A 144,179-nucleotide genomic window follows, 5' to 3' on the forward strand; every position below is an offset into this window, starting at 1 on the left:
TTGCATTGAAAAGAAATCCAGACTCAGGCTTCTAAATGCATAGAGAAAGAAGCAAACCATCTCTAACTGCGCTAGCAGTGATATAATGCAACCACTTTTGACTAGGATTAAGATACTTTATTATTTGTGGCTAAATATAGATAAATTATCTACTGTCCAACCTATTGTACAGCTAGTGCTGTACTTTTATTACCAGACTACTACTCTGTTCCTGATCTCCACCATAAACTTCAGCAAAACTCTTCAGATGATAAATTTACTTCCATGTGTTTTCTTCTGGCACTTCTATCTTTGCAGATACTTGTTATTATTAGTTAACAGCAATGCTACTATCTTTAACAGTAAAGATTAACACAAAGAAATCGCACATCTTCTCATCAATATCTTCATCTCCCTTAGTTACTCTATGTAGCCTGTCTAGTCATCAGACCTCTCCCATTTCTTTCACAGGTTCACTGATTCAGGTATACCTAAGTGATCTGGTAGTGTTTGTTTTTAAGCTTTATGCTATTTGCCATGGAAAATCCATCTTAATCCTTTTCTCTCCTAGATCCTACTCTAATTTATGTTCTTGTTTATTTACTTCATCTGTGCTAAATTTCTACATCCTGAAGACTTTCTCTTTTCCTCGAAGGACTGTGCTGCTATCTAGTTACATTGGTAAATCTCTTGCCTTTCTGCTTTCCTTTCTTATTTGGTGGTGCATGCATTTCCTGAGTCTCAGTAGTTATGTTTCATATCTAAACTACTTTTGGGGATTTTACACTCATTCAGTTATTGGTCCTTTGTAACTAATCTTGACTTTTTAGTGAAGTCACTGTCATAAAATATTGATGCTTTCTGAGTCTTTTTCTGGGTGTCAAACGTAACTATCACAGGTGCTGCTAGTTAGTGGCATGAGTCCTCTTCTTAGGTGAATTAGCTCCTGTGTGTTACTTGAGACTAGATCAAAACTGGCTTCACCTTCTGCTTCAAAAGTCCTCCAAATAGCATGTATTTTGAGCATTAAGAAATTGGGTATTTACCTTTGGGGCCATTTGGGAAGACCGTAACAGCAAACCACAGAGCTCTGTTGTGAAGATGAAAAACTCCTAGTTAGAAGGGATTTGCCCCCAGGTGCTTGAAAACCACTGCCAATTTTGCTAATGAAATAACTGATAGGGACAGATTGTTATCCCTTGTATGGAGCAGGCACTGGAGAAAGATGAAATCCAGCTGAGAGAAGATGAACAGAGGGACTAGAGGACACAGGGTTATTCTCTGGACTCCAAGGCAAGGGTGCACACCCTGTGCCTCTGTGGCTCTGAGTCTCCCCTTGGCTTTTCTCTGTCCTTGTTCCCATTCACCCTCTCCCTGGCAGGTTTGCCAGCACTGAAGGCTCAGCAGCAGATCCTGCAGATCCCCAGTGTGCTGGAGGGGCCAGCAGGACCTGCTGCTGTGAGAAGGGAGGCTCCCCAAGAGGGGCTCTCCCTCACCCTGTCCAGGAGTTGGTTTTCTCTTCTGTTTTCCTTAGTGTTCTGTTCCCTTCTGCTCTCACACACCTTACCCTGACCCAGCCAGCTCCTCTCAGTCCCAGCCCCCACACCAGCTAGCCCACCAGCTTCCCAAAATCCCTATGCCTCATCCCTATGCCTGCCCAGCTCTAGCTCCACACCCTTACTACCCTCCTGAATCCCCTCACTCTGTATCAGGCCTCTGGTTGTATCCTGCTGCAGATCAGATGGCCAAAACCCATCCACTTCCAACTACAGCCTGCAGCATCGGTGAAACTGCCAGCTGCCACCTGGTTATCTCATTTAAAACACCCATCTACTTGACATGCCAGGACTCAGCTGGCATTTTAATTACATGCAGCAATGAATTACAGCTGGCCATTATAATTGCAGATGAGCACACCCTTTCTGCAGTGCCTCTGCTTTATTCAAGCAGTGATGGATGGATTTAACTCCTTCTTGTCACCACCTTCCAGCAAGGAGGAAGGGGGCCCTGACATGTCTTCCATCATGATGGATTTGCATGTAGATCTGGGTGTATGTAAGAGAAACAATATGAAGACCCTGGAGTTAATGGCCCTATTGATTAATGGGAAATGTATCTCCCAAGCTCCTCTATCCAGTTTGGTGCATTGCTGCTGCCAAACATGAGCCCTGGGCTTGGGTTCCTCCCCAGAAACCTGTTTAGGGTTGTGAAACTGGCCCTGTTTTTCTCCCTTGTTGTGAACAGCTGATTTAGTCTGGTGGTACACAGGAAAAGAGCAAGTGAATTCAGCCTGCTATCCAAATTAAGAAGTTATATAGCTCATTTTGCACTGTGGACCTCTTGAGAGCCAGGGTAGTGAGGAGCATGAATGAATGTCTATACAAACCTGGCCACACTTAAATGTCCCCCCATGGGCTGCATATTTCTTGTAAACTTAATTGCCTGGGATTAGGGTCTATTTCCTGGCACTGCTGTTGAGGTTAGAAATACCTTGGTGCCTGGAAAGCTTCTGCTCAGTGGTTCACGTCCTGTTCTCGGGGAGTCTGGGCCTGTGGGGCAGAGGTATCCACTCTTTCCACCCGCTGCTGAGGTGCCCTTCACGGGGAAGAACTGGCGTGGGTGGTTTTGGGAGTAGGAATCCCTGCGCCAGGGATTTCCCAGCCATCGGGAACCTGCTGGATTCCTCTAGGTGGCAGGAAGCGCACACCCCTCTACCAGGGTGCCGCTGCCGCAAACGCCGCAGCTCCCCAGGCTCAGGAGTTTATGAACTCGTAAGAGTCTCCGTGAGGGTTATTCTGAGACGGGGATTACATTTTATGAGTTGCTTGTCCACCAGCAATCTGACTGACAGGCCCCGACCACGGAGCTTGTTTGCTCTGTACCGCAAGCTTTTGGTTTCGCGCTAAGGTTAGCCTCTAAGCCATTCCCTTCCCTTTGCCCTTGGTAATGCCGTCCAGGGATTACTTACCTATGTAGCAAGAAGAGGTTTACATGTTTTTAAAGCAATAAAGTCAGGCTGTAGCAGACAGATATAATGGGCACCCCATAAACCAGCTGGAATCTGGGTGCCTGCTCCCCTGGTGTGCTAAAAAAATGTTGGTGTGAGCTATAGTGGATTTGATTTTAAGGCACAAACTAAAGGACTGGATTTTTCCCACTGGCTATGAACTCTTTATTTCTCTTTATCCCAGTTCATGTTACTCATGAATACCGGAAGATGTCCTTCAGACAGCCCAGAGCATTATTTTGGAGAGTGTCAAAATGCGTAAGTGACTGCGCTGAGTGTGTACTGGTGTGGTCTGCTCCAGACACTGTGACCAGAAAGGGAGACAAGGCTGCCTTTCTACTCCCACTAACCCCCACCTGGGCAGGGGCTGACACAAACCCTTTGCACACATAGGGCCCTTTTCTGGCCTGTCCTTTATCAGCTAGCAGAACCTTCTCCCCAGGCCACCTCTCTTCCATGAGTGCTCTGCATGTGGTCTCAGCCTGAGCTCCAGCTTCTCCCCTACAATCCCCTGCCCTTGCAGGACATGGCAAGCAGCTGTCAGAAAGCTGTATGCTGCAGAGGAGCTCTGCTTTATTTTTCTGCAGAAAAGGTCCTGTTGGGCATCAGCTTTAAGTCATCTTTTCTCCCCTGAGCATGATGAAGGGCCCCAGAAGGTCTGTGGTTCTGGTTGTTTGCTGTGGACCAAGTTATGCAATGTACTGCTGTGACATCTGGAGATTAAGTTTTGGCCCATTTCTTAGGACTGTAGTTAGCATCCACGTGGGCGATTCTTGTTTTTAAGAACAAGAAGCACTATTCTAATTTCTAGTTTTTCTGTGACCTCATTCAATCTGAATCATGTCCAATATAACTCCAGTTGCATCATTGACAAAGATGAAGGAACTGTGGTTTTTTAATGGTGGTACATGTTGCTTAGGTGAGATACAAACTGGTAACACAAAATCTTACTTGTGTAAAACATCACCAGAAATTTCAGAGCAATAGATACTACTTGTTCTGTTTAGATAGAAAATGTCATTAATTTCATTGCACTTGTAATTTAAATCCTACAATTATTCTTCAAAATTTTAAAGATTTGTAGCTATTAAAATAATTTCAGATGGGATCAATAGTAGTATTACTTTGTCAGCATTATTTTGGCCTGCCAACACCACTGTCCCAAGCAACATCTAGATGAGCTAATCCCAATTTTTAAGTTGTTCTCAAGACTGCAAAGAACTGAATGCTAATGATCCTACTCAGTTTACCTCCGCTCATTGCACAGGAGGCAATCACCTGTTTATTCCAAAAAGCCTGAAATAAAAAGTGCTGGTTTTGAGTCAGAAGCGAAAACAATAGCTGTGTTTGCACAATGCACATCTGTATGTAACTAATTAATTAGACCTAATCCAATACCAGGTCTGATGTATAACTCAGTTTTGATCAGACATTTGTGCTGTCAGAAACCAAACCACATGCAGCTTGCTTCATCTTGTCAACTTTATTTGCTCTCCATCTCTATTACTGGTGGAGACATGTCCCTTTGAAAGGTCATGAACTTGTACATAACACGAAGATGTTGCAAGTTGTATTATTTTTTAATGACGTTGGTATTAAAAAATAAGTCCCTAAATTTTGAAGGAAAACAAGAACATGTGTAGCAGTTTTAAAGCACAGGTAACATGGGTTGTAACAGCCTTCATTAGCAAGCCCAGCGTGTGATACGAGTCACCTGCAGTGCAGTAAGGCAAGTTCTTCGCCATTTCTTCTATCTCATTTCATAGGAGCATTTAGTTTATAGTAGATTAATGTCCTAGCCTCTTAGCTTATTAGTGTGAAACACAATCAACCCTATGTAATAAGATGAGACAGCAGGAACTTAACCCAGTGCCAAATTTTAATACTTCTCCCCCCAGTTAGAACATGGGATGAGAGCTAGCAGCCTGAAAACAGACTATCTGGGTCATCATTACTTTTTATAAAACTGACCAGTTGCAAATATTTATTGTGCTTTACATTTTTGTGTTGCTCCACCCAGATCAGGGCTCTTAGCTTTAAGAGGATAATAAAGCTGGAATGGTTGGACAACATTACTGAACAAGACTTAGTAAGATCCTGGGATAGGAGAGCTCTGATCTGATTACCCTGCATACAGGATTAAGAATTGATGGGTAGGTAGCTTCAGTTTCTGCTGCAGACAGTATTTCGTGTTGCCAGTTGTAATGAGAAAAAAAAATAAATAAATGCCCAGTGGCGTCAGTTAACTATTCCTGAAACCCCAGAGTGGTAGTATGCACTAAGCATCTTTGCTTAGTGCTTAACATGATATGATTCTTACTGTTTGCCATTGGTGTTTCAGACCTGCTACTACAAAATGAGCAAGTTGCCCGTAATGCTGTCTGCTGTGTACTTCCCTGCCATCCGTCCTCAGAGGGATGTGTTCTGCAGTTGGAAGCCCCTGTTAAGCTTACTATCAGGAGGGAGGAAGTAATCTTCCAAGAGGTGCACAAGGGACAAAACAGCTAAATTCCTTGCACGTAATTGAAAATTCCCTGTTGAAACTCTGGGAGCAGAGCTTGCTTACCATCAGGTTTTATAGTTCTAGGAAGAGGGGAAGTTAGCTTTGCAGAGTGGGAAACCGCTGTGACTACATTACGGTCCCCTTAAAGAGGATTGTATGTTCCTCTGAATTTTTATATAAAAAAAATCATCTCAATGGCATATCTATCATTTTTCCCTATAGCCACATTTTATCAAAAGCCTTCAGTATAACAAGGAGCTTTTCAACAACAGGAAAGTCATTTTGTCAGTTGAACATGCTATATAATTAAAGGATTAACATTTTCTCCGAAATGGAATTAAGAAACAGAAACGGGTCTGGAGTTAACTCCTTCCTGGTTAGGTGACTGGCCAAGGATTTGAAGGTGTAAAATTTCACTGGGAAATGTGCATTTTGGCTCTAGCTGTGCAAAATAAAGCTGTGAACAGGTTTTGGACTGAAATATTTGGAACATTTTCTGTTAGAATTTTAATGAAAGGAGACTATTGGAGGAAGAATGATGTGAAAGGCTGGAAAGAGGACAAAGAAACATGTATTCTCCAATCCAGCAACCCTTCAATCTCCTGCTGCAGATGATGATCTCAAACCCATACACAGTCACTGACATACACATTTACCTAGGTTTGAAAATATGGAAATGCAAACTTTGAGAAAATGCATCTTTTCATTTTTTACATATTCAACATGGCAAGTCTCCAGAACTTCATAATAATTCTGTGTAACTTGTTACTGGGGTGACACATGTGCCTGAGCATCACCCACGTGCTTGTGGATTCCTGGGCCTGCCCAGAATGCGTGGGCACCTGTCAGTCCCAGCAAGGCTATGTGTCTGTTTTGTTACTGCCTTAGTTACAGGCTGTAAATGCTGACACTAATTTTACCTTCTGATTTTTTTTTTATTTTCATAGGAAGTTAAATGTCTTAAAATTATGAGTATTGTTTTAGAGAAAAGGATGTCATGGGAATGCATGATTTGTAAGGGAAGGGGTTTCTCACAAAGATTTTAAGAGGGTTTTTTACACCCCCATAACTAGCATCTTTTCACAGTTTTGTGGGCCCTGTAATAAATTGCTAGGTTAATTGATGAGCAGCTATTAGAAGACTGCATGTTCCTTCCCAGATTACTGTGAACAGCCTTGAACAGGCTGGCTTGGAGATCAAAAGCTGTATAGTCATAACAGCTCAGGGCCATCTCTTGTTGTTATCCATCCCTGTTCCACTTACCCGAGGCAGAACTTACACTTCCTTCACAATTACCCTAGGTATCTATGCATGGTACTTCATTATGCCACATTGACATACTTTGCACTCAAAATGTGTCATTTTCTCACTCAAGGCCTGGAGAATTGGCCTTTCTGCTTGTTCAGAGGTACCTTTTACCGTTGCATGTCTCACACTGAGTTTGGTCTATGACTTGTGACTGACATGCGGTATCAAAGCCATGAAAAATACTCTCTGTCAACTCTTAAGATTTTTAAGAAATTGTTATGGAGCTGGGCAGGTGAAAAAATGCATGTTTTATTTGTGGAACAAAATGTTTCATTCCATCCCATTTTAAAGACTTCAGTACCACTAGGTAAAACTAAAAAGTAAAATTGAAAGATTTAATTTTTGAATTATCAGAATGCTGTAACTACATCTCCTGTCTTTGCACTAAAAAGGGCTCCAGGCATAAAGCTCTGATCAGCTCTATGCAGTAGAAGAGCTTACACAGTTTGGTGTGTTTGCTCATCATGAGATGTCTCTTTGCTACCCTCCACCCTCAGTGCTGCAGGTGAAACGCAGCACTGTTTCAAACGGTCTTTCCCTCAAGCCTTTGCCTCAGATCAGCTTCTGTCACATCTTATGTAAAAAAACCAATAGCTTACCAATAGCCATTTTAGGAACATGTTGTTTGTAGTGTTTTTATCTTAACACAATGCACTTCTTATTCTCTATCACCCCTTTGTATATATCTTGTTCCAAACAAATACTTTGCAACAGGAATGGACTCTTTGGATCGATCATGTTGCTATTACACCATCATTTCAATGGAAAAAATAGAGTAATTTATTAATCTTTAAGTTTCTTACCACAAAGTCAGATGTAGCCTCAATGCGAATGGCGGTCCCTGGCCCACTCTGCAGAGTAAGAAGTACACTGTGCTCTGCAGGAAGGGCCTTGTGGCAGGATGGGTGTTCACACACGCACACTCTGCTCTGCATGTGTGTGCTGTCAAAGTTACACACGCAAACTCTGCTGCTCTGCAGCACTGCAGACTTTCCCCAGATTTTTGGAAGGAAGATGCACACGTGCATGAAGCAGAAGGGGTTCTTGCGTAAACTGCCCACACTCCCGCAGCAGATATTTCTCTGCAGTGTAGAATTGCTATGTTAGGAGAAATAACACTGTTGAGGGGAAGGATTAAAACCCTTGTTGGTCTCCTTTTTGATAAACCTAGGCCTGTTATAGTAGAGAGGACCCTAGCTATACATTCATTTTGCTTTTACATGAGTAAACCAAGAAAATTATAAGCTACTGCCTTCTTTCTTTTCAGTAAGGAGTTCTAGTTGTTTTCAAAATTTTAAAGGAGCCTTGCCAGCTAACAAACCTCATGTTTTTCCATTTACTTCTCTGGAGGACCTAATTTAGCAAAAGAAGCTTTTGTGTACAGAAAGGAACAGAAAAAGCAACAGATAAAGTTTGTGAAGGGTTAGCTGACGGTTCTGCTTTGATCCATAATGTTGCTGCAGAACCATGTGGCTGCTCACTTCTAAAGCTAAAGGGTTTAGAGGATAGGCAGCAGTTCTGCTTGGCTATGTCCAGGCAGACACAGACAAGAAGGATTACCTGTGCAGTACTAATGCCCTCTAGGTAGGTGATTAACACTGCGCAAGATAATTACTTCTGACATCTTTCATTCTTACTTTGAGAAAAACAGTGTTGGTCTGGTGCAGTTGTGTATAGATCATGATCCTGTGTCCCCTGACACTGCTGCAACATTCACTTAGCTCTGATTCATCTCACAATAAACCCAATTTTGGGAATTTTCTGCTGGCTCTAGAAGCCAGCTGAGACCCTGCTATAGAAAAGTCTTAGGAAGGAGTAGTAACACAGAAGGAACAAACCAGTACTAGCAGTTTTGATCTTAATGCATTTAGTGCTCAGTGACTGCTACAGCAGAAAATACCCCCACACACTTTGAGCATGTAATTGATAGACACGATTTTCCAGCGTGTTGCTCTGAGCTGCTTCCAAGAAAGGGTAGTCTGTTTTTTTGCCACAGCAACTTCAGTATCTGCTTCTGTCAGGCTGGCACTTTGCATAATCATTCTGGTTAAGTTTCTAGCTAGCAAACAGCATCAGGACAGTCTTGGCAAACTGAAAACCAGCTGTATCTATCTGTGCCAGTCTACCATAACTCCTTGCAGGAATGTACATGGCTGCTTGCATGGCTTCAAACATGAAGTAAATCATGACTCAGAATTCAAGCTGGTCTCTCCCCAGGTTTGCCGGTCTCAGTAACACACGTCATTCCTAGTATGAGCTGTGATAGTGCAGCTATGCACAGTACAACCATACTGCCAAAAATCCTGGCTCAGATGAGGCCTCTGATGACCAGTGATGATATCTGGGGAGTGGAGGTCAGTGTCAAGGCCTGAACATGTTCCACCTCCCAGTCTGAGGCTCTTTGGCTGGGAAGAGCCATCATGAGGAGAATGAAGGCAAGGGCCTTTGCTGCCACATGGCCCCTCCCATCTGCTAGGACATTTTGGTGGGGTGCATAATAGATACAATCTCCTCATGATACACCATGAAGGATCAGTTGGGTTACAGTGCATAAAAGATAGTGCAAATGGTCATATAGTTATCATAGGGAAGCAATGGGTCATACAACTGAAACACAATTTTCTGAAAGCCACGGAGTCTGGCCACAGTTTGTTGAACTGCTTACAAGTGAAACATTTATTTCTGGCTTAACATGCTGGAAACTTTTATGTAAGTTTTCCCAATAGAAACTTTTGATTTTCAGTTCTGTTCAATGTTTGCAAAATCATGTAATCATCTTGTTAATCTGAAAAAAAAAAAAAAAAAAAAGCTGTTGCCATTGGCAAGTTAAAGCAATAGTTCATAGCATATTATCTTTCCAGTAAAGCATCATTTTTCCAGGCAAAATACTTTTTCGGGACACAGGGTAATGTGTCTAATGACATACCGTGAACTCAGACCCTGTTCTGAGTTATGCTCGGGTATTAGTTTGTGAAGGGAAAAATGTGTTCACTAACCTCAAGAAAAAAATTAAATTAAAATTTCAATCCTCTGCAAAATTTAAGGTTTAATGGATACTTATCAACAACTGCCATTTTGTCTGTGTAGAAGATGTACAGCTGCATCACATATGGGTGTTTATAATCAGCTGTGCAGCAAAGTTGGAACAGTGGAATGTCTCTTTGTTATTTTACGTGTTAAACATAATCTGGTGCCTCTAGCTGAAATCAACATTCTTAAACATCACTCCTGATTATTATTGTAATATACATAACCTAATACCACAAAACTGTGTTGTAACTTCTAAAATATTTACACTATCTTTATGGTAATTTGTCTTAGTATTTTTATTGAGTTTCTGTAAAATAATCCCCTCTAGAGTATGTAAACAAAGCAACTATTAATGTATTAATTGAAGCATATTAGAAGTGCAGTTTACCAAAGACAACGTTCTTTACTGAACCCTCTACCATGTGTTTTATCTACCATCCACCTTTGAATGGATTTGACAGTCTCTGTGGTTGAAGGAATGACATGTTGACTCAAAATTGTGAGGTTTTCCAGTTCCCTAGGACTGTACATCAGGTGTGTCATGTGGCCCTAGGTCCTCACTTTCAAGATTATACAAGATGTTGTCTCCCAAAATTCAGCTGAAGGTATGATTTAAATGCACACCTGGTGCTTCCTTGTCAATGGATTAAGTAAAACACCAAGAGAGTTTAAGAGATAGAGATAAGCAGAGTAACTTGAGCAGAATTGATTCTTGCCACATAGGAGCTGTGTTTATGCTTTCCCACCTTGTTTTTTGTGTTTCTCCTCCTGCTGCTGGCAGTTTCTGCCCGGGCACAGAAACAGGAGGTCTGAGACCCTGCTTTGATGATATTTCTCATGTGGTGTTTCTCAGAGGATGTGTGGATCTGTGGTGCAGCGTTCATTCAGTGTGGCATATGAGGTGCTGTTCCATGTGAACTGGGTTAGGTAAGCACCTGTATCACAGGGTGTTTATCCAAAGCAAATGAAGCCCTGAAGCTTAGATCATGGCAGGCAAGAGATCAGATCAGCTGATGCCAACAGAGCCTGCAGGAAGGGACGTGACTGAGTGACAAAGATACGTACACAGCTCTGTACTGCACCCCCCCCCCCTTCTCTCCGATGCAGGATGACTGTGATACACAGGAGGTGCCATACCATCCCCTCACTGTCTGTCCCCACATGTATCAGATGTGGTCTGAGGATTTGTGCCCTGACATCTGCGGTGTGCTTTTATGAGGAGGAGCTTGCTCTGCTGGGACCCCAGGAGCCTGCACACTTGGTCCTGCTGGCAACCGACAGCTAAAATTAACAAACCATTGGACAATAAAAATAAACAAATAATTTGGTCTAAACAAAAATATTATGGAAATCACATGTGATGCTCATGGGTAATCATAACTCAGAAATGGAGGTACCTGATGAGGAAGACTGAAAGTATTAGTTAACAGAAATGTCTGACGAATAGTGTTGGGATAAAGGGAGTAATTGTAACAAAAATTCTCATGGTGAAATGGTCACTTGAAACATACAGAATGGAAAAAGCTCATAGAGCTTTTTCTAGCTGGAAAGAGTTTTTCTAACCTGCTGGTGTTGATTTACGTATAAACCAATCCTGAGAGAGTAGCAGAGGACTGAAATTTCTAATTTAGTGCCAATATTTGAAAAAGTAAATAGGATAATCACAGTATGTAATAACTGGTAGCCTGGTGTAGGTGTTGGGTGAAGCTGCAGAAAGGTTGTTACGGAAAACCATTTAAGATAGATTTTTGATAAAAAGCCTCATAACATAACCTTGGTGTCTTTTCCAAGGAAATTAGATGTTTGAGAAAGATAACAGTGCTGCTAACTTATCATCATCATCATGACTGTGTTTCACCATCATTGCCCAAAACAGCCCTAGAGTTTGCTCTGTTCTACTATGACAGCTGTAAGTGAAATATGCAGGAATTGGCAGTAACTATTTAAGCAGTTTGGTAGCACATTGGCTGTTCTAACGTCTAGTGTCTTTTAATGCAGAAAACTAGCTTCCACAGTTTGCTTGACCAACTTGTCCTTTGGAGGATTGACCACAGTCGTATGGAGCTGGATGTGGTACATTTGTGTCCTATATCCAATAAGCGCAGCTAGGTTGCTGCAGAGTCTACATGAGCTTTTCGTTATTAGTGTTGTATGGGTAGCAAAGAGAAACAACAGAATATTTGACTGAGTGCCGCTTGGTGTGCAGATAAAAGAAACACATTCAAGACAGTACTGAATTAAAACTAGGTAATATAATAGACATACATTGAAAATTGCTTGAAAATAACTGAGAAAGGAGAAACAGTGTAGTAGGAGATCATTCTGGTATGTTTCTCAGAGACCAGATTTTGTCCAAATGATGCCCAATGACTTTTTCAGTGTATGTGTAGAACTTATGAAACCAGTGCTAGTGAAAGTGTGGAAGAATACAAAGAATGCAAAAAATAATTGCGTGGTTAAATCATTCATAAGTACTGATAAGAGCCAGTTGGTAAATTGAGCAGTAAGTCAGTGTTGGGCCATAATGCTAGAAGAGTAGTAAGGATAGAATATCCTCATAAAATATGGAACTTTACCCTGTGGATCAATCTGGAAAACATATAAAATCGTATTAGGCAGCTCATGAAGCATGTAGTCTTATGGCGACATAGTACCTAAGTTTTGAATGCTGTTCTTCATTGCAGAAGCAAGAGGCAATCAAAATAGGAAAAGGGGTATTGTCTCTGTCTCTGACATGAAAAACAGCATTACCAAAATATAGACCTTGTGTCCGCACTTCAAAAAGGACTCTAAGAAACCAGAGTGTGTTCAGAAAAGGCTTATAAGCACAACTCAGGGTTTATAAAACATACCTGACACATTAAGATTTAAGAAACTTAGTCTATTTTATTTACCCAAGAGGAGATTTAGAAGCGAATTAATTCCAGCCTAGAAATGCTTACATGGAAAAATACTTCATATCATGACAGACTTTGATTTAAACAGAAAAAATCATATTGAGATCAAGTGGTTGAAAGCTGGAATGAGACAAGCAGATGAAAAATGAGGCACAAATCTTTAAAAGGGAAACTACCCAAGCTTTGGAGTGATTTGTATATGGATGTGGTACATTTTCCCACACCAGATGCTTTCAAGTCATAAATGGTATTTATTCTAAAAGATATGAAACTATAGTCTCAGTGCAGAAATTATTGGGCAAGGTTTTCCTGGCTTGCAGAAGGTAAGACTAAAGCTCCCTTTGGACGTCTGGCTCTTTCTGTTGGCCACATGAATGTGGAAGAAATACAGCTAAAAAGGATCTATGGTTAATTGTGAAGCTTAAAGGATCTTCTAGGTGAAGTTATTTTGAAATTCCATCTATGTTGCCTATGCAGCATTTTACGGAACTCTGAAAAACAGCTGCTCTGTATTTCCAGAACAGGACCAGCTGAAACTCATCAGAAACAAGATATGACCCTAACATCAGTTATGACGACTACTCTAACCTCATGCGATTGTGTTTCCAACGACTCAGCATGTGTGACAAGCCCTTTGTCCTGCTTCTCTCCTCAGACTAAACTGGGATTCACATGCTTCAAGCATGAACTGTGAACTTTAACAACCTGAACTCACAGGAGCCCCCCAAACATCTCTAATGTCTTTGAGTTCAAGACACCTCAATATGCTAATACTGCTAACCTTGGGAAGCTAAATGCACATATAAAGTGGGGGCAGATGAGAAAGTACTCTGCAAGGCTATATATTGATGGGTGTATACATTAGGTACAAACACATGGAGTGGTGGAGTAGAAGTTATACACTTACGGATTCAGAGCTATGCTTTCGTGGCCAAAATACAGATCTCTGCAAATCCGTAAATTTTCCTGCAGTTTTGCTCTTCTTGTATTATACAGACAGGTGGTCTAGAGCAATCATTTACCGCTAGAAAAAAAACACAAAGCTACCTTTGAATGACTCATATCAAAGTAATTCTGCATGCAGTTAGTACAGCCAAAAGATCCCATGAGCAATGCCCTGTCGTCCTCACCAGATGCCATAGCTGTCATCAAGGGTTCCTTGCAGACCTCTTTTCCTCCTTTACTAGATTTACTTTGTTCCATCCTCCCTTGCTGTAGGGAAATAAGTGGGATGGTAACACCCGATCTGTATGGGTCAGAGGTCACCCAAAAGCTACCTGGAGCAGCTGCTGAAGGAGGACTCACTTGGGGTAAGGGACAGGACAAGGCTGCTGAAGAATAAGGTACTTGAGCCCAGCTCTGCTGATCACAGTACTGCTGTCTTCTCTGGAAACACTGATTTTTTTTGCCATTGAAGTTGCAAGCCTGCAATTTTTCACCCTTCAGGGTGTTGCTGGTTGTAGCTGCATTGTGACATGTCCCAGCGTCTGGCCAGCACACCAACCTGTGCTGCAGTGCCAGACATTTCTAAGGACAGCTTTCATAGGGAAGCTACAACCCCTCAGGTACGACTCACCTCAATTTCAGATTTCTAAACAGAGCCTTCTTCACCTCCCCTTTAACCAGATTAAACTGCTTATTTGAAGGAAAAATGATCTAGGATGTTGTCTACTACTTTCCATTCCAAGTATTTCTGCCAGTGATGTTCGTAAGCGATGACTTGTTCACTCTCACTGTCCTGCCTGGGGTTAGGTCATTTCTTCCAAAAGAGCAGTAAACTACTGATGTGGGATATAAATCTTTGAGGAGGGCTGTTTTTCTGCTGACCCAGAAACTGGAGTTTGTTACATGCATTCACTTATGCTTATTTTCATTATTTTTCTCCACAGTGGACACTTACCACTGTGCTCTCAGTAGCCTCATGAAGCACATTTGACCTGTTCATTCCCTGATTGCCCCATCACTGGGCACAGAGACTCTTGATGACAGAGATTAAGAAAACCCCTTCAAATACAGAGCAAACTATTCCTGTCTGCCTTGGATGCCTCCTGTGTATCAACAGTAAAATAGAGATGGAGTTGACATGGTCAGCCATGGCAAAATCCCACTTTGAGGTGAAGGTTAGAGTCAATGACCTCCAGACATCCCTTCTAGTCAGTGTATCTAGAAGTCTATCAACTCAGCTAAAATATATCAGTAGAAAAATTCAAGCAGTTTTACCAGGGATTGTCTTTCTGAGCCAGCCTAGCTTAAAATAAATCTGTGTTTATAGTCACCAATCAGAGTGCAGAAGAGAAAAAGAAAATCTTATTTAGTGCAGTGAAGAAGCAAGGTTGTATGACAAAGCTGTGTGAGCTGTTTCTATTTTTATTCACAACAGGTTTGCTGGCTTTGGGCTTCGTTTCAGAAAGGGTTTACACAAATATGTAGTGGAAATGTATAGAAATGTATGGATTTGAACAAATCCAGCTTCTCCTCACCGAAATCCTGTTGTGAAGCCAAGGCAAGGTTCAGAATAGGTAGTCCTGTGGATGTTTGCATAGGTTCACCTTACACGGTATATGTTCCATCAGGAATAGTGCAGTTTGAAGAAAAAGGATTGCAGAAGATTACAGTGAGAAAGACTTTTGAGAACCACTAATGTCACCCATGAATTCCTCTTAATTAGTCTCAGAAAGTGAAGTTACCCATACTATGTTTGGATGATTGGTTTGTGAAAACTGCTGGTAACTCAGTAGTTGTACATCTGTAACACCTCTGCAAGAGGTTTATATTACATTGCTTGGCACTTCTGCATTTACAGATAGCAGTGAGGCAGCCAAAGTACATTCCTTTTTCATCCACTCAAACTGCTGTATGGGATCAAATCCAACTAACATGATAAAGCCCATTCATGTTATGCCACAAGAAAATATAAAAATAAGCCTTGCATTTATTCTGTTTTTCCTGCAAAATAATTTTAAAGGTGTGGTACTGAAAGTTACGGCTTCCTTGGTAGAAGCAGCACAAAATGGTTGCGCTTAATGCATTGAGTTGCTAGTATCTAAGCAATGAATCCAGCAAGGAAACAAATAATCCATTATTGATTTATAACAGAATAACTTGATGATAGAAAAAGTGTGAGGTAAGAGTCAGCCCAAGCAACTTCCTTTTTGGATTAATCTGGATAAGATCCCAAATGCCCATGCACTTAGGCATGATTATCCTCAGTTTGCTGTTTTGTGCAACTTTATTTGGCCAGCTCCATATTTAGCAGAAATTGGAGATGGTCACTGAAGTCCTATAGAGAAAACCAGATGATCAGAGCCCTGTAACACAAAAGAAAGCTCAACACTTCTTGGAATGTATCAAGAGAAATCTCCCATCCCTCCCAAAACTCACATTAAAACCTGGAAACAGTGCTAAGGATCCAATTTAGCAAGTTTCTTTCACAATAGCCCACTCCACATGAAGACAATGGTGTCTTTCTAATACAGTTTCATTCAAAACCCACTTTTTTTTTTGTTGTTGCATGAAACTGCAGCAGCCAGGCAAATTTCTTTTCTAGCACAGGCCCACAGTAAAATCCCAGCTTTAATTAAAATTTTGCCACTGAGATCAAGAGCAGAACTTTATGGACTGTGCTTGCACACTTGCATATGGAAGAGAGCTTCATTCAGTAACCCATTCCTCTGATAGAGCCAGTTATCCTTTGTATTGAAGTGACTTATCAGACTGTAAATTCAAAATTCCCTTAGAAAAGTTTGCAAAACAAGCCTTGTAAGTTATATGAATTATATCCCGATCTCCCTGTGTACACATGCTGTATGGAATACCATTATATCATTTTCCCTGTGTCTGCCATAAAAGGCAAGAACTTGAGAGTAGAAGTCGAGGGACGGATGAATGTGTGTACTTTACTGAAACTATTGGGCTAATCCCCTTCCTCCCACCCTCTTGCATAAACTGTGAGAGCCATAAGACAGCTGGATGAACTCTCTGAAAGGAGGAACAGATACCAGCACCCTGATAGGAAACAGAGCATTCACTTGTTCTAGTTACAGTCAGAGAACAATCAGCACCAAATCTGCTCTCTCGCAAGGAAGATGACTTTCTTGCATGAAGGATATGACCAGCACTGTATTTAGCTGCAGGGCCAAATCCCATGACAGATATGGAAGGACCTCTAGTGCATGCATTATCTTTTACTTCAGAAACGGCGCTTTGCATGTCGTGACTATAGTTTTTAAAAGCTATTTGAAACCTCCATTACCCAGGCATTTCTGAAGTATCGCATATGAGGGAAAAAAGGCTTTTGATGAAAAAAATACAGAAGCACAAACTATTCAAGGTCTTATTTACACCCAGGTGTGTCTCCATGCTGGTGGCAGGAACAGACAACAGCACATCTCAGACAAAATTAATTTTGCTATCTAGATTAGAAGTAAGGTGCCCATTTCTGAAACCTCCTGCTGCTACAGCGTACCTTACAGGTATGTCCAGATCCTTTGCTTTCGATACTGTTTTAATACCCATGGCTTGTAACAGCAGGTATTGGTGAATGTTCATGAGCAGTTCAGAGGCAGCAGAGCTAAATACCTGCAGCCTAAACAGCAAAGCCTACCCCTAATCCATGAAATTTTACTAGGGTTCCCAGAACCACATGAAGTTGTGTTAAGCATTTGCAGAAAATAACTGTCCTTCCAGAATACATCTTGGAATGACAAGAATGGCGGACATGGTTTTACGTTAAAATCACTATGTATGATAAATTGGGATATGAAGGCAGTGTCCACTGCCTTTTGTAGAATAGCCTATCTGTATCACTTACCCAAGAGATAGGAGGCTTTGAAGTAAATTACATATGCTTCCTCAGGCTTTTGAAGACATATTAGTAAGGATACATTGATTTTCTTACCTCACTGCAGCCTGAAATACTGTAAAAACACTGTCCTGCATTCTAGCAGAAACTGAGCAATTAGAAAGTAGCCAAGATACACTTGTCCAGAAAAGAAAGCCCATGAGAAGTGCAAAGAATGGAGGCTGGAATGAAATGCATGATCAGCTATAGACGCTGAATTGAACTTAATATTGTATTGACTTAAGATACTATAGAGTAAAAATCGTGAAGCACAGGAAGTACCTGAATTCTCTGAGCAATATAACAGAGGTCTTTATAATTTGCTTTCCAGGTAATTTTAGTTCTTTGACATAATGTATTGATTTGTCAAATTTCTAGTTAACTTTCAGTTATAGCCACATATCTGATTACTAACCATTTACTGATATTAGGGACAAGAAGTATCTTTGCCTGAAGGGCAAGGGGAGATCACTCCTGACCAACTGGATAGCCTCCTATGATGAAATGACTCACTCAGTGAGCAAGAGGAGAGTAGTGCTTGTTTTTTATGTTGATGTCAGAGATGTCTCCCATCGCATCCTAATAGGGTACTTGATGAAGTATGGGCTAGATAAGTGAACAGAGGGATGAGTTGAAATCTCGCTGAACTTCTGGACTCAAAGGGTTGTGATCAGTGGCATGAAGTACAGTTAGAGGCTACTCCCTAAAGGTGTCTGCCAGGCATCAGTACTGGAACCAGTGCTGATTAAGACCTTTGCTAATAACTGGGATGCTGTAACAGAGTGCACCCTCACCAAATTTACAAATGATACACAACTGGGAGGGGTGACTGGCAAATCAGATGGTGATGCTACCATTCACTGGGACCTGAACGGGCTGGAGAAATGGGCTCAAAAGAATCTAATGGAGTTCAATAAAGGGAAATGCAGCATCCTTCCCCTGGAGAGGAACAACCCCAGGCATACACTGGGAACCTACCAGCTAGAAAGCAGTTCAGCAGAGAAGGACCTAGGGGTAGACACCACACTGATCCTGAGCCAGCAATGTGCCCTTGTAGCAAAGAAGGACAACATCTTTCTGGGGGCATGTGGCAGGGAGGTTGAGGGAGATGGTCCTTCCCGTTTACTCAGCACTGGTGAGACATATCTGGATTGTTGGGTCCAGTTCTGGGCTCCCTGGTTCAAGAGAGACATGGGGACACTACAGAAGGTCCAGTGAAGGGCCATGAAGATTGTTAAGGAACTGGAATACCTCTCATACAAGGAGAATCTGAAAGAGTTTGACCTGTTCAGCCTTGGGAAGAGAAGGCTCCAGAGGGTATTTCAGCAGTGTGAATGAATACTTGATGTGAGAATGTAAAGAAGTCGGAGACAGGCTTTTCTTAGTGGTGTTCAGTGACAGGACAATAGGATATGGGCACAAATTCAAAATATTTAAACACAGAAAAAGGCTTTTTTTTTACTAAAATTGAGGCTGAACACTGGCACAGGTTGCCCAGAGAAGCTGTGGGTTCTCCATCCTTGGAGATATTAAAAATCTGATCAGACATGGCCCTGAGAAACTTGCTGTAGGTGACCCTACTCTGAGCTGAAGTTGGACTAGATGATCTACAGAAGTTGCTTTCAGTTTCAGACATGCTGTGATTCTGTAATATTCAATTGCCACATGCCATTTGGGAGGTACTTATGTTCATGGCAATCTTTCTATAGAATCATAGAATCAAACTGGTTAGGGTTGGAAGGGGCTAAGGTCCACTGGAGATCTTTAACAGTGACCTTTAAGAAGATCACCCAGTTTCAACCCCCCTGCCATGGGCAGGGACACCTTTCAGTAGACCAGGTTGCTCAAAGTCCCATCCAGCCTGGGCTTGAGCACTGCCAGGGATGGGACAGCCACAGCTTCTCTGGGCAGCCTGTGCCAGTGCCTCACCACCTGCACCGTAAGGAACTTCTTTCTAATACCTAATCAAAATCTCCTCTCTTTCCGTTTAAAACAATTCCCCCTTGTCCTGTCACTACATGCCCTTGTAAAAAGTCCCTCTCCAGTTTTCCTGTAGGCCCCCTTTAGTTACTGGGAAGCTGCTCTAAGGTCTTCCTGAGCCTTCTCTTCTCCAGGCTGAACAAACCCAACTCTCTCAGCCTGTTTTCATAGGAGAGGTGCTCCAGCCCCCTGAGCATCTGTGGCACTCCTCTGGACTCACTCAAGCGAGTCCGTATCCCTCTTGTGTTGGGATTCCAGAGCGGAACAGTACCGCAGGTGGGGTCTCATGAGAGAAAGACAGAAAATAAAAATAAAATTAATTGGAAAATAGTATGAAAGAAATATCTTTGACTAATAATTCTTTTCAGCTGTGGAGTGGACACGAGGATATTTTTCAGTGATGTGCCAAGCAGCTTCATGACTGAATATCAGGAAACAATTGCGAGTCAAGTGGACTGAGGGAAGGAAAAATGGAGTTCTCTTGTTAGCTGAAAGTTAGAAGAGAGATGAGAGAAAGTAGGAATGAAATAGAAGAAATGACACATAATGGCTGACCAGGTAATAACATTTCTTTAACTGTGTTGCCATTGTCTTTCCATTGCGCTGTTTCCTCTCTTTCATAATAAAGTCTGTGCAGTAAACAAGCAAAATCCATGCCTTTTTTAGAGAGTTAAATTAAAACTAAAGTTGAAAGTAGAATACTCACATGGGCCAACAACAAGTCCTACTTTCAATCTTGTTTTTAATCTGCCTGTATTAAACACTGTTTTGTTTTTTGCACAAAACAACCCCAACATATCCCTAGCATCCTACCGAAGCAGTCTGAGCTAATTCAGTACTGCACCATTTCCCCAGGACAAAAAAAAACCTTATGAATTCAAAACGCCTTAAACAGGTTATAAAGACTGATCATCAGGTTTTAACAGTAGGTCATGAGTATCAGTGATCCCCCCCCCTCCATCTCAGAAAGGTAAACAAAGGTCTGTACCCACCGCGCCTCGTTTGCTTCTTCTTTCTGGAGTTCTTAGCTCCTCACACCAGGAGGGGTGTGAGATACTACTGTCAATGATGAGCTGCCCATGTGCACTCAGCCTCAGACCTGAGCCCCTTCCAGGGCAGAGGAGCATCTCACCACCTCAGCATGGAGCTGGAGACTTGACTGGGAAGGTGACTCCCACTTCAAAACATCTCTTGAGCTTTGACAGATTTTGCTGTTACTCACCTCTTCTATAGTTACTCACTCTAGACATTTAATAGAAAGTTTCTATCTCAAGATTTTGGTTATGAAAGTGATTTTAAACAGACAAATGGGGTAAGTTGCCAAAAATAAAGCCAGCTCTCTCCCAACCAGCAACTGTAAATATGATTATTTTTCCTGCCTTCTGCAACCTAAGAAGAACCCAGGAGGTTTTGCACAAGGAGGTTTTTCTCTTTCTTCCTATTTGGGCTAACTGTTCGTCATTTCTAAGAGCTGAAAAGACTGAAATGCTCAATTTTGAAGACAATTTATTCCTTAGATCCTGACAAGGGGGCAACGAAGGCCTGCCAGTAACTTCAGGCTGATCACACAGCTTCTGCTTGAAGATGAACAGGATACACTCAGGGAAAAAGTACATCCATATGGAAGAAAATATTGTACTGCTACTACCACCTAGCAGCTTGGAGGTTGTTCTTGGTGTATTTTGAATAAAACAACAATTGCAGGTGTTCTGAAACCAGCAGAAGGGATAAAATAATCGCCTTGAATAGAAGGAAACCAGTGCTCAGTCATTACTTCTCTGAGCTGCATCAGATTTAAGCAAAAAACATTTCTTCACTCAGCAGAAAATGTCTCAGTCATTTTCTGCTCTATGTCCAGAGCCTCCTGATAGGTGGTTTCAAGCATGGCAAGACACATCTCATCTGCCAAGACAAAGTTCCCTTTAAACACCTCAGATCTGCAGAAACCTTTCTTGTACCAATAGATGTTTCCTTTCACTGTTTAAACTGGCTTCCTATGAGACAAGCTATGCTGATTTAAAGGCATCTATCTTGGGTTTATGTTTGGCTTGGTTTTTTTTGCCAATGTAACAGCATCGTTTCAGGCATTGTGATGTCTGCCATCACTGGAGAAGTAGTTCCACTCCTGAGAAAATAAAGTAACAGAGAGACAGGACTTTCTGCAAAGTTAAGACAAGTTAGAATCCTAGAATCATAGAATAGCTAGGGTTGGAAAGGACCTAAAGATCATCAAGTTCCAACCCCCCCTGCCATGGGCAGGGACACCTCACACTAAACCATCTCACCCAAGGCTATGTCCAACCTGGCCTTGAACACGGCCAGGGGTGGAGCATTCACATCTTCCCTGGGCAACCCATTCCAGTGCCTCACCACCCTAACAGGAAAGAATTTCCTCCTTATATCCAGTCTGAACTTCCCCTATTTAAGTTTTAACCTGTTACCCCTTGTCGTATCACTACAGTCCCTAATGAAGAGTCTCTCCCCAGCATCCCTATAGGCCCCCTTCAGATGCTGCAAGGCTGCTATGAGGTCTCCATGCAGCCTTCTCTTCTCCAGGATGAACAGCCCCAACTTTCTCAGCCTGTCTTCATACAGGAGGTGCTCCAGTCCCCTGATCATCCTCGTGGCCCTCCTCTGGACTTGTTCCAACAGTTCCATGTCCTTTTTATGTTGAAGACACCAGAACTGCACACAATACTCCAGGTGAGGTCTCAGGAGAGCAGAGTAGAGGGGCAGGATCACCTCCTTTGACCTGCTGGTCACACTCCTTTTGATGCAGCCCAGGATATGGTTGGCTTTCTGGGCTTTGAGCCCACACTGAAGCAGGCTCATGTTCATTTTCTCATCAACCAACACCCCCAAGTCCTTCTCTGCAGGGCTGCTCTGAATCTCTTCTCTGCCCAACCTGTAGCTGTGCCTGGGATTGACTCAACACAGGTGTAGGACCTTGCACTTGGCATGGTTAAACTTCATGAGGTTGGCATCAGCCCACCTCACAAGCATGTCAAGGTCCCTCTGGATGGCATTCCTTCCCTCCAGCTTATCAACCGAACCACACAGCTTGGTGTCATTGGCAAACTTGCTGAGGGCGCACTCAATCCCACTGTCCATGTCAGTGACGAAGATGTTGAACAAGACTGGTCCCAACACCGATCCCTGAGGAACACCACTCGTTACTGGTCTCCAGCTGGACATTGAGCCATTGACCACAACTCTTTGCGTGCAGCCATCCAGCCAGTTCTTTATCCACTGAGTGGTCCATCCATCAAACTGATGTCTCTCCAATTTAGAGACAAGGATGTCATGTGGGACAGTGTCGAATGCTTTACACAAGTCCAGGTAGATGACATCAACTGCTCTACCCCTGTCCATCGGTTCTGTAGCCCCACCATTGAAGGCCACCAAATTGGTCAGGCAGGATTTCCCCTTAGTGAAGCCATGCTGGCTGTCACCAAGCACTTTGTTGTTTTTCATGTGCCTTAGCATGCCTTCCTGGAGAATCTGCTCCAAGATTTGGCCAGGCACAGAGGTGAGACTGACTGCTCTGTAATTCCCTGGGTCATCCATTTTCCCCTTCTTGAAAATGGGGGTTATATTTCCCTTTTTTCCAGTTGTCGGGAACTTCACCTGACTGCCATGATTTCTCAAATATGATGGCCAGCGGCTTCGCAACTTCATTTGCCAGCTCCTTCAGGCCCCACGGATGGATCTCATCAGGACCCATAGACTTGTGCACATTCAGATTTTTAAGATTGTCTTGAACCAGATCCTCTCCTACAGTGGGTGCAAGGTCTTCATTCTCACAGTCCCTGCATCTGCCTTCCAAGACTTGGGTGGTGTGGTCAGAGCCTTTGCCAGTGAAGAATGAGGCAAAGAAGTCATTAAGAACTTCAGCCTTCTGCAAATCCAGGTAGCCAGCTCTCCTGATAGGTTCTGGAGAGGGCCCATGTTGTCCCTAGTCTGTCTTTTATTTGCAATGTACTTATAGAATCCCTTCCTGTTAGCCTTAACATCCTTAGCCAAGTTTACTTCTAACTGGGCCTTAGCTTTCCTAACCTGGTCCCTAGCTTCCCAGACAACATCCCTGTATTCTTGCCAGGCTGCCTGTCCTTGCTTCCACCTTTTATAAGACTCTTTTTTCCTTTGAATTTTCCTCAGCGGCTCCTTATCCATCCAAGGAGGTCTCCTGGCCCTCCTGCTGCACTTCCTTCTGGTTGGGATGCAACACTCCTGAGCCTGTAGCAGGTGATCCTTGAATATCAACCAACAGTCTTGCCCCCCCCTGCCCTCTAGGGCTCTATCCCATGGAACCTTTCGAAGCAGGTTCCTGAAGAGGCCAAAGTCTGATCTCTTGAAGCCCAGGGCAGTGAGCTTGCTGCACGCTCTTCTCACTGTCCTGAGGATCTCAAATTCTACCATCTCATGATCGCTACAGCCAAGGCTGCCCTGGAGCATCACATTTCCAATGAGCCCTTCCCTGTTGGTGAGCACGAGGTCAAGCATGGCACCTCTCCTTGTCGGCTCCTCTATTACTTGCAGAAGGAAGTTGTCTTCCACACAATCAAGGAAACTCCTGGATTGCTTGTGCGGGACCGTGCTGTCCTTCCAACAGATGTCAGGGTGGTTGAAGTCACCCATGAGAACAAGGGCCTGTGAGCGTGAGGCTTTTCCTATCTGTCTGTAGAGTGCTTCATCCGCAGGTTCTCCTTGATCATGTGGTCTGTAACAGATCCCCACAGTAATGTCTCCCATAGCTATATCCCCTTTAACCCTGACCCACAAACTCTCTGTGGACTGCTCACCTGTCCCCAGACAGAGTTCCATACTCTCCAGCCAATCCCTAACACAAAGGGCAACTCCCCCTCCCCACCTGCCAGGCCTGTCTTTTCTAAAGAGCCTGTAACCTTCCATCCCAACACTCCAGTCATAGGAGCCATCCCACCATGTTTCTGCGATGCCTATTATATCATACCCCATAGACGTGCACACATCTCTAATTCCTCATTTGTTCCCCATGCTACAGGCATTTGTATAGAGGCATCTGAGCCAAGCTCCAACTGAAGCTGGCTCATTGGCTGGAGTGGCTGGAACACCTCTGCATTGCTCCGAGCATTTATTATAGGTGTTGGCAGCTGACTGGGTGTGTTCCCCTTCTTTATTAGACCAGCTCCACCAGCCTTCAGTAAACCTGGCCTACAAACGTGGGTCCCACGTTCAAGACACCCCAAAAGTTATAGCAATATAATTTACTTTCAGGTAAACCTTAAGGCTGCTGCTGCAATCTCTCTGGCATGGAGTATTTCTGTGCCACTGGAACTACATGAGAGAGCTGAAGAACATCACAGAAACCCTGGAGGGGTGCTGTGTCTGCTTTGTGGGGAGGAAGGTGGAAGAAATGTCCTGATGCTAGCAGTGAGGAGCTGAAGCAGAAATGAAACCCCACTCCCATACACACCAGCCTCTTAAGTTTCCTATTTGCTAGTGCATAAGACATTTGGCGCAGGAGAATGATGTTGAGACTGCATCTGGCACAATGTGCAGTGGGATGAGAAAGTATCACAGGCTGCAACCCAAGAGGCTGTTCACTATCATGGCTTGCTAGGGGATCGAGCTCCTGGTAGGTAGCACATCTGAGGTCAAGTGCTGTGTTGCAATCGGCCTGAAAATGCCTGAGGTGTGTTACAAGGGACACTGAGGCAGGCAGGGACTGACTGTATCTACCTTGTGCTTAATGTGGCAGGTATGAGCAGCCCAAAGTCCAGGCTTAAATCCTTGTGAGCTGGAGCCATGAATTCCACATGATAATTTGACTATAGGAAGGAATGTGGAGTTGAACCAAATACTGATTTTTTTGTCAAAATATGATAGCATCTCTAGAGGGTAGTGCTGCCGGAGAAAAATATGTGCGTATATTTATATGGATGAGAGCTACTGTAGCTGCTCCAATAGGAAAAATGTTTTAAATTAAAAGCTGTCTGTTTATTTCATGAGAGTGTGGTGTGGTGCAAATAGTAAACATATGGAAGACTTGAACTGCTTCTTAACAAAGTACTTGGAGCCCTGACTATTTTTGGTATTCTCATCCTGCTGCTGCTCTGCAATCCACTCATAAAACAGTTTCATAGGAGCTTCTTTTCATTTTATAAGTCTTTCGTGGTACAATTAGCTCTTAGAAGAAAGTGTTCTTTATTCAGATGTAAATTCACAAGTCCAAACTTATGTCTGCCCTTTTAACAGGTTAAATCATCTATCTGTATGTCTGCTTTTAATGGGACAGTGCAATTCATTTTTAAGTCATGAAAAACATATTTTTATGGACCTAATATGCTGGGAAGCTGCCGGAACCTCTTGTCTCATTTGAGTATGGTGTTGCAGGAAACAAACGTGAGGAAGAGAAGCTGAAGAACATGAGGATCAATAGATCTGCTGGGAGATTATGGGTAAGATTAGACTGTTTTATAGAACATTCTAGACAGTTTTTTAGTCCTGGATATAACATGTCTCTATAAATGGGAGGTTACAGAACACATAATGAAAAATGTTTTCCTGACTAAGTTTCATTTATATCCATGCCAAAAATAAAATAGTCTCTGATTTACAGTTCTGCTGGCTGAACAAATTGTTTGGTGTGGAAACTTTGACAAACTTTTCTGGCCTTACTTTTCTCATTAGGCACCTTTTTCTGTCCTAAAAGCATACTTCATTCTGAATTCAGCCCTCTTTATTCCTCCTTTCCTTTTGCTGCTGCTGAGTTTGATCTCTTCAGCATGATAAGACTTTCAGCCATTATAGCTGCTTTTGTCACCAAAGTCTCCCTTCCAGGAATAAATTTTTTCCTTCTGTGCTCTAAATTACTAAGGAAAAAATATATTATTTAGCACATCCCTTGGATGTCCTTTTCTTTTCCCTGACCTGTTCAAGGTTCTTCTAGTGCATCTTCCTGTTTAAGGTAACTAAATTAGCCTTGATCATATCTGCCTGTCAACCACTGGCATGATCTAGATGAGATTTCAAGGGACCCTATAGCTTCACTCTGTCTCTACTAATTACTATTCCCTTTCTGTTCTCTTAAGATGGACAACCTTGGCTAGGACATGGTCATTCAAACTGCTGTGAATGTCATCGAAGTGACCCAAGCCACCCAGTGGTAAAGATCTGCCAATCTGTTCTATGTGAGCTTGAACTTTGTGCTTGCTTATAGACAGTACTGCGACTTTAGCACAGTTGGACATTCAGGCTGAATAGTCTTACATTGTAGCTTGGCTAGATAACCCAAGCATGGCTCTATACTGGCACAGCTATGCTTTTCCTGGTCTGGGATGTGGTTTTGTGAGTAGTGCTTCAGGGATCTTTATGCTGATCTCTGTTGTGCAATGTGAACATGCTTCTGAACTTCCAGTCCCTCTTCACAAAAGACACGTGCACGCAGATGCACACATTTTAGGCTTTTTTTTTCATTTGCAAAGTGATTTACCTTTTCATTAAAATTTGAATTGACATTTTCCAGAATCCTGACCTGGCAAGATGTTTAAAATCATGCTTAAAACTCACCAAATTGCAGTTTATAACACTTGCAGCATCCACATAAGTCAACTTTTTCTCTTTTAATTGAGAAGAAGGAACACCTGAATAAATACAGTCATGACAAGTAACATAGCACACCAAGAAGTGTAAGATGAAGTTGTTAGGCTTCATCTTCCATGGTACAGGTCGTATTGTTGGGTATGTTCTTAGATCTCTGATGTATGGCAGATCTGATAGGTATGACCAATGAATCCTAAAAGACTCCTCACTACTAACTAGACACAGTCTTTGCTACTGCCAACAGTATTTAGTCAGAGGTTTATCATCCTGAGTATTTAATTGCAGTCTGGAGGCAGAGTTCTTATCATTCTGCAAGACCTAGCTCACAGATATCTCCCTTCTTATTTTGGTGTAGGAACCACCAAAATGGCCAATCATGAGAGCCTCTTCATGGTGGTAGGACAACAAGCACTATCTTCAGTTTATGAGTTATAATAAACACATCTGATAAAGTAAAACCAACACCAAAACAAAGGGTCTACTGGTAAAAATTTCTTCTACTGGAAGAAATTGTTTGACATTTAAGTTGAAAGGCAAAAAAAAAGCCCTTTGGCATTGCTCAGGTTTGCCCACATACGTACTGAGGACAAGGCAATTATGGGATGCACTCTAGGGTACTTTAACCATAGGTGTTTGTATATGCCTCTAGCAGCACACTTAAAGTGCTGAGACTGGACCCTTCATTGCCTCTCCCCACTTCAGAACAGCAGTTTCTTTTCCAGCTCCTTTTTGCTCTAGTGTCGGGTCACAGAGGAACTGTCCACCAAATGAGCGCCTTCTAAAATAAGGATGGCTTGGAGATTTCTGTTGTGCCATTGTGTCTGAGGCCCGTCAAGGAGGAAAGAGAAATACTTGCAATTTTCAGGCTAGGACAAAGCTCAGTCATTCAGGACTGAAGAATAATGAAGAAAGAGGCGAATCACAGAAAGCTGGTCACAATCACTATCACAGACCCTGCAGCTGTTCACAGAGTGGGGTATTAGCACTGGGTACAGACCTTTGAGGACATTTTTACTTTGTGGCAAAAATTTGCAGAGCCTGAATGTGATAGACAGAAAACTGTTAAAGTCACGCAATGAGTATTAAGACAATAATGGAATTCTTAATTCCTTAATTTGGGGATTCTTAATTTTTGTCTGCTTCCTGCCTCTGGCAGCATAGGTAGTTCAGTGGTGGTGAAATGAGTGCGAAGACAATTGTCTCCATCTGTCTAGCACTGGACTTAGGCTTAAGCACTATTTTCCTCATTTCAGTGCCCTGTGCTGGTCCTTACCGTATGGATTACCTCAAAAGGGATGCTGCAAAGCACCATGAGATATTGCTCCTCCTCTCCACTGTGGACAAAATTATTAAAAAGACTGAGGACAAGATCAGTTTAGCCCCTGTTTGAATTCTAGGTGAGTGGCATCTTCCTAAGGGTCTGTGGTCTGGGAGGTGTTACCTGCTGGAACTGCTCGGAATTATTGCACTTATTTTAGTCAAGCACAGATTAGTCTTCAGCCAGATTGCCTAGACTTTGAACATTGTGCACAGAATGTGGTTGTTAATGGACATTTCGCTTACGGACAGCTCTTTTTCCTTGCCAGTGTCAACAACCGATTCCTTCATTCTGCCTTCTTCATAGGTGCAGTATTAAAAAATGTTCTCTCTAAAACTGAATCATGTTATCAGAAGCACCTTCCATTCTGTTGACTCACAAGAGTGCAAGACTCTTGAAAGCTGATGTATAATTGTGAAGAAAACCTGTCATTTCATGGAGAAAGTATTATTTTCTAACACATCAAAATCAGTGATGATTAATTATGTCTCAGAATGGTCAAGTTTCTGGTCTTGCTAGGAACAATTTTTGCTCAGTTTAAAATCAAGTATAAGTATCTTTTCCAAAAAAAGGTGAGAGTGCATGTGTGAGTACATCTGCTTTTCTGATCCATTTGTTCATTAATAGTATTTGGGCAAGGAGTATTTCTTGCTTCATTTTCCTATAAACTAGTCAAAAATGACTGTGAAGACTGGCATTTCACTCATTCATGACTCAAGGATTCTTCTCCTTTGCAAAGCACCAGTATGTTTGTGCACGCAGTGTAGCAAACCCAAGGTAGTTGGGTTGGATCAGCCACCAGCTAGGACTAGCGTTTGTAGCTGTACCAAGATACACTACAGCACTGGTTCCTGTTGAAAACAAAGACACAAGTGCATGCTTACAAGGGTGTATTATATCATCATCAGATGGTTCATATTATTCCCTGACAAAATAATGCATCAGTATTTATTATGAAAACTAACTGATTTGGTCCTGTGTCAATCTTATTTGCCATCAATACTGTTTTAGTTTTTGGTGGAATTCTGCCAACTTTTCCTGTTCTTGCTCCAACCAAGCCCCTGAAAGCTGACTTTCACAGGCTGTCTGTGATTAGACAGTGGGGTCTCTGTAAGCACAGTCTCATATGAGCTGCTGTATGTTTTTTCTGTAGAGGGAACTTGTCATTAAAGAACTGAGAAGATGAGTGGGTGGTACCTTGGGCGTTTTTCTTTTAATTTGGCCCTCATTTACTTTAGACACTATGAAGGAGTCTGCATTAGTTGATGGTGCCCACAATTCACTTGTACTGATGAAGGCAGCTTGACAGCTGCATAAATCACTCCTAGATACCACTAATAGATTGCTGCATACGAATTTGTAGAGGACCACCCAAGCACAGCTCAGGGGCGGCCTGGAGTCACTCTAGGCTTGCACATGAGTACAGTAATGCAAATTTGCTTAACTCTTTGTTAGCACTTTGTATGGTTTTCCTTTTAAGGACGGTATCGTTTTTTTCTCCATTTGCTCTTAGGCTTATTTGCCAGGCAGGTGAAGAAAGTCAGCAGTGTCCAGTGCCTCCCACCAGCAATTGCTGTGGGCTTGAATGAAGTTTTATTTGTTTTTTCATGAAGGGACACCAGCTTGTTTCCTCATCCTGAGTTGTACAATCCAGTGGGAGGGAGAAGGAGAGTGAAAGGGGTGGTAAAAGAGAAATGAGCTCCTAGCTCAGTGTAGGTACTTCTTGTACACTAGAGAGAAAAGCTTGGGCAGGGCAAAGCAATCATTAAATAGCTACAGTGTGCTGCCTGCCTAACAGAAAGCAATTGTATCCTGCCATCTCTAATTGAAGACACAACAGAGGTCAGGACTTGGTAACATACCCATGAGAAGGAATAATACAAGTGCATAGGAACACGAACTTGTCGCTAGTAGCTATATGTGCAATCTGGATAAGATGTTCAGCTGCCACATTAAAATCTAGAAAGATGTTGATCTATTGCCACTTGACATGGGCCAAGCCCTGGGAAGCATTAATCAATAGCAAGGTTATGTTATCCATCAAGGGACATGGGATAGAACTTTGAAAGCCTGCTTCTTATCAGATGCTCTGTGTCATCTCTCTGGGGCTGCTGTGTCACACAAGTACTGGGCCTATGGCTTCCTGCAGTGGCAGCTGCTAATGGATTCTTGACCTTTTGGCTAATGACTATGGTATCAGCAGCTTTACGGTTTTTGTGTGCTTTATTAAAGAGTACTTTTCTCACTTTAAAGAAATTACAGATTTGTGCTTACAGAGGTCACTCTTCTGGCATTCCCCACTCAGCCTGCTGTGGTGCTATCATGGTAAAAAATCTCTTGTCTTTCTTTCCAGTATAACATTAATCAGAACTCTAATAAAACACAATCTGAAAAAATTCTTGCTTGTCCTGCAGTTGTTACTGGAGGCAAGAGTCTCTTAAATAGAAATTTCCATGTTCCACTCTCACAGCCTGATCTCTAACCTGAATGAATGTACAGAGAGTCAAAACTTCATAAATGTGCATTTCTGTAATTTGCATGTAATTAACCTAAGTGTGTGCAAAATATCAATTCACGGCTGACTTTTTAGTACAAACAGTCATTTGTATGGGCAATTGCAAAGACTGCGTGTGCAGTCATGGTAACAGTAATGATGAATTTTGTGTGTGTGTTTGTGCATGTGCATGGGCAGATCTGCATTGAGACGGTATTACCTGTGTTGTGGGAAGGAAGTCAAAATCACAAACAAGTATTGTACAGCCCTTAAGAGGGGTCAGCAAGGGAATTACTTGACATTTCCTTTTTTTAGCACTGGTGGCTTTTCATTTCCTGCCATACCTGTTTCCATGTTAACATCTGGAAATTGCATCTTTGTATCATGTGGTTTGATTTGACCAGTTTTGGCATCTGAAAGTCAATCAAAATCTCCTCTGTGATGAGCACTTTCAGCATCATGGTGCCCTACCCCCGAAGTTTCAGTTTGAAGGAGTTGAGTAGTGACAAAGAAGGCATCCTGCAAGAACTGACATGCTTGTTCGTACCTGGAGAGTAAAAAAAAAAAGACCAGCGCTAGTACTTACTGTCTTAGAGTCACTTAGATGAACACAAAGGAGTTCCAGCCACTTCAGGCAGTATGTCGGCTTCACTGGGGGCCCAACTTGAATGCCACTATGCAAACACAAGTAGCGCAGGGAATAAAGAAGAAGAGTTAGAGATGTGCACATGCCTGCTGTGATCTTATTAGCATCAAGGAGATGCAGTGTCATGGCTTCTATGACTGGAGTGTTGTAATGGAATGATACAGCTCTTCAGAAAGACAGGCTGCAGAAATGAGGAGGGGGTGCCACCCTCTATGTCACTGATGAGTTGGAGTGCATGCAACTATGCCTGGGGATGACTGGGGAGCTGACTGAGAGCTTATGGGTCAGGATTGAAGGGAGGGCGGGGACATTACAGTGGCGGTCTGCTACAGGCTGTCCAATGAGGCATACCAAGTGGATGAGGTCCTCTACAGACAGATAAGAGCAGCCTGTCGTTCGCAAGCCCCAGGTCCTCATGGGGACTTCGACCACCACAGTATCTGTTGGAGGGACAGTACATCAGGGCACAAACAATCCAAGAGGTTCCTGGAATATGCTTATGATAACTTCCTTCTCCAAGTGATAGAGAAGCAGTGAGGAAAGGTGCTATTGTTGCACCTTGCTCTCACCACCAAGGAGTAGCTGGTGGGAGCATCTAGCAATAGGACAAGGGGGAATGGCTTTAAACTGAAAGACGGGAGGTTTAGATCGGATATTAGAAAGATATTCTTCACTGTGAGGGTGGTGAGGCACTGGAACAGGTCATCCGGAGAAGTCATGGATGCCCCATCCCTAGCAGTGTTCAAGCCAGGCTGCACAGGGCTTTGAGCAGCCAGGTCTAGTGGAAGGTGTCCCTGCCTGTGGCAGGGGGATTGAAACTGTATGATCATTAAGGTCCCTTCCAATCCAACCCATTCTATGATTCTATATGTCAATACTGGATATGATAGCATAGTATGAATAATGGCATTAACTGTTAACTGTCAATCAGGAGTTTTAATTACAGGTAAAACCACTCCAGAAGCGCCTAGTAGAGTGAACTGAGCAGACAGCCTTCAATGTAAAGATCATTTAGTGTATGTTTCTTGGCATTGAACTAATGAGTTACATGTACTGTTAGCTATTTTTCACAATGTGCCAAAGCTGAACATCACACCTTGCACAGTCATGAAAGCATAAGTGGTTTTGATAAGTCTAAAAGGGCTTCATCATTTTTATGTATTTGCTGCATTCCCATGCTGAGTTGCGTGTTCTGAGAAACTGGCAAATGTTTGCAGCTACAAAGAATAGCAGGGGTGCTAAACAGAGTGGTAACAAATGCCATGCCAGCTCTCAGATTACATTTATTGGCTTGGTACCTTTAAAGTAAAGAAAAAATCTTTATTATAAAAAAAAGAAAAGAAAAAAAAAACCCCACCCTAAAACATACTCTTGTACACATCTGGTTTGGTTTTATTTCTTTAAAGTTAGATTCGTTTTCCTCCTCCACTCACAGGAAATATATTTAGGAACAATGTTCATCTTGGAATGGCATGCAATGGTATGGCATGCTGACACTTTTTTGAAATCTGTTTACTTTCTACCAGTCAACAGTTGCTAAAATGTTCCTGGAATGAGCAGTGGGTTTTATCCCTTGGGTGTTCAGACCTTTGCATCCAATTATAGTACTTTCTTACATTTATGATTAACTTCCATCTGCCTTGATGGATGGGACACACATTAGCCGGGGATAAAAAGAAAAAAACTTAAATGAGCTTGAGCAGTGAAATGCTGTCTTTTTCAAGGCTGCCTCAGTGTTTTCCTGCCTGTCCCAGCAAGATGCCAGGATCCTTTGATGGTCCCTTTCCTGCTGATGGCTGCTGATGCTCTCACACCATTATGAAGAGGCATTTCTTGGCTTCAACGGGAAAGCTGTTATGGTTTTGGGTATGTACCAAGATGGTCCAGAAGGTCATTTTACATCTTTGTGTTTCTGACATTTCTTGCCTAATACAAAAGACCCACAAACCCAGCATTAAGTTTTGAGTCCTCTCTGCTGCAGTATCTGTAAAGAAAAGTTTGCTGCAGGGTCTCAGTTGGACAGTGCAATTGATAGGAGACCATGGGCTGCACCTTCAGAGGGTCATGGACTCGGCCAACCCACAGCACTGGTTTCTACAGCTCCTGGGGTGGCTGTTTAACCTAGCTGACCTTACGGCCTTGGGGTTTCGCTGGTGACTCTTCTCAGGCCATTGCCGGTCCATGGGGCTGCTCAGGCTGTCCATCTCAAACATTTGGCAGGTAAACCTCCCCATTAGCTGCCCCTAAATGGCTCACACAAACAAAGCTGGGTCTTGCCAGATATGAAAGGGAGTAAGTTACATTAACAACTGGAAATTTGCATAATGTCTTGAGTGAGCATAAACTGGCCTTGGAGCTGTGCAAGTGCTCCAAAACCTCTGGATGCTAGGTCTGTCCTGGCACAAGATCAGGAAAGATACTCTTCAGTCTAGAAAGACTGTTTCAGGGCTATGCTCAACTATATGTTACTATATAAGGCATATGGGCTTTATGCCCTTTCTGAGCTGGATGATAATCAGGGAATAATTTTGTGTGAGGAAGAATGGTGTAAGCAACAGTCAACAAACAGTGAGCAGACTTAACACTTAAACCACTTACATGCATTCTGAGTCTCTAAAATTATTTATTTTTTCATACTATTTGGCCAGTAACTCCAATGGATAATTCTTAACCTCCTTGTGATTTACAAACTGCTACTAAGGATTTTTCAATGTCCAAAATCTGACCTGTGTTCATTATCATTTTTGGGGTTTTTGTGGAAAGAGATCATGTGGTCATGCATAATCATGTTACAAAATATGTCTCCAATTTCTGGTTGGACAATGGTATTTAAATTGGTTTAAAGTTGTGTTTACTAGCTCAAGTATCAGAGCCCCCAGGCATTTCCTAATTTCCACACAGAGACTGGTGGCATCATCAGGATTCCCCCAGGACAGCTCAGCAGCATATCTGAGACCATCAAAGAACAAAGCACTTGTTGCACATCTAAGGTGACTTCTTTATTTGAGTTAATGTTTCTGAGAGGTTTTTTAGCTCAAGTTGTATGCATATGCAGAGCTGCCACTGCCTACCAGGGCGAGTGTTAGAATGCAGCTGCATTCTGTCAAATGGCTGTTTCATGAGGGAGCCCAACAGCTGCTCTGAGCTGCTGTGTTTCCAGATGCATTGTTTTGGTGTGAGAATTACTGTGTCCCAATAATTTAAATTATGCGGTGATCAGAAACATTACCCGAGTACACAGAAACACTACCTCACTACTCTGTGAGTACAAAAGCAATGGCCTGATTAACTGAGCAGTGATTGGAAATCTTAACTCAAGGCATCTTTACAAACAATCTTTGCAGACTGGTTTCAGTCCCCTGTTGTTACCTCCTAGTTCACCTTTGGAAAAGTGGAGGAGGAAAACAGCAAAAACTTGTCTCTCACATCTTATTTTAGTTGTGAAGAAACCAGGTAGTTTTTATAATTTTTGAGAAGCTAATTACAAGATAGCAAATATTGAAAAGTTATTATCTGTACAACAAGTTGGATCCACTCAACAGCCTCTTCAATTCATGTTTTTGAAAGGTTGGTTTGTAATAAAAATGAAGAAACAAGAAAATTAACATCAACGTGATCTGGTTAAAGGCTCTTGTTTTCTTTTAATTATTTTTGATTTGTGTTTCTTTGTCATTAAAGCTCAACTAATCTTTCATATCTTGGAGCCAATTCCTACTGACAGGGTGGAAGGAATAAAGAACTCACACTGTCTTGGTGATAAGTTATCTAAAGATCACCCATTACACAAACTTTCTCTGTTCATCCTTCTCAGATGTTTTGAGCTTTGGGGAGGATTAAAAGGAAAAAAATAGATGAGGAATAATATATGCTAAAACTTTAACATGTCCTTTGGGAAGGTGTAGCTAAGCAAATTAAGCTCATTTTCCTATCACTTACACTAATGTAACCCCAAGAGAACTACACAGAATTAAAGAGAATAGCATCAATGTAAAACCAGGATCAGGGAGAGAAAAATCAGTCCTAAGCTGGTATTAGATTCATTAGAGTTGAACTTAACTGGTCCAAATTTTTCACAGATTTTTCTTATGACTGCTGCACACTGTGTAACCTGAGCACATAGTGCCAATAAAATTGAAAGATGAAGCCAAATTCAAGACCTTCAAAAATTTGCAAATGCTGCAGAAGTACAGATCTGATGTTTGCTGCTGGGCCACAGTGTTATCATGGTATTGGCCAAGTTTCAATGTCCAAACATATTTATCTTTCAAGGACATTGCAGCAATAATAGGAGAGCTCAAACTTCGTGGCTTGGACTTCTTTCTCTTTAATATATAGTTTTGTTGGTGAAGTCTCCAAAGCCTGTGTTGATATTTTAAATGGAGCACATAGGAATAATGCTACTGAAGTTACTGGAAGTTTGTCAGTTAACCTAGCCTCACATACACAAATTGTTACTATTTCCCAAATCAGGATTTTACTTGAGCTGATCGATAACTTCAAAATACGTTATGAGTGAGTAACTAGAAATACCCAAAGCTGGGAAGGGTTCTGTTTGCCAGATATCTTTAGGATATTGTTTACCACTTCTGTGTCTTGTAAATTCCAATCAATGATACTGAAATTATGTTGAAAACTTATTTGAGGTGGTTATAATCTTAAGTGTCCTCACATGATCTAAACTTCACTTGCAACAAGAGCCCAAAAGCTGTGCAAGTCTTAGAAATGCTTCCAACAAGTACAAAGGTTTCTAACAGAACATAGGACGTCTTATATGTGCTATTGTTAATCTCTCAATCTGCTAGGGAAAGGAAGTCTATGATTCAAAATAGTTCTAAGATGAGATGCTGGTGAGCACACACCAACAGGGTGACGTACAGTCAGAAGTAACTGTGGACAGTTATTTCTGAGAAAAGGCAAATCTTCGAGATATACTTCAGAAAAGTAACTTGAATTTTGTACACAAGTCCTGGAAACCACTCAGACCTCCCTCTGTGGGTTCTCTCTTACTGAGAACTAGATGGAAAAGTTTTCTTGGATTCTGTTTCCTCCAGTGCTGCATAAAGAGGGTGTCTAATATCTTCCAAATTAAATAGCAAGTTTGCAGTCCAAATATTAGGTCCAAAACGTACATCCAGTGCAATCCAGAGGAAGCTAGATCATCTTCAGAAGTGGTTAGAGGGATGAAGCCAAAGCTGACAACATCAAAGGCATGTTCTGATTCTCTTATTTGGGTGAAAGGATGATATCTTTTGTATCTTGGGAAGTCTGTTCTCCTTGAGGATACATTCTCATGCCCTCCTGCAAACATCTGATACTAGCGCCTTAGTTGAGGAACTCATCCACTGCAAGAGGTCAGATAGCCACCAAAGAGTTCATTATAGAGTTGGAATCTTCTGTCTTGTGGTAAGGAAGGAACATATTGTTATCATTAGATTATTTCAACAAAGGGAATATCTGACTCACTCTCAAACTTGTGTTACTTGTATTTACAGCTTCCTTGTCCTCACTGACCTCTGAATTTCAGGAAGCAGCATGAAAAGTAAAATGAGTCATTACAGAACAAGTGCTAAAACTTAACATTTTAAGCAAGTTACATTCAGGAATCAAGACCTTGCAATGAGGGTTATGGTGGGACTGAAGTAGCCTTGAATAAGTCTTGAAAATTAAATCTCAAAAATCAGCAAGTTAGCTAAAATCCATAATGATAATAAAAACCTGAGACGTACCTGATATTGCTGAAAGAAGCTTTCTGCAATTTCTGGATGTGAATGGTAAAAACAGAGAAGAAAGAGGTGTTTATTGTCTAATTTATACTACAGCCTTTTGGCCACAAAGAGGCAGACAGTTCCAGTCAGTACTGAAGTATTGAAGACACTTCTGGTTCGAAACCTGTTGGAAATCTGGGCCTTGACCTTCTCAACTGGAACGAGTTGAGAAGCTGAACTTTCTGGTGAGAAAACAAACCTCTTTCTGTGCTTCTATGCAACATGCAGTGTTAGGGTGATATGGTTGGTTACTAGCTTACCACACATGGAAAAAGCAGTGGTGGAAATTCCAGCCTTTCTTTGTGCACTCGGAAGAGTGTCTGCATGTGTAGTGCTGTGATATGACAAAAGGGTTGCCACCTGGCTTACTTCAATAGTGGAAAGAGAAAAGTATTTTTATTTTTTTTTTTAGCAGATACCATTTCTATCCATTTATTGGTAAATATAAGTCATTAGGAACTAGAAAAACTTTATCCTGACTGCAAAACTATACCCCTATGTGGTACATAGAAGAAGATTAAGAGGTCCTGGGGTGTCCAAATTTTCCTTCTCTGACAGGTCCTAGTTGTAACTTGCAGAAACAGGCCCTGAGCTGCATCGCCCTCTTGTCTGGTTCAAGCTCTCTGGTAACTCTAGTGGAGATTTTACAATGCTTGGGTTCTACCCTACTGAACCTTTCACACCAGTGTCTTAAAACAGCAACACAGACCAAACCCGTCCTTGTCCTTGAATGTCTTGAGCCCTTGCCCCATCCATGTGACTTACCATGGAAAGCAGAGCTGACTGTGTCCAGCTGCTTCGTGTGACCTGGTGAGTGAGTAATAAGACTGAATCACCAGCATCACCTAACTTATCATTATCGCCATTATCAGTCAGGCACCTCAGCCACTTGACGGCCTTTGGTCAGTCATCTCAGTTCAATAAAGTGTGGAAGAGTTTTCATGGTTCTGATGGACCTTGTACTGTGTACAGAATAGCTATTAAAGTTCTAGGTGTTTTCTATTTTTTGTTTGTAAAAAAAAAGAGATGTTTAATATTTAACAGACAAAATTATTTATGCTTTTTATCAAGCTTGAACTTTATTGGGAGCACTTTGTGGTTGTATTTTAGCAGCATTTTAACTGCAATGAATAGCCTATATGTAAATTGTTACTTGAAAAATGCTCTCTGCTGTAGCATGCTATTTCTTGGAACTAGTACTATGCTGGGGTGCAAGTTCAATGCTGGTTGAGAGAGAAGAGTACTGAATCATCCCTTCAAATGACATTCTATTTCTGATCCATAAGATAAGAGATTAAAGTTTTGTAAAAAATAAAAAATAAATCATATGCTTAAATATTTAATTTCTTATTAAATTCCCAGATGCCAGAAAAAAAGGAGGACACAGGATTGATCATTTTTTTCTGAAAGGGTAAAGCCATCCTTTGTTTAAAACCAGATCTATGAGTAAAGATATGCGCTATTTCCTTTCTCTTTCTGTGGGATTTTATTGTTTCTTAGTGAATCTCTACTGGAGTTATGTACCTACTTCAAGTGCCAAGCTGCAAACATATCTTTAACTGCTGTATGCCTATGGAAGGAAAAGATTTGTGGAGCTTCATGTTTTCACCATGCCCAGGTCCTCACAACAGAAAAAAGTAATCTTACAGAAGCCAGAGAGCATAGGTGAAATGAAGATACATTTGGAAACTGCTGATTCAGAAATGCATTATAAAAACAAAGCAATGCCACAAGAATCCAGTGACAAAATTTGTCCAGTGACAAAAACACATAAAGCCCAATTCTGCAAAGTTTGAGCAAAGCCTAAGGCATCCTAGGATTCAAAAGGGCCTGGGTTAGCCCTGGTGGCATCACTGTCGTTAGGAGCCCCATTCTCTAAGATTGAAATTTGGGATTAATGAATGACCTGCCTTCTGCAAGGGTACAGCTAAGGGGCTCTGACTGAAAACTGACAGCAAGGTGCCTACACAATTCTGTAATACAACCTTATACTGGATTTTCCTGTGATTGTAAAATTTGTCTCTGCCCTTTTTAGTCATACAAGAACTTCATTTTTACTGTGTGGGAAAAAAAGAGACAAGAAAGCTCCTAGGTAACCAGGTAGTGAGCATGGCTTTCTGAAATTGCTGTAATTAAAAAAGCCTAAATGATCTCAATCAGATTTAAGAAAATTGCATACAGCAAAAAACTCAGTTGAGTAAGCCAAGTGTCTTATTTTCCACTGGCAAAAATGATGACTGGCAGCACAAGGCTTCATTTCCTTTTCACTTGTTCCTAATCCCTTGTTTTGGAAGCCTTCATTGTCTTGAGAAAGGTTTCTTTATCCCCATCAAAGCAAAACTGCTCTTCAGCATGATTCCACGTGTTTGATACAGTGGGTGTGGGAATAAGAGCTGCCAAATGAGAGACTGTGGGGTATTAGGGAATGAGGATTTTCATAAGGCTTTTTTCCATGATGATGTCATTGTGAGATTTAGCCTCTGCTTGGGTTTTAGTGCCAAGCAACTATAAGACTTTTTCTGTAGTCCTTTAACATAGGAACCAGAGAGCCCATTGATCTGTTCAACAGAAATCTAAAAAATGTAGCTAAACCTTTTATGCTCATCACTGGTAAGTAATCAGGGAAAGAGAACTTAGAGTGGAAAAATTAAGAACCCTTGTAACTGCAAAACTATGCTAGGAAGGTATTGCTAATTATCCTTATGCATACTATAATGAGATACACAGTAAGGCTACATTTTTTTCCATTGCATTCCTCTTTTCCACACAAGGTGTAACACTTCCTTGACAGTTAGTTATTTTGAAACCACTCCTTTGAACAAGTAATCACTTTTAAGCCATGCCTGTTGTCTGCTAATGGCTATTTAACACCACCTGTGCAATCATTCCAGGAATTTGCCTCTGTCACTCTTTGTGTGTACTAGAAAGTACAAAACAGTAAGATCATAAAACTTCCTCAGGCTTAGGACCCAGTCTGCTCCCAGTCTCACCCTCACAAATCTGGACTAATATCATTGATAATAATGAGACTGTTATGAACTGACTTCAGCTTAATTGAGAGCAGGATCTGTAAGGCATAATAAGGTTCCCTCATATTTCACACCAGGATAGAGGTGCAGTGAGGCTGATCAACTGCAAGATCAACATTGTTCTGAATTCCCTCATGTGAAGAGCATGAAGGTGCAGTTAACTTGGCTTCACTTCATATTTTTAGGTTGAGATTAACTGACTTGCTTTGGAAAAGTTTGTATTTTTACAACAGCTTCAGGTCCTAATCAAAGCAGGAGGAACTTTACTTTCTGGGGATCAAGACTGGATTCCTGTTGCTTTCTCCTGTGAGATGCTGAACACCTCTTTTGAACTGCACAAAAGTTACTGAACATCTGTCAGAAGGTGTTTAGCACTTTTAGAGGACTGAGCTGACGTGCATCTCTTGCCCTTGTTAATAATCTCCTGCATCAGGTAACTGTATACTGCTCTTCTGGATAGACAAAAGTTCCAGTGTTTGGTGCATTTTATCTAGGTGACCAACTCTTTAAAAATAGCAATTGATTTAGAGGGTACAATTCTTTCCAAAGACTAAATAGCTAGAGCTGCATATGAACCTGCAGAAATTTCAGCATGTTTCACTTTAAGGATTTTTTTTTTTTTTTTTCAAAGAGAAGCTCCAAAATCATAAGGGGTTTGTTACTCACAGGGAACATTCCTGACTCCTCCCTCTAAGAAAGCCTGATGGCCTAATGTCAAGAATGTGCCTGTAAACAACTAATACCTCACTGCTCTTGCTCTTGATGTACAGGTTCTGTTTTAAAAGGGTATGAAAGGTGTGCGCACTGATACTTCCAGGCTTGCTTCAACACTTACTGACTGGTCTTTCATGCCAATATAAATCACAGACATGGGAGTCTGTACCAATGAGTGTGAAATCAGTGTAACTAAAGAATGGGACAGCATTTTCTAACTGAGGTTAGATTAAGATCACTATTTCAGCCGGCAACATTCTTCAAATTGTAATTCCAGATCCCAACAAGTGTTGTTGTTTAAACTGACAATTCATATTAAATACTGAAATTAATTTTTTGTAATAATATGACTACAATTTTTTCGCATTCAGACAGTGTTTGCTGGATGAGATTTCTGAGCTACAATTTTTTTTACCAAGCATGGGTTTTTTTTCATGAAACAAATTGATGTTTGGTTTTATTTGGTGCTGGTTCAAGAGGATCTCTTAGCCTGAAATCATTTGGGCTTTTCCACAAGGTGCAAATTTGGTTTTCTAGGTCAAGAGAGCCTGCATATTCAGACAGACTGCAATACAGCAGTACTGTGGTGGACAGTTTGCCATTGCGTGCAGGATCTTGGTTAAGTGAGCACAAGGCATAAGAGACACAAGAATTATGAAGCACAAGAAATAAAAAGTGTTCAGAACCATTCTGTCCTCTGCACAGAGGGTTCATCTGATTTTCCTGTTAGTCTTTCTAATATCTAAAATAACCATATCATTAGGCTGGCTCTTCCTTTTCCAAAGTGACAAAAAAGATTATATGCTTTAGCAATGCAAGTTTTGAGTTCTTTAGTTTTCCCACCTCCTATCACAGTGATCTTTCCCATACCATACTGATCACTGTTGCACAAGGCCACCTGTTTAACAAGCATCTCCATGCTTGCTTCTCTGTAGCTCCCATGCATCACACAACCACTCTAAACCTGGTCCTTGCTTAGACATGTCCCCACTCTTTAATTTTTTTGATTTCTCTTAAAACTCTTTGATGCTTGTCAAAAACTTCATTGATTTGTACAGACCATCCCATTACTGTTCACTGATGACCTCTATCACTGAACTGTGACTTCATGAAGCAAAAACTACATTCTTTTTCAGTAAAGAGGCTACTATAACACTTGAATCACAGTTTCAAAATGAAATGCAGTGTTTCAGCTCTAAATGATAGTTTGGGGTAACATCACACAACCACTCTAAACCTGGTCCTTGCTTAGACATGTCCCCACTCTTTAATTTTTTGATTTCTCTTAAAACTCTTTGATGCTTGTCAAAAACTTCATTGATTTGTACAGACCATCCCATTACTGTTCACTGATGACCTCTATCACTGAACTGTGACTTCATGAAGCAAAAACTACATTCTTTTTCAGTAAAGAGGCTACTATAACACTTGAATCACAGTTTCAAAACGAAATGCAGTGTTTCAGCTCTAAATGATAGTTTGGGGTAACAAAGTCAACAGTGATCAATTTCCATGGAAAAAACCTCATTTTCTGAAAATTCAGATTTCTTTTCTCTTTGTTTTATCCAAGTTTTTTCAGATTTTTATTATAATTTCTCACCTTTGTCATCCCCCAAATGAGAATGTTCTGCTAAAAATTACTTCCTTATGTATCCTTCAGTGTATCGTGCCTTGCAGAAGTGAAGCAAAGGAAGTTGAGTGAGTGCCACTAGCTGAGAGACCTCATTTCAGGAGCAAACTTGAAAGATTTAATGGCACTGGAAGTTGTTGAAATGTTGAGTATATCATAGAATCAAAGCGTGGTTTGTGTTGGAAAGGACCTTGGGATCATCTAGTTCCAACCCCCCTGCCAAGGGCAGGGACATCTTCCACTAGACCAGCTTGCTCAAGGGTCTGTCCAACCTGACCCTGAGCACCACCAGGGATGGAGCAATTTTAATAGACTTTGGTTTTTATAGACTATATTTATAGCTTAAAATCAGTGTTGTTGGATTACTGAATGAGTTTTTTCTGTGAGGCAAACTGGTTTTGTTCAGTGGGTTTGTATTTTGACTTATTGATCTATGCCAGAGGGAGGATGGGTACCTGTAGCATGATCCCACAACAGAAAGGGAAGAATAAAAAAGCATTTGTTCCTTAAATACCATAGCTAATTTTGAACATTTCCTTCTATTTGAAATAGAGCTTGTTTTGTGAACATAACTCAGCCTGTGTAAAACCTAGTTCTTTCCCTCAGGGATTTAATGGCAATCTTGGTGTTTTGGAGAGCTCCAGGCTGTACCTGTCCATCAAATAAATCTCACCTCAGGTAAAGGCTATTTGCAGGTTCAGTGTATTGAACCACTCCATGCTCTTTTACTAGCTGGCTTTTTTTGTGCCTTTGCTGTGAAGTCCTCAAGAATGAATGGTCCAGATACACCTCTGGTTTCACTGTGACACTGAAAAAATGCTAATATGAAACAGCATGCGAAAAATCCTATGCTACTTACCTGCTAAATGTTTTTATGAGAAGTGGTATAGGCAGATAAAGAATCAAACCATTAGCCCAATTAGTAAGCTAAATTTAGACTGTGTTAAAATATTAAGGGTAAAATAAATTTTTAAAAGGATGGGAAGTGCAGGGTTAAAGTGCCATTCCATCTTATGCTAACCCTGCTATGTATAGTGACACTTCACCTGGGAAACAACATTTGTGAAAAGGTCTTCAGAATAGAATTCCACCTTTAACTCTTCCTTTCCTAGCTCATGTAATTTTAAAGCCAGTGTATGTGTCATTCTGTTATCCTGGTTTTTCCTCCCAGTTTTCAAATATGAGTCTAGAATTATTTATGCAGATTTTCCTCAAAAATCCTGACAGATGCAAACTGTGCCATACACTGAGCATCTAAATCAAGCTCAGTACACACTGGCCCAGCAGTGTTTATGCTGCCAATTAAAGACATCACTTTTTTGAATTATATAGGGAGTGAAATGATCTCTGACAGCTGTGAATTGCAGAAAAGGGGCTCTATTGTTCAAAGAACTGCCTTTAATATAGAGAAACGCTTGCTAAACTTTTGATTCCCAAGTATGGCAAACGTTAATTGGCCATAAACTTAACAAGAATCGGTTCACTCATTCCACAACTTTTGCTCCGCTCCCCTACTTTCCTTCTCATTACTTCCCATTAGCCTCTCCTAGCAAGTGCTAAACTCAGAAACACCCCACCCCCCACATTCCCATGTTTCCATCTTTATGCCTTCAGCATTCTCATACTATTTTATTTAGCTCTTTCAGCAGTGCTTACTCTGCCAGATGACTTGTACAAAAAACATGCTGGCTGAGTACAGGCAGCCTGGCAAACTCTCATGGTTTTGTCCTAAGTCTTGTGCTCTACTGCTGTGTTTCTTAAAATTCAAATCCCAGAGGTGTTTTAAGAGGCGAGAAGCTTCTATTTCAGTCCTTTGAGTGTAGCTTTCTAGTCTTTACAGTTTCAGAGAAAAGATTAAAAATGTTACCTGAGCACTTCCTAGAAAAAACAACATGTGAGAGAGCACCAAAAGGTACTGCTTTCTTTAAATTTCATATTCTTTAAGCCAATCTCATGATTTTGGGACTCAGTTTTCTTAAAGGAATAGCAACCTTGCACTAGGCTGAAATGACACGTTAATCTTTGTTGCGTAGTATTTTCCTAGTTTGCTACACAGAAAATAATCATAGATTATCAGAATCATAAGTAAATCTACTTCAGCATTCTCCTTATTCTAATAAACTTTGCATTTTACAGGCAAACAAGAGACTTATAAAGTAGAGAATATATTTTTTATAGCTTCAAAACCCAACAACACTCCTTTTTTTTTGGCTTTTCAGTGAGGCCTTTTCTTTTTTAGGCTTGTAAAGGTCTAGGAAGTATATAGAGAAATCTAGAATGAAAAACTGGAAACCGAACAAATATTAGAAAATCCTATGAACTTTATTTTCAGTAGAAATGTGATCATTATGCTAATTTTATAAATTATAAAATTAGCTCAAATTCATTCTGGGTGTATGGGTAGGAAAAGCTGCAATACACTCCATGCTGTTTCTTCATACAGATGCACAATTTCAATGTATTTTAAGATCAATAAGTGAAATCAGGTCCATTTGTCATAGCTGTCCTGCAGCCCTGTGCTACTTGCTAGGCCCCTTCTGGGTGACTATCCAACAGAGCAGTTGAAGGAGGGATTAAATTATGTGCCTGGGGCCGCAGAGATGGGGACACTTCCCCGTCTCTGGTTTCTCAGCCCCTCCTGTAACAGCTGAATGAAATTCTCTCTCTGTTTCTCTGTCATTGTCATATTTTCTTTTCCTGCATCACCATCCTGTCTTGTAGATAGTCTGCAGTGCAGTATTTTTAAAGTATTTAGTACCTCCTGTGGCTAGGACCAAGCTTCTACAATACTCTGGGTTTCTGTTGCTGATTCTGCCTGTCCTCTTTACTGAAGTGCTGCTCTTAATATCTTTGTATTGATGAGAAGAGTGTATATTTCCTACCTGAAGCTTTCCTTTTCATATTATTGCAGGGCAGGAGGTGTCTAACAGCAAGTGATGTTTTGCAGAAAAACAGAGGTAAATTGCAAATCGCATAGGGGCAGATATGCACCAAAGACAGATGATACTAACCAACATTGCACCTCTTTTTTGTTAGATCAGAATTGATATTATTTTAACCTATTGCCCACTGTTTGTGACTCATTACCAACTTGTCTGTGAAGAGTTCATGAGAGGTTATATCTGCCCAGAACAAACACAGAGCTCTTTAATTGATCTCAAATTACTTTTAATTAATAATTATATGCCAGAGTCTATTGCTGTGATCTGTGGCTGTTCAGCGTGTCAACATGAACAATGAAAGTGTGATAGTTAAAATGATGCTGTGGGTTAGAGTTTGACAGACTTTTTTATTTATGACCCCTGAGGTAACATAACAAACAGTTTACATTAGTAATTTCCTTGTAAAAAGATTGACATAAGTTTGACTTATGCTATTATTCTCATACTCATAAATATTTGGATTTGTGCTGTATTTATGAAAACTTTACACTTTAAGTTAATTTGTGAAAGAAATTAATGTGGTTTAGCAACCAAATATTAAATAATGGTATATTAGCTTATCTTTCATGCTGAATAAAAAATGAAAGTGCAGATGGTGGATATAAAGCCAGAAATGATTTTTATTCTCTATTCTAAATACAGGTAATTCAATTATACAGGAATGTATGGCAGATATTGCTTTACAGTAATTATTAATAAAAATTGCTACTTGATGAAGTGAATGACCTAATGATGAAGTAATGGTTAAAGAAAACATGTTGTGTTTGGAAATCAGGTTTATTATACATGTTCACATACCAGCTACGTCAGGCTTATGGGCTAGTGCATTCTTGTTTTCCACACACCAAAACAATCTCTTTCATAAGCATAAGAAATGATAACGATAAGAAATATTATTGATAAGAAAAATAGGAAACCTCTCTCTTCCTCTCCCTAGTCCTATAGCATATCATATGGAATGAAAAGTGGTATTTCTTTGAGCTGAACAATAAAAGAAATATAAGGAAAAATAATAAAATACAGATAATCTTCTATTAGGAACCACATAAGTTGCAAGGCAAACTACGGTAGGTAATTGTAGATCTGCAACCCATCTGTTGTCTGGCTATTCAACACAGTGTGCAGCACTAAATAAGTCTTTGTGTTATTAAATGTGATACTTCTCACACCGACTTAATTCACATCAGTGAAAAGTGAATACCTTTCCTTGTTAAAAGCACAAGTCCAGCCTGGACACCAACATTTTTCTTTAGTGCCATTGTAGTATGTAAAAAAAGTTCTTCCTAGGTCAGGCAATGTGCAGATGCCACTGCAAGGTCCCCTTCAAGTGAGAGACAAGGAGTACCTGCATCTTGCAGGCAGCAGAGAGCTAACCGGGGTGGGACATAGTTTTCCCTCCTTCCCTTCAGTACACCTCCTCCAGGGTTATACCACTAGCTGGAAGCAGACATCACCCAGAAGAAAACTTCCATTAGAATTTAAATTATGTTAAAAATAAAATAAATACTAAAAAAAAGAAATCAACAAAATTAATTTAAATTTTTAAAATAAAACTAAAAACCATTCCACACTTCCAAAGACAGCCCAACAGCCCTTCCTAAGAGCTTGTTATTCCTTTAATATTCACAGTCTTCTTGGCACAGTTTTTAGAACAAGATGAGATGGCTGCCATTTTAGAAAATCATCTTAGCAAAAGTTTTCAAGAACTGCTACTCAGATGTCTTTTTTAATTCTGATAAACTAATTCACAGTTTAATCTACAACTATGCATTATCTGGTGTCCAGTAACACAGCTGGAATACCTCACTGTTTTATATTTCATTCATTCCAGTATTATTAAGATCAAAGATCTGATCTTATTCTTTGAAGAAAGGAATCATCCTCAGCCATCCTCAGTATTCAGTTTAAATCACATTTCACTTTAGCAGTTAACATACGTCAGCACTTTGTTGCCTTATAGCTTAAATAACAGTAATCAGATACCAAAATGTCTAATTAATATTATATATTACATACTATCTTCCTTTCATATTCCACCAATTAGAAAAGATCCCTCCACTTAGTTTTGCTTCTCAGGAGACTCACCTCCCTGTTTTTTAAGTAGGACAGTGAGAACAGAAAGACCAAGGATGGTCTACAAAATTCTATCAACGGTTTAGATCTAGGCAGTCTTTTACTCTCTGGTGAGTCAATAAAAATAAAAAATGTCAAGCAGGAAGATACTTTTATAGTATGAAAATATTACTTATCCTCATTTCATGTAGACCACTAACAGCAACAGAATGATAATGGTTACTGCCCTGGGTTTAGCAGCAGCAGGCATTTTTTTTTCTCCTTCTTAGTAGCTGGCGCAGTGCTCTGTTTTTGACTTTCGGCCTGGGAACGATGCTGATAGCACCAATGTTTTTAGTTGCTGCTCAAATGTTTGGTCTGGCCAAGGACTTTCTGGGCCTCATGCTCTGCCAGGGAGGAAGGGAAGCCAGGAGGAAGCAGAGACAGGACACCTGACCCAAACTGACCAAAGAGGTATTCCATACCACAGCACGTCATGCCCAGGATGTAAATGAGAGTGACTCGGAAGGGCTAGGGGACTGCGGGGTTGGACGAGGTATAGGAGGTACGGGTCAGTGCTTGATTGGGCTGGGTGAGGTGAGTTATTGATTGGCGGGTGGTGAGGTGTTGTATTCTCTTCCCTTGTTATTTCCTTTATCATTATTATTATTGGTAGTAGCAGTAGTGATTTGTGTTATACGTTAGTTACTAAACTGTTCTTATCTCAACCCGTGGGAGTTGCATTCTTTTGATTCTCCTTCCCATGCCTCTGGGAGCAGGGGGAGGGCAAAAAGGGGGGGGAGAGTGAGTGAACGAGCAGCATGGCTTGGTTTAAACCACGACAGTTACCAATAGCTGCTCACCTGACCTTAGTTTCATGAATGTACAGCTTCGGCATTAACTTGCTGGGCTTAACTACTTTTTTACTCTTCTCTCTCTCTAAGGTTACTTCTTTCTCTACACTGACTGCAAAAGGAATCAAAGGAGATTAGCTGGTAAATTGGCTAAGTCGTGCACTTAGTACATTTTCAGCAGGGGGCCTCAGGGAGATGCTTCCCATGGTTATCCAAAGAAAATTCTGAAGGATAAGGAGTCAAACTGTTTCTGGGACATTTCCAGATAAGGTAGAGCCAACCATTTTTAAGAACCCTCAAATACTGTTAAATAGCAATATTGGCAAATCTGCAGGGTTAGGAATGTGTTTTCTATTACTAAAACTTCTCTGGGTAAAACCTGCAAAAAGTCTTAGAACTGCTCATCAGTCATTACAACTAGGAAAGTCTGAAATGGATGAGAGGAAACAAATTTTGCAGTGCATCACCAGTTCCTTAAGAGACCCAGTACCCAAACCTTGCTGAGAATGGTACCTTGTTACCGACTCCAGCATACACTCTCTGGTAAGAGCAGCTCTGCCAATCAGTGCTTCCCTTTTCCACTTCCCCCTTTTCCTTTCCCTCTTTCCCTCTTTCCCCCTTTAGTTTTGTATGAGAGGACTAAGCTGGAAATCTCTCTTTCTTCTTGATTCCTCTCTCTAGCTTCTTTTGATGTTTTCCACAATGAACTGGGTGATTGTTCTTCGGCCAGGGTGAGATGACACTGGAATTTCCATCCATGACACCTGCAAAGCAACATATGTGAGAGTTTTTTCACTTACCCAACTTGCTTTGGCAGCAGGGGAGAGAAGGAAGGATGAGTGCACCAGCCCTGTTCTTTCCTTACCCTTTGTTTAAACACACTGCACTAAGAAATGGACATGACCTGGCAAGGCTGCTAATGCTAGAGAAATGTTTTTTGGTTGGTGCTTTGCCAGGACTAAGGAAAATCCCCATGCTTAAGCAGTTGTCTTTGTTCAGTTTCACACTGGAAAATATCTAAACCCTTGGGGACTTCACAGACTTTGCACACTTGATCTGGAGCTGCTACTGGCTGTGACCCATGCCTCCACCAAAAATGATAGGCAAAAGAGTGAGAGCTATGGAGTGTATGACAGGGGGACTTGCAACAAAGCTAATGTCAGTGAAAAGAAAGACAGGGAAAAGGTAACAGAGGGAAAGAGGGAGGACCTGAATATAGCCTTCCAATGCCTGCTTTGAGCATGGTGTTGAGCTTCCAACCTGAATCCTATAAAGTGTTATACGTAAATGAAAAGCATAAAGTAACCAGAAAGATCACAAGTCTGTGGTCCTGTGTCCCAGTGTTCTACTTTCTTATCAAGCTGTTCTTGTGCAGCCATGGAGAGAAAGCTAAAAAGGACACATACTTCACAGTGTTAGGTGAATGATTGGACTTAAGACCCTTAAGGGTCTTTTCCAATCTGAATGACTCTGTGATTCTATGATTCTATGTAGCTCAGGTCCTCACTTGCATGACTGCCAGTCCTTGTTTTGATAGATATACTCGGTGTCTGATAATGCTTCTATTTTTCCCCCCCTTGAGTAAAGAAGCAAGCCCCAAGAAGCCACAGATTTACCTCTAAGTGAAAGACAACACCTAGTAATTAACTTTATTGCATCCTTGTGTAGATTTCACTCAGAGTTGTAAAGGAGGATAATAACTTGGCCCTTCCTGCTGCACGTCCTCACAGAGACTTGCAGGATAAAGGCTGTGTCTGGGACGGATGCTGACCTGGATTAGTGGAAGAACCTGAGCTACCAGATCAATTGACGTAGTTCCCTGGGGCTGTGTATTTGGGCAGTGGGGCCTGACTCTTGTCCAAAGAACTTGTGAGATGTAAAAGAGAGAAATAACACACATCTGCTAACCAAAGTGTCCCCATTGAAACACTCCCATCCTTTGCATGGATGAGGCCATTAGTGAAAACAAAACGCCTGGACTGAGCTATGCATATGTAACTGTGCATATCACAAGTATTTTTAATTTTTTTTATGGCCTAATAGTAAAGTTCTGGTAATTTCCCAGTAACATAATATATTGAAATCAGTGTAATACTTTCGAAAGATGTTGACTGAGAGGCTGATTTTGTAAATTGGGAAAATGCAAAGCAAGTAGCAGCAGAGGAATCTCTGATAATTGATCCAACAGTTTCCATACCAACAACTTCTTTGCCCAAATTTTCCATACAATTCCTGCGCACTAACAGAGAGGTTATCCCTATACTGTTCACAGAAGCAGCTGATCTTAAGGGTAAGTGCTCATTATTAATTAAGAAATTAAATCAATGTAAGAAAGAGAAAATAATAGTAAAAAGTTCTTCTGCTTGCAAGTGATTGTTGTGTTTGATCAATCGTAAATGAGTTTTAAGCTGTTTACTAAGAGATAATACATGTCAGATCTGGAGCTGCAAATTATGCCTACAGTTCCATTGGCTTCACTGGAGCTACCCCATTTCTCCCCAGCTGAGTATGTAACCCCTTGATGTTCTGGGAGGAAGTACTTTACATTTTTCAGCCAGAGAAATGGACCCAAATCTTTCAGTCCTGGGCTCTGAGCCAAGCAGCATAGCTTTAGCCTTTCCCACATTCAGCATCTACTTGCATTTCAATAGCAAAACCTGGAAACTGTCAAAAAATGCTCTGGAGGTGGATCTGGTCCTTGTCTACTGCTACATTACTGACACCTATATCAGTGCTTGCAATACACTTACAGTCAAATGGCTTTAAAGACTGTGGAAACTTGAATATACATCTTTTAACAAGAGAAAACCAGATGTCCTTGCAGTCAGTAATATGGGAGTCACTGTACTCTATCTGTGTCACCCTTAGCTGCAGGTCTTTTTAAAATTGATCTGGACAAAAGGGCTTTTTTTTCATGACAGGTATATATATTTCATAAACAAAGAGCATCAGCAAAGTTAAAATGCACTGTGTCTTCACAAGCTGAAAATATCCTGCCGTTAGATGGGGTTCAGGCAGACTGGCTTCAGATGCTGCTCAGGCCTGTTCCGAGCCTGCAGTGAGTTAAGTTTTCCTGCTATCGATCATCTGAATGGTACAGAGTAACTGTGATTTCCGCAGCAGGAAAGGGCAGAATTTTTTATTTTAGGAGAAATGGACACTCATTATTAAAAGTTTAAGTCAGCAAGCATCTATTTCAGAGTGAAATTCCAAGCTTTTCAAAGTCAGTGGGAATTTTGAATTGGCATCACTGGAGCCTGTGTCATCCCTAAAGTTCCTAACCCATGGCCATGCCTGCTGAATCTACAGCTAGAAAAGAATGCTTCCCTTCTTTGTATGTCCACTCTCAGAGCCTTTGAGGAGGTATGTGGTGAACAAGAAGCATTGAGCTCATTTATGAAGATCAAAAATGCTATGTAAGTAGTTAGCATTCATTGTAATTGCTGTTCTTTGTAAAAGCACATTTTTTGGGATTGATGCACTGGGCCTCAGCACCTAATGCTGTTGCCAGCATATATTAGCCTCTCTCTCATATGCACACAGATAGCTACCAAAGCTATCCAAAACGGATTTCACAACTACAAAACCCCTATCTAGTCTTGCTGACCTCACTAGAATTGCTGAAATACAGTGTCTCCGAAAATCAGACTAATCACCTAACTACTTCTGCCCATCTCCTCCCCATGGGGGACATCACCTTTCTATTTGAGGAGTACAGGCTGATGGCTGAAATCTGAAAATTTAAATCAGCATATAGTCACTATTACTGGAATTTGGAAGAGGTTCATTTTCTCTTTTTTTTTTTTTTCCTAAATGACTAGGTTCTTATCCTGAAAGATTTAGTATTCAAGGTCTTCTAGCTTTTGAAAGCATACTGCTTTAAAGATTTCAATTAGTAAAGATGGTAGAGACTTTACAAAAAAGCAATTACAAGATATTTTCACTGACCTGTCCAAAATCTTTTCATACAGTTAGATGTGATTTGGTATTTCCAAAAGCAAAGGTGAAGCCTTCTCTTCATGCACTTTTCACATAACTTGGGTTAGAAAATAACCAAACTTTCCACTTTGTGTAACTTGTCTGTTCTCTATTTGGCTGTTTAATATTGCAGGCAGAAGGAGCATGTACATCCTTTTAAACTCTGAATTTTCTTTAGCATACTCCAGATCTACCATGATTTGACAAACTGATTAACAAATTAAATCACGATTGCTCACATAAACTAACTAACTAACTAACTAACTAATGTCCTCTATGAAATCTGAGTGAAATTCTCTCTGTGATCAGTTTAACTTTGCATATTTATGGAATACACTGGTAGGCTACCAGGTGTAAAGATGTGTTGCAGTGCATCAGAACCTCATAAGAGTTTAAATTGCTTTTGTGCTTTCATTTTTCATTCTTTGCCAAGGTAAATGAAGCTTTCCCCTCAGAGCCTTCCTGGTGTTAGATTGCCTCTGCGAACTATCGGGAGCTGAATAACATGGGGATTTTTGGTTGCAAAGTTTTTTAATCAAGGAATGTATATACTTAAAAATGGGTTTGCTTTTACTTTAAGGAACTATTTTCCTTTCTAGTGTTCATGGATATTATGAGCTAATTTGGGTAAACAGTTAATTTAACCACACCTCTGAGCACTGGGATGTCAGTGTGGAGATGGTTCACCAATTCCTGTGGGGCACTGCTATTGCTGAACTGCGACCCAGAGCAAGCAGTGGTAGCTTAGGTGAGCAGGAAAAATGGTAGCAGTGGACAGCCAGCCTAGGAGGAAAAGACAAAGAAGTTTGATTAAAATAGGATGGAAATAGCTGCTTCTTAGCTTTCTGACCAGAAGTTCACAATCACATCTGATGTCATGTGAAAGAAGGAATACAGCATGCTCAGTATTACTACACATTCATGCATTTTGGCTACTGAAACTGGAGTTTCATGTCAAAAGGGACTAAAATTGTAGGACTGGAAGTTAGCAGATGATGCTTTTCTACATGGTGATTTAGGGAGTCTGGTGAGGACAAGAGAAAGAGCCCCGCATAGAATAAGTAAATAGTAACTGATTTAACTGGGCTAGAGATAAGGACTTTTATCTTTGTTTTTCTGGGGTTTGGTTTGGGTTTGGGGGGTGTGTGTGTATTTTTGGTTGGTTGGTTGCTTGGTTGGTAGGGTTTTTTTAAGAACTTTGTATATGGGTGACTGCAAGGATCATTTGATTGAGAGAATATGATTCTGGAAGTTACAAGGAGACCACTGAAAAAAAGAGATCACTCTCCAGCAATCTCAGCTATGGACTGAGCTCTGATGCCCTGCAGTGTGGGCAGGAACAAGATGACCACAGTGCTGTTAGGTACATACCAAAATCAGAAACCTAAGTGGAAGCAGTGAGAGATCAACTGCACATACAGAATCCTTCCAAAGTCAGGAACTATGAGCATGCTCAGTTCCAGTCACTAGATAATCATCTTCCTTGCCAAGCCCATGGCTGGTGCTTGTCAACTCTTTTTAGCAAGAAAAGATACGAGAAACAGCTCTCATCTAGTAGTTCTTAGTTTGTCACATTACACTTGATTAAGATCTGAACTTGGAAAATTCTCGAAGATCTTATTTTTGAAGGAATACTTCATGCAGTGTGAAGCAGTTCACGGATTTTTCTTTTTTTCTGTTTTTTTTTTTTTTTAACATGGCAAAGAGGTTGTAAAGCTTACTTTAGGTTCATAAAGGAAACTTGGATGATCAGTGGACTGAAAACCAGGATCATGTGAGCTGTCTCTACTGTCAGTCCTGAAAAAGGAGTATGCTAAATACTTAGTTTCCCTCTTCTTTCTCAGTGTTTTGGAAAGCTTTTTCCAGGTTATAATAGCTCACAATGGTGTTGTGTAGGTTCCTATCCTGAAAAACCTCAAAAAGGTCCTTCTAAGTGGGTGCCCACAGAATAGTTCAGCATTTTGGAATAGTTGTTTTTTAGCCTAGGGGAGGTTCATATTCAATCAGTCACACACAAATAACTGGCCAACTGTCCTGAATTTTCAATAGCAACTCAGTAGAAATTTATCACTCGACTGTGCCTGTGAGCACCTTGAATTTTGTTTGCACTGAGGATCTTTACTAACCTAGAAGTCAACTGGAGTTTCAGGAAAGGGTGACTGTGCCCTTATTCTACTGTTTATAGCTGTTGACTGCAGGCAAGCTTGCAGCTTTTGACAGATTTTATCTCTTCCTGTTAGAAACAAAGAAAACAAGATGCCATTGTTCTAGTGTTCACTTAAAAGTGACAAGGACAGGAAACTGGCAGTAACCTCGGGCTCTTCACATGCCATTTGTTATTCCATTAGGTAAGAGAAACAAAGAATGACACCATGCTGGAGAACCTACCTGGAGAGATGGACATAGAGTTTTTGAGGGAATCCAGTATAGTAGGATGATATGCTGCAGTATATCCTTGAAAATTATTGCTTGCAAATCAGAGAGAAGGGATCTGAATCACTTCCTGTGGGCACATAGTATCTGGCTTCCCTTCTGAAATGTTGTGATTAGAGCATTTATCTGTCTCCATGTGAGTTCCCAAGCTGAAATGTTTGGAAATTTTAAATAGTAATTTCAAAATTGTTTTCCTTTTCCTTTTTTCTTTTCTTTTTCTTTTCCTTTTTCCCTTTCCTTATTCCCTTTCTTTTTTTTCCTTTCTTTTTCTTTTTATTTATATTTTAATTTTTTAATTTTAATTTTTATTGTTATTTTTATTTTTTCCCGTTTTCTTCTTCTTTTCTTTTTTCTTTTTCTGAAGGATCAAAGTTATTCAGCATAAACTGCTCTTCTGCAGAACTGGTAGAAGTGTCACTCTTTTTCAGATAAGTACTCATTTTGTGCTGAGTCCTCAGACTCATGACATAGTAGTTTCCAAAATCTCTTGTCATAATTTACATAGTTTAACCCTTGAGACACACTTGATGAAAGAAACTAGACTTGGACCAACATGTTACCATATGTGTGTACACAGGGCATTTCTGAAAGCATTACTTTTCACAGGATTAAATATGTGCAGATGCATGTATATGCAGTATAAACTTCCCCTGCCTTTCCCTTTTCAGTTCATTTGCTGCTGTTAAATAGTATTTGTCATGGGGTTAAACTGCAGTCCTCAGTATAGCTCATTCCAAGCACTCTGAACCATAATTTGTCTTTTCCAGCTTGCTCTGCTGTTTGCACTGCAAAGCCATTCCCTGAGCCTATCCATTCCATTTTTCTTGCTGGAAACACCTTGTATGACTATGTGAGAGTGCCTGGCTTCAGTTCAGCTTGTGCTTCATTACTTTCCTTTCACAAAATCCTTCCTCTGCACTGGAAGAAGGGCAACTGCTTCTCCTTCTTAGCATATCTTTCTGTTAGTCCAGTGGATCTCCACTGTATCTCTTCTGGCAGTGATGTAATGTATACTGCAAACTCCTTGGGAGAGGTATTAAAATAGCAGTTGATTTTTGAAAAATTGTATGTGTGCAAATTCCACAAATCATCAGAAGGACTAAGTCATCAAGGATTGCCATGCTCCCAAAACTGCATTTTCAACAAATTAATGACTTTTTTAAACTCATCTCCACATATGTCAGGCTAATGTGCTTGAATTATATGCAGCTCTCTTTGTCATGTTACTTGTGCATATATCATCTCACATACCTTTAATAAGTAAAGCATACTATAACAGACTCAATGATCTTAAAGCTGTTTTCCAACCTAAATGACTCTATGTATGTACAGTACCTGTAGACTATATGCGTATCATGTGTAAAGCACATTATATTATTAGTATAAATTTAAGTCTTAACCCCCCCATATGTATCTGTATCTATAAAAATTGTGGCATATCTTTGAAAGACAAGGTGCTGAAGTAACTGCCTTGGTTCCCTCAAGCTGTTACACTACGTGAAATGCAATACATCCCATGCCTCCACTTACATGTCATAGCCACACTTGTGTCACTGCTCCAATCCACCTGGGGAGCCTAGAAGTGGGAAGTGAGCATTTTTCTTTGTGACCCACTGAACGCGGACTTTTGGGAGACCGGGACTGCAAAATGTGTCACTGGGCCTGCCCGTCCCCACTCCTTTTTTAAATAACGATAGATTGTAGACAAATCTGCATGAACTTTAGAGGAAGACACATCTCTGTGCTGTGGGCGTAATATTGACAGCTGCAAAGGAAGACAAATGACACAAACAGGGTGCTTCCCATGATCCAGGTTGCTGTTCTGTTAGTGTTTCTGTTCCCTGAGTCACTCCCTGTCTCCTTCTTTAGCTTCCTCCTTTTTATATCCCTCTCCCTTTCACTTTCTCAGGTGGAAAGTAGGATGTGGCCCCCTCAATGTGTCTGCCAAACATTTTGGCTCTTCAGCTTATCTTTGGCCAGACCTGACTGTGTCCCTTTCAGTGAAGCAAACGATTGGTTTCCAGTTAAACCTTTGGGATCCTAGGGCTTGGGAAGAATAACTCCAAGCTCTGCATTTGAGAAAGCTTTATTGAAAAGTTAAAAGTGAAAGAAAGGTAATAATTGCATTTAAACAATCAACAATAGCAAAGCTCACCTCTGGGTTTATAAATTTGTAGGGAAGCCATAATTACAAGGGCCTCTGTTGCTACATTGCATTGCTTTGAAAACCAGACCGCCACCCCACTCCCACTGGATGCATAATTGGGTCCTCATAGGCCTCTTGAATCAAAGTAGTGTTGCAGTAAAAGTTTATTTATCCAGTGCTCATTAAAAGAGAAGCTGAATGGAAAACTCCCACTTTGGGGATGGGATTAGATAGCCCTAGAGTATTCCTCCTCCCATGCCCTTTCAAGGTTTTTTGTTTCTAAATCTGCTCAGCAAGAAAAAGTAAATTGCCAGAAGTGAGATTAGTGAAGAATATTGTCCCAGGAACAATAAGGCTTTATTGCAAGTCTGGTATGAGATCCCTGCTTCAAAAAAACTACAAGACCTGGAGGTGTGTGAGCTCTTAATTGCCTACCTCTGATAAACTGGCAGTGAAAAAAAAATCCCATTCAGCCATGAATTAGCCTGGATCAAGTCCACTCGCTAATCAGAGTTTAATGAGGATGCTGCTGGCCTTACCATATTCAGAAAGTTCAAAACTGCCCTGCCTTCATGTTTGTGTAGTTACTATTTCCTCTCTGCTGTCACTTTTGCACACAGGCCCTCATGAATCTTTAGAGAAGAAAATTATGTGTGGGACAGGCATGGTAAGAAGAGTGGGAGAGTATGGATCTCATAAGGAGTGAAAACATAAGGCTGAGAGTTACTCAACTAATTCATTCCCATATCATCCAAATTGTCTACGCCTGAGCTGCTGGTATAAATACCCCGATTTGCTCATTGTTAATCAGACCCATAGAGCCTGGGTATATAGCAGGATTTCTAATACTGTATCACAGTCAACCTTTATCTGCCCTTGCTCTCAAGGGAATCCATGGGATAGCTATGTGTGCTGGCCCCAGGGTTCAGGAATCACAGGTCACATCACTAGCAACCATGACTGCCATTTGCTGCTTCTGCAACCTATGACAAGGACCAGAAGATATGCAAATATAGCTGCTGTGCCAGAGAGCTCAATGTGCAAAATCAGGAGATGCTTTGATTTTTGTTTGCTATACTGAAGTTAGTAAATTAGCCTGCCGCAGTATCTGTGTGGCTGGAAGCAGACATAGATCTCTGCCTTTGTGCACCTAGCAGGCACCAAATAAAACAAAAGAAAATCTGAACAATGAACTTAAAATTTTGATACCTTGTACTTATAGGCTTTACTTGGGATGTGGGACTAGCCACATGAAGCTATAAAAGTTTTTACACAAACCTTTTGGGCTATCCAGAGCAGTATGTGACACTCATGCTGCAAGAAGAAAGTACCACATCTTGTTTTTTTGGCCAACAAGGCTAGAACATTGTGTGGCTGAGTCAGAGACTGCTCATCAGCAAAGATGCTATTGAGTGCTATTATGGTGAGTCAAATACATGCCGTCTTATGCTCAAAGCTTTGTTTGTCCACAGCCTTTCCCTCAAAGTCTAACAAATCTTAAAAAAGGAACCCTGTATATGGCAAAGCATGGGTTACCCACAGTCTGATTCACCTTGCCTTGATTTTTTACTGCTTTTTAGTTCAGTGGAGCAGCTCTTGATTTGCGGCAATGTGAATGAGAGGAAAATCAATTGTGGGAGATGAGGAAAGGCTTTCTAACACTTAGATTTTCTTGAGTATTAGATTTTTCTTGAGGTTTTTCTTGAGTGTAAAAATTACATTAATCAAGCTTCCTCCATCATTGTAGAAGTGTTCATCTTTCTAGAACAGCTCTGCAAAAACAGCAGGGAAAGCAGGGATTTATTATCTGTACTTTCATCTACCATGAATAGTTCCTGTTTTGTTGTTTAGACAGAATATTTTCATGACTACTGCTGGTGTGTGGCCTCAGCTAATCCAACACTGCTAATGCTAAAAAGTAATATGTTGAGGCAAGGTATATTCATTTAAGGCTGGAACTTCGACTAAAACACACAATAACCACAACTGATCTCAGGCTTTCTCACCCTTACCATGAATGTCATCCATTATGTAGTTAGAAGACTTCAGATACAGGTTTTTGCAGTGGTGTCATGTAAAGAAGTAAATTAACAAATCAAATATCTGTTTTTTTTTTCTCTAAAAACTAGACTTAAAAAAAAAAAAACTAAAATTTTTTGTCTAAAAAGAGGAAAATATTAACCTAACAGCAAGTTAGCAGCTTACTACTTAGAGCTCTAATATCTAATATCTATTATTAGGGAAGGCAGTGCCTATATATTGATTTTACAAGGGATATTTGAAAAATTCAAACTTGCTCAGTAATTAAAAATTGCCTTGTTTAAACAATTAAAATTTTTAATGAAAAGGCACTTTGAATAAAAAGGCCATTGCTCAAAAAAGATCTTCAACTAAATATCCAGCTATGGTCACTAACAAAAAGACATTGTCTTCAAAGAATATTTGTGCAAGCATAGTCCAGTACTACAGAAATGTAATATAAATGCAATTTATTGTAATCTGACCCCACCACAAATAATATTTTAGAGCAGCCAGAGAACTGAGAAAAGGAAAGACAGGGAGAGTTTATACATGTGCAGCTGCATGTGTTTTATGCTTTGAAGAATGACATTTTCAGAAATGCTTTGAAAAACCTGTATAAAACATGGATGGTTCTCTGCAAAGCTTCTTCTATTCTTGCTCTAAACTTTCCTCAGCTTCAATCAGTGACATGCTGGAATCCCAGCACTTATATGCATTAGTAAACAAAAAACTAGCTACAGATACTTTCAGTTGTTTTGTTTGTTTTTTTTTTCCCTTCTTTTTTTTTTTTTTTAACCAGGAGGCACATCTTATCTGAGAATCTACATAATAGAAACACTTTGTGACTAGATGCTGAAAGAAAGTATGTTCACGTAATCTGACAGGATCTTTTGAAAACAGCACATTCATGCATCACTTAGAAGCAACAGCTTTCTTACTAGCAAGTAAAGTGATCATATTTGGTAATTCAGCTTTGATAGAAGACCACCAAGGTAAGAGCAGCCAGATATGAGACATTTGGGTTTAAGAATACTGAAATGTTCCATCTGGATGGAAAATTTTTAAATGAAGCATTTATACATTTCCAGAACTTTTTTTTTTTTTTTACAGTTTCAAAATGAAATACTTCGATATTTCCAAATAAATCTTGTCTCCACTTTTTGTTCTTTACATTGTTTTGCCATTTTGACATTCTGTTTCAGTTCAGGACTAAACCAAATATTAAAATATCCCTGAAGAAAGAAATTCCAGTTTTGGACCAGGTCTGATTCTGATAATGAACTACATGTAAAGTTGTTCAAGATTTTATGAATCATAAAGAAACTTTGGTTCAGGTTTGAAGTGCAGCTAAAGGTTCAAAACTCTTCTTATTTAATCAAAACTACAAGGGAAAACTCGGCACTGACTTTGAGCTCCTTTGCAAGATATAGAATCCTTTTGTTCCAGAGTAATCTGCCAGAATTGAAAAAATGTACAATATATTTCTTGAAGCTTTAAGGAACGGCCATAAAATAAGATTTATAAGACAAACTATTCAGGCAGTGCAAGGTCTTAATGAAACCCAGTGCTTGCATTATAGCTAAAAAAGGTTAATAATATATGTAGAAGGTCAGAGTGTAGTTCAAGATTTCATATAAATCCAGTTACGGAAGGCTCAAACTTTTCTTTGAGTGATGAAAAGACTATGTGTTTCTCAGTTCAGGCATGAGTCTTATCTCCTGCATCTGCCCTGTTTACTTGGAGACAGATACATGAGAAAGATGAATGCGGATGATTCAAAGCCGTGACCAGAACCATTGGACCTTACTGCTTTTTCATTTGCCCTGGGATCCAGGAGTAACTTCCACTGGAGCCAGTGAACCACAGTTTAGCTCTCAGTATGGCTTTTTGCACCTGTCCTGTGCAGGGAGGATGCAGTAGCCACCTTAGCTGAGCCCTGGCAACAAACAGCTGAGTGTCCTATCATGAAAGAAAGAGGAATGGCTGGGCAACTCACAGCTTTGACTGTTTTGAGTTACAGGCTGGAATACTGAGCTGTACAATAAATCTGTATATCAAAGCAGCTACTGGGCTGCTGTAGTTATCTGCAGGAGACCAGGGCAGCCTGAAATCTATGACATCAAAAAAGGTAGTGTAAAGGAAGCTTGGACTCCTGGGAGGTGCAGGAGGAGGTAATTTAATATCATCCCATGGGCACAGGATAAATGCAAATGAAGGAGAAAAGAGGCCCACAGTTTACAATAGGCTCAGTAATACTGCATGCATTTTGAGCAGGTGCAAAAGAACAGCTCAACAAATGCTTCTAGAAGGTTCCTAAAAAGCAGCCTTTCTGCTTAGATAATTTTTCAACGGCTTGGTATACAGTAATGAAACAACATTTTAAAAAGAAAATTTCCAAGTCACAAGACTTCTTTTCGCGGCTCCTTCAAAAATCAGAAAGGGTTTGTGTTCATTTCAAGTTTTGGGTGAAAATTTGGGTCAAGTTTCAAGATGGTTTCTCAACCTCTAATTACTATTATTAGCACTCCTAAATGGACTCTTTAGAAAATCCCTTGACTAAGGAAGGCTAGAGTGAGCTAATGAGTATGAGAGGGAGAAGAAGGTCCTTGTTTGAATTTTAAATACTCCAGCTCACTAACTGGGGACCCACAGAGAATGCTTCTTTTGGAATGGAGAGAGTTCAGGGGCAGGTGGGAGCAAGAACAATATTTTTTTAGACCTGTCACTTTAAAATATACCTACTGCTGCTTTGCTGTGGCACCAAGTGAATATTTTAAGCAACAATGAGTAACCTTATCCTCCCTTTAGGCACTTGCAGGGCTTATTTGGTTTTGTTTTTAAAAAATGAGCTGGGCAGGTTTTTCCAATGTCTCTCGGCTTTAATGAAAAATAACAATCTCTGATGATCCTGCCAAGAAGCATCTTTTCTTTTCCAAATAAAAATGAAGATGCAGAGAGCCTTGTGCCTACAGCTCTGTTGTGTGTTAGACCAGCAGAGTCCCCACTGATAGTGCTGTTCCACTTGGACACTCTTCCTGTCTTCCTATATTTTTGTTTTTCCTTTTTTCTGGTAAATATATTTTTGGACACTGTTCCCGTCACTGAGAGTATCATTACCACTCTTAGGACCCACCCTGATTTTTTCCTCAGAGGACCTACAGCTGCAATAATTCTATCCAGCACAGAGAAGATGTCCAGAACATTTTACAACAAAAATCTATTTTGGTGATGCCCACCTGAACAAGGCTAACACTAACTCCATGTTTTCAATTCCAGAAACAAAGGGATGAGGAATGCATTTACAAAATCATATATTTCTTCTTTTTATCTACAGGAATTTTGAAAGCTGTTGTTCATGTTAATGTACAACAGTGTGACTCCTTTATGAACAGAGAAATGATGTGGATTTGTACATTAGGCAAATGGAAGCTCTGCAGACTGGGCTGCACCCAGTATTTCATAAGGCATTTCCAAGTCACAAAAAACAAAGACTCAAAGTGACTCCCTGTTTCCAGGAACATTTTCTCCTTTCTTTAAGCCAAGGAATCCAATGAACTGCAATATTTCATTTTGACTCATTTTTGGCCAATTTTTTTCCCTTTGCTATTACACATATATGGTCAATTCTGTCCATGTGAAGCTATACAAAGTTCAAGGATTACTTAGTCAACCCAGACTTTCCTGGGTGAACGTCTGTGCTTTTCAGCTGTACAGAGAACTGAGTTCCACAGCTTTGTGATGGCAAACTAGCTGGTGGTCAGTGTCTAACTTGAACTAAACTGCTTTTCCCATCTTACCCACATCCTTTATAGCCCAGATGGTTCCTATACTGGTGAAGTAAAAAAAAGCCTCATTTGTATTCAAAATACTTTCCTCTGTCTACGATAATGCTTTAATTCTGGTGCAAGGCAACTGCGCTCATCCTTTTATGTTTAGAGAGCTGATGGAAAATCTGTCAAAAGTATTGCAGCCTGGTTTTACAGAATAGTACTGATGAGATTGGGAGCTTAATTAATCTAAAGTGTCTCAGAAAGGGTCAAAATGTGCTTATACAGCTACAGTTACATGGAATGTTGTGCAACATGCTGGAGCCTATTTTCTTGGGCTTTTCCAAGGCACCTTGGCACAGGCTGCCAGACTGCATAAAATTGAACAAGTGACATGTTGCTTTTCTCCCCTTCCTGCCTAACTGCATCTCCCAGTTACACAGATTTGTTGACATTGTGTTCACATTTTAACTCTCATGAGGAAAGATAGACAAATGGCTACTAGAACTAAGAGGAAAGATAATTTTCTTCTTTGCTCTTACAAAATGTTTTATAATGCACTGAGCAGAGTACTTCTTAATTTTTGCTGTGTGCATTTACACTGCAATTCAAGAAGCATCAGATTGAAGGAAAAATAGGACCCAGTGTGAGCTAGTTACTACACTATAAACTCACTGTCACTCCAGCTATCCCCCCACAGAGGTTTTGTTTCCTAGTTTCCCCATTTGCTTGGCAGGCTTCACTCTGCTCCTTAGGCAGAGGCAGCAGCTGTTTTCAATATCCAAAGGACAAAACCTTGAAAGACGTACAAGGTGCCATCCTTGTGCTCTGGCTACAGATTATGAAAAGATTTGATGAGGGAAGAAAAAAAAAAGAAAGAGCAAAAATGTTGGCAGCTGCTTTCTACACGAGCTGTGCAATCAACCTCTTGGAATGAAAAGCTTCAGAATAGGTTACCTAAATGTATTCTCTCTTTTAAGTAGGTTTAAATAAAAGCAGATTTCTGTTTCTCCTTCCCCATTACCTTGACATCCCAAAGCAGTGCTGCCTGTGGAAAGCCAGGCACATAACAAGGGGAATGTGTGGGACATATGGAACTGTTTTTCTTCAGTGATAGACACGTGACTCTTCTTCTTATGCCTGATATGATTTCAGTATCTCAAAAATAAGTTGGGCACCAGAAATGGACCATGAAGTAATCGAAGGCTTCTTCCCATCATACATACAGGTTCCTACAAAACCCATATACACAGAACATATGTTTATCTTCGTGGTGCTGGGCAGATGCTTATGAGCCTACAAGGAGAAGGCTTAAGTATCTGGCCCAAACTGACCAACCTCTCAAGTTTACCAATGGCAGATAAAGGTGGCATTTAGTAAATGTTTACTCTTTGAGGTGGACATGAGTCTTCTTTGCCACGCCTGGGGCAGCCCTCCCAGCCAAGGAGCATTTCTCATGCCTTTGCCACCTCAGCCAGGTTCAGAGGCTCTGGAGAGCCTAGGAATATTCAAAGGCCTTCATTTGTTAATGAGCTCAATATCAAGTATACGTTTGTGCAACTTCCTTAGTTAGCACAGCTGCTAACTGTTTTTTGGGTAAAAAAAAAATTGGGCTACTAAGTACTTTATGTATGGATTTTCAGTAACTATATACCTACACATGGTACCACAAAAGTTGAATCTCTTTCTGCCTGGCCAGTTTGGCCCATCATGTGCACACGTAGGACAGCTCAAAGGCTGGGCTGTACCAAATGCTGAGTTCCTTATAAGTATGGTTTTTCAGCTTGTACCACCTGCTTCCTAAGCAGCAGCAGGGCCCTACAGCTTGCCAGCCTCTCACTGGAATGGTCCAAAGTCTCAGGCTCTGGATGTAAGGAATATGCCTATGCACCTGTTGCTGGGCATCTGCATTCATACATGACCTAATTGCCTATGCAGATGAGTATGTAGGAGATCTGTTTTTACCATGTTACATGCAAATCCAGCTTCAGGGTCTTAGATGCGCACATTTGCAAGCAGTGGTAGAAAACTTATTAAAAATCATAATTCACGAAGTGGTTTTTCAGAATAGAGCTGTGAAACATTCACAGAAACTTGGATCCAAAATAAAGAAAGCAAGAAATAAGATGAGAGAAAAAGAGTGAAGAAAAAAAAAGAAAAGAAATCTGGAGTATGTGGATGTTGCTTTCAGAAACAAGAGACATCTGTCTGGGAAATGAAATCTGTCCAGCAAAATGAGGAGGGGGCAGGGGAAAAGGTGAAATGTTGCCAGTGAAATAAAAGAAAATCTCAAACTTTCCCACAGAAATCGTAGTCAAACCAACACAGAAACAGAGGAGTTAAGAACAAAGGATTTATTTCAAAAAGGGAGCCAAGACAAAGATTGGTAGACAGAAAAAAGTGTCCATGGGATGGTTAACACTGCAGGAGTCAGGAATGATGGTAACCAATATCGTCCAGCAGGTCTGGATACATTTATGTTTGCTTTTCACTTTTTATGCGGGAAGGTTTGTCAGACCCCAAGTGTGGAAGTCATCTTTTCCCCAGACCATCTTCAGTGGTCATCCCTCCCATGAGACAGGTCCTGCCTCCCCTTTGTCTGATATATGCAGCTCCCAAGGCACAAAAAGCAGCAGAAAAACACAAACACTGACCCCAGATTTGATCCCTCCATGGTACTGTCACCATAACAGTCCCTACCCAGTCACCCACAGTGGGAACTTTTCTGAGAGAGGTGGGCATTTTCAGGCTCTATTCTTCCTTAGCAATCCCAGGCTGTCAAAGCAACCCCTTGGAAAGCTGTCAGCCAGCATAAAATCGATCAGCCTCTGGTTAATTTGTGTGGTGTGAGGCAGCCTGGTCACGATACTGGGGTGGAAGCAGTATAACAGCACCTTTGTCCCCCAGATTGTTCCAGATGCAATTCCATTTCAGAGTCAGAGCCCACTGCTACTACCGTGGCAGAAACAGTGAATTGGAGCTTGGTGCCCAGCAAATATCTTCTGGATTTTAGTTTCTGTTATGAAGCTGATTCCCTGTTGTATTGACAGAAAGCTGACTGCCATAACAAATCTTCAGCATTGGGCAATTTGGGTATCCTGTTGTTGCTTTCAGTAGTGAGGATTTTATAGGCATTCCTGTGAAAACCCCACCTGCTGTGGGACTGCTTTCTTCTTCATAGATCCACAATCTGGCCCCCTTTTTTTATTTTTTGATTGAATTACCAGGCTTCAAAGAACAAATGCACAGTAGAGTACAGAGAGCCAGGAATCTTAGTGACAAAGAAAACAATTGGTATTACAGATGCATTGTATATACCTTTCTTTATTAATAGTAATGCTTGGAAGAACATAATTGTTTTTAGAAACAGGCTGGGTTTTAATATCCTTCCTAAAATGACCTAAGAATTATACAAAGGCTCCATAACTTTAGCCTTATATTCTGTATAATTTGAGGTGCCCAACAGTTCAGAATAGACATTGTCGTCATCATGAAGCATGTAAAATGTGGGTGGTGAAGACTGCAGAGAATCCTCAACCATTATTCAGGCTCTGTTGTTGACCAGAACAGAATCTGGCAGGAATAAAAAATTTCAGAGCTTCTTGGAAAATGAAAGTTTAAGTCATAAGTAACTCAGGGAAAAAAATAAACAAAAAACAATGGCAAATGAGAAAAATATGGGAAAAATTCCAGTGTCTGCCCTGCTCATGGCATTCCCACTTTCAAAACTATTTTTCATTCCTTTCAGCAGGGAAGCATTTATAGTTGACAAAGATGATATTAGTAATGAAAACCACCTTAAGGCAAAAAAAGAAGAGGGGGAGAAAAATGAAAATAACTAAGGTACAGAAAACACAAATAAAGATTTTTCTTCAAAGTGATCTCAGCAAAAATCAATTCAGAATTTCAAACTTTTCCCTACAAGCACAAACTATTATTATTGCTTTATTCATATCAGTCTAAACAAGTTGCATAAACTAGTGTTCTAACTCACATTAAGGCAGTACCAACCTGACCTTCAGGGTCAAGGACCCAAAGCTAGTTCCTGACACGTTCCAATCCTTTTCAAAGCCTGGTTATTGTTGGGAACCTGATCTGGCACGTACTTTTAACATGAGCCATGCTGGGTGTACCTCTGCTCTAGAATGCTGATAATTGTAACACTACCTAGACCCAATGTAGCACTTTTCTTCCTTAGAAGACCTTTGAAAGGGACCACACATGTTCATTGCTTTTTATTCAACTGTGACGTGTCTAAAACTGTAACACAACCACGTGCACTAAGTTACTGATGGGAAGGTCACATATTTTCAGTTTTGCTGATATAGTAGCCAAACTGCTGTGTTTCTTACTCTGTGGTGTTTATCCTGCACATTACTCTTTTTTTTTTCACATTTTGTTCAAATCAAGCTCAACTATATTTAGTTCTTTCACTAGTGAAGGATACACTGATTCTCCACTTATCCTGGCCTTGTTCTACTGTTTTATTGACAGCATCAACCCCAAATCACTGAAGGTTTACTTGGTAGCAGATTTCAAAAAAACATAGGGCAGCGAATACAGATAAGGAACTCTTATTTAAAACATTGTTTGGAGAAACAGGTTGACTACTGATCAAAAATTATAGCCAAATTCCTTCATAATAAAGATCTTGAAACCAAAGCCATGAGGTGGTTGAAAAGCAAACCCTTGAGGTAGTCAAAGCTACACTTTAAGAGGAATAGGAAGAAATTTTGATTATACAAAACTGTATGAGAACTGGAAAGAAAAGACTGCTGTAGATCTTGTGTTGTTGCAATCATCAAACAGTGAAACAAAAAGTGTTTCTAGTATACATATAGAGAGTAACCTTGCTTTGCTCTTTGGTTTCTCATGAATCCCAGACTACCTGTCTAGGATTCATGAAGAACCAAAGACCTAAGAGCTTCAGGCAGGGATTGCAAAGTGGCAAGGAGCAGTGGAAATGAAGCTGGACAGTGATTGACTTTGCTGTGTTACCTAAAGGAAAGGGGAGCATTTCAAAATCTGCTTGGTGAATTGGAAGTCAGAGACTAGGGGAAAAGTGGACCCTTCACTTTCTGATTTTCTCTTCAAATGAACCAATTATTTTGCTGACCTCAGGGTCCAAATTTCAAAGGGGGCTGAAGACAGGCTTAGGCCTGCTGGTATGGCAAATTCCAAAATACCCAATTACTGACCTCAGGAGGAGTCAGCATTCCTGAGATTAGAGTCACTGGGAGTTTACTTCACAAACTCACTTCTAATAATATACGACGGTGCAGACACCATTAACCTGCCTTTTTCAGTTAACAAATAAGATATGTCTCAAGGCAAAATAGTTATTAACAGCCAGTGGTTGGAGTTACACCTCTAATTAGAAACAGCAACATCTGCAGGGGAATGTAATAAAAGCATATAATAAGTAAATGTGTTAGTGGCTTACAGGGACTCTAGGTGATCATTCCAGAAGGCAGTTTTTGCAGAAACAATGAATAATTCCGGGCTTCCTAGATCCAGACTAATTCTGGGCACTGAAAAGTGTCCCAAGCATTAACTCTGTTCTTAGTAGCCAATTTGACCAGCATTATATTGGCAAACTCCCCAGATTTCCTTATTATTTGCACAGCATTTATTGTGATGTTTACACCATTTTGTGGCAAGCTAATTCTCTTTTTTTTCCCCCAGCTGGTGTCAGGATGCTGTTCAATAACAAAGCCCTTTCACATCAGCTGCCTGAGGTAGAGCTATTGTGTCCCAGCTGTCAGTTATACTAAGACACCTTTAGGTCTAAGTTATTCTAATATAAGTGACCTGCTGTTTCTATATACAAAACTCTTCAACTACTTTTATAATTAAATACACAAGGCAAAAGCCTGAAAGCTGAGCACCTGCTGAGTACCCACAAACTCCCACTGAAGCCTATCAGTATGGCAGATATAGAAGTTGAGATATTTAAACATACAGAAGACATTCTTTATTAGGTTGTGTCTAAGGACATATCTTGACTTCTGGATCAAGCTCTATTTGACACAGTTGGAGGAGGTTTCTAGATCTGGCTAAAAGAGAATCTCCTACAGAGTTTTCCTGATTTCTCCCTTTAGACTTTACTCAGTCCTTGCTGTGTCAGCCTCTGTGCCTCAATTTCAGATGACTGAAGGAAGTGTGTAGTTTACAGCTTTCCTGTATACCATTCTAAAATTCATCTACACTATGGAGCTGAATTCTATTTTGTAGCAATGTTAGGCCATCCCAGCTCTTAGCTGTCCTGTGACCTAGGGTGGTTCAAAATGGATAGCAAATAGGTAGTTTCGTCACTTTCTGAAAACATGCGGAAACCAGGTATATTCGTACTTTCTCAGATGCGCTCTGTAAAGGGGCGGTTACCTGCCTAGTCATTCACATGCTTCTTACAACATCCTTTTAACCTTTTCAGGATAGAAAAAGAAAATCAGATCTTTACCAGATCAGATCTCATACAATTTATTGGCATGACATTTTTAAAGTGTTAATATATCATCACAGCGGAGGTCAATATAAAGAAAAATGCCTTTAAAGCACAATCTGTTACTTGACGCTAAAGTGGATCAAAAGATTCTGCTCACAGAGACTTTGCCCAGAACTCTGTCCTGCAAATGGAAAAGCACATATTTCTCAACATTATTTGGCTCTGGTTTCAGAAGCAGTAGTACAGAAGATAAGCAAGCGCCCCCACTTTCTTTCTGACCTTTTGCTTTTTCCAACTTTCTGTTATTGACCAAAACCAAACTGTATTTCCAGCACCTTTTCATGCTGCTCATGCAAACTCTGTGGAGGGAACAGACCACATCCATTCAGGAAAACCAGGCAAAACTATTTCTATGTTCAGACAAGGAAAACCCCACTAATTTCCTTGTCCCTGCACTTGAGGATGGCAATGATATTCATATTCTCAAATTTTATAGAACAATGCGTCCCTCCACAAACATCTTAAAACAGGCAGCCTGCCACAGGCATATGTTGTAGCTGATGCATTTAGTGCCCTTTTCACTTTTCATTACCACCTTCATATTTCTTGTTAAATGAGGTTTGTTTCCATAGGATTACCACAGCCATCACAGAAATGTGGTACAGACATTCACAATTGAGAAGGTGAGGCAGTGGGCAGCTCAGACCTACAAGGACTACTGGGCTCTAAGAGGAGCACATGGACACCTTCTGGTTCTTCATATATCTGCCCTGAGTTTTGTACAAATAACAATGTACTTTATTTAGCTAGGTACCTCACTTAAACTTACAGGCTGTAAAAAGAAAGCCAAAAAACCCAAATGGTTTGAGAAGCTGATGAAATGCTTATTAAGCCTCCAGATGTTCTGGCTGTACTTTCAAAAAGCTTTGGCCAAGGCAGGTGGAGCTGGCTGTGTTCTGGAGTGTTTCCCATTGCACCTTTCAAATACTTCTGTCAGGGTCTATGGCTCCAGTCAGACTTCTTTGTGCTTCCTTGAAACCATGGTAGCAGCTACTGGAAAAGGGAGATATTAGTGCTGTGTGCAGTATACTGAGCATCAGTCTCTTACAGATTTCTCTGAGCTCCAGAATATGGAGTCTTTTCCTTGTAGCTGTTCTCTTCTTGTAGCCAGATCCCAATCCCTACGGTAGAGCAGAGGAGGTGGAAGCAGAGAGTTAGCACACGCATGGATCCACTACAGGGATCTACTCTGCTAACTAATGAACTGGGGCAGAAATCAGCCACGATCTGAATTTGTGAACATTACAAAATCAACACAAAAATTCTTTGAATCTACAGCCTGTCCTAAGCATGTACTGTAGTCAAATTAAATCCCTAATAAAGTATCTATGAAATGAAAACCAAACGTGCTCTTCTTTTGTAGTTGCAGCCTCCCCTAATGGAAAATGGCTGTATTCCAGCCAGCTGCATGTCCAAGCTGTGGCTGTTCTCACAAGTCTGAATTCTTCCCTTAAATGGGATCCACCCGAGAATGGGATACTGTTGTTTCCGCAGACCTACATGGCAGCTAGAAACAGCATACAAATGAGCTCAGTCTGGCAACGCTGAGGTCCTCTTCAGTGAGGCTGAGCACTCCCAGCTCTGGTTGAAGATGCTCAGACACTCGGAGAAGCCAGCAATACTGGGTTGCTTAGGACTGCTCTAGCAGCCAAGGGATCATGGTGTGGTGAGGCATTTAGACATGCCAGCAGCACTGAAGGCAGCTTTGAAGGGCAAAGTCCCTCTAAACCAGCAGAGTGGTGTAGAGAGCTGCAAGTGGGAATCACAACGGAGCCCAGAGTGCTGAGTGCAATGCCCTTAAATGGGAGAAACCAGGCTGTCTCCTTGGCATGTCCCACCTAGTTGTTCTGCTATTACAGACACTCAGCATGATGCAGCATAAGATAATGGGTGAATAGTTACAAGGCTATACTATTTAACTCTCTTTGCATTGCGCGCTGTTTAAATGGGCCCTGATGTAAATATGAATTCTCTCTGGGGTTGGTTGTTTGCTTCCCTGTGAAGTTTTTGCACAGCAGAGGCAGAGCTGTCTCTTAAAGCTGTGTCACACCATGAAAGACCAAAATGCTGGAATAGCTGCTGGTCTGTCATAGATCAATTCTCCTGACTGTTGCATCTCACATTTCCCCAGGAAGCATAAATATAGAGCAGGTTGCTAGAAAGTGTTACCAGAACTTACCTCAGTGACTTGTTGGTTCTCTGTAGGGTCTTGTTGCTTATGCTAGTAGTTCGAGGTGTCAGGATTTTACAGTATTGCCAACCTTTTTCATTCAGCATTCCAATGCCATTAATTTCTCAGACTTTGACATATGCGCTGATGTGACCTCGGGAATTTGTCTTTCATCTCTTCATTGTATGAGAGGTGAGCAGTGCTAGGCCTTGTTATTTGTATCCTTCTCTGTGGTTCTATAAAGGTAAGCCAATGCCTTTGCATAGCAGATGAAGCTGGCCATGTTCATTTGAAACAAACATTAGCTATTTCATGGTAGTTATATGTTCCCCATGATACTGACAGCAACAGCTGATGTTCATGGAGATGGCTTTTCTGAAGTTTACTGGGTTTTCTGTGTTGAATAATGAGCCTGTCTGAACAGCCCCTTGCACTTAATATTACCTAATAAGAGTGTTACTCTGTGCTTTGGATTTTCCTCAGGATACCAGAATTTGTTTCTCTTACATCATCTATAGGGAAGTGGGTGGATTTTAGGCCATCTTAATATGCCCCTTCCTGTGCTAATTTCTTTCTGCAAGGCTGGCTTTTATGCTCCATCTAGGGACTGGCTGTGTACATAGAATGTTCCTGGTGACATTAGTGGAAATTATTATGTGGGCACTTGGCTTGTCTTTGCAGCTTGCTGTTACATGCAGTGATCTGCAACATAGTTGTTGTCAAGCCCCCTGATGCTGTCTGGCCCAGGTTCTGGTTTCCTCCATAGCAGGTATTCTCTGTATTTAATTTCACCAAATCTCACACAAATGAATCCCTTTTGGGAACCATGGAACCGGCACTGCATTAGCAAAGGGTCAGTTTGTGCAGCAGTTCTGAAGATGGAAACAGCAAAATGTCTCACACAGTCACTCGAAAGTGAGTTACTAGAGAGAGATGAAAGGTGCTGCTGTAACTAGACTCTTTAAAATTTAATAAGCACTGCACCAGCTACTAAGGGTAAAAAAACCCCTGCTATAGCTGAATCCAGGAAAATATGAAAAAATAAGTTCTTAAAATTGTGCTGTACAGCACTTTGCACAGTTAAATAGCTGATAGAGTTTCTTAGTATCTAAAGGCCATTGTCACAGTATAATGCAGATATTAAATTAAATCTTTATGTAACGTCAGTTAAGGTGGTTTTAGGAACCATTTCTTCCAAAGTCTGGATGAACATCACTAAGAAGGTAAGTAGGAAGTGAGGGATATTCCCTTCAAACCCCATTTTCCAGGCTCTCAACAGCACATTTCTTGCTTCTATCAGTCTTTTGCTTCTATTCTCCATCACCCTCAAAACCATAAATTGTCCCCAGCTTCAGCGTGCTCCTGTGTGACAAACTGTAATTGTGTCCTTTGACACTTGGATGTTAGTGGGCAGGTACTGATGCCTGTCACCCCTGGGCATACAAACAGCTGTTCTGGACACAGCACCTCTAGCCAGGGCCTGCCACTGCTACTCCACTCCCCGAGCCTGCCTGCAGGCTGTGCCAGTCCATAAAGTACTCAGCAAGCATCTACAAGCCCCACCTTGGCATCCATCTAGGCCCCAGTTTTGCCTTTCAGAGCCAGCTGGAGCCTTCTCAGTAAGCTGCCTTCCTTGGTGGATCTCAGGCTCCCACCTTAGACTGTGCTCCCCATTTGCAGTAGTTCTGAGCAAAGACCACCAGGAGATGGGCTCTGAGGGAGAGCCCTGTCACCTCCTTTTGCAGGGGTCACCTGTGAATACAACAACAAAATACCAAAACTGCTCCCACTGACCTGGTCTATCGGCATTACAGTTTTAAGGACACTCACTCCAGTAATTTGCCCTAGCATTCTCCTATGAGCAGCTTTACAGGGGCAGCAAATGTTTGGATATTAAGACTTTAAGCTACCTTTTAAGTAAGATTACCAAAAAATGCAAACACTTTGGTTACCGCTTAAGCCAGCCTAAATTCTTATTTTCTTCCAGGCCAAAAAAATAGATTTTAATCAGCTCCTTCTGAACTTGGCAGGAAAAGGCCTCTCTGGCTGGAGGAGAAAGAGTGAGCACACCAGTATATAGTCCAAAGAGTGGCTTTTCCCAGGCTATGGTAAAAAAATTGGGGTGTCTGTTGCTGTGATTTTGGCACTGTCAGAGTTTCCTTCCCTGGGGGAGAAAACAAGTGAGGGCATCCACAGGAAGGTTGGTTGTGTGTCAGTGCTCCTCTGAGGCATGGCTAGGATCACAGTATCACAGTATCACAGTATGCTAGAGATTGGAAGGGACCTCGAAAGATCATCTAGTCCAATCCCCCTGCCGGAGCAGGAACACCTAGATAATGTTACACAGGAATGTGTCCGGGCGGGTTTTGAATGTCTCCAGCGAAGGAGACTCCACAACCTCCCTGGGCAGCCTGTTCCAGTGTTCCGTCACCCTCACTGAGAAGAAGTTTCTCCTCAAGTTTAAGTGGAACCTCTTGTGTTCCAGTTTGTACCCATTACCCCTTGTCCTATCATTGTTTGCCACTGAGTAGAGCCTGGCTCCATCCCCGTGACACTCCCCCTTTATATATTTATAGACACTTATAAGGTCACCCCTCAGTCTCCTCTTCTCCAAACTATAGAGACCCAGCTCCCTCAGTCTTTCCTCATAAGGGAGATGCTCCACTCCATTAATCATCTTAGTTGCCCTGCGCTGGACTCTCTCCAGCAGGTCCCTGTCCTTCTTGAACTGAGGGGCCCAGAACTGGACACAATATTCCAGATGCGGTCTCACCAGGGCAGAGTAGAGGGGAAGGAGGACCTCTCTCGACCTACTAACCACCCCCCTTCTAATACACCCCAGGATGCCATTGGCCTTCTTAGCCACAAGGGCACAGTGTTGGCTCATGGTCATCCTGTCGTCCACTAGGACCCCCAGGTCCCTCTCCCCTACACTGCTCTCTAACAGGTCGTTCCCCAACCTATACTGGAACCTGGGGTTGTTCCTGCCCAGATGCAGGACTCTACACTTTCCCTTGTTATACTTCATCAAGTTACTCCCTGCCCAACTCTCCAGCCTGTCCAGGTCTCACTGGATGGCAGCACAGCCTTCTGGCGTGTCAGCCACTCCTCCCAGCTTAGTGTCATCAGCAAACTTGCTGATAGTACACTCAATTCCCTCATCTAAATCATTGATGAATATATTAAATAATACCGGTCCCAGTACTGACCCTTGAGGCACTCCACTAGTTACAGGCCTCCAACTAGACTCAGCCCCATAGACTACAACTCTCTGGCTTCTCTCCTTCAGCCAGTTCGCAGTCCACCTCACTACCTGATCATCCAGTCCACACTTCCTCAATTTAGCCGTGAGGATGCTGTGGGAGACTGTGTCAAATGCTTTGCTGAAGTCAAGGTAGACCACATCCACCGCTCTGCCATCATCCATCCACCGTGTTATTTCCTCATAAAAGGCTAAGAGATTGGTCAAACATGATTTCCCCCTGGTGAAGCCATGTTGACTGCCCCTCATAACCCTCTTATCCTTGATATGCCTTAAGATGGCACCAAGGATAAGGTGTTCCATCACTTTCCCAGGGATGGAGGTGAGGCTGACCGGTCTATAGTTACCCGGGTCCTCCTTCTTGCCCTTTTGGAAGACTGGAGTGACATTTGCTTTCCTCCAGTCCTCGGGCACCTCTCCCGTTTCCCAAGACTTGGTAAAGATGACGGAGAGCGGTCTAGCAATGACTTCCGCCAGTTCCCTCAGCACCCGCGGGTGCATCCCATCTGGACCCATGGATCTATGGATGTCCAGATTGCTCAACTGATCTCTAACCCATTCCTTATCGACTAAGGCAAACCGCTCTGTTGACCTGACTTCATCTAAGGTCTCAGGGGTACAGGGCTCTTCAGGACTGCCCGCAGCAGAGTAGACAGAGACAAAGAAGGCATTCAGTAACTCTGCCATCTCTGTATCTTCTGTCACCAGGGCACCCATCCCATTCATCAGTGGGCCTACATTGCCTCTGGTGTTAGTTTTGTCTGCCATGTATTTGAAAAAGCTCTTTTTGCTGTCCTTGACCCTTCTTGCCAGGTTTAATTCTAAGGATGCCTTAGTCCTCCTAGCTGCCTTCCTACATCCTCTAGCAGCAGCCTTATATTTCTCCCAAGTGGCCAGCCCCTCCTTCCATGACCTGTAAACTCTCCTCTTCCACTTGAGCATACTTAGCAATTCCCTATTTAGCCACGCAGGTCTCCTGGCCCTCTTCCTTGACTTCCTACGTGTCGGGATGCTCCGATCTTGAGCACGGAAAAAGCAGTCCTTGAATGTCAACCAACTATCTTGGGCCCCTTTACCTTCAAGCAGCCTTGCCCATGGGATTTCTCCTAGCAATTGCTTGAAAAGGCCAAAGTTTGCCCTGCTAAAGTCCAGGGTTGCAATTCTACTTGGTATTCTACTAGTCCTACCACACAAGATCCTGAACTCCACCATCTCGTGGTCGCTGCAACCAAGGCAGCCCTCAACCCTTACTGCTTCAACCAGATCCTCCTTGTTAGTGAGGATGAGATCCAGCAGCGCTCCTCTCCTGGTCGGCTCATCCACCACTTGCAGGAGGAAGTTATCACCCATACACTGGAGGAACCTCCTGGACTGCGGCTGGGTTGCTGAGTGGTCCTTCCAGCAAACATCAGGGAAGTTAAAATCCCCCACGACGACCACGGCCTGTGACTGTGAGGCCGCTCTCAGCTGCCTGTAGAAGGCCTCGTCAACTTCCTCGCCCTCATCTGGTGGCCTGTAACAGACACCTACAACAGTATACCCCCTGCCAGCCTGCCCCTTAATTCTCACCCACAGACTCTCAACTCGCTCGTCATCTGTCCCCGGACAGGACTCGGTGCATTGTAGTTCCTCCCACACATAAAGAGCAACCCCACCACCCTTCCTGGCTGGCCTGTCTTTCCTGAAAAGGACATAGCCCTCCATGACTATATTCCTGTCATGTGAGCTGTCCCACCATGTCTCTGTAATTGCCACCAGATCATAGTCTCCTGACTTTACACATGTTTCCAACTCCTCAACTCTGGAGGCATGAGCTGTCACCTTCATGCTTTTGTACTTTAGGCTGCTCTATGCAACCTGCCTGATTCTAAAGTTCTGGCTGATGAGCACTCCTGGGCTGCTTGGAAAGCAACCTGGTGCTCAGCTCTTTAATAATCCACACCTTTGATTTTGTACTGTGAATAAAAATGCCAGCAAGCTGCTCCATTTGGACTGGGTGGCAGTGAAACCCTTAATAAAAGGGGTACATTACAGTGTGAGAATGTAACGCTTGAAGGAAATGAACAAGAGACATTGGCTAATGGAACAGCATGGCAAAATGCAGAAGTTATACTCTTTTTACAGCTAATTTACTGCCCCATGAGACACCCAGGTGTACAGAGTTCTCTGACTTTATGAATACCGCTGGTGAGACCTTGGCTTGATTGTAGTTACTAGAATCGATGGTTCACCTAAAAACATGACTTCACTGGTAGACTCCCAGTGCTGCTCTTTGTGACACCTCAAGCAGTATGTGCTGCAGCACTTCAGGTTTAATTTTGTCCAAGTCATTTTTGCTTGTTGGAAGGCCATAGCGTTCTACAGCCAACTGATTTGTTTCTGAAGAAACTGAAGACCGCGCTCATCCCTCTGAGTATCTGGGGGTGGGGAGCAGGAGGAAACGGAGGGATTACTTGAGGCTGGATTTTCAAAGGTAGGTCTTGGATGAACTATTAGGTAACAAGAGGATTAACCAGTTACTGTGCATCAGCTGAGCTGTTGTAACCGATCCTGCAGGCATTTTAGCCCAGCACAAACTCCAGCTAAACACATTAGCTTACTTTCTCACTGAGGCCACTGATGTGACCTTGAACTTGCCATGCTAAAACTACTAAAACTCCATCCCTTATTATCAGTACATCTGATTGTCAGACAGAATACTGACAGTCACATTCAGGCTTAGGCAAAGGTTGATGGCATCAAACAGGCATCGAATACAGAGGGAGCAGGAACAAAAGGAACTAAGAGATGTGCCAAATTTGGGATTGTACACAACAGCTACAATTTAAGAGGTGAGAAATCATCTCTAAAGGGAGAGGAGCAAGATATAAGGGTAAATCTATAGAGAATGTCAGGTCAGGTAGCTGGGTCATGGTCTGACCCTGTGTTACGCAGAATAGCCAGATTTGGCGCATGGTGACCCTGGCTGGGCTGTGGCTGTAACCGTTCAAATGGCTGGGGCTGACACACACAAGAATTCAAATACCCAAAGCTTTAGGCATCACTGCTTATGCTATCTGTCATTATGTTTCATTTCTTTCAGTTACTTGCCTGACTTAGAAAGGGGAGACCAGGTGGTGGCTTGAAAACATTTGCAGGTGTCTGTCACTTAATGGTATCCTGGAAAAAATAGCTTTCTTTATAATTACTGGTATTTCCAATAATTACTGGGATGTTTCCAACAGGTAACAAAGCTGCTTTTTGTCCCTCTGATCAAATACAGCAGGGAAAAAAAAAAAAAAAAGAAATCCCTACAAGACTCATCCACAGTGAAAACTTGTATTTTTTTCCTGTTATGTATCACCACAAACCAGTGCTAAATTTCAGTCTGAATAACTTGGTTTGGTTCTTCTTTTTTTTTTTTTTCTTATATTTTAAGAGAAAAGCAGAGGAGAGTGAAGGATAGAATCATAGAATGGTTAGGATTGGAAAGGACCTTAAGATCATCCAGTTCCAACTCTGCCATGGGCAGGGACACCTCACACTAGGCCTGTCACTCAAGGCTATGTCCAGTCTGGCCTTGAACACGGCCAGGGATGGAGCAGTCATAACTTCCCTGGGCAACCCATTCCAGTGCCCCACCACCCTAACAGGAAAGAACTTCTTCCTTATATCCAATCTAAACTTCCCCTGTTTAAGTTTTAACCCATTACCCCTTGTCCTATCACTACAGTCCCTAATGAAGAGTCCCTCCCCAGCATCCCTATAGGCCCCCTTCAGATACTGGAAGGCTGCTATGAGGTCTCCAAGCAGCCTTCTTTTCTTCAGGATGACAGCCCCAACTTTCTCAGCTTGTCTTCATATGGGAGGTGCTCCAGTCCCCTGATCATCCTCGTGGCCCTCCTCTGGACTTGTTCCAACAGTTCCATGTCCTTTTTATGTTGAGGACACCAGAACTGCACACAATACTCCAGGTGAGGTCTCAGGAGAGCAGAGTAGAGGGTCAGGATCACTTCCTTTGACCTGCTGGTCACGCTCCTTTTGATGCAGCCCAGGATACGGTTGGCTTTGTGGGCTGCAAGCTCACACTCAAGCTGGCTCATGTTCATTTTCTCATCAACCAACACCCCAAGTCCTTCTCTGCAGGGCTGATCTGAATCTCTTCTCTGCCCAACCTGTAGCTGTGCCTGGGATTGCCCCAATCCAGGTGTAGGACTTTGCACTTCTCATGGTTAAACTTCATAAGGCTGGTATCAGCCCACTTCACAAGTGTGTAAAGGTCCCTCTGGATGGCATTCCTTCCCTCCGGTGTATCAACCGAACCACACAGCTTGGCGTCATCATCAAACTTGATGAGGGCATGCTCAATCCCACTGTCCATGTAACCGAAAAAGATGTTGAACAGGATTGGTCCAAGGGGTAAGGATATAAAAAACTACCCCCTCCAAATAATTTTCCTTCTTTTCATTTCAGGAAGGAAGGTAGAAATAACAGTGTCAGAGATATAAGCAATCATTTTAAAATGTTCAACCTGTTGAGCAGCAGGTCCTCAGGTGGTGTAAATCTGTGTTGTTCTGGAGGTGTATAAGCATCAGACTGAATTACCTGAGGCCTTGATAAAAAACAAATTGAAAATGAAAAGTCTGTTATAAAGTTCAAAAATCAAACAAAGCAAAATAAAGCAAAAAAGAAACATAAAACCCCACAATGCACAATGTTGATAATCAGCTGGTGTTTTATACAAACCATCTTGTTAGTTCACATAAAATTGCAGGTCAGATTCAAAACAGTAGATGCAGAGACTAGGATGTAATGCCATTGTTTGTACTCTCTGTTTATGCCTCAGTGGGAAACCCAGAGCAGAATTCAGCCCTAAGGGGCTAAAAATATTTATTTTTCAAACTCAAGCCATGCTTTGTTTTTTTGTTTGTTTTTCCTTTTTCTTTTTTTAAGTCTGACAAAAATAAGTTTCTAATATAATATGACTTGTGCCTACTTTATTTTCTTTACCTCTCCAAATCTAAAACAAACAGAGAGTGAAAATGTTAAGTAACATTTTTGTATTAAAAGAAATTATTCCTGACAATTTTAATGTCAAGTTTCAGCTTGACGTGATTTAAAATGGGCAAGTTACAAAGCCCTAAAAAAATAGGGTTTTATAATGGAAATGCTGACAGACCCTTAACTACTGTGGCGTTGCTGGGCGCCACTTTAATAAAAGGTGGCAAGGATCCAGGAGTCTTCACAGCTGCATGTCTAAACTTTATTAAGTATCTGACTATAGTTTGCAGGTCCTTGCCAGGCCATAACTCATTTAATTCTGACACATTCCAGCTTATAATTAGTGTTGTACTAATATGTTCCTAACTGGTATTGGGGTATTTTTAAATAATTTTTTCCTGTAAAACAAGGCCATTCCCCCAAACCAAAGATGCACTGACATTTGGCAACAAGCAAACTTCTTTTTTTTCTTTTTCATCCTCAAGCTAAAATAATTCAAATTCTAAAGGCCAGTGTTTGCAAAGGAAGCACAAAGAGCACTGAAACAACTGTAATTCCCAAGGCAGGAGAAATAAAGTAATCTCCAACTTTCTCTAAGCGAAGTATATTACTTGCCTTTAGCATCCAATGACAAAGCAAATTGTTCTTAAAATACATCAGTAATGGCTTGCAATTAGGAAATAATTGTAAAAGTAAAATAAGCAAACACAATTGTTTTAGTACTTTGCCAAGTTATAAAACAGCAGCACTAATATATGGAAGGTATCAACCACTTTTTAATTTAAATCTACTGTTGGGTGCCTGCCACCTGAAAACCGGGACATGTTGGGTAAGTGTGCACTTCCGTAGCTTATTCTTGTTTCACAGTATCACTGATTTTTGGAACAAAACTGATCCTTTACATGAAGGGTTGATCATTACTGACACTCAAATCCCAGCTTGCATCAGTAGCAGCTCATTTCCAGCCACTTCTCTTCACTTCCAGGCTGCTGCATCTGACTGAGGTATCCGAGCAATGTCTTTGCCCATCGTGGTCTTGGAGCAGCCAGGAAAGGTGGACTGGAACAGTGTGTAACACATCTTTCCAAATATCTATGAGGACTGTTCTGTAAAGCTTTCTGGTAGCTTTTGAATAGAAGCACTCTGGGCTTTCTTTGCAGAGTGCTCTCACCAAGAGCTTAGAGGGCCACAGGGCAGCTCCCATGTGGGAGCGGGATGTCCTTTTAGGTAACTCTAGCCTTATGGGGGAATCACTGAACGACACTGACTTTTGGATCCAAGTCATTCCATTCCTGCACAGAGGGACAACTCTATCACCCCCTTCTGCAAGAAGGGCCTTATTGCTCTTTACAGCTAAGATCCCACACATAACCCAAAGCAGGAATTCAGCAAGATTTTACTTTGTGTTGCCTGAGTTAATAGGGAACTGAGCTCTTAAAATGTAGTAGGCTTTTATAGCTGACTTTCTCTGTGTTGGCCACAGAGACATGAGACATTCAGTTGCTGATCCAGTAAACATTTTCAGTGTTTATAGTAAACCAAAGGATGATATATTTACATTTTATTGAGTATAACAACAAATACTACAAACAAATAATTGGTATTATTATAAGAATTAAATCATAATTGTGGCTCTTTGATGGTATTAAAAGATAAAAAAATAATATATTTGCATAGTGATCAATACTGTATTTCTAGTTCTTCAAATACATGGTTTTGAGTCTATGAATGACTATAATGGTGGAAGTTCCTGTAACACATTTGCTTCCTAACTTTCTGTACTTCTTATGGAGTACATTGGCTCCTCAGTGGCTGAAAATTTAGAACTTTTCCTAATCTATTCACAGAAAGAATTCAAAGTGGACAAACTGTTCCCACCAGTAAAACAGGGCTTTGTGAAGGTGAAGAGATCTAACTTTCCCCCTTCGTCATTGACTTTGTTTTGCAAAAAAATCTTCCCTTTCACTCAAAATGCTGCCCCTTTTTGCCTGTTTCAGGGCCACAGGCATAACATGCAGCTGCTCAGCACCCAGCCCAATATAATCCTTATATCCTTCAATTAAATTACAGACTAATGTTTGACTCACATTCAAACAAGTATGAACATACATGCAGATGACAATAGGTGATAATTCTGCAATTTTCAGAGGAAAGAAAATGAAGGAAAAAGAAAAGAGAAAAAAACAACATGAGTAAAGAAAAAATAATATTCAGCTCCATGTTTATAGAAGCCTTTGGCATGTAATGAGAAAGAGTTGACTTCTGTTAATATATTTTTTCATTTCCTAAATTATTGCTTTAGAAAGTGAAACAACCTGACAAGTCAGAATTATGTTGTTACCTACCTGTCCAAAATCTGTACACAGAAGCTTAAACGTTTGCTACTGGCACAGTTGTGTTAACTTCATTTCTACATTATCAAAATTAAAAAATGCTCTTTTTGGCCTCGTAGTTTGTCTGAGAGTCCAGCTGCCAGTCTATAATCACTGGTCTAAAGGGAATAAATTATGGAGCTACCATGCCTATGGATGTTTCAAGCTTTATACTTAAAAGAAGGAAATCAATCACACTTACTATCAGTGAAAAGTTCAATGGATTATGCTTAGCAATATAAGATACATTTTTTAGGTACGAATACATTTTCTTAGAATTTATTAACAAATTATTAGTCTCTTTATGACTTAAAATACGTTTTGAATTATTTTGAAACTCTTTGAAGGAAGTTGGCATGCACCTCAGAGCCCCTGAACTGGGTTGTGAAATTATCTGAATGGAATCACAAAAACACTTAAAAAATCATTTCACACACTGAATTTTTAATGTTTAACTATTTGTGTTGCTAGGGGCTAACAGCAACATCTCTTCCTCAGTATTTTGCTATCCTTTTTCAACATGCTTGCTACAAATACTGTCAAAAATATTTCCAATATTTATCAGAAAAAGTGTGCCTGAAACAAATCTGGACTGCAAAGATGAGGCCCAGCTGTCTGCCTTCTCTAACTGGGTCCAAGTGTGATCTACTACCATGATAGTAAAGACACTGCAGGCGAGATACAAGCACCTGGTCCCATCTGAGACACCATTCAGCCTCTGAGACAGCCTTGTAGGGCTCACAAAAGGGGCACAAGGCCTACAGGAGGTTCTGATTTGGTACCCTGTGGGTAACACAGGGTGTCTGATGTTGCAGTAGGCTTCCGCATCAAGGCAGATATCAAGAGCCTCATCCTGTGAGCCAGGCTGTAGATGGGATATCCCAGCATTCAGACAAACCAACCTCAAGCTTTGCAGCTTCTTCCCCTCTGCGGTGGAGGAATTGAATCGATAGGGAATTAGTATTTCTACCACAGCTGCCATTGCACTCATTGAAGAGCAAAGGTTTCCCACATTTTACAGGCCACCAGGTTTCTGCAAAACTCCAATAGCAAAGAAATGAACCATATGAAAAAATATGCAAAAACAGGGTTTGTAATTTGGAGCTCCTGATTGTTCCCTTGCTCCAGACATTGTTTCAGTCAAAGCATTGGCAATTATTAAATTGCACAAACTGTAATGGACTATGATGGATGATCACAGAATGAGCAGAAGAAAAAGGATAAGCACTTGCTCTCTGCCCACTGCTCCGTCCCCACAACTGTTTGTTGTTCTGCTCTTTTAGGTTCTTTATGTCAGTTTTCTACAGCTAACAAGTCTGGTTTAAGTTCTAAAAGACCCCAGTCTAGATAATGAGGGTTTTGAAACTTTCATATACGTGATCCAAAGTTCCTCTCTGAAAGTGATACTGAGGATAGTGGTCAATGGCTCAGTGTCTGGATGGATACTAGTGACAAGTGGCATCCCTCAGGGGTGCACACTGGGACCAATACTGCTTAATATCTTCATCAATAACATAGACAGTGTGTCTTCAGCAGTTTGCAAATGACACAAAGCTGAGTGGTGCAGTTGACACACCTGAGGAAAGGATGCCATTCAGAGGGACTTGGACAGGCTCAAGAGGTGGGCCTATGTGAACCTTGTGATGTTCAGTGGGGCCAAGTATAGGGTTCTACACCTGTCTCTAGGCAATCCCCAGTATCAATACAAGCTGCGGGATGAAGGAATCGAGAGTACCCGTGGGAACAAGGACTTGAGGGTACTGGAGAATGAAAAATTGGATATGTACGACCTGCCAATGGGCACTTGCAGCCCAGAAGGCCAGTTGTATTTTGGGCTGCATCAAAAGGAGCGTGGCCAGCAGGTCAAGGGAGGTGATTCTGCCCCTCTACTCTGCTCTAGTGAGACCTCACCTGCAGTACTGCATCCAGATCTGGAGTCCTCAGCACAGGAAAGACATGGACCTATTGGAGAGGGACCATAAGAGAGACGCAAAAATTATCACAGGGATGGAGCACCTCTCCTATGAAGAAAGGCTGAGAGGGTTTTGGTTGTTCAGCCTGGAGAAGAGAAAGCTCCAGAGAGGCTTCAGCCTTTCAGTTCTTAAAAGGGGCCTAAAATAAAGATGGGGAAAGCTGTTTTAGCAGTGCCTGTTGGGATAGGATGAGGGGTGATGGTTTTAAACTAAAAGATGGGAGATTCAGACTGGACATGTGGAAGAAATACTTTACAGTGAGGGTGGTAAAACACAGGCACAGGTTGCCCAGAGAGGCGGGAGGCTTGCCATCCATGGAGACATTCAAGGCCAGTCTGGATGTGGTTCTGGGCAACCTGATCTAGCTGAATATGTCCCTGCTCATTACAGGGGGTTGGACTAGATGACCTTGGAAGATCATTTGCAACCCAAACTATTCTATGATCCTGTGAATCTATGATTCTTTTCCGTGTCTTTGTTTTCTTAGTGGAAATTAAGATTGATGATTGAATCTTCAGGAAATACGTGCCTTGGAGTTATTCATCATCTCTTTCTACTCTGAAATAGAAAATTCACTATGTCTAAGTAGGACTTACTTTAATCATTGGCCTTTGCATAAAAGGCAGAAAGACATACTGATTGACTAATATACTACTTGGCAATCATTTTGTCTTCAATCATGGATTAAATTGTTTTGTGTGTATCATTTTTCAATCTATCATTAATATGTCTTTCTTTTATCTTTCTTTTTCTTTCCTGTTTTGATTTCAGTTTTCTCTTGCTGGAGACTTTGAAGGGAGAGCCAAAACGACTATCATCTAGAATTATCAGCTGTATGAGCAAAAGCACTCTCCCAGCATTTCTTGGTGATTTTTATTTCCTTTTCTGGCACTCTGTTCTCCACACATACATGCATAACGTGATGTGTGTCAAAGTCCTCTGGAAGGATGAAATCCATGTCTGTGGGTGTAAAAGCACAACTGCCTTCTACTCAAAATGATGCTGGTTTCATATGTAACTTTTGCCAAGATGATGATAAAACAAGGAACTGTGCACTGGGAAAGAATGCAAAAGACTCTAAGACTTATCTTGATCATGAGTAAAGATTCTTTCTTCTAAAATTTCATTTACTCTGAATGAGGTTGCAGATTTCATAAGGTTCAAAGAATGGCGTCTGGTCTGTGCTTGTCTGAACTTCTGCTGAATTTTCTTCAGTTCAAGCCAAGAAGATATGTTCCAGAGCTGATACCACAATTGGCAATAATTGGTGCTGGATTTGCTGGGTCATGAAGGAGAAAAGCAAGAAGAAGAAAGGAACTTAAGCATCTGCATCTGCAGAGATATTTATGAGTTGAAATTACCAAGCCTTTGACTATGCTATAATCAATCCCTTCTAAAATACTCATTTCCATGAAAAGTTAAGCTGTGTCTGTTGTTGACATGATGAAGGGGCAGAGGTGCTGTTCTCTGCAAGACAGCAGGGACATGAACATAGTATAACTGAAAAGTGCAGGCAATAAAGAGGCTTAATTGTATTTAAACACAAAGAAACTGAGGGTGCTTGTTTCCACGTGAGAGAGCAGCCTCTTCACCTGCCTGGTGGGCTTCCGCAAACCATTGTCCTGTGATTGTTTTGTCTTTCCATGGTTATGCAACATTCACCACCACCACACTCCAGTTGGTCCCAGTGTGGTGGGCTGGGAGGGTGTCAGTGGTCCCAAAGAGCCACTCAGAGTAGCTTCTGCCTTGCCTTGAGTGGGGCCATTTGGCCCACCATGCCCATAAAGTCCTTTCAGTGCTTCTCCTTTACTGCTGCTTTAATGAAAGTGAGCTCAATTTGAGAAAATATACTAAATTTCTTAAATTGTAAAATTTTATTGTGGGCCATGATTAAATCATTTTCAAGCATCATTGAGTCATGTGGAACTTTGTTTTCCAGTTTAATGCTGGAATTGGTAACCAAAGTCAGTTTTATATCCAGACCACATGTTGCAATAATCATAAGAAAAGAAAACCCTCTAAGCCTTTACAATGTAAAATTACATTTGCAAAGCATTATTATCATATATCTTGTTTCAAGTGGAGTAAAATGGTTTTTCTGGAGAGTAACACAACTTCAAAATCTTCCATTCACATTTATTTCTGATAGAGCAGAGTCCAGGGAACTGTGAAAGAGCAGATGTTGTCCAAATGGGACTAATTTACCAGGACTGTTATTTTTTTATGTTATTAAAACATAGTGAATGCAACTGCAGCATTTAAAATCAGTCATGCCTAAGGCAATATCTTTTGCTGAATTTATATTAAGAATTCTAAAGGTATAGCAGTCTACAAAATGTAGGGTTAATTTCCCCAGGCCCTCTGAGAGCTGGAGTTGCTCCTTTAGTCAGGCAGGTTTTAGTTTTGTAATTACTGTTTTTACAAGTACAGCATTTGTGGCCAGCACTTTCAGTTGCTCTCAACTTCAGCTCTAAGCATGAGGCCTGTAGCATTCTGGGCTGTCCAAACATCTGTAATTTTAGTTGTGGTATTTCATAGTCTGGTTTTTCACTTTATTTCTTCAGTCTGTGTAAAGAATAATAGTCACAGTTTGTCTGCAGAGATATTACTTTTTTTTGACATTGAAACTCCTCTTTGCCACTTTTGTCTAAATTTTCCATGGAGAAGCAAACATTTCCTGAGTAGTTCCTGCTACCAGGGTTATCAAAATATTCAAAGTCCATGGAAGGGTTTTGCTTACAGTGTACTTTAACGACACATAGAAACATTTGATCTAACTTACACATTGGACACAGAAGACTATAAGTATGTAGGTTACTCCTTTACATTTTCGTGAAGAATTTATCAACCCCTAGAATGCACCTTGGGAGGTGACAGCTACAGCAAAGCACGGAACAAGGGAAAGCCAAGGCTGCTGGTCAGGAAGGCTAAAGAATGTATTGGAAGCATCTGCAGTTTATATCTACAATATTCATCACACCTATGCATGGCTATCTGTATCCTTAACGCATGTGCCTGTTCCTCCCTATGCCACACCCCCCACTGCCACCCTATTCACAATTCCCACTCTCATCTAGAGGATCATAATTGTCATGGGATGGGAACAGAGTGGCCACAGCAGTGAGAAGCAAAAACGAAAGATGGAGTTTGATGGGCTGATGAGATGGTGGTGGCAGGGAAAGGAGGAATGGAAACCATGGGACCTCTGTCACCCCAAGGAAATCCTGTCCACTGTAGCTATGGAGTTTCACGTCTCTATCGTACAATTAGCAAAGCCATCAAGGCCTTGGAGGAAGCATGCAAACTGTGCATTTTATGTTTCATTAGACATCTGATCTAATTACACAGAATTACCCTGTGTCTGGAAGCGCCTACATCTCTCTGTTGACTCTATAAGGAATGTAATGTTGATCCTCTGAATCATACCTAAGTGAGATGTCCAAATTTGATGGTGCGATTAACCCCCTAGGAGTAATAAATAAAACTCTGCACAGTTTAGTACTGACAGGAGGTATGTTTTGGTAGTAGTCATGTTTACTGTTCCCAACTGAATAAGCATTACTCTTAGATTTGGCGTTGTTGTGAGAAGATTTAGAGTCTATAATTTCAGTATATCTCTTTCTACAAATTCTGTACAGTTTACTTAGCATTCCAACTGGTTCACTCACCAGTAATACTTGCATGGCCAGAGTTTGGAAGAGGCATCTTTTTAGGCTGCTACCTTGCACACCAAAATTTCAGTTTTGAAAAGCGATAAATGGTCGCTAATGTCTCCATTTTTTGTTCCCAGTTTGAGATGCTGGAAGGCCATCTGATCATGGGGAAGAAGGTTTGGTGTTCTCTGGAGGCAGGGCTCCATTACAATGTCTGAGGATGTATATCCCAAATCACTACTCGCTTTTGAGCTTTTTCTTCTTCCTGAACTCTGGTTATAAAAGATGAGAGATGTTCTTACATCTTAGCAGTCTGCTACAGGATGAAACAATTCCAGAGGTCATTTGTGGTCAGTCTTTTGCTCTGCAACTGTATTGCTTTCAGTCTCAGCCTGATCAACAGATTTATGTACCAAACTTATCTCTGACATGACACACAGTGCCGGATAAAACATTCTGAAAGTTGCAGAAGGAATAATTTATCTGTGGATTATTTAGTAAATGCAAATGTAAATGAGTGAAAACATGGAGAAAGAGAGTGTTCTGTCAGAGTGGAAACAAAAAGCCACTACTGAGTAATGGGATCTGAAGTGAAATGTTTCTTGTTTGCTGAAAAAGCATTGCTTGTCGCTTTTCCTGGTTCTGGATTGATTAATTACATTGGCATCTATTTCTTTAGCTAGCTGTAAGGGTGCAGTTCTTGTGTTCTGCCCTTTACTCTCTTGCTGGTTCAATCATAAAAGCAGAAAGCAGAAAACATTCTTGCCTACCCTACATATGTTGCAGCTGTTTTTCTACTGTTCTTTACCTTCTGTATCTCAGATGGTCTGTATTTGTTTCCTGTGGAAATTAAAAAAATAATAATAAAAAAATAAAAAAAAGGAGGCTGTAAAAGGGCAGTGCTAAATTCTTTCAGAATCACTTAATGCATAAAGAGCATCCTGCAAGACTGCAGCTGGGCACCAGCAAAATAGAGAGCAATCCACATGCTACCTTTCTCTTCATCATGCTGTGTTGCTGGAGCTGAGACAAAATAGCCCACTGAAGCCACTTTTGCACCTCCAAAGTATTCACCAGGAGGAAGATAGCTTTGAGAGCTGAGAATGTTCTTAAAATAAATCCTTCCTGCTGTTATGTGCATTGCTTTGTGTTACTGTATGACTACTCAGTCAAGTTTGCAAGTGCAGGTACGTTTCTTGGTCATACTAACTGGAAATCTTAAGTAGCACATCTGGGTTCATCCTCTTTAGATGAAAGAGGTGCACTAATATGTAGCAAAGCCTGTTATATGTGCTCCAGGAACCTGCAAGAATAGAGGCCTTAGGAAAGTAGACAGATAGGCGACATAGGGAGAGAGAGGGATAGGCAGGCAGGCAGGCAGACGTTAGGAAATCCGTCCTTGACCTTCATATGCCAAAGAAATTATTTTTGTTTGAGGTGGGGGAAAGTCAATCCCTTAAGGGAAAACAGAGGAGGGGAGAGAAGTAATAAGGAAATGAGTCAGACACAAAGAATTGTTGGCAAATACAGACACTTCCTAGTAAAGGAGGACAGTTTTCAGCTGATCTAATGTAAAAAACCACAGATAATATGTGCCTGGTTTTTATTTAGTCCCCTTGTAACTAGAAATATTTGAGTTTAATAAATGGGGAAAAGGTGAGAAGCAAGACCCTTGTCTCTCTCATCACTGCTTCCCCACATCACCCAGAGGAGCAAGTTGAAGGCCTGAATCAGTGTTTTTCTTTGGTTTTAGCCTTTTTTTTTTTTTTTTCTCCCCATGTAGGAACTTTGAGAAGTGGTTCCACTGTAAGCATTTAAAAAGAGGTAAAACATGTGGTTTCTTCACAGGGCTGTTTCTAATCAGATTGAATTAACCTGTGTAACTGTATAATTATAATGACGATAACTGATATTTTATTTTTGATTTTATTAAGAAAGGAACCCTGAAGTACTCTAGATTCATTGATATGTCCCTGGGGTCCTCCTTACTACAGAGACTGGTGAGCCTGAAACAGCCACAGAGTCCTTCCCAGTCCTTCCCAGCACTTAAATTAATTTCAGTCTGAGGGGTTGGCTGGAGATCTACGCAGATCCTAAACATTACAACCTAACCAATATAAGATCTATCAAAGCGTAAATCCTGTGGCTTATCACCATTGCTAAATCAAAGTTGTAGCTATTAACAGCAGAAACATTGGGGGCAGCAGCAACTCAGTAGAAGCAGCCATGGTAAAAAATGAAAGATGAGGCTTTTCTGCTTACTTGAAAACAAACTGTGAGGGAAAGAGTTTATGTACTCACAGGAGGAAAAAAATGCAGCCAAGGATAGCCAAAGCTAAGCAAATGAGGGATATGGGTAGAAGATATGTAGTTTGTGAAAGAAGGTGAATTGTAAAAACGTTGGTTAATGGATTAATGTGTCGATGTTAGCTTTTGTTGCCGTCAGGATCTTCAGCCAGTAACATTTGTCAAAGTCCTGTTTTCTGCTGGGAGGTAGTGTATAAATTTACTGTCCTGACCTAAGACTGAATTGACTCTTCTGATTAGTCTGGGGAATCAAAAATTGGGATGGCACATGTGTACCTTGATCCCCAAGGTACAGAGGTGCCATACACCTGGAAGGCAGAGCTCCTTCTCTGACAATGTCACTGGGCTTTAAACAACTGTGCAGTGAGCTGGTTTTTATTAACCCCATTTTCCATAAGGCAATCACTCCATTCCCTGGTGATGTGGGAGGGGATTATTTCCTTACTAAATATAATATATGCATATTTGATCTTCAGTACAATTTTATCTGTAGCTGCTCCTCCAAAATAGTTCTTTGGATTACAGACATAGACCACTGTAGACAGGAGTGGTTTTCTATTTACAGAGTAATGGAAAATAATTTTCTGTTACGCTTACAGCAGAGTAAAGCCACTGTATTGGCTGCTCTGGGGGAGCTAAGGGAGCTGTAGCCTATAGTTCCTGCCTGCCTTCCTCTGTCATGTGTTTCATAAGAGGTCAATGTAGGCCAGTCTGTATTTGACTCTTCTGCCTTTGACAAGTCTGTGAGTTCAAGCTGTTGACAAAATTCCGTTATCTTCTTTCTCTGCTACAGCTATGAAGAGATGATGCATCTAGATGAGAAAAACTATGCAGAAGGAAAAAAATCCCTTGATCTCTTTCCCTGATAAACCTCTTGTTTCAACGTTTATCACTGGCTAATGGGAGACATTTTTAGCACACCTCATAGTTAAACAACTATCATTATGGTGAATGTGCATAGTGACATTTCTTTATTATTTATGGTATTGTCATGGGTGTTCCAGTATGCTTTTCTTCCAGGAAGCAAGCATTTCTGCCTGGGATTGAAAAAACGTTGGTCCTCAGTGTTGCTCTGGATGTCAGACAGAGCAAGGGGAAATCCATCTGAGCAGCACCATCCTTTATGTTGCTAAGATCCATCTAAATTTTAACAACCCTTTAATGATGTCTACACCAGACTCTAAATTCTGCGTACATCACAGCTAAAGGCACATTATGTGAGCTAATGGCACAGGGACATCCCCACTGGAGAAAATTCAGAGCAAACATTCAGCTCTATTGTAATTCAACACAGGAGACCTCAGTAAGTCAGCTCATCCTGGCTGCTAATAGCCAGCCCAGAAAACCTCAATATCGGAAACAAAATTTAATGAGAAATCAGCATTGGTGTTGTTCAAAATACATATTTTGCATTACAAACATGTTTCAAAATGGAAAACAGCTCCCAACGCATTTGCAAATATATGTATATGACAAATCAGGTCAGTGTTTTCTGTGAGTTACAACATAATTATTCTGCTGGTTTTGTTCCTTACATTCTGTGATCACTATAAACTTTGGCAACTAAACCTTCTAGAGAAATTACCTCAGGCACAACTAGTTAATTGACTCATTTATTGGTTGCCTGAAAGTATGCAGCATTAGCTGTTCCTCCCATACATCCCTTTTTGTCTCTGACAGAATATACAATGAAACATCACTGGATGAACTACCAGACATTCATTCCACTCCATTGTCTTTTTAAGCTCCTTCGCTTGTAGAAAAAAAGTACTGAAGCAGATGACTATCACCAGCATAAATACTGTTTCAGCCTGTACGAGTAAACTTACACTGACAGGACTCCAGCAAACCTGTGACACAGGTAGGAGTCTCCTGAGAAGAAACAACTATCCCCACAAACGTTAAAACCTTTTTAGGAATGCTCTATTTATCTTAATTATTTCAGATCCTCTCCAAAGCATTTCAGAGAGCAAAGAGAAAACAACAACAAAAAACTCACTACAGGCTCTAGTATGCTCCTTCCAACTTTCTATAATCTGTCATCACCTGGGTTATTCCTTGAGCTATTATCTAAAATCACTGTGTAGATGGAGATAGTATTGATGTTAAGAGGACTTGTGAGCGAAGATGAAGGATACTAATGTTGATGTTTTCCTGTAAAGCTTCTGCTTGAATTTTGATTTACCAGAACTACCCAAGGCTTTAAAAAATAATCACAAGAATATTTGACCTCTAAAAGAATCAATAGGTAAAATATTTCTATAACCAGATACATTGGAGAAAAGATATCAACCAGCATATGCACTGTCAACATTGGTGCACATTGACTAGAGTTTTATCACAGATCAGCATCTGAGAGACAGTTTTGTTTTCAGCCATATTTGTGTAAACCTACTGAGGACAGTAAAGCTAATAAAAAATTTGGTGAAAACTACATTTAGCCCACCTATTCATTAAACATCAAAGGATTTGTGCTTTTCTTTGTTTGACATTGCTGAATTTAAGGATATACTTTCAATCTTTCAAAGAACAATTACACTGTCAACATCTAAATTGTAAGTTGTTGAAATATGTGCACTACTGTTCCATTTTCACTGAGGGTTTGTGTCTCCACAAAGGCACACAGCTAACCTGATACAGCACTCACATAGAATAATCTTAACTCTTGCAGCTGAAGTCCGGTGAATCAACTCCATTGTGTGGAAGAATAGGACTTGGTTGGCAGGCACCACATTGGACTGCAGGTGCTTGCCTTGTCCTTACTGTTTTTTCTTAAGCAATGGTAATTGGTCACTGTCAGAGATGGAGGAGTGGGCTAGGTAGATCATTGTGGCATTCCTGTGAACACCTTGCCATGACAAGCACCCTCAGGAGGAATAAGGGTGAAAGAAACATGACCCTTGTTCTCATCCAGAAGCCTTATCAGGCTTGTATGGCCATGTTTTTCAGGATAAGCAGTGACTGCCTTGGGACAGAAAGCATTACTGTTAAAAATCTGCCTATATAAGCAAGCAGGACAGCCAATCAGATATATGGCATTTCCATGGGATTCTGGCTTTAGGGCTGCCTATCAAATGGATCATTCATGAGTCAGGTTCTGGTAAGAGCACGGGAAAGCCTAAGTAGAAAACTGGGGATATGAGCTGGCATTCCTGGTGTTGGTGTCCCTACTCTTGCCATGAGCTTCCCAAAGTGTAAAAGGGCAAACATCCCACCAAAAGTAGGAGTCCTGTCTGAGTAATTTCCCTGGAAACTCTGTCAGTGTAGGACTCTTTTCCCAGAGATCGTGGTGGCAGAGTGCAAGGTCTTTCATTGGCTGGCATTTGTTTTGCAAGATGGCAAAGGAAGCTACATGACCCATAGGGCATACCCCTGTAGCTGCTGTCTCTTCCACTTCAGCTCTTCTCCCATGCCAAACGGAAAGAGGCAGGAGCCAAAGGCATATACATCTGCCTGTTCAGCTGGCAATCTTTTACAAATGGTAAGTTGTTAAATTTTGGTAGATAATAGAACAACTAAAGACCAAAGGAGAAAACACACCATGGAAAAATGAGTTTTTTGTGTTTTGGTTTTTTTTCCCCAAAAAGAGAAGGAAGTAAGAGTGTACATATGCAATGAAAAGAACATGAAGAGGAGCATAAGGAGAAACAGGAGAGGGGTGATATGGTTGGAAGCAAAGAAGACAGATCAGGCAGGAAAAAGCACCATTGCAATATCTTGCTGAAACTGAGAGAAAGTAAAATCATTATCTCAGTTCTGCTTTTATTATCATGCTTGATTCTTAATATAACAATGGATTCACAAAAAATGCCTTCTAAACTGCAAGTAGAAAAGTGTGAAATTTGTTCCTCCTAGTTAAGGTCTTAAAAACCCAATGTCACAATCTGAAGGTACCTTCTTCATACCGCTACTACTTAATAAACACACTAAGTTTCAGAGAAAGATAAATGTAGAAAAATTTGGAAAAATTAAAAATGAACAGCTTTAGTTTTTCTGCCACTACCCCCAAAAATATTTTAAAGCATGTATAGGGGGTTTTGAGTGTTCCACAGTTAGGTTAGTGAAAGATATTTAAAAGTGGAAAGTCATTTTAAACTTTATCTCAACAAGAAGCCAAACTTCTACTGATGTTTTCTTTCTTTTCTTATCTGGCTGTACCCCATTTCCTTTGCATTTTGGTCTTTTTTTTGGCTTGTATTACACCTTTTTCCAATAGTGCAGTCTGAAATACTAGCCAAGGACAAGATTTGATATGAAGGTTTTCTGTGACTGGAATGTCAGCAAACCAAAGACTTTCAAATTAGACTCCATAGAAAAAAGGCTACACCGTAGACAGATATTTCTTGCAAATTTCATCACAGCAATGGAGGCAAATTGGCAACAGCCAACTGAGCAACAGCCTCATACAGTTAAGCTGAACAACTAGAGACTTTGTCTCTTTTACTAAAAGCTGCAGAATGTTTTGATATTTGGCAATATTTTACCGATTCATATGAGTGAGAACAGGGAGGTGTAAGGGATGAGAAACAACATTTACAGTGTGTGTTAGAGGACAGGCTGACAGCTTTCTGAGCCACCTCAGAGTCTTTCCAAGGTGTGTGGATAAGATGATGCACACAATGAGGTGATGCCTCATTTCCAGGTTTTTTATGTGCTAGCTGCAGCACCAAACTGGGAAGACTTGATTCTCTAGAATGACACAGGCAATGCTCCACTGGTGTGAGAAAGGCACAGTTGTAATGCTTTCAGCACAGCCAGGATGATTTACTTTATCTCCAGAAAGTCTTACACGGTGAGCTCACGTTTGCATTGTTGCTGAAAAGAACAAACCCTGTGAAGAAGTTTTTTGGGGGGTTTTGTGTCCCCACAACCATAATTTTAAGCGGCTTTTCATGAGAAGGAGGGTGCTATTCCAAGAATAATCTGTGATTTCTGAACAATGTCTGAGCATACAATTTCTTAACAGGAAATAAGTTCAAGACACAAGTTATCACTGGCAGACCTCATCTATATGCAGAGAAAATATCACCTACAGCTTTCCTGAGATTGGCCCATGCTCAACATGTCTTCACTGATTACACATGTTGCCTGCAGCTGCATTTTGATTGCACACACTGTATCCCCAAGGTCTCTTGCAGGATATGGTTACACGGAACTCGCTGTTCCATAGGAGCCTCCTTTTGACAAGAAGTCTGTCTTCTCTGCTGTATCTGTCATACCAGACATAAATCAGTGTCAATATACCACTCTAAAAACAGTCTGGGCCTGCTCTACCTTCAGGCAGCCTTAGAGAGTCGGCACACATTGCCTCTGTCCCAAGACTTGGAGAGAGGCAGGTGCTTCTTCAGTACTGCTGGATTTATGAACATTTGTCAACTGAAAAAGAAGGATGAGTTTCATGAAGCAGCAAGACCTTTCTGTATTTGACCCTGGGAGGTTTTTTTCCTTTTCCTTTTTGGCCCTTATCAGTGGCTCTTTATGCTCTCCTAGTCTAACTAATTGATTCCTTTCTCTTGTGATGCTTTTGTATTTGGATTGTAATAAATTATACCCTGCTGTTCAGGAATGTGTCAAATGTTGTTTTAACTTGTCCAATGCAAAGAATTGAGCCCAAATCATAAAATAACATAGAATTTTGCTGGTATTAAACAGACATTTAATAATTCTGCTGTCACATCTGCATAAATCCAGTATGACTCCATTGTCCTCAAGTACTTTCTCAGCATTTACACCAGTATGAGCGATGGCCGATTTTAACTCTTCATTCCTGTGGTGAGATAGGTGGACTACAGGCCAAGATATACAGACCGCATTGGGAAAGCAATGACTAATGCCACACAATAATTTCAAGAAACTAAATTAAAAACACTGATGATTGCCTGAGGATGTCGTATTTTTGAAAAGTGGTGGCCAAGAAGTACCCCTTGGCCTAGTAACTAGTATTGCAATGAAACTCTCCCATGGATAAACACAGTTCTTAACATATATTCTCTTAAACTCAGTAAAGAATTATTTCCTCTACTGACAGGACTCAGATAGTATGAACAAGCTGTCAGGCAAAGAACAGACTTTTCCCAAGACAGCACTTGTCTTCCCCATCACTGTGAGTCAACCTGCTCACTGGACTGCTCCAGGCTCCTCTCCTTGCAGCAGACCGGCCAACTGCACTGAATTATGTGTCAAGGTTTTGGCAGTACAACCTATTTCTCACAGAAGACTGAAGAAGAAGTACAGTCTTCATGTAAGTTACTGACTGGACTGTAACCATTGAGCTTCTTTATACAAGATGGAAAAACTCGTGTTTCAGTTGATACTTTACATGGCAAGTTTTTTCCATTATTGTGGCCACATACCACTGGCAGTTGTAGAGATTAAAAACAATGCTATAATCCTCCACAGGCCCTCAACAGCACTGTCGACACATCCTCCCAGCACATGGGTTTTACTCATTTTTTTCAGAGTTTGATTTGTAAAAAAAAAATCCTAGAAAGCAGATTTGATGTTTTGTACCATTTTACCTGCAACAAGGAGGCGCATTCAATTCACTTCTTGCACCTATTTAAAATCCTGCTCATGAATCTACAACTGAACCATAAAGAAGCAAGGAGGGTCAAAATCTGTTTTCTTTCCTCTAAAATGACAATGGAAAAGATAGGTTATCAGCAGCTCATTAAATGTCACAGAGCCTTAGCTGAGGGGGCTGAATTTCAAAATTTAGTTGCTAAAGCTGAGGAATGACTGTTGTTTCATACACTCATTGGAGATTTATTATAAAGACTCCCTTTAAATGAGAAGTGGATAGGCTTCTGCCTCTGGCTGTATCCCAGCATCATGGCAGATGCTCTTGGTGGCAGGTCTTAGAAATCAGGTCCCAGCTAGGGAAACCTGACCACAAGATGCAGGGCTACTGTGGGCTGAGCCCTCTTCTCAGCATGGACCTAAACAAGCAGAAAGTCTTGGTGCCCCTGGTTTAGAAGTGGCACCCTACAGTGCTAACAGCAGAACTTTGCCCACAAGAAGTATGCTGACAGCTTTTGCTCTAGTGCCTTTAGTTTATGTTCCTTCACTTTAATTTAAGACATGTGGAAAAGTGCACACATACCTTTGACATATCTGATACAACTTTTGATTGAGGGTGAGGGTTTGCTTTGAAGCAAGAAGGAAAAATTCTACCAGCTTCTATGCACTTCCAGGCTAAATTTGGTCCACCCAGATTTGCAGCACTGAGTGTATGATACGATTGGGTTTTTTTGAAGGCCTTTAATTTTGTCTTGTGTCATAGTCAGGTCTGTGTTTCTATTTACTGAGTCTAATTTAGGAAGATCCTCTGGTTTTCTGTCCAATTCATGTACATCTTGGAAAATAACTGAAAACAGCCATGATTCAAGCAATAAAAAGTTCTAAATAAGGAAAGGACAGATAGGTGCTTTTGGAACTATTAAATGAAAACCTGATACAGGAAGAAGAAATGAGTCTAGCAAATAAACTTCCTACGTGTTGAAAGATCAAATGGAATCAAAAGTTGAGCAGTTAATATAACACATATTTATTGCTTATGCTGTAGAACAACAGCATTCTCTTTGCAAGCAGAACAATCAGAAAGGGACTGCAAAACTCATCACTCGATGCTTCATAGTTTATTCTCCATTGTCTACATGGATATATAGCCAAATCTGTAAGTCTTGACCGCTATTATACTCAGTCCTTGTCAAGACAAAATTGGCATTATCCTTAAGTTGTTGCTATTGCTAGAGCATAAAAACATTAAAGTGGTGTTTTTCACAACTACTCTTTCTCAAGAGTGTCTGGTAATTTCATGGCCTTTTGAAGGAATTCAACATCTTGTTCAAAGCAAAGTACAATAGACAACCATGCACCTAAATCACTCCTGCTACTCTGAAAACACTACTTTAGAATAACTAAACTGAAGTCACAGGAGCCTGACCAGAAAGAAGCAAGGTTTCAGGTGGGGGTCTTATAGAAGGTATTTAGTTTATGAGCCAAAGTGAGATTCCTATGACTGCCAACCTGCCACATGTTGCTGCTTGTGTCTGACAGCTGTGTAGTGTGATGTGTCATGTATCATCAGTGAGATATTGGAGTGAGAGCTGCGCTGACAGTCCTGCTGGCAGTGCTTGGGGCGGGTGCATGTCATTCCCTTCTAAGAGCAGAGCTGGCTGTACAGCATGGTCAGTCATTGAAACTTGTCCCGGTTGGTAAATGGAGCAGGAGAGAATTGCAAGATTCACAGAGAGAAGGTGTTCAGCAATGTTCCTGCTCTGTTTTAATGAGCACTCTGAACACAGCAGATGTTTTTCCAGCAGCTCCTAAGCTTCTTGCAGTTCCATGCACAGTGCCAGGCCTTACTGGAAGGAAATATGAATTCCCATGACTGTTTCTGCAGATCTGGCTAAGTTGATGGAATAGTCACCCTTTTGATATTTGTAAATAAGTTAGCGCAGCATTTTCACTGTAGGAATTAACTGAGTACCTAATTACAGTGATGGAGAGCTATTCTCTCATGGCCTAATTAGAATATTGAAATACTGTACTTAACCTCCATGTATGTCTGCATTAACAGTTTGAAAAAAACCAAACCAACCAAAACCAAAGCATCAAAATCACACATGGGCTTATGTGTTGGTAAAAAGACATAAGCAAACTTGCATATGTCCTACCATAAAGGTATTTTCTGTGAATTGGGCCGTAAGATTGTAATTCTAAGAAGCCCCACAATTAATTCTTCAGTTATGCAGTCCAATTAGGACAAATGCGTCCTTTCTAGTTTAATTAGAGATGGGTAAGCTCGTTTGAGCTTATTTGTATAAAATATGTGCTCATTAAACCAGGCCTGGATTTTGTTCAGCTTGTTAGAAATGTGAAAAAAAAAAAAGCAGCTTTCTCACACTGCCTCTGGCCTTTTTAACCCTTTAAAGACCACAAGTCCGACAGTCTATCAGTTATCCTCAAAATACAGTGCACTTGCTTAGCCAGAAAAATTAAAAGGGCAATTGTGCTGTAGCTGGTATATTTGTAAACTTCACGGTGCCATGGAGATAAATATCTTCCATCATCGGATATCACTCATTGTAACATCCCTCCCTGTGGGCTAATGCAACCAGTGATGGGTTTGTAGGCTTTGCTAATCTTGTCAAAGTTCACTGGCAGCAGAATGAAATGGGGCTGACACACAACCTGTCTTTGTTGAGAAAAGAGCAGGGGACTCGTGAAATAGTGTATGAATGTATCTGCAGAAAGATTTATATGGAAGCCACACAGTATGAAACCACAAAGCGCATAGTCAGTTGAATTGTCCCAGATAAAGACAACATCAACAGTTTGAGCAAACTATCTTCTCCTTCCGTCCTCTTACACTAACTACTTCTTTTGTGAGCTCATTTACTCATCACAGAGTAGTTCACTTCTGTGGTGACAGAGCCTGCATCAATCTCATGCTTAAAAAAGCCCCGAGGTATATCATTTATTCAACCTGTACCTACAGAAAATTGAACCCTGTGTGCCTGTGATCAGGGCAGTTTTTCTTCTTGCATGCTTTTTCAGCCTCAGGTCCTTGAAGTGAGAGGGAGGAAAGACTGAGCCACCTTCCAGGCCACAAGTGGGCCCAGAGAAATGGAGCCTTACAGGAGTATCAGGCATGGCTGAAAGCACTCAAACTTTGGCAGAAGCCGTGGTGCAGGGCAATGCCAGATTAGGAAGTGTCCAGATGGCTAGAAAAAGCATGAGGGCAGGCTGTCAAAGATTAAAGTCTAATTTATCCCTCCTGGGGCCACATACTCCCCCACACTGTCAGCAAAATGGACAAATGCAAACCACAGGCGCACACAAAGTGGGAGATGGCAGCCTCAGCCAAGCGAGCTATGGGGCATGCCAAGGCTATCTTACAAATGCAAATCCATCCCTTTTCTCTTGCACGTGAGGGGGATTAAGCATGCAACGAGTATACATTCAAATATTGTGTGCACAAACACAGCCCTTGCCCTTTGAAATCCTGGCTCTGAATGCCTCTAGTTTCTGCTGCAATGCTTGGAGCCTGGGTTTGAGAGTCAGTGAAGGAGGAAGCTTAAGTGTGGTTCCCAGGTCTCCAGGTGATTTCCACAGGACAGGAAAAAGCTCATAGACTAAGTGAAGCACGGATTTGGGGTTTGGAACCTATTGTTTGACAGGCAAAAGAAAACAGGCACTGTTCTGGAGTCCTGACTGTCTTGGCCCAAGAGCTGCCTGCAGCCACGTGCAGGGAGAAAATGTAGTGTATGTACAAGATACTGTTCTTGGTTGTGCATGTAGGACTACATCCAAAGTCTACGGAACTTAACAAGAAACTGGACTTCGGAGACTGTGGGGTAGTATAGCAATTGCCCACAAAGGTCCCGGGCAGGGTTTCGAGCTGAGGTTCTCGCTGCCTCAACACGCACAGTCTCAGGATTGTCCTGTGGGCAATATTTGGTGTGAAATAAAGACACTGTAATAAAAAATAAAATCCTGCAGATTTGTGATGACATCATGGTACTTATGATCTTGTATTTTCACAGGTGTCATGTCGTCATCTCCTAGTCTGAACAGTTGCTTCAGTACAGCTAAATGGGAAGGTGTGGAGGGGAAATTCTGGGTTTGAGCTGGGACCTACTGGGACTCGTCATGTTGTATGAAAACCATAACCAAATGGAGAACTTTTTGCAGCCACGTGTCAGAGGAAAATAACAACAGAATCCCTTGTGAAGGATATGGTTCCAAGATACTTTCATATCTTTGGATATCCAAGGATACATATCCTTGTGAAGGATATGGTTGCAAGATACTTTCAGCTTTCAGAGGGAGATTTCCTAAACAACCAGCCAAAATGCAAAGGGAAGACCTTCATAATTAGTAACCCAAAAAGCTACTGCAGAGCTATTTCCTCTTCTTTGTCCCAGTCTATTGACAGACAGCTTGTAGCAAATGGAAACACTGAAGGAAACATAAGGACCAAGATATAGGAAGTGGAGGGTCTCCCTGTCAGTCCCACAAGGAGAAGCTCTTCTGGAAGGAAGCAGCATGATATTTTCTCTTGCTTTTGCAAGTGAATGGTGCTTCCTCACAAAGAATATTTTTACTATTCTGTTTTTCTGCTGAGGGAGAAGATAGACTAAATAACTTTACCAGTGCTGTATTTGTCCCTGAAAGTGGTAAAGACTTCAAATACTTTGTAACATATTAATAAATACGTAGGCAAAAAGTGGTGGAAATATAACAGTGGAGACCCATCTGTTGGTATCAAAGAGATTTCAGGGGCTTTTACTTTTTAGTCAGGTACAGACAGTGTTAGTCTGGCCATGATGGCTAAAAATAAGTCTAATTACTTTCAGCTTAGGTTCCCTCAACTTGAATTTCTGACTAGTGTCTTAAATGGATTGTGGTGATTTTATTTCAGAACTGGAACAAGGCATCAGGGAAGTGACTGGTCTAACTCCCTGCTCTCATGCTCCTTTTCCCTTATTTTAATTAAAACTTTACTTTAGCTGATGTTGTCCCCAGAACCAGGTTGAAAACATGTAAAGCTGTTACTTCTGTATTTCAGGTGGTGTAAGTTACTTACCTGTATCAGTGGTAGTTTCTGATGTTACACAGAAAGAAAGCAGAGAGCTGGTTGAGAGCATAACTTTAAGGCAAACCATGCTATGGCTAACAGCTTTTCAATAAACTATTTCAAATAATTCATCTAAATATTCTTAAGAACTAGGCAATATATATTTCTAACCCTGATTCTAAAACACTTCTGCTGAATATAAAGTCCCTGGGTTCTCTGCAATGAAGTGTACCCTTAGTTTTTTGGCCCAAGCATATTTCAATGAATTGGCAGAGAGATGACACAGTTATTCCAGTTAACACTTGTCCAAATATACTAAATTTGCCACAAGCAATTGCCCTGTGGGATAAAAGTTCTTTGGGTGCTCACACAGCCCAGGGAGAGGGAACAACTGCCCTGTCACTGTGCTGCGCACTTGGAACAGGAGCTACACTGTATATGAAGTTAATGAACATTTAAATTGTGAGGGGTTAAAGGTGGAAGGAGAGTGCGGACAATAGAGATACCTGAGGAGTTTGGCTGATAGATAACAGGGAGGGCTCAGAGAGTTGTAATAAGCCAAGAAAAACTCCCGGTGAGAAACCTTGTGGGGTGTTGAATGTGCCTAGCTACACCTGCTGGAGTTGCTGGTTGTTCCACTGCATCTGGGACTGAAGGCAACATTTTCTGTCAGGGACAGAGGGCACAGGCATCTCCCCACCACTGCTCTTGACCCAGAGCTATCAAACTGCTATGAGGATGTTAACAGGTCCTGATACTTGTGGCTGAATCTGAGCTAGCACCAAGGGGATTTTCGGGTCCTGGTATTATAGAACCATAGAATGGTTTGAGTTGGTAGAACCTTAACGATCACCTAGTTCCAACCTCCTGCCATGGGCAGGGACACCCTCCAGTAGACCAGGTTGCTCAAAGCCCCATCCAACCTGGCTAGTGTTTGTTTCATGAGGCAGAGATTCAAGGAGAATGCACAGCTCCTGACTTAGTATCAGTAGCGGCATTGTCCCTTAGTGCAGTTGTTCATGAAACTAACCAGCCTTAGCATAAGATGGATAAGTCTTACATAGACTTAAAAAAGCGATAGAAGTATGTGACAGGAACCAACAGTCACTTTTCATAGTGGAAGAAGTTCATCAAGGGGCCCCAAAACAGTTTCTGATCCAGAAAAGTAAGTGGAAGATATTAGAATCTGCTGATTATTAAGAGCAATTTAGGAGGCAACTAGCCGAATGGAAAAGAAATTTAAGAGATAAAAGTCTGATTGAAGAGAACTACAGGAAGAGCTCACAGCACTGATACGTAAAGCAAGAAAATGGCAGACAAAATTTAGTGTGGATATCTCTAAACTGGGACATGTTGGAGAAAAAAAGTTCCAGCTTTACTTACATTATGAGCACTTCTTGTGTGGCTGTTTCCATATGGAAATATGATTTTTCTTTTCACAGAAAATAGATAGATAAATAGATAGACAGACAGACTCTTTAATAAAGTCAACCACTGTTCTATATGGGTCAAAATGGCAAACCAAATACCAGGAATTATTTGGGAAAGAATAAATAACACAGCAGAAAATGTCCTTATGCCACTATGTAACCTTCATTTTCTCACAACTTGAGTACAGTGTGGTCTCTCAAGGACAGAGAAGAAATGGAAAAGGCAAAGAGAAAAATAGCAAGAACGATCAAGTGCTTTTGTTCAATGAACAATTAAATAGACTCGATCTCTATGGGAAAGATGATTGAGGTTGTTGGTAGTTGCTAATAGAGTAATCAGTGCAATGGAAAAAATAAAAGGGAAAGGGGATTCACCATTTCCTCTAGCCTGGACCAGAGAACATCAAATGAAATGAAAGCATGAAAAAAAACCAACCCAAAATACCTCTGCACCGAGCGTGCGGTTAAGCTGGAATGCTCCACAGGGGTGGATGTTAAGTGTGCATGTTAAGTGTTCTGGGTTTCAAGAAAGAATCACACAAATTCAAAGAAAATTCCATCAGGGGCTACTGATTATGAAGGCCCAGGAAATTATTGGTCTGCTTATCAGATGTTAGGGAAGTATTAAGAGAAATATGCCTTTTTCCTCAACATCTGGTACTGGACATTGCTGGAGGCAGAATGTTAGGCTAGGTCAGACTTTGGTTATGGTGGGGTTTTAAAGCTCTTATCCACCTTGCTGTTCACAACATACTACAAACTATCCATCTGGCACTGCTATGACATAGCTGCAAATGCTTTTACACTCTCACCACCAACATGATGAGGCAGATAGCTTCTAGCATACAGTATTTGCTTTTATCCTTGAACCTCAGTGGGACAGTCCATTCACCAAACCAAAGTGACGTGCAATTAACTTGGATATACCAAGGGGGGTGTGGCAAGGTTTTGGTAATGGTGGGGACTACAGGATGGCTTCTGCGAGAAGGTGCTATAAGTTTTCCCCATGTCTTATGGAACCAATGCCAGATGGCTTGAAGAAGGCTGATCCTTTCAGTGATGGTGGTAACATCTCTGGGATAACAATTTTAAGAAGAGAAAAAAGTTACGGTTCAACAGCAATTGCAGCTGAAAAGAGGAATGAGAATGTGAGAGAAACAGGTCTGCAGACACCATTGTCAATGAGGAAGGAGAAGGAGGAGGTACTCGATAGATTCCCCTGCAGCCCATGGTGCAGACTATGATGAGGCAGGCTGCAGCACATGGACGCCCACAGTGGAGCAGATTCAGCTGTGGCCCATGGAGGATCCCACACTGGAGCAGGGAAATGCCTGAAGGAGGCTGTGACCCTGTAGGAAGCCTGCACTGAAACAGGCTCCTGGCAGGAAATGGGACCCCACAGGGACCCACGCTGTGGGTTTACTATAGGCTTTGTAAAGAACTGTATCCTGTGGGAAGAAATCACATTGCAAAGTTCATGGAGGACTGTCTCCTGTTCAATGAATCCTACACTGGAAGAGGGGAAGGGTGTGAGGAGTACAAAGAAGAAGTACCAGCAGAGTACCAGAAGTACCCCAAAGAAGAAGTAGCAGCAGAGACAAAGTGTGATGAACTGACCACAACACCTATTCCCCATTCGCCTGTGCCACTGGAGGGTGGATGTTTTAAAAGTAAATACCTGTTTAAGAATTTTGCTGAAAAAGGAGAAAATTCAGTTAATGTTTCAATACGTTTTTTAATGCAACCTGTCACATTTGTTTTTCAACTGCAAGAAGTCATACCACCAAGTGATTAGAAATATGTATAGAAGCTAATAACTCCTTCCCAGTAGTTTTAATTAGTCCTCTCCTTGTCCCATGTTTCAACCAAGTTTTTGTTTCTAATTAGGAAGTGCTGACAGGGTTCTTTATAAAACCATTGTATACATTTTTTGATTTTTATTTTTTGCAGTCAGGTGCAGGCAAAGAATACGGCTCACTTTATGCAGCTGGATAATTCTTATCTAGCAAGATAATTTGTTGCTGAATTAGGGGAAATATTTCATCACAGGAAAAATCTCTGTCCAAAGCAAAACTGGGGAAAAGATAATGGCAAGTATGGGTAGTCTGGGTGAATGAAATAACACAGGCTTGCAAAGAGACAAGATCGCATTTCTAGACTCCTCTATATTTGTTCACCTCAGGATATATTTCATCATCTTGTTTTCAGTACCAGTTTTAAGCCTTCTTCAAAGAGACGATTACTCATAAAGGATCCAAAATGATGAAAACTGACTGTGAAGCAGGGAAACGTGCAGAATTACTGAGAAATGTACTGATCCTAAATTCCACAACCTTGAAGGCACAGTTACTACTCTCCAGAAATTGGACTTTTTAATGAGTTAAGACAGGAAAACCAATAGCTATAGGCAGTTTGCCCAGGGAAGATATGACATCTTCTCTAGATAGGTGACAAATACTGCACACAAAGCCAAAACCTCAGATTTCCCCCCATTGTCTCATGGGATAAGACGGCTGTACAAGATCTCTCTGCAGCCTGTCTAGACAGGACAAATAACCCAGAAAAGTTTTTCTCCCAGGAAAATGAAAGTGTCTGGAGCCAAGTGACACAGTTCAGCCTGTGAAATGCTGTAACGCTAATTTCTTCTTCCTTTCATAATACCAAAACAAAAGTAGGTTTGTCTTTGGGTTTGTGGCTGTGAGGCAGAATGGATCTGAATGCTCTTTCTACATCTTTTGCATCTGTGCAATCTGATTTCCCCTCATGCTACTCGTAAGGGACAGGGGAGTGAAGTTATTCCAGTTTTGAAGAATTTATGTGAAACTCTGAGCAGGCTGCCTGAGCTCACAGGACAGCACACTGCTGGCTGCAGGGGTCTCCTCATTTCCAGTTCTTGGCTTTCATCACAAAATCTTCTGCCAGGACCAGAGTTCAGACAGCCTCTAGGCACTTCTCTGGAGATCCAGTCAAACCTTCCCACGAACGCAAAGCGGCTGCAGGCAACCCGCATGTGTGAGACAGGAGAAGAAAGCAGGGATAGGAAACTGAATTTTTCATTGTCATAAATGAATGACTGGAACATCATGAACTGCATTACAACACAGTTGAGTATACCTCTATATAAGCAAGGTATGCAAATCTTTTCCCTGCTTTGATCAGGGTAGAGCACATCAGAGCCCTTGCAGGCTCAGCACATTCTCAAGACCCTTGTCAGACCTGAGACTATGAGTCTGAAATGATACTAAGGGTGCTCACAGTGATGTGGCTTGGTCACAGATATGAGCTGCCAGCTGATTCCTCACTGTGTGGTCTCTGCAAAGCCATAGGGGTAGCTCTCAGCTTTTCCACTGGCCTTGCAAAACCCATCATCATGTAGCTGTCATGCTTATACTCCCTTGCACATCTGTGAAACACAGTGCCACTCCATGTGAATATTGCCCCTCCTTCCTGCTATTCAGTTGTTTTTTTTGCCCTGTCTCTTCCATCATTTCAGCCCTGATTCCTGCCTCTAGCTTTCCACCCAAACTCCCTTTTTTTCCACTTAAAACCTGTGATGCAGTGTATTTCCGGAGAGGAGCTTAAGACCTCGGGTAGGAAACAAAGTTATGCAAAATAAGTGCAGCCTCCTCAATCCATTTCAAACATGTTATAGCTATGTCTTCTCATCTGATTGTTTCTGCAGCTTTGGAAAAGCCAAAGATATGAGCTCAACATCTGCTGCTTCTTGCTATTTTTTTTTCTCTTATTATTATTTTCTGCTTTATTGGCTGGTGCAGTGAAAGACTGCAGAAGTGCCTGTTTGGTTTGACCAAACTTCTCTGACAGATGTTTTCCAATTGTGAAAGAATCTGACCTTTATAAAAATCAAGGAGTTCTTAGTGTTGTGCCCAAACACTGGAAACAACAGCATAGTTTAGCGGTGATTTTAATTTTTTAAAAGGTAAATTTCTAGCTGGGGAAATAGCACTTGTATTTGTTCTTGTTTTGTTTAAATTAAAAACCAGTTCTATTGGCTGCTCTTTGTCCATTTGCCATCTAGCATTGTTCTGGGTATCTTTGAAGTCATAAAACGAGACATGGCAATTAATGGCAGAAAAGTGGTTAGTAGAAGCAGAGTACCAAAAACCCACTAACTCACTAATCAGTTATTAAAGTGATTTTGTCAGACCATAAATTGCAGCTCTTGCATTTCTCTATAAGCAAACAGACTTCCCTACTCTGACACTGAGGGCTCACATCTGGGATATGTTTGAAACGTCACAAAATGGGTTACACATATCATTTCTTCCAGACCATTCAGAGAGATAAACCAGAATAGATGAAGTAAAGGATGAAACAAAGGGTGGTTTTAATCCTCTGTTCTACACAGTTCCTATAGCTTTCTGTCTCCTTTGGGAGACTGCATGCCGGCATGTTCCTCTGGTTATTTATTCTGGTTGCACTCAAGGTGCACAATTCATTGTGGGCATTTTTTCCTCTCTTCTAGCAAAAAGGAAAGCCACGTTGAAGTTCTGGCTCTGATGGACACAATGTTTACTCTATTTACTGAGCATTAGTAAGGGAATGACTGGATATACATTTTCTGCAGGTGAGACCTTCTTCCAAACATCATCCTCTTCTTGCTTTCCCTTTTCTCAAAGCTACCCTTTGGCCACAAAAGATTTTCTACCCCTGTCTACTGACATCACCTCCTTACTGCCAGATATGGACCCAAATTGCCTCTGACAATCTTAGAGAAATACCAAAGTACCAGATTGAGGTGGTTTTCTTAATGACAAATTAAATGGAAACACTAGTGACAGTGATACAGATCTGAGCAGTTTTTGGGTGCTTGGCTTAAAGTTTTTAAAAACACACAGGCATGACTACTTTTCTTGTTTGACTCCAAAATCTGAAGTGTGCGTTCTGTAAAAGAAAAGCTAGACTTTCATTATGCCATTTTATATAAAGATTATAAATTGTAATGGTAATTTATTGTCTCCCTCCATTACTGCCCATATTGGACTGGTTTTTAATTTTCCTGCCCCAGAAGCTATTCTCTCCAAAAATAGTCTAACACCTACCTGGAACCACATAAGCACGAGTAAAGCCTCAAAGTATGGCTTTACTGCAGAAGACAACATTTTGCCAAAAACCTTCTGTTCCTAAAATTATACCAGTCAAATAAGAAAAGTAAATGGAACTCATGCTTTAAATCCTGATTCCCATGTTTGGGCTTGAGTTTTGAAACATGAATTGCTTAGATATAGAGGTGTGGGGGTGGGGAGAGAGAGAGTAGTCCTATGCAAGGTTGGCTGTGGACTCATAGTCTGTTCGCATGATCATTTTCTCCTCCTTCTACCCATATAGAATCTTTGGCTTTGAATTTTGCTTTGTGCTTCATGTTGAGCAAGCCAAAAATCTAAGGGCCCACAAAACAGTTCATAAAGCTGGTGAAATACAAATTTTGCAAGGTTTTCAGCAGAATACCATAAGTGGGTTCTGCATTAGGAGACACTGGACACAAGTTTACTTTGTAGATTTGCAAACCTGTGACTAATCAAAATTCATTTATGGAGTGCATTGCAAAACCTGAAGCCAGATGTGTTTTACGTCATTTTGGGTTTATTGGGTACATTTAACTGCTTGACTTTGAGAGCACAATTTTTTTTACTCTCTTCATTGGGTAATGCTTGCACACAAAAATTCCTGAAGAAACCCACAACCCATCTTTAAAATCTTATTTCTCTTTGTAGCTGAACACTTGTAAGTTATAAATATGAGTTTATCAAGACTGGTTGACACTGCTTTTCCTAGGACACATGAAGATATCTGCACTTAGGATACTGTATGCAATCACTGCCTACACATAAGAAATCTAGTGACAACTAGCTGTCCACAATAGGGAAAGCAATCAGAGAACTCTCTAATGCATTATTTGCCTACACATATTTGTTATGGAGATAACTAACATCTGCAAAAAAAGACAGTGAAGAAATTGATTTTTGTAATCTGATGGGCTAAATCCATACTAGCTAAAAGACAGCAATGTATTCAGCAACTCAGCTGCAAACATGCATGTGCATTTTAAAAGCATAATCTGGAACATCCAGATTCTGTTGCTCTCTGTATCATCCTGAATTACTGTTTAAATGGATTTATTGTTAGAAAAGCACCTCAGAGCAGAACTGTAGGAACAACAAAATATTATATGCAATTCAAAATCCAAAAAGCAGAACTTTTTTGGCTTTTCCATACAACAAGGAAATCCATCATTTTTCAAAACTCAACCCACACCATGGATGATTTCACCACAAAACTATGGCTTTATTACATTTCTGGAATTCCTGTATTCAGTGTCAACCAGAGAATGTTTAATAGCATACCTGAGAGAGACACAGGAATACCAAAAACTTACATCAGTTATGCTAGAAGCTTTTGATGGCCTTTCTACTTCATTCTTTCCACCTTCAGGGTTTTGCCTGACAAACTCCTCAGTTAAGAGACAGCACAATAACTGCAGTAAGAAACAGGCCCTGGATTGCAAAACACATTAGAATATTGCAGCCTATTGTCCCTGGAGAGTGGGGCTGCACATGCGTATAGAAGTGAACTGAATTGAGGACCTGTTGTTTCCTAAGTTTCATATGCTGATAAAACCTAGGTTTATTCCAAGTTTATGATAATCTCAGCTGTCGTACAGCCCTTTGAAGAAAGAAGGAGATCACAACTGGATCGTGGTTTGAATCTGTTTCATCCAGCACCACACAAGCAACAGCTCAGGTTCCGTCTCACCCTTGTACATTGATCAATACTTTATGCAAACATACTGACCCTTTAACCAGCAAAGAAGGAGCCAACGTTATACAAGAAAAAGCTTCAGTGATACTCTTAATTTTATTAGAATTAAAAAAAGTAACTTCTTATTTCATACGTGCTTTATGTTGACACCTACATATAAAGTAACTACCCCAAGAAGAGCAAATCTCTGTGCAGCACCTGTGTCCATTTTAGAAAGGATCTTCTTAAGCCCAAAGGGGTGGAGTAAATATATAAATAAAAAATCTGTTTCACCTGTGAAATTTATTAAGGAACGTAGGATTTAGGTAGTCTTTGCTTAAGTGTGGTTTTATTGAGAAAATGGTTGTTAGTAACATTCTTTGCAAGTAAGCTGTTTTAAAAAATCTCCCCTTTCTCTGGTGAATAGCATGGGGCTAGCAATTTCTTTCCAAAAGTTCAGTTTATTTGTGGGATTTTATCTGTGTGAGAGAAGCCTTCTGCTACAGAGTTGTTTCTAATTTACACCGGTCTCTTTCTCCATATGCTCTGACTCTTGCCAATAAATTCACTTGGGTGCACAAAGTGAACCAAATTTCAAAGCCAAAAAGTGATTTCTGCTTGTATGTCTCTAAAGCCCTGGCTGTTCTGTTTCTGTCTCTATAAAGTATACTTAGAAAAGAAGGGGAGCTGAATTTTCTCCTATGCATTCCTCTAGAATGCAACATTAAAGACTAATTTTTCACTTTTCCACTATATTGACATTTCCAGAAGAGTATAAGGACAATAACAAAATAGCATAAAAATATTACTACATGCAGTTCCTGTGAGGAAAAAATACACATCTGTCATGGTTTAAGCAGCTGAACCCAGGACAACATGTTAAGTATTATTTGCTTCATGCAATTCCTGTAACGCTGTATGTAACATTTAGGATTTGACCTGATAGTCAGAAAGGAGCAGGCAGAATCCATTCCTGGGATCCTATAGCACCTTTGTGAAGCTGCTGGGGACAAAAGTCACTATTCTTCAACCATATATGAAGCAGAAGTCATATATATGTGTTTCCTGATCCTCTTAAATTATGCCTGAGTCTGGGCTTCACTATTCCCTGCATCGTTTATAAAGATAGATACAAAACCACAAAACAAATATGGTTAATAAGCATTCTGCCAAATAAATTTTTGGAGTAGAAGGCAGCACATTTAAAATGTGTTCCTGAGGGAGTACAGATGTGTTATACTCAGCCAAACACAAGCTTTCCTATGTATTTCTTGCATGTAGCCAAGCTGGAGCTCCCTGAGGAAAGACATAAGGAAACTTCATCAGGGACTGACTGTGGGTTATCTGGGAGAAGTACACCTTTTGGATTATTTTTTTTTGTATCATAGTGACCTTCCCTCACTATGTAGAAAAGGCATCGTATGTATCTTGCTGTCTGAGCTTCGGGGAAAGAGCAGCATGCTGCTTGGGGCAAATACCTCATGTCGTGGACTGACTATGCTGCAGGAGAGCCTTTTGAAAATCAGCAACAACCAGCAATGTCTGTGAGTGCTATACTCAGAAGGCTGTGACTTGCTGCAGAACATGCATATTTTTGTCAGCCTTTCAGGAAAGAAGTGGTTGTTTTTTTTTGTGAAAAACCATCTGTATGCAGGTGAAATGTGACAGTTTTGTCCTGGGCAAATGACTACCCTATTGCACTGCAACTATTTTCTGATTTCTCCAACAGACTACAAAGGAAAACACCATGCCTGGAGAAGAATCAAACACACGGTTTTGCAGGATCTGCTTTTCCCTTCTAGCCATTCACCTTCCTGTGTGACTGTGGGTGCATGGGGAAACTGCATAGCTCTAGCCTAGGATGGGGACTGAAGAAGCACATATAGGTTGGTTGATGCAAGATTGCCATGAGACCATGCTAAGGGAGCTGAGATTTTCCATTAAAACAGCCAAAGGAGATAAGAAATGGACTTCGGCCACAGAAAGAAAATATCCCTTTAAAGATGTTATGATCAGTTTCAAAGCTGAAAGCTTTACAAAATGGGTACCTGCCTGACAGTGGGTCCCTGCTGCTGCTTTATATGCTTCATTACTTCATTCATGAAGGACTGACATTTACAGTGTAATTATTTTAAATTTTGGGGGGTTGTTTTATCTTTAAATACACACATTTTTAAAAGACCTTTTTCATTAAAATATATAAAGTGACTAAATGCAATATATTTTGGGCAGTGGATCAGAAGACTTTAGTTAGGTCTTTTTTCCATGTCACCTCCTAAGATGAGTACACATTAAATTGCATATTTTGCATGACAAAATAAGTACAGCTTTTCATCATCAGGGATTCTCAAAGAAAGTCTAGTTCTCTAAAGGGACACACAGTCCTCTGCTGCATGCTGCTCTGAAAGTGATCTAGAAGCGGTCCAGCTGGAGTCCAGTAACGAGTGGTGTCTCTCAGGGATCGGTGTTGGGACCGGTCTTGTTCAACATCTTTGTCGCTGACATGGACAGTGGGATTGAGTGCGCCCTCAGCAAGTTTGCCGATGACACCAAGCTGTGTGGTTCGGTTGATACACTGGAGGGAAGGAATGCCATCCAGAGGGACCTTGACACGCTTGTGAGGTGGGCTGATGCCAACCTCATGAAGTTTAACCATGCCAAGTGCAAGGTCCTACACCTGGGTCAGAGCAATCCCAGGCACAGCTACAGGTTGGGCAGAGAAGAGATTCAGAGCAGCCCTGCAAAGGAGGACTTTGGGATGCTGGTCGATGAGAAACTGAACATGAGCCAGCTTGAGTGTGTGCTTGCAGCACACAAAGCCAACCATATCCTGGGCTGCATCAAAAGGAGCGTGACCAGCAGGTAGAAGGAGATGATCCTGACCCTCTACTCTGCTCTCCTGAGACCTCACCTGGAGTATTGTGTGCAGTTCTGGTGTCCTCAACATAAAAAGGACATGGAACTGTTGGAACAAGTCCAGAGGAGGGCCACGAGGATGATCAGAGGACCGGAGCACCTCCTGTATGAAGACAGGCTGAGGAAGTTGGGGCTTTTCAGCCTGGAGAAGAGAAGGCTGCGTGGAGACCTCATAGCAGCCTTCCAGTATCTGAAGGGGGCCTATAGGGATGCTGGGGAGGGACTCTTCATTAGGGACCGTAATGATAGGACAAGGGGTAATGGGTTAAAACTTAAACAGGAGAAGTTTAGATTGGATATAAGGAGGAAATTCTTTCCTGTTAGGGTGGTGAGGCACTGGAATGGGTTGCTCAGGCAGGTTGTGAATGCTCCATCCCTGGCAGTGTTCAAGACCAGGTTGGATGAGGCCTTGGGTGACATGATTTAGCGTAAGGTGTCCCTGCCCACGGCAGGGGGGTTGGAACTTGATGATCTTAAGGTCCTTTCCAGCACTAAGTATTCTATGATTCTATGATTCTATGATTATTAAACCATTGTAAAAAAATGGAACATTCAAACATGAATACGAAAAACATGAAGCAAGACAAGAAGACAAAAGAGAAAGGCATGCATGTGAAACTAAACCAAAGATAAGTGTTCTGCTTTCAGACTTTCAGGAAACACTGAATGCAAGCTCGGTCTTCACTGACTGCTAGATATCATGATTTTAAGAAGTGAGTAAGGACTTACAGCCCAAGGAACACCTCAGATGAGCTACTTACCACTTTTCTTAAGCTTTCCCTTTCTCCTTCTAGAGTTACCATTAATGTACTTCTTATATATGGGCACTTCTTCCTTCTTCCACTAAATGCCCCTCCCATCCTGATTTTCATAACGGAATTTTGCTTTGATACCCACAGTGGTATTAGGTGAGCACTAGAAGCTGCAGCTCCTTGGAAAGGAGAGTCAGAGTACTCAGCCCTCAGGAAGAAGGAGGGTCAGGGTTTTTTTTCTGGCTGCTACACATCTATCTTCCTTCTGATCATAAGGAGAGGATACATTTTTTTTTCTCCTCTTTTCTTTTAACTGGCAGTGAAGGTAATCTGAATTGTCTTTAAGGTCTTTAAAAGACCTGCTGTTAGTCCTTAAAACTGACTTCAAAAATTACTCTAGAACCTTTGGAATAATATGTTTTAACAAGCATAGGCTAGGCTGATTGTCCTCTTAGAATGTAGTAACTAATAAGTTACTAATACTGCAAAATGATAAGAAAGTCAAGGCTTTACTTTGCCCTCGAATTTACCAGGCTAACATCAGCCAAAAGTAAAACCTTGGACTGCCAGAAAATACTCAAAAATGAATACTACTGTGTCCTAGAGATTCCTCTGCAACGCCACCCTGAGTCTGGGGGGCTTCTTAGCTCTGCAGCGCCTTTTACCTGCTAACACTTTTCTGACATTAGCTTATGATTCTGCTAAACAGCACTCAGTAGTCCAATTTATAAAGTAGGCCTAGAGAAGCTTTTAAGTCAAATCCCATTACAATTAACTGGAGAAATTCTTGACTTTTTAAACACCCATATCTTTTGGCCTGAGTTCCAAATTCTTTCCCAAAGTAGCTATATAAAGTGTGCTTCAGACTCTTTAGCAGATTATTGCACTTAGGCTTGGTTTATTGTTTTTAGTTTAGCATCTTTATCACAATTTTATAGCCAGTTGAATTGTTTTTCTTGGAAACTAATTCTTTAAAAAACATTTATTCTTTGTGGATGGTTCAGTGTCAAAGTAAACCTATTTTTGTAAATGTGATAATAATTTGCCAATATTTTCTGGATGACTTAAAAAAAAATTAGCCTCCAAGTTACTGACGCATTGTTCATATCAGCTATGATATTTGTTTTCTATTCACAGTTCCTAAAACACCTTGGTTTTATGCTTTTTTGTGATTTTGGGTTTTAAAGCTTAAAAACAACCGTAACAAATCACAGCAGTGTGCTCATAGCTACTAGCTTGAATGAAAATAAAGCTCTCCTCCTTCTCCTCAAATAGGAATCCCTTCACTTGCAAATAGCAAGTTGTATGGGGAATAAAATGTTCCAGACAATTTTCCAAACCATTTTTGTTTTCACACTTCTTTGCTTAAAAGACAATGAGACTGCAAACAGAGAACAAAGAGTAGACCCTGTCTGCAGTCATTTGGGAAATGTTAGCTGTTTGAACAGTTTGTTGTTTTGGATGCATTTCTATATTGAGGAAGAAATCTTTTATGTATTTTATGATGAGTTACTCTTTTTATCATTCAATTTCTGGTGCCAAGGTGTGGTAAATGAAGTATTGAGCACTGATTTTTAGATATGTTTTTTACCACAGGTCACTTTTGCCAGGTGGTGTGCATTGTGCTACCACCTTACTTTGCCTATTGTGGAGTCAGTGGTGCTGTCATCAGCAGTGTCAGATGACTAGGACTACAGCATACATTTTTACTATATGAAGCAGATGCTCTTCTTTATTTAATGTTGATTAAAAATCAATCTGCTTCTGAGTCTTCCCATCTGCAATACACATTGACTCAGGAAGTGCGGCTGGGATTTTGATTAAGTGAATGTTTTCCTTTCCTCTTCTCTTAAAGGTATGAATGAAACATGAGGAAAATGACACCCAAATTTCTGCCGTGTGTGAAGGTTTTGAAATGCTCAGCCAACTTTTTTCTTTTTCTTTTCTCTTTTTCTTCAGCCATCTTAAATTATTTCTTACATCTGGGTTTCAGGAGAAACAGGAAGCTGATGAGCCAAATGACCATAGGGATTGCCTTGTTGGATGTTTCAAAGAAGTTAGCAAGAATGAGGTGAATCATCACAGTTCCTGAGGCTTTGGCAAAGAATGTATCACAGGAAAGGCTTAAGAGAATTTTTGCGGTATGCCCTCATCAGGGAGATGGTAGTTGCCCTAATCATGTGGTCTATATACCACATCATCTGCAACAACTATCAGTCCTTAACCGAAGCCCCTTTTCAATAATGGATGTGTTTTCTTGCTGATGTTCCTGTCCATTCTTTTTTTCCATGTCTGCATTGCAGCATGAAATCTCCACTAACTTCACTGATTTAGGTCAAACCTGTGCACAGATGTAGCCAAACAGAATATATCTATCTTCCCCAGTGACTTCAATAATGGGGTAGAAGAAGATCCTGGAAAAAACTGGCTATCTTCCAAGGCCACCAATACTTTGATATAATTACATATTGATGTATATTATGTCTTCCTTAAACGGAAAATACAATTTAAAAGGGTAGTGTGATTTCTACTGTGCTGCATGTGCTGACCTATCTATTGACAGTATTTCAAGGCATTTCTGGAGTACTGGCTTCAGATCTTGGGCCTCCAAATCAGGACGGACATAGGCCTGTTGGAGCAAGTCCAGAGAAGGGCCATGAAGATGTTTAGAGGCTGGAGGACCTCTTTTATGAAGACAGGAAGAAACAGTTGGGCTTGCTCAGCCTGGAGAAGAGAGGGCTCCAGGGAGACCTTACAGCAGCCTTCCAGTAACTAAAGGAGGCCTACCTGGACTGGAGAGGGACTTTTTACAAGGGTAGATAAGAACAGACAAGGGGGAATGGCTTTAAACTGAAAGAGTGTAGATTTAGACTAAATATTAGGAAGACGTTGTGGTCAATGGCTCAATGTCCAGCTGGAGACCAGTAACGAGTGGTGTCCCTCAGGGACTGGGGTTGGGACCGGTCTTGTTCAACATCTTCATTGGTGACATGGACAGTGGGACTGAGTGCGCCCTCAGCAAGTTTGCCGATGACACCAAGCTGTGTGGTTCGGTTGATACACTGGAGGGAAGGAATGCCATCCAGAGGGACCTTGACACGCTTGTGAGGTGGGCTGATGCCAACCTCATGAAGTTTAACCATGCCAAGTGCAAGGTCCTACACCTGGGTCAGAGCAATCCCAGGCACAGCTACAGGTTGGGCAGAGAAGAGATTCAGAGCAGCCCTGCAAAGGAGGATTTTGGGATGCTGGTCGATGAGAAACTGAACATGAGCCAGCTTGAGTGTGCGCTTGCAGCACACAAAGCCAACCATATCCTGGGCTGCATCAAAAGGAGCGTGACCAGCAGGTAGAAGGAGGTGATCCTGACCCTCTACTCTGCTCTCCTGAGACCTCACCTGGAGTATTGTGTGCAGTTCTGGTGTCCTCAACATAAAAAGGACATGGAACTGTTGGAACAAGTCCAGAGGAGGGCCACGAGGATGATCAGGGGACTGGAGCACCTCCTGTATGAAGACAGGCTGAGAAAGTTGGGGCTGTTCAGCCTGGAGAAGAGAAGGCTGTGTGGAGACCTCATAGCAGCCTTCCAGTATCTGAAGTGGGCCTATAGGGATGCTGGGGAGGGACTCTTCATTAGGGACTGTAGTGATAGGACAAGGGGTAATGGGTTAAAACTTAAACAGGGGAAGTTTAGATTGGATATAAGGAAGAAATGCTTTCCTGTTAGGGTGGTGAGGCACTGGAATGCTTTGCTCAGGGAGGTTGTGAATGCTCCACCCCTGGCCGTGTTCAAGGCCAGGTTGGACAAAGCCTTGGGTGAGATGGTTTAGTGTGAGGTGTCCCTGCCCATGGAAAGCTTTGAACTGCATAGCAAAGAATGATCAGTACAAAAGCTAACAAATTTTAACTAATTTAGTTAAAACTGTCATAGGCAGAATTTTTGTATTTTATAGAAACAAAAATCTTTTTGTTACTCGTCTTTAATTTCAATGTCTAAATAATAGCCAGAATAGTAAAATCATGCTTAATTAGAATTGCTCTATCTTTGGAACAGGCTAGTGAAGGATTCTTTATGTGAACTATTGCAGCTATATCAACACTTCTACAGAGGAAAAAGAAGAGTAGAGTAATACAGTTATCCCATTAGAGATCATCAAAATTTGGATATTCATGGTTTCATTTATTGGCTGCATAAAAAATGTCTTGAATACATCTAATCCTAGTTCTGATGCATGTGATTCTAGAATAAGCACATAGAAAATAATGAAGCATATGACTTCCTCTTTCTTTCAGTTTCTCTAACAAAAGTAGAAAAGCTGGAAGTCTGGGTAAATAAGAGTCAGACGTAGCAACTAATTCAGGAGGAAGCTGTTTGAATTAAAAATATAAAAAATCCCAAACGGGAGATGGTTTTGGGTTGAGTTAAAAACAAAGCAAGGTTGGAAACTCAGCTTGATTTGTCTCTCATTATTTAAAATGAAAATCGCCCTACTATTTTTTTAAAGATATTCGAATCATGTCTTATTCTTTACAGTCATTTGTTGGTTTGGCGTTTTGGTGTTTTTTTTTTCTTCTTGTACAATGGCATTATAAATGGGAAAATACTTTTTTTGTAAGACTGAATGTGATGTAAAATTTTGAAAATGCACTCTCTAGTTAAAAACAAAGGAACCAAGCATGAAATCAATGGAGAACCTGTCTACAGTCATGTTTTCCCATATGAATGCAACAGATAAAAAATGTAATAAATTCACTCATCTACACCCACTTTAAATATCTGAGCTGATCAGCAGTTTCACTGATGTGAGGCCAGACTTTGAAGTCTATCTTAGCTCTCTGGAATTTGACCAGCCACTTTCCAGACCATGTAATGCATTGCAGATCTTTCCATATTATGTATTCCAGATGGTCATATTCTTTGTGCATTTTGCCTTTCTTATTTAGGGTACTGGGGTAATTTGGGAATAAAATTTGCATGCTACAAAGTGACAAGTGACACATTGTTGTGTTATCATGCTGCTTAGCATCCAACTGATGATGGACTTTAATGAACATTTATGAAGTTTAGGTTTGTTGGGTATTTTTTTCCCCCTTTCAATCCTTTTTATGCTCCTGGATAATGAGACACTGAATGTGGTAGATTCTTCATGCATCGTACGTAAAGCTTGAGTTTCAGAGTTGCAAGCACCCACAACTTTACAGAAAATTAATCTGAGCTAGCAAAACTTAGCACTTTTTGTTGATCAAGCCTTTCTCCTAGGATTTCCCCAATAAGGACGAGCAGCCTATAAGTTGAATTAGGTGAGGCCACCAAGCTTACTTTAGGGACCAGGTTATCTATATCATTACAATCTTCTGCCTGAGGTTGAATTCAATCATTCTCACAGGCCTCAGCAAGATCTTATCCACCACCACCCAGAAAATAGCAGGTAGGCAGCCAAGTAATATAAGGCTCTTGTTCTCCTAAAAGGCTCTGAAGGTATACTACACCTTGGGAGATATATCTATGTTGCTTGTCACTCAGACCTGAAAATGCACCTTCATCTTCTGCTTCACACTGTCTGTTCTCCTCCACAGACCTGGAACAAAACCCTGGGTTTCTTAAGGCTATGTTATTCTCATCTCCCTGCCCTCACATCGCACTAATCTCTCATTCCTTCCTTGAGTCTGATAAGCCAGGAGAAGTTGGAACGCATTTGGAAAAATATAATTCCAGAAACCACTACTTCTCACATGTTTTACTACAGTAAAGGAAAATAGAGGCACGGACAATGGCCAAAAGCCTTAGAAGAACATAGATTTGAACCCTGCAAGCACCTAAGCAAAAGCACAGGAAAAAAAGCCGAATGTTAGTAATATTGGGGGCTATTAATACTATTAGCAAAAAACATTGTGGAATACCATTACACATTGCCACATACATTGCCACAAGTTTTATTCAGTAAACAGATTAAAATTTCATCACTGTGGACAAGTAACTTTTGTATTTTCCAATGCAGTGCCTCAGGTAACATCTGTCTTTAAGATATTTCTGTTTAAAGAGCTAGTTAACTGAAATAACTTGGTTTATTTCAATTGTATTGAATATTGGTACTGAGCTAATGCCATCTTGGAAACAGGTATGGCTGTAAAAAAACTAGGTTTGTCTTCAGGTGGATATTCTTTGCTGCAAGAACCTACTATGTCCACCAAAGCTTGCATCTGCACTGAAGAAGTACACCCTTATGAGCTTGAGGTGGAGCATGGGATAAGAGCAGGTTAGTCAGTGATACCAGAACCCAAGATTTTTTTCCTTTAAAACTTCCATTACTACCCTCCCTGCAAACAACTATGGTTTTTCAAACTTCAAACTGATGATGTTTGAGCCACAAAATGACTAGCTTCCTGGCAGAGCAAATGTTGCTTCGGTTGTAAAGGCAAGAATAATGGTAAACTAACTCCCTAGTATATCGTCTAACACCACAAAAAAGAATGGAAATCCCTGCTTTCCTTCCTGCCTCTGATCTTGGTCCAGTCCACAAAATGGCACTGCCTGCCAAGGAGGGCTCCTGTTTTCAGAAAAATTCTGGGGAAAGGTATTAGCATCAAAAAGGTTACTGGAAGTCCCACAGGGCATTATGACTGCTTGACTATTTGTCCTATGGTTTTCTTGAGTTCCTCCAAACTCTCCCAATCCCTCTAAAAAGGCAATTTCTTCAGCACTCTGCCTGACCCTCAGATATGTACCAGAGGACAGAGATGCTACAACTACATTTGTAGAGAGAAAGCATGGCTACAAAGTGAAACTACAATCAGATTTCATCCCAGGCCGTGTATTTTGTGTGTAAATATTGCAGTTTTCATTTAGCTGTTGTATCTGTAAACTAGCTTTTCTCTGTTTATTCAGGTTCCCTTTAGAGCTTTTTCTATTTTTGCTGTATTTGTAAGGACAACTTCAAACCAGAGCAAACCAGGAACTCTCTAACACTGAATGTAGTGTTAGAATAACAAAGCCCTCCCAACAAATTTCAGTAGGTTGGTGCATGTTTTGCTGGCACCTGTGACTGATCAGCTGTTAGTGGGGAAGGAAGCTGAAACTGAAGGGTGCTTATTCCACGTTCTTTGGCAAATCTTCACACACAGAAAAACACAGAGACCAGCTTTTGTGTTTTGCCTTTGCTCACTGAACAGGAAATGAAGCTATCTTCATATTTGCTGCAGGGTATAACATCAGATGAAAATATAGTCTCCTGCTTTAAAAGGGGAAGCTGCTCTCCTTGCCACAATAGTACTTGCACATTCAGACACCAAAAAAAATCTTGTTGTTCCTTCCTTTGAGTTAATGTTGATTGTTTGTTTTATTTCTCAAGAGCTGTGGCTCTTCAGCATTGCTCTGTTTGATGACCCTGTTGCTCAATTTAGTGTTTTAGGAATGAAACAAATTCTTAAGTAAACTTTTGTATTCTTACAAGCAGTCTCTTATTGCTGTGTGAAGTCTAGGGAGGCACCTACTTAGCTTAGCTCCTGCGGATTCTATGCTGCTCATGCAGTTCATATGCTGCTCATGTTCTCATTTTTAACATCACCATGCCACCAATGTGTTTAGACAAAAAGCTGAAATCTTGTGGAAATCCTTACATTTTCCCTGAGCTTGATTTTGTCAGACTAATGAAGCTTCCAATGTCCAAGCCACAGCTACCAGCTGACGCAGGATAGCAGTCAGGAGCCAGTGATTCACATGGACCCAACAGATACATTTTCCTGATGCCAGAGCCAGGGGCTGCTATCTGAGTCCAGGATACTGCCAGTGATGGGTAGGATGTATGTCAAAATGCATTTCTGTGTCCCCTCTTTCTAGCCATTTGCATTAAGGGCTGAATGAACCACCTTCACTTTTACTCCTGATTTCAAGAAACAAAATGGGCTACAAAAGTGTTAGCAATAGGAAACAAAGCAGTAGAAATGGCAGTTATTTGGTTTGCTTCTACATATTTTTGCACTATTAGCATCAGAATACCTAAGCTGAGGATATATTCAGTGCTCTGGGTGATGAGGAGCAGTGATTGACAGGGTTACATCTCTCCCATTCTACAGATAGTTGAGCTAAAATGGGTTAGCTGAGCAAACCTGGAGCTGCTCCACCCTCTTTTGGCCCATAAGTGCTGTCTTGAACCCTGACAATGTGGCAACCCATGCACAGACATATGGCTGTCAGTGCACAGCCACTACTGCAAGGAGCAGAGGACAGCGACTGCACAGCCCATCCCAAACAAGTCATTCCTGTCAAGGACTCAGACCCTCAGCTTAGCAATGTCCCTGGAGAGGTAAAGAAGAAGGTTTCCTTTGCTGTGCTGAAACACAATACAAACACAAAATTTCTTCAGATCATGTAAGAAGTTCTTTTTTGCAAGCAAAATCAGTGCCAACCTCTCACCTCTGTCTTGTCCCTCTATCCCTTTAGTATTCATTTCATTAGTAGCTGGATCTGCACCCAGTGCTGAGACATCAGCTGCTGCTGGAAAATGCTGTCCCCTGAGACAGTAAGGCTTCAATACTCCTTCCTCATGGACACCACATATGTGCCATTCCAATTATTCCAAGAGAGTGTAACTTGATGGGAAAAGCTACTCTGCCTAAAACACGCTGACTTTATTGCATCTTAAAACATGTATCCTTCGTCTATACTCTAGCTGCACTTTTCCAGACACCTGATGCTGGTAAATCAAGGCTGGCATAGCAGTCAGGGTAATTCTTCAATTAGTCTGATTCTAATCCTCGTTAAATATCCTGCAAATTTTCCACGTATTTCAGTGACAGCAGAATACATTAACTGGAAATAAAGACAACTTTACATAGTCAGGACTTGATTTACTGCTTACATTGAAAGGCATCAGTGAGAAACTACTCTCAGTAAAACTGAGAGTTGATGCATCCATTTTAAAATATTTTAAGCACTTTGATTTGCTGTTGTCAAAGTTCCAAGGATCCCAAAAGGGAATAAAAGAAGGACAGGTGGCAGAAGCCCATCACACAGTGTTAATGATGGATAACCCTTGTTCAGCTACATTGAAAATATCTGAGGTTCTGCTCCTCTGTACTGTTTTTATGCAAATCAGCTCCTTCTCAGAAAAGCTCAGAAGTTGTCTGTGACCTTGAAATGCGGATTTTGCCAAGCATTCCTACTAGAAACAGAGTAACACCAAGACTTTGCCTTCTTTCTTTTTTCTCAAACCATAAACTCTGAGACAAGTAGGCTTTTACCAGGGAAAGGAGCTGCACATGCTGGTGCCCCTCTCCTATGCACACACATGCCCATCTTGCGACCTTCAGCTCTCCAAACCTTTAGCCATCCTCCATCTCTCTCTGAAGTAATTGTAGATCCCTGACTTCCACTGAGAGAGCAGGTGAGCTGCATGGGCAGTCTGTAACAGGGAGGCCAGGGCTAAGGCATAGATGACCTCACAGGTTCCCGTAGTATGTTTATGAAACCTAGGGTCTCCCTCCTCACTGGTATACAGCCAGCGTGTGTTGTAGGTAAGCATTTGATGATTCAATACCCTCCTGTAATGCAAACTGTGTACTAGGTATGTAAAGCGTTTTCTTAATTCAAGTTTCCTTGCCTGAACACTTTCATTATTACTAATGGGTTTGATGATGCTTATTAAAGTATAAGCCCATCTGATCACACTGACATATACATGCCCTCGAGTAAGCCCATGGCCCTTACTGACTGCACTTTAAGGGATATCCTAAGGCAAACAAGAAAGCCCTGAGACAGAAGTGTCTTTAGGAACTTCATTTTAATATGAGACAGGAACAGAGCCTCTTCTCAAAAGGTAGCGTTGTGCTTTTCTGTTTAAGAGCAGAGGCAACGCCATAAACATGAAGAAGGGAGGAAGGCATAATGCTAAACATTAATCACACCATTGTTGTAGACTATGCTTCAACAATCTGATCCAGTAGGAAAATAAAAGGCAGGTAAGGAAGCTGACAAAGGTTTACATACCAGGGAGGGAATACAGGAGATCTGTTCTGTATATGGAGACAGGTGATCTCCAATCTGGTATTATATGTATGTCAGTCAGTCCAAAAGTCAGAGATCCAGTGAAAGAGGACTATTAAGAATCAGCTCTCTACATCAAAGACTGTTTTCCACTTATAGGCACCTCCTTACCAACATAAGGATGTCAGCAATAACTGTGCATAGTCATAGCTGGGTGACTAGCAAATTTTGAATGTCTCCCCATCTTTTTCCTTTCCTTATCACTGTCCCACTAATGATACTATTCAAATTTTTGCTCAGCCCATGACAAAAGATGCACATGTCTTAGAATAAGCAGCATTCATCTCTTATTTGTGTATTCTTTCCTGCAGCCTTACTGCATAATAAGTAAAAATTGAAGATTGCCAGGCACATAGGGCATGGGAGCCATTGGCAAGTATGTGTTTTATTTTTATCAGTGAGAAGCTGAAAGGTGACATGGCTCTTTTCTGAAAACAGTAAAAATATGTGAAAGTTTGAATGACCAAGATTAAAAAATTAATTAGTTGAGTTCAATGTGTTTCACTGTCAAGAGATAAGTGGAGATACGATGACAATGATGACACTGTATTAGCATCAATGGTCCCTCTACAGTATGATCATGTGTTCAGAAGAGCAGAACAAAAGTCCTCCTACTGAGACACTGCTTAATGTTGGCATTTGTCACAATTTTGACCAGAAAAAGGAATCATCTCCACCTATGTCCTGGAAAGTTCTAGCTTATGATATTGGTTTCCATGTTGCAGCCTGGGTTACAGATGAAATATTTCAAGAATCCTTCAAAATGTTGGCAGCCTGGCTTCAGGATGATTTTCAAGAGTTTGGGCTGTCCAGCTGGAAGAGTAGGTGCTATTTAGGGGGTGAGCGCATGAGCCTGGACACTTCTGAGCCATTCGTCTTCTTCTTCCCCAGCATCACTTGTGGGTGCTATAAGCTACATCTGTGCCTCCTCCCTTTAGTGCCTATTCATAGATTATTGTACCTCTTTTTGAGGGCCTGCTGGCAGTGCCTGCCATCTCACCCTCCCCTGGCAGGAAGTACAAGAAGTTAACTCTGTGCACTGAAATTACCTTTTTTATCTGAATAAAATCTATATAAAGGTATCTATAATACCTTTTTTATCTGACTTAAGGTGATACATGTGTTTCATGGAATGCCTCCTAGCTCTCCTATTGTGAGATTTACTGAGCAGCATGCCCACATACAGCTTAACCACTACTATTATGATTTTGTAAATGTGCTATATCATCCCTCTTTCTTTCTGTACTAAAGAGTCCCAGTCCGTCTAGCCCCTCCTGCTAAGCCTGCTTCTGTGCCAAACTAAGCATTTTGCTTTCCTTTCTCTGTGTGCTTTCCAAATGCATTACACCTCTCTAAGGCGTCAGAGACCAGCCATGCACACAGCGCTACCAAGGTTTCATTAGGTGACAAAACAACTTTCTCCGCCATCACGATCCTTCCTGTCATTGCCCGAAATCTTGGTCATAGACCTCTTGGAGCAAGCTCAGAGAAGGGCCACGAAGATGATCAGGGAACTGGAGCCCCTCTCCTCTGAAGGCAGACTGACAGAGTTCGGCTTGTTCAACTTGGACAAGAGAAGGCTCCAGGGAGAGCTTAAAGCAGACTTCCAGTACCTAAAGAGGGCCTACAAGAGTTCTGGAGAGGGACTTTTTACAAGGGCCTGCAAGGTATATGACCAGGGGTAGGTTTAGACTAGACATAAGGAAGAAGTTCTCTGCTGTGAAGATGGTGAGACACTGAACATGTTGCATAGAGAACTGTGGCTCTCCCATTCCTGGAAATATTCAAGGCCAAGTTGGATGGGCCCTTGAGCATTCTGGTATAGTGAAAGGTGTTCTTGCCTGTGGCAGGGGGTTTGAATGAGATGAGCTTTAAAGTCCCTTCCAACTCAAACCATTCTATGATTCCATGATCCTGTTGGATTTTTTGAGCACCCAGGACAGTTTACTTGACTAAAGTTGATGAGTTAACAAAGCCGTATCCAGAGACTTCAGGGTGTTGTTTGCAGAGAATTGGTCAGCAGGACAGTCTTCACAGAGCAGCTGATAACTCTGGCTGTTTTAGCCAAGGACATAAATAGTGGTGTATGTTAAGTGCTTGTGTATGGTGAGGCAAGAGCTTTAAGAGAGAGAAGGAACTGGTACCAGCTTTCATTCTGCATCTTGGAAGCCTAAGAGCAAACAAGTGCTTGTTCTGTTGTCTCTTCTGAAGAGGAACAGTGGCCTGGATAAAAGGTCCCCTCTCAGGATGAGCAATGTTTTCTGTGGATAGTGTTTGTCGGCTCAGATTTAAAAGTTTTCACGTAAAAATTAAAAAAAGAAAAATTGATGCCTCAGTTTTTAAACTTGGTATTTTTTTCCTTCAGCATTGAAACATCACATGTTTTTCAGCATAGCTCTCAGATAGTTAGCCAGCTGGCTCACATGCTCAGGCTAAGTTGTCAGTGTCTGGCAATATGCTGATGGACAACATATTAGTGGTCAGAGATCGGAGACTTGGTGTTCATGCTGTGGGATTACTCACAACCAGAGGTCTCAGCCTCCTATGAGGAGCTACAGTCACCACTTTGACACCACCCCCTAGCCAGTGTGTTATGAAAGCATAAAAAATACCCCAAACCCTGAACTCCCATTCAAACCACTCCAGTGCACTTTTTGTTAGAATAGATTTTTGTTAAAACTCATATATGCCATAGAACAGCAAGCCACTTTTAGCTGAGCTGCCAAAATGCTGTGTGAAGTATTCCCTTTAGGAATGTCCCTTTTACTTGAGTTTCCTTATGAGTCCCAAGAAATCAGTGAGCTTCACATACAATTTGCTGTGGAGTTAACAGCGTTTGTTAAATTTTGTGGTTATCCAAAGCACAACTCGTATCTTCTAAATTATCATTCACATATTTTTAAAATCTATTTCTCATCAAAAGCCCTCCATTACAGGTGCATCTCAGGAAAGAGAGCCAATAATCTGACATGATTCACGTAGTGAGGACCTGACACCTCTTGCCATTCTTTTCAAGTGTTGTTGGCATCAGTTCGTATTTTCCACCTTTACTTTAGGTAATTTCCTAGTTTTCTATAGACAAGAAAAACATTTCAATAGTGACACTCACAGCTCCAAACCACTACTTAGCACATAATGAACTAATTTAAACCAAGTCAATTTGATTCCAATTTTCCACTGTGTGAAACAGATGCTTTTGCCAAGACCAAAACCTGGACATAAAGAACAGTAGCATGTGAGCACATTCCTAACTCTTGGTGTAAATCATGCCTACATAGTACTATATTTCAAAAAACATTAAGTGCAAATTAAGAAAATAAATTAATTTAGTGGCTTAACCACACTGCATTTGTGATTTCATTCCAGGTCACTTTACAGTCCTAAAAATTTGCTTTTGGTAAAGTTCTGGCTTATTGCTTGTTTTGGTGATGAAAGGAAGGTTCAGCAGCTGTTTATATTGTTTGTTGTGAAAGTGTGGTTTTGTATGAAAATTTTGTAATACTTTGATGAAAATATTTCTTTCCACAAGACTAAATTGCTGAAAGTTAACCTTTGAAATCAACTACTGAGTGAAAATAGCACCTTTTTTTATACCATAATGCATTCTACTCATGTTGAAGAAACAATGACTGTAGTACATAAGAGAATCTCTATCTGCAAAAGATGAGAGCCCTTTGAGCAATATACACATTAATGTCTTTGCATTTCACTCTTGTGTGTACTTTTTATCACTGCACAGCATCAGAGGCAGGGTATAGATTTATTAACAAACCTAAAATACACAACAGTATCTCTCTAGTACTGCCACATGTGGCTAAAAATAGGACTGTAATAACAAGCTCTTCATTTAAAAGTTGAGGCTCCATGTTTTTAAGTCATAGATTACACACAGCATTTTCTAACACAGCTGTCATGTCTTAGCAAAAAGGAAGTGCTAGCTTAGGAAAACATATGATGCCTTCAGGTCATTGCTGCTGGACAAGGACAGAATCTCTTTGCTGCACTTTTGGGAAAGGGACACATACCAAACCAGCTCCCTTTTGCTACTAGGGAAGGTAGCACTGTATCATAGCAAAAACTTTGCTAAAATAATACTTTGGTTCCCAGGAAGGAAAAGGAGCTAGTTGTCGTCTGGGTACATTTTGCCTAGGCAAACACAGCAGAATTCCATCATCAGCCTTGGCACATGTGGGAAGGGATTGCCTGAAGGAAAGATGTTGTGGAATTTGCTACATAATCTTTTCTTATTTCTTATCAATCCTACAGCAGGTTCAACCATTTATTGTTGCTTTCACTGTATGACTGCTAACTCTAAGCTCTCACTGAATAAAGCCTGTAAGTGAACTCAGAGCCAAAAGAGCAAGAAAAGCCAAGCAGAGTAAAAGTCTGAGATGGTAGCATAACTGAGCAGAGCTGTCACATCACAAGGCCATTTAGACAAGGGAAAACATTTGAGAACCTTCCTATAAAAAATATGGGGTATCAAAATATAGCCATATCTAGTATTATCTGCATATCTAGTATTCACATTATCTGGTATATACATTACTTGCATACCTAGTATTTACTCTGCATGGATGCAGTGTAAATTCCAACACACAGAAACGAGTAATATCACACATTCAGTAAGTAACAATAGAAAGTACACCAGTGAACCTGACTTCTGTGTACCCAGTAAGTGGATTAGAATATGCCACTGTTTTGTTTTGACCCATGTATCAGCCTCAATGTTTGCATCTGCTCTCATCTACCGTATGTGGTGTCTGATCACCCAGCAGCCTTTGCTTTCCACATATGCATCCAGTCCAGTCCACTCCACTTGACATCTAGTACATGTATGAGGTGGATGCAGCTCCACAGCCAAAAAACTAAGGTTGGAGTGAATGTGGTAATGCCGTTTCTATACGATCTGTCATCTAGTGTTTTCTGGGGAGATGGCAGAGTCCACTTTCACATAAACAGCTTCTGGAGCACAATAGGAGCAGAACTGGAAAGCTCACTATGCACAACAGATGTGTTTCAGTTTTGTTTTGGACTAACTGTGATATCGTGTTAAATGTCTATTAGTGGTGGGAATACAGTCAGTGTGTTGCTAGGGTGTGTCTTCTGGTTTAGTTTAACCAGACCTTTATGGTTAAACACAGATTTTGTGCCCCAAGACCAGTCAGTGATCTGAAACTCCGTGTGCTAAGCAAGAGTGACTGGGAGGCTCGCTTGAAAGCACTCGTATCTAAACCAGAAAGTTAATATTACCTAGTAGAACCAGAGCTGCAGCTCCTTCTGGGGCCAGCAGCTTCTGTTGCTGCAGGGGTCCATGCCACTGCACCTGAGAACTTGTAGGAATGACAGGAGCTGATTAGCACAGTTGCACATCATTTCGTGGGACTGATGGTCTCTTCACTGTTCTGGTTCCATGATACTGTAACTCTATTGACAGATACTGACAAAATCAGAAATCCTTCCTCAGTATTCACTTAATATATTCCACATATGCTAAATAAAAATAAATGCTATATAACATGAGTTCCATGTACTTTGATCAAACCTTTTCCTCAAAACAGCTATATGCCTGTATAGAAGTTCAATTCAGATGGCATCAGGTTGTTCAAGGTGGGAAACCAGGCACACTTGTTAGCTGTGGAGTAGGTGTCAAGGACAGTGTTACTCCCTGGGCTAGAGAGTAACACTGTGATTTCACCAGAGTTACCACCACATGCGCTAGACTTCAGCATTTTCCAATGACTGAAAACAGCACTGTATATTATAACAGGGCAGGGAATGGTGAGGTGGAAACACAGTCAGGATGAATAGCATGGCCAGGTACCCACAGTTAGTCTGCATGCATCTGATCTGTGGACTGCTGATTCTGTGGAAGCTTCCCTTTCCTCTTCTGTGACCAGCAGGTGATTCAGCTGTGGTTCAGGCATAGTTCCAGCCAGGCTAGTTAGGAAGGTATTGCATATTCTCCAGCACACCAAGGGAGCTTGGTGAAAAACAGCCTGGTTTGGGTTTTTTCAGTATTCCAAATGAAACAAAGAAGTTAATTATTTCTTTGCTTTGGAAAATGGAACCAAATTTGTCTCTAATTACAAGAACTACCTGGAGGCTTTCCCATGTTTGTTTGTTGGGTTTTTTCCTTTCCTTCAGGAAGGTCTTTCAGCACAGCACCATTGTTAAATCCTGCTTTCCCCTAAGGGATCAGCCTTCCACTCCTTGCTCTGGCAAGGGTCCACTGGCTCTAGCAAATGCTTGCCATGAGTTGGTGCTACTGACTAGGCCCTCAGTGCATAATGTAATTGGAAAAGGGGTGCATACTGGATCTAATGGTCTCCTTGCTGAAGAAAAAAAAACAAATTACTTTCATACTTATCAAAATAATTTCAGCTACATTAAAATTACCTGAAAAGAGAGCTTGTGCGTCAAATATTTCGCTTGATATTCTTTCAATGACATAAATTATCCATTTTTTTTAAATATTTTCACTGTAATACTTATTTTTCAATTTCTAAGAAGTAATAAAACATTGAAGAAATGTCAGATTCTACAGAACTGATTTTTCATTAGGCTTAAATGAAGCAAAAATCTTTTAAAAAAATCCATATAACAAGGAATCCCCTCTTCCCTTTACATTTGTACTTTTTAAACTGACAAACATCACTGTAGTTTCTGTAGATATCTGCAAGTGTGAACGACCTCATTCTGAATCCCACTCATTTCCCAAATATCTCTAATAGCTGATCGGTCTGTCACCAACAGCAGATGACAGGGCACAATCACCAACTGGTCCAATAAAGAAATGTTGCACCAAACCAAATCTGGTGACTCTTTAGGTCTGAGGCTGATTTCTCTACAGAAAATTCATTTCTTACTGTTTCATAGATTTCAGAAGACAAAATTGATTATTTGGAAGGTTCTTACTGGAATACATCTGTCCCGGGTTCAGCTGTAGCAGTTATTTTTCTCCTTCTTAGAGCAGGAGACATACCATTATGCCTAACCTAATGTTACTGTTTCTCATGCCAGAGTATCGCAAATCACTTTTCTTTTTTGGGTTTTGGACAATCATGTCCCTAGAAAAGGCCATTGAAGTTATGTGTTGTCAATGCCTAATAGCATACAGCTCTGTCACAATGTCAAACAGGAAGACTTTTACAGGCAAACAAGAAATTTACTTAACTGGTCCACCAGGAGAGGTGTCAGGAAGGCTGTAACTCCTGAATTGTCTCCTGCTGTGTCTGAATGCTCACGGGAGACATTTGATCTGTGGCAGTGTCCTGGGCTGGTGGTCCCAACTTGTTGCCCTCTGGGATGCTGTGCCTCGCCTCTTTCTCTCTCCCCTTCAGCTCCCTTCTGCAGGCAACAGAAACCAAGAGTGTGTTGAAGCAAATGAGGATGACTCAGTGGGCACTGGCATCAGCACCCTGGGGGTCTCCAGCTTTCCTGGGAGAAGGAAATAGGAGAAGGGGACAGAGGAAACCTTCACTCCTGGGTGAAGTGGGGAAGCACTAAAGTACTTGCTTCAAAGCTGAAGAACCAGCAAAGGGGACTGCTGTCCCAGGCACCCCTAGGAGTCAGAGCCTCACAGGGGTATGAGAATGCAGCAAGGCATCTCTCATCCTGCTCCTTTTGCAGTGCTATGCCCTGCTGTTTAGGATGCTTAGAGGCCTTACCATAGGACATCCACCCACCTATGTTTTCTTTTTCTTTGTCTGGGAAAGTTTTGATTCATCCTGAAGTTTCTAAAAGTCAGGATTTTTGTCTAACCACATTCGTAAGTATCAACACAAAAATAACACAGCATTGCCTTCACTGGGCCATGTGTTAAATGCTGTTTCTTGAAAGTCTTTGTTATAATTTATTAGAAGGCTGTAACTGCACCAAAAAAGTGACAGACTGCAGACATGGATGATAAGAAACAAGAGATATCAGAGGTCACAAACACAGGTAAGTAAAATACCATCTAAACATACCAGGAGGCCAATATTAAATTCCAAGAATATAACTCTGACATTGAAGGATTTCCTTCTTGAAAATAAAGGGAGAACTTTGCTTCGAACTATGTATAAATGCAGGAGTGTAATCTATGAAAAAAGTCATACGTCACGGTTAGCATTACATAAATCACAACCATCTCACTTCAGTCAGAATGAGTTTCTTAAACCAGTAAAAATATCCAAGTCCATTTTGAAATATAATACCTAGAACTGAGCCAAACCTCTTGCTAATGCATTTATTAATAATTCTGGGCCCCTGATTATTTGGGAATATTCAGGGCCTCAAAGTTCCAGCTGGATTGCTTCATATTGACTAGAAATACGTCAGCTTGTATAGTCTGTGATTGGATGCAAACCTTCCACATGCGTGTTTTCATTTGATCCCAGATAAAGATCTCCCTTTTACAGAACTAAAATGGATGTGATTACGTACTATGTATTTCTAATTACCCACCTCTGCTTAGTATTCACTGAAAGAATCTGAAGTGTCACATTGATTTTTGCAGTTGCATTTGCAACCTTTTACCTATTCAATGTATAACTTTTAGGTTCACTTTTGAACTTGCAGAAATAAAAAAATAGTGCAGCTGGCAGCACAACTTCAAGAAGTATTTTCCAGGGCAGAGGAGGAATGATTTAAATATGCCTATTACTGAGGTCAGAAATATCTCTTCCCTTCCAGTAAAGCTAAACATCTAAATATCAAGAACATGGTAATTTCGCTATGAGGTCAGATCAGCATGGCTTTCCTCAGTATGCTTTACCCTGACAGCCCAGCTTTGCTCAGTATGCTCTACTCTGACAGCATTTGTCAGCTCAGTTTCCTAATGAACTCCTGTATCTAGGGTGTATGTGTGACACTTGCAGAATGTAGCATATTCTAGATTGCAGACAGACATACACTCATCTTCCAAGAGGCCAAATTCTGCTCACTTCACTCGGGGTAGATTTGCCTTGTGGCTTTGTCTCTATGCTCCTAAGTTCATTTCTATGCTAAGAAACTGCTACAGTTCTTAGTAAACACCCTCCTCTCACCCTAGCTTGCTGGGGCTCAGACGGTAACTCCAGATGCATCAGTGAAAGCAAAGTGATCAGTGTTTACATTTTTTATTGTCGCCTTTCAGAGAATAAGCAGAAGCAAGAGAACGCTAGGGAAGATGGAAATCTAAGATCCTCCTTTCCTTTATTTGCTGGTGTGTCTCCAGGACAAAATCATCAGCGATGGACAAGAATAACATACTCTACTGAAGTACCCAAACCTGTCCATGTAGCTGGAGAGGGAAGAGTAGAAAGCCTGGCTCAGATGATCCTCTGTACTGCTGCATTTACAACTATACTTGCTGCTGTGGCTGCCCAGCCCTAAGTGAGGAAACCACTTGCAAGCGCAATTGCATGCGATAGTTTGATGGCTTTGCTCAATCACAGTGCTGTGATCCCTGGCGTGCCAGAGTAGGCTTTAGCACAGCTGAAGCACAAAGCTCTCCATGTATAAGGCTCTTCCTCATGAGCCTGGCCAAGCAAATTTGGAGAAGAGCTCTAAGTGCAGTAAGTTCATAGACTGGGTAGAGCTGGCTGAAATGCCTTCTAGGAATGTTTTCCATGGGAGGAAGAAACAACTGCAGACTGTGCCAGCTGAGCTAGACCTGTGCTGAAGGTGCCCCCCCCCCCCCCCCCCCACGTCATAATCGGCATTCTGTGAGCACCAGCAGGTCTAAACTGATGAACTGATGGGTTGTGCAATGCTCAAGTCAATACACAAGCTTAAAACACAACCTAATCCAGGGAAGAGCTTTGTGCAATACTGTAGGATACACAGCTGTTCTTATGAGGTCTACCTTGCTCTAATGCTACATAGCTTTAAAACTTTTGTCTGTGTTAAGCTTATCTGCAGGTCCAGTCCTGAACCCGATCCTAATTTTGTTTAGCAGCCAAAACTCTTACCCTTGTTGGGGGCTGTTCTGCTGCAGAGAGGACAGTATGTTGGTCCTTGTTGCCGTTACTCCAGTCAAACATTGTTAAAGTTACAGATGGTTCCCTCAAATCTTTGCTCACACACATCACCTGACACAGGGAATTTTTGCTTTCTAAACCTTTTGAAAAGAACATTCAGAGAATCTGAATGGGCTCTGGTTCAGGAAAGGACAATTTTAATGTTAAATATATGCTTTGGAAGTGTTATTTGAACCAAGGAATCTGATATACGTGTTTCCATTAAAGACTGCTATTAAATATTGTCCTGGATAGCAGTGCACTCTACATTTAGGCATTAATGAGGGTGTCTAGGTTAAAAAAATGCCTACTTTTTAGCTTTGCATTAGCTCTACATCACCTGCTGACAAAAGCAGTGCTTACACATGAAGGAAAGCAGCGTTGATTAAAGTTGCCTAATGTATGGCAGCACCTTGCTTTTTCAGAGAGCTTCCTGGATCTAGGACCTTAGTTGTTTGAAGTCTTTAGTGTTTGCTTGATAGACCTGACTCCTTCCAACATTCATTGCATTCAAGGGCATTTGGTGTTTCGCAAGATTAGGTCCAGCTACTCAATTGTGAAAAATGTCTCTTTGATACTTGGTGGCTATATTTTAAGTTCATAATATCATTTTTGATTATTATTATTCACGCATGGAGCACACCCGCTTCAAGAACATTCGCATGCCTAAAACTTAGATAAAAACAAATATTGTGGGGCTTAAGAAAAGTTTCCATTTTTTTTCTTTTTTGTATGTTTGACATTGAAGACAGAGGTTTAGAACACATTGTTGGCCTGTGTCTACAAACACACATGATGGAGGCAGAGTTTGCTGTGTGCTACCTGTAGCAGTGAGTGCGTATGCTAAAGAGCTGGAGGGATCAAGTCACTAGCTAGTATCACCTTTCGCAGGCAAGATAAGTCCTTTAATGGCAGACATTCAGCACATGATTATCTCCGATGGTCTTCCAAGTGTCAGCTTGGAAAACTTCTCAGTTAAGACAATAAATTGGTCTAAATCTAGCATGTACCAGGCCTGATAAGCAACAAGTAAAAGATAAACAAAAAGGAAAAAATGGATGTCAGGGAATCTTTCACAGATTTTTGGTTTTTTTTTTCGTTATGTTTTTGACTCAGTTTTTACCTTTTTCTCATCAGGTGTGTTGATGGAAACTGATCGTATGGCGCCCCAATAATTGCCCCAAATTCCTGAGCCATCCGTCCTTCAGCGGGCACAATAATGAAGGCAGAGGAGAGGGAGGCCAGGATCTGCCTGCCCGCCTGGAATGCAGCCGGAGCTGAAAGCTGACACCAGCTCGGTGGAAAAGGGCTTGCGAGCAAAGGCTGTCTCCAAGACAACAGAGTATTTTGCCTGTGATGCATTTACACAGTGGGGTTAAAGTTCTGTGAAAGCAACAGCTGTTGTAAAAACATTGTATTAAATATGCTTAGAACTGTAAAAAGCGTGCTTCTCGTGTTGCTCTTTGCGCAAGAGAAATGTGGAGACCTGTGGTATGTCTGAGAGAGAGTTTCTGCTCTCTCAGAGGCTGCTTTATAAACGTCATGCTCCATTTTCAGCTTTTTCCTGCTGAGAGAGATTCTTTGTCAGACCATTTTTCTCCTAAGTTGACTTTCAAGTTAGAAGTTAATTACTAAAGCATGGCTGGGTCTGTGCCTTACTTTTACCTCTTTAAACTATGCCATTTGCTGGAAAGCTTGAATTCCACTCTATGCAAGCTCTTGTGCTTGGGCATAACCATCTACAAATGAAGGCTGCTTGCCCTAGTACCCCCCATGCATGTGGCCGAGCTCTCACTTGCAGTTCAGACTCACCAACGCTAATATTTTCCATCCCAGAGAGCAAATCTCCTGTGATGCTCTCCCGTTACAGACTTTGCTAACCGCGGGGAAGAAACTTTCCATGTAGATAAAATATTACCAGGTTCAAAAACCGGAGGCTGGCATAGGCTGGAGACTGCTTAAGAACCATTCTTTCACTCTGTTTTTGCAATTTTTAGAGGGATTTAAAACCAAGGTTTTCAAGTCAAGAAGCAGAGCTAGATGCTCTTAAGAGCCCCATGCCACACAACCCTCCCTGTGTGGGGCCACAGGGACACAGGTGCCTGGTAAGCCTCTTTGGGCACTGATACGATGGTTGTATTTTTGGTCCTTTGCCTGAAAACTTTGTACAAGCTGTAAAGGCCTAAAGCAACGTGTGTTTGCATCTCTTGTTTAAATTTCTGCTGCCTCTTTTCTTCCTTGTTTTGAGTTTTGATTTTGCTGAAGTGGGAATCCTTTTTGTACTGAAAATCTTTATTTTTGCTGGAACAGATAACTTCGTTACATGTTTAATGAAGTTTGCTTTATTTAATAAGAGTTGGACTGTATGGAAGCAATTTGTCTTTTTAAATCCCTATGTACTTCCATAAAATTAGATTTAGGAAACTGATATTTATGATTTTCTGTTTCTGCTTCACTGCACTGGATCCTTTATCCTGGCTTATGTCTTTTCACTAGAGATTCTGCCTTATGTCTTTTCACTAGAGATTCTGCCTTCTTTTTCTGACAAAAATAGGGGGTTTCCCTCCCTTCCCAGAGGTGCTCAAAATAAATAATATGAGAACATTTACTGAATTTTTAAGCCCACTTGAAAATTCAAGTTTTGAATTCAAGCTCAAACCCTACAAGGGTTTGAGCCATTTAGGCAACATGAACCTCCTCAACCCTAGCAATAATACCAGTAGGAAATTACTCTTCCACCCAAATCAAGTTCCAACATCTGGAGATAGCTTGTCCTAACGGACTTGGCAGCTGTGCCAAAAAAGTTTCTCCATCCTTCACCCAGCAGCTGCCGTCATCACAACACCCCAGCTCCCACTTGCAGTTTTCTGCAAGACTGTTTGAGAGTGTTTCAGGAATCCCAGGAAAGAGGGCTTGAGAAGAGAGTGCTGTTTGCACATGTGAACTCACAAGAATGCCAATGAGGGAAGCAGGAAAGTATTGCAAACCCCGTTCTTCCCCACCCCTTAAAACATATCCAAGCAATTAAAAAAATCAGTGCAAAAATTAATTTTGACCATATGAAAGGATGTGTGAGAAAAACTTGATGATTTAAAATATGTTGTGCTTTGGAAAAGACCATTCAAACACATGCCTGAACACATACATATGAGAGTGAGAAATCTCCATATCTGAGCTTGATTTACTTCCATGCCCTTGAAGGTACAAACTTCATATATATTCTACATTTGTTGGAACCTGGCAGAACAGGAGCTGTGGGCCTTTTATTGCTGCCAGACTCCATGTATGTTGGATTATGTTGTTGTCCCACTTCATGTTGGAGACTGGATCTTCATGTGTAGCTGAATGTCTGTCTGAAAACACAAAACCCATTAATCTTCAATGGGAAAAGCATATCTAAGTTACTTCAGTAGTTTTGGGAATCTCAGGCTAAATAATTTTAACACAATGGAAGTGAAAATGTTGTGTTACTTGAGACAGAGTCAAACCCACCAATTTCAGTTGAAGTTTTGGATGTTCAGCACTCTCAGGAATGGATTCAAGAAAGCCACTCAAGAAAATCTTCTCAGTTTTGGGAGCTAAATTTCCTCAGGAGGAAGTAAGGCTTTCAAAATGCTCTTTCAAGAATTTGGCTAGGGTGGGTCAAATGTCTGTTCAATACCAGATGGGTCTGGAAGTGTCTTTTTGTGAAGCAGCACAAATGACAGCACCTTGCCCACTTTGATTTGCAGCCATTCCAAATTTTCTCATCCACCAGTCCTCAATTCTTCTGTTCCCACAAAATGCTCAGCAATTGGGGAAATGTCCTCAAGTACAATAACCAAAGGCACAGCAGTGCCCTATTTACAAGAAGGCTCTAACCAGCAAGGATCATTTTATTTAGTTGAAATCCTTCCAAACATCAGGTTTTTTTAACTTTGTTTTTCAATATTTTCTCACAACCCCAGAGGTTAAGGGCCAGATCTTCAAACAGAGCCTGTGACTGTCAGCATCTCAATTTGCAAGAAGGAAGAGGAAGGGATTCTGTCTCCAGGGGGAGGCAAAGAATGGAAAGCACTTAAACTGAAGGGACAGTTTGAAATAACTCCACTGCCTAGGTCTCTCACTTCTGGGCTGAGCTGTTAGTAATATCATCACAAAATTGTTCTTCAGATGAAGGGTGTGATTTCATTGGCTTTCACCCTGCTCCCCACAGAAGTCACTGGAAGATTCACCACTGACTGACAACACAGAGCTAGGAGTTTATAACTTCACATTATGTGAGTCTATGATTCAAGAGAGACATGATTTAAAAAAAAAGTTTATAGCTACAGCGACAATACATCTGTTCAAGCAAATAAAAGTTTTAAACAAGTGTACCTGTAAAAATTAAGCAGCTGATTCACAACAAAGCCAAAGCTTTAATTCTACAATGAGCCCATTATCTCACTCTCAGCCAGTACACAGTTCTTGGTTTTATATCAGAAAAAGGACATTGTACTTTTTTAAGCCCCAACCTATATGAAATCCTATTGTTACGGCATTCACCACAACAATAGCCCTTTGGAGTGCTCAAAATGCCTGGCTGCCATTTAGGTTACTATAAGGAAGGAACAGGACATTGTTTACATCACAATGCAGCATCAATGAAGGTATATACATTAGCCAGATGAATGCATTCTGCTGTGTTTCAGTAAGCCCAGTGCAATCAGCGCTGCTAACAATGAATATCAAGCAGATCTCTGGTAACTGACTGCACAGGTATCAGCTGCACCATAACTGTGTGCTCAGTATAACTCAGTATGTGGTGTGCTTCCCACATTGGCAATGTTTTGGAGCGCTTTGCTTCAGGGGAAGGCTATAGATGGCAGGAGGGGTTCAAAGATACCTTACAGCCTGGCACTGACCCATTGAAAATAAGGAAGCAGTTTTATACAGCCTCACCATTTGCCTTTGTTATTAGGAAATAAATCAGCCTTTGTTTTTTTCTGGACAAAGTGAAGGAATGTCATTATGACTTATAAATTGTGCAGTTACAAAACAATCAGGAAATCTTCCCATTTAAATCTGAATAACTTTAATTGTTTGGAATTTAAACTTCAGTCTATTGAGTGAAACAAATGCTTAAATAGAGGTGTTCATTGAAATTCTGAGTTTGAGCTAAAACCCGCATAAAAAACCTGTGAAGTTGGTTAAAGACTGAGCAAATGTTACAGTGGCATCATTTAATACTTTTTGACTGAAGATGAGACAAAACCCAGAGATGACAAACTGGCAATTTACAATGACTAAAAATGCTTTATTATCATTAAGTGCTTTAAGATCGTTATACAGTTCCCCCAACTCTGGAGAATCAGTTCTGAACATACCTGTGCATTTGTAGATTAAGTCAAAACTGCTGAAGCCAAACACATGCAGAGTTCCTTGCTTGCACAGGGAATAGCATCAAACATTTTTATACAGTGCTCACTCCCAAGTTATCAGGTTGTCCAGAGAAATCATTATGTCTGACATGATGACAGCAAGGTCAAGCAAAGCCTAGCAGAAGAAATGGTACAATTTCTGAGAAACATATTGTCCTTACGTTGCATATAACCTTCTGCTCAAAAAGAAGTTTTGCCTAGTTTTGCCATTAGGCAGATGAGCTGGCATCACTGGTCTGGCAATTGGAGCTGCAGGCTTATAAATATCTGTGAATAACCTCAGCACTCTGTATGATTTTATTGGTGCTTTCATGGTGTAAGAGCCTCACCACTTCTAGAATTTCCTTTTTCTAACCTTTATCTACAGCTAAGCTCCACCCCTTGTGGATTTTCACACTGTCCCTTCTCAGAGATGACCTCTCTTCCACCTCTGACCTCTTTTGGAGTTTTCACCCTTGCTTTAACAATTGATTTATGATGTGCCTGTGAAAGGGTCAAGCCTACTTTTACGGTTTGCTTAAAATATTTCTTTTTTGGTTAGATACAGAAGTGGTGCTTAATAACTACTAAGTAAATAAACTAAGGATTGGAGACAGCTTCCCTTTTCTGCTAACTACTAGACATCTCTAAAGTCTTTGTAACAAGTGTTTACCAAGACTTCAAACAAATTAACTGATAACTGTAATCATTTTGTGCCTAATAAAATGTGTCAAGGGTTTAGAATTTCCAAAAAGAGTAATTTCAAATTAAGTTGTCTCACAGTCCAGTGAAAAGGCAACCGCTAAAGATAATTCAAGGATTTGTATATGTAATGGACAGGAAGTCTATTTTTCTTTTAGTTTGATAGATCTATCTTCCACAGGAAAAAAAAAAAAGGCAAGAAGGCTACTAGGCATAAACACTTTCATTGCGTCCAGTCTCCCTTAGCCAACTCTCTTCCACTTCTCTTCAGGTGAAGTCAGGACTGCAGGATCAGTCACCTCAAAGGCAGTTCTTCAATTTCATTTGTGCAGTACACTTTACATGCACCACAATTTCTCATGTAAAAACCACTTGTGTTTTTGTTGGTTTTTTTTTGTGTGGTCTTCATCATTCACTGTATCTAAAAATAATAACTTGCATATATTTAGACTAAAAAAAGAAGTCAATTGGATATTTGTGCCAGCATTTATGAAGCTCTAAGTAAGTACTGGTGAGATGACAATGCTTACCCTTCATGTGATCACATCACACATAAAAAAGTTTTGAAATATGAAGAGTGTGTTTTGAGGTTCTCTTTTTCAAGTTGAACTGTGCACTAACATTTTCTCTATAAACTTTGTCATACGTGTCTCTCCCCAGGTTAAATGGTAGCAGATGATATTTTTACAGATGCCACAAGAGACATTCTCTTGGTTTCTTAAATCTAATGAATTTTTTTCCTGTCCATTAAAAACTTGATTTACTATCCTGACAATTTTAATAGGGAAAGAGACCGAGGTTTATTGCTAATTTTTTCTCATTTCCTTGAAATGCTGCCAAAGTGGAAAATCTGCCAAGATAACACCTAGCATTTTATTTGTCTTGAAAAGTTCAGAGAGGCCATATTTAGTTGGTCTTTTTGTCTTTATCATAACAAAAATAATTAAAATTTTATAATGCTTGCATGTTTTCAACCTATGTCCACATGCTGGGAGCTAGAAAGGGGAGAAACCAGGTGTAGAGGAATGGTCCCAAGGTCTCACTCAGCCTTGTTGCTTGCTGCTAACCACCAGTGCAGAATCAAAATGCCCACTTCAGTCTGTGTCATGCCAGCCCCCCTGCAGAGCCAGAAAGGAAGATGATGCAGTTTTTGTCCCATCCAACCAGGCAAGGAAGATCACACAAGGATCAGACGGAGCAGAACAGAGGGTTAGGAAGAATCGTCTCCCAAACACAAGGACTGCTGTTGAGACTGGACACTGTCTGCCTTGTCACAATCTACCTGTGTAATCGCCAGGCACAATGAAGTCTATTCATTAAAGGCCCAACGCGGCTCCTTTGGCACGCTTAAGACTTCCGTTGACTGCAAGGGCCTTCGGAGTGTTCAAAGGATAAAAGACTGAACAGTATTTATAGTTTTGCTGCTGTTGGGAGGGTGGTTGAAATCCTAAATTCCTTTCTCAGCCAATGCTCAGTCCTCTAGCTGAATGAATAGTAAAAATAAATAAATAATAACCATGAAAAGGATGACCAAATGAACACACTTCCTTTGTTTCTGTCCTGTATGTAGAGCAGTGTGACTTGTTGCATGCTCATGTTTGGAAAGTAGCTTTTGATCTCCAAAGTTTCCTGCTCATTTTAGCCTTTTTACATTAATTCCTCCCTAAATTCATCTATAGGAATCACATTACCCTCTCTTCTCTTGCTCAGATCATTTAAGCCAGCAGATCAGCGAGCTGATAGGACAGCAAATAAAAGAGTTAGAAAAAAAAATTTTTAAAGAAAAAAAAAGACCTGAAAATACTGACAAATCTTGACTACACTTGACAAAAAACAGAAATGGCCTGTGAACTATCCATTAGCTGAAAAGCTGGTATAGATCAGTGTCACTGCATTGAAGACAATGGTGGTTTGTCAGCTGAGAAGCTGGCCAAGTGGACAGAAAGAAAATGGTCTTTTGCTGGCAAAGAGTTTAACTAGCTCACTTACTCCTTTCTGAAAACTTCTTTCCACTGCCTTCAGTGGAAAGTCAAAACTTGGGAATATTTTGAGTGTTGGTGAATAAACACTATAAATACATTTCTGTGTAACTATATCAATAATGTATTCGAAGTATGAAAAGCTAACTGCACAGCTTTCATTTTGTCATTGAGCCTCTTTTTATGCTATAGCCCTTTTTCAACAGCACTCTCGAACAGAGAAATTAAAAGTCCATACTCTGAAATGCTGTGGTAAGGGCATCTTGTCAGCTTTTCCCCTCCATGCCCAGCAGGAGGGCTGAAGTTTTTTCATCTTTCTGATCTGGGGTTTCCAACTTTCCTCCTTTGAACTCAACTAAAATATCTTTCCTTGACATTAATTGTGTGAGAGCAGGACCTTTTCTATGGAAACAGTCTGAACCTGGTGCCTAACATGAGGAGCAGTGTGGGTATGCATCTGGGACACCAATGGAAACCACACAGCCTTCCATCCCAGGAATTTATGATTGTCTAAAAGCTGACTTCAACAAATTATAGCTATTAATGCTCTCATATATGTGTATTAATTGCAACAGTAATGACATACATAGTAAGCTGCTATTGTGCTTATTTGTAGCCTTCTGAAATACTAATAGAGTTTGAATCTTTCCAAGCTAAGAAAGCAGTTTGTGCAACCTACAGACCTTATGGAGTTAGGAGAAGAACAAAGGTTTAGGACTTGAGCAGACCTGGTGTTTAAGGTCCATCACGATCAGAGTAGTGTCCTATGAGCACATCACTACAACTCTGAGGGAGAGGTCAGCTTCCCTACAGTATTGCAGGTGGCAGCCACTTCCACGCCTGCCCTGGGCATTCAGCCGACTTCCACCAGCACTTTAAGGAAACCTATCCCGTTTTGCTTGAATAGGAGGAGGGAATACTCACCAGTTACGTTTATCAGGCAGAGGTGTTCCCATACTGCCCACTAGCCAAGACATATTTATTGATTGTGAAGAGTATCCAAAGTCTGCAAAGTGATGGCTTTGTGTCTTGAGCAAATGAGTCACCCTACTGCAGCTCCTTCACCCTCCCTACCTGAAGGCAGTGTGGAGACACTAAACAGTGCCTGCTCCCCTATCCCCCTTCAGAGGAGATGGTCCCTGTCCTGCAATAAGCACCTGGCTATACTGCTGAGAGATGAGGCATCTCACACTCTACAGAGAAACTGCAAGGGAGTTACAAAGAGCAGCAGGAAGAGGAGCTCATCTTCATTCCAGTTATCTCACCTCTTGTGCCAACAGAGTGGAGGGCTTACCTGACCCACTGCTGCAGAAGCAGTTGTTTCCATGGATCTTGTTTCCTCTTTGAACTTCATTAAGGTAACCTGGGACTTGGCACAGCTGTGAGGCACTGAAGGACCATCAATCTCATGGCAACTGAGTGGTGTCCTGAGGGGGCTTTTGGAAAAGCAAGATATCATAGACCTTCAGAGGAAGGTTCTGCTGTGCTGTTGGTGACACCACCCTGTTGGATTGACTATGGAAAAACATTGCATTGGATCAAAAAAAAAAAAAAAACAAACAACAAAGCAAACAAACAAATCTGCACAGAAATATTAATGTTCTTCAGAAATTTTGGTAGAAAAACTACTCTCTTCGCCCCCTGTTTTGGTCTTCAGCCATATAGAATTTATTTTGGCTAAACCAAATAGTTTTGCTTTCTAACAATTTTTATTTTTCCAAAAGCGAGACCCAGTGAAAATCAACTAGGATTTTGAAGCAAGCTGTGGACTTGGAGACAGCACTGGAGGCTGGCAGCAGAACCCTGTGGTAGACCTCGGGAAATAAATACACCAGAGTTTGGAATAATATAAATATAACGAAAAGCTCTATAAGTAAAGTAAAGCCCACAGAATCTTTCCCCGTCTTCAGCATCCTTACAGTTTTCCCACAGGAGGACAGGAGAAGACCTTGAGAGCAAAATTTGTCCCACTGCTACGAATGAATGAAGGCTACTGTTCTGGGCCCATGATCTTATTATTATAGGGACAAATCCTGACACCACTGACACTCAATGAATCCATGTTTATTTAGTGGTGAGTATAAGTCAGGTCAGGAATTGACATACAATATAAAGCTAAACAGTGATCTTGGCTTGAGTCCTAAATCTTCCTGCAGTTTTACTTAGCTTTCCTACCATGATAAATGGCTGATCTTTGTGGAGGAAAGAATTCAGTTTCCAACAAAATGCTGAGAATGAGTTATCAGTTCAGCTATCTTTGCAACCAGTTCCTACTTGAATACCATTTCAGTAAAATATAAGGATGTGTTGTGTCATGACTGTCAATGGAAATAATTTTTAAAGGGAAGAATTTTTTTTTTTTCTTAAGTTTGTGGGGTGAGGGGAGGAAGTAATGTGAATTTCCCCTTAAAACATTCCTATCATGCTGCTTCATATTCATTAATTAGTCTGAGGTTTCCCTTGTGTTTAGTTTACAAAGCCACTTAAACCCACGTACCCATTTAACATATT

The sequence above is a fragment of the Pezoporus flaviventris genome, unplaced genomic scaffold (assembly GCF_033815535.1).
Source record: "Pezoporus flaviventris isolate CSIRO_AGI_PZ_B2104156 unplaced genomic scaffold, CSIRO_AGI_Pfla_v1 ptg000022l, whole genome shotgun sequence".
Classification (NCBI taxonomy): Eukaryota; Metazoa; Chordata; class Aves; order Psittaciformes; family Psittacidae; genus Pezoporus; species Pezoporus flaviventris.